Source organism: Mesocricetus auratus, unplaced genomic scaffold (assembly GCF_017639785.1).
Source record: "Mesocricetus auratus isolate SY011 unplaced genomic scaffold, BCM_Maur_2.0 Super-Scaffold_100009, whole genome shotgun sequence".
Classification (NCBI taxonomy): Eukaryota; Metazoa; Chordata; class Mammalia; order Rodentia; family Cricetidae; genus Mesocricetus; species Mesocricetus auratus.
Genome location: NW_024429193.1, coordinates 26986175 through 27109582, shown reverse-complemented (window position 1 = coordinate 27109582; position 123408 = coordinate 26986175). Strand labels below are relative to the sequence as shown.

Below are 123408 nucleotides of genomic sequence, written 5' to 3'. Positions count from 1 at the left end.
CTATAGAAACCCTAAGACAGAAGTACAGGTATTGGGGTATTGCTGTGATAGACTTGACTATGTGTGTATTGGGAGGAATTTGAACTTTGGGTTAGGAAAGCAGTGGAACTTTTTAAGTGCTGCTTAATGGACTTTAGGTAGAACAAGGAAGACAGCGATGCTGAAGGTGATTTGAACTGTGGGGGCCTGGCTCAAGAGGCTTCTGAAGAGGAGAATGCCAGTGTGTGGCCTAGAAACTGGTCTTGTGATATTCTAGAGAAGAATGTGGCTGCCTTTTGACATTGTAAGGTCTGCCTAAGGCTAAAGGGAAGAGTTTTGAATTAATTCCACTGGCAGAGGAGATCTCCAAACAGCCTAGTTTTGACTCTGTTGTGTGGTTGTTAGTGGTCACTCTGATACAGATTTATAACGAAAAGGAGCAAGCTAAGCAAGGAAAAATACAAATGTACAGATTGTGGACTAAAGGGCACCAAGAAGTGAGATGGAGCTAAGTCCTGTGTTCAAGGACATAAACTGATTAAGAAATGGAATAAAGGCCGGGCGTTGGTGGCACACGCCTTTAGTCCTAGCACTTGGGAGGCAGAGGTGGATCTCTGTGAGTTCGAGACCAGCCTTGTCTACAAGAGCTAGTTCCAGAGCAGCCTCCAAAGCCACAGAGAAACCCTGCCTCAAAAAACCAAAAAAAAAAACCAAAAAAAAAAAAAAAAAGAAAAGAAAAGAAAAAAGAAAAAGAAAGAAAGAAATGGAATAAAGGGAGTGATGACCTCAGGGCAAGAGCCCTCCCAGCTAAGCTTCCAACATATGAAAAGAAATTAAAGAAAAGACCAGAGCCAGATGTGGCAATGCACACACACACACACACACACACACACACACACACACACACACACACATGCACGCACACACAGACATACACCTCTAATTCAGATGCACTATTATTTAGTATTCACTGTCACACACACGCACACACACACACACACACACGCATACACGCACGCACGTGCACACACACACAGACATACACCTCTAATTCAGACACACTATTATTTAGCATTCATTGTCACGCACACACAGACATACACCTCTAATTCAGACGCACTATTATTTAGCATTTACTGTGTTGTTTTGTTTTGAGTCAGGGTCTCACTGTGGATCAGGTCAGTCTGGAAGTTGGAATCCTCCTGCCTCAGCCTCCCAAGCGCTGGGATCACAGCTATGCGTCACCGTGATCAGGTAGCTGCCATCTTTCTTCTGTTTTCTGAACTATTGGAGGGTGAGGAACACACGTGATGATGCTTTACTTATAACAGCAGCATAATATTCTTACAGATAAGGTGACTTGGTTATGTTGTTAACTTCCACAAATCTAAACTTGAGCCTTTTCTTTCTAACCTATCATGTGCTCTCCAGTTTACTTAATTAAACAATAATGTCCTTTATACATCCTCTTTTGTGTTTAGTGAATTTGGGGTTGCTTTTCGTTTTTCTCTCACAGCTAGCTCACCTTGTTGGAAGAGGTTTCAGAGAACAGCAGAAGTCTCGGTGTTTTTGTGACCTAGCTTCAGAAGTTTCACATTAGCGTTTCCATGGCGGCCCAGTACTTACACTGGTTCATACTGACCAGCCTGGGAGGGAACTGCTCCAAGGATCATCAGAGCCATCCATCCTTGGCTCTGCCTACCGCACTATTCCAAGGTCATGGAGACCTCTTTACAGGGCTTACTGCCATCTTTGCTACATTACCGTGTCCCTTTGTCGCACACCAAGAGACCTTAGGTGCTGGGTCTACAAATTAGTTTTTTTTCCCCCTCTGAGCTGTTTACACACTGTCCTGCTCACACAGCTGTATCTCGAGTTTGGTTACCTAATATGACTTTGTGTGTGTGTGGATATTTTGATTTTTGACTGTACTGTCACTAAGCACACAGATCGCCACTCAGACCTGATCCCAGTGAAATTCAGGTTTCATCGGTCTTAGTGGACCATCAGCATCTATAGCTGTATCAAATGCCCGACGTGGCTTTATAATCATTTTAGGGTTGAGGATTTGATCTAGTCTGTGGTATGTAGGGGATCAAGTCCCAGAGAAAGGGCATGCATGCTGAAGTTACACAGGAAAACAGCTGCAGGTAGGGGTAGTGCAGCACCACAAACACCGTCTTCACCAGATTACCCCCTCCCTCCCCCTGCGTCCCGGAATGTGCCAGTGCAGTACCGTCTCAACTCCCTAGGGGGAGACAGAGTCTCAGGGTACCCAGACGTTCCGCGGCAATCTGAGAGATGGAGCACCAAAGGTGTCTTTCCTAGTCTGCTACAGACAGGAGAGAGACTCAAGGCCTAAGGAGAGCAGGACTCGGGTCTCAAGGCCTAAGGAGAGCAGGACTCGGGTCTGAAGCAGCTCTCTCTCCTCCAGCTTCCCCGTCCTACTCCGCGCATTCCCACCGGGCTTTACCTGCCTGGGGCTGCAAGTCACCGCGGGCCTGCGAGGTGTTCGTTCCCGCTTGTCTGTCTGGGTTCGCCTTTGCGTACCGTGCTGCTGGTTATCTTGCTACTCCACCTCTCGTCAACAAGGCAGAGAGAACGCACCGTGAAGGCAGCGTAGTTAGCTCTGAACTAATCCCAGAAATTCTTTCATTTCCAATGTAGTTTTTGCCTTTAGATTTTTTAATGGGAGAATTTTTGGTCACAAGAGGGCAGCCAAGGGCTTCTTCAACACACTTCTCTCAAGGGAGGGAAACAACTTTCCTTAGACTTCCTTGGGGGGGGGGGGCTGTTTATTTAACCGTAGTAGGAGAGTCGTGTTCACATGCTTTATGTGGGTATGGATACAGCACATGTGTGTCACTGTGGTCAGTGGGCATGCGGGAGTTACTCCTCTCCTTCCACGATGTTCAGTCCCAGGGATCAAATTCAGGTGGTCTCGCTTGACAGAATTTTCTTTGACAGCCATGTATACTGCTTACTCCCTCCCCCCCCACCACCCCCCCACCTTACAAATCTTTCTCCCCTTCCTATTTGTTTTGTCTCACAGAGCACCGAGTTTCCTGAGGATCGTCTGTGTGACCAGGAGTTTTGAGCTAGCCTATTGGAGCCTGTTGAGATCAGCAGTGGGCACACTTCTGAAAACAAAGGCTCCCTCTCCCAGAATCTACCAGTGGCCGACAGTTCAGCAGTAAGGATGCTGGGCCAATGAGCCCTTTCCCTACCCATGCCTGCTTGCTGACGGCAGTAGTCGAGTAGCCTCGTTTGCTGAAGATTGCATTGGCTGTGCCCGTTCACAGCCCTTCTTTCTGCCTTCAGGCACTCGCATCCACGCCACGCTCCCTTCTGCAGTATCCCTGAGCCGTGTTTCCTTTTCTTTTGGTTTTGCTTATTCTGTGTGTATGAGTGATCATCTGTTTGTATGCACATGCATGTGTGCCAGGTGGCCTCAGAGATCAGACGAGGGCAGTGCATTCCCTGGAAATAGAGTCATGGGTGGTCGTGCCATCGAGTGGGTGCTGGGAACTGAGCCCTCGTCCTCTGAAAAAGTGTCAAACCATCGAGGCACCTTTCCAGCTCTGCACCTCCTTTCTTACTCAAAAATAATCTTTTGAATAGATGAGTAGATTGAAGTCAATGGATACTTAAAGACTCACAAGGAGTAAGAAGCATGCTTTTGTTGCTTCTGCCAAGGTCGCTGGCTTCGGAGGCTTGATGATTTGGTGCAACTAGAGCAAGGGTCAGGGTCAGAGGTGCAGGCTTCCATTCTGGATCCCAGGGCCTTTGGGCTGCTCGCTTCACTCGTGATTTCTCCACTTCTTAAAGAACCAGGAAACAAAAATAGGACGGCTTTAAGTGTCCTTTGGTTCTAAAACTCTGAAATTAAAGAATCCTAGCCTATTATCTCAGACCTTGTAGCCCAGGCTGGTATTGAACTCTGTCTATAGGCAAGAAAGCTCTTGAGTTCCTAATCCTATCACCAACTGTGATTACAGGGGTGCACACCATACTCAGCTGATCTGTGTGCTAGGCATTGAGCCCAGCCAGGACTTGGTGCACGCCAGGCAAGCAGTCTGCCCACTGAGCTTCATTCATTTTGTGAAAATGTTCAGTATGATCCCTTAAGAACAATTAAGGCTTTGACTTTATAGATGGTTATTAAAGTATTGGGAACCAAACAGGTTCTTGGTTATCAGAAATCAGTCACATGAACTGGAAGTTGGCCCAGGTCCCTTTTCTGCTTAACACTGCCATGGCTGCATTTCCCTAGGGTAAGGGCCAGCTGACTTTGGCTCTGTCTCCATCACTGCCCTCAGGCTGCTATGGTTCCTTCTGGGTGCTCCACTGTGAATCTATTCCCAGCTGCTCTTCCTTGGCTCGCCTCAGTGGTCCCCAGTGGTGAAGGCCAATGGGCTTCTCTGGCCTTGTTGTTCTTACAGGGAAACATGCTGAGAGTGTCCCACTGGGTACTGGAATGGGAAAGCCATTGTTCCAACAGATTGTTGCCACCTAGTAACTAGAGCCTGATATTGTCATCAGTGAAGAGCCCTGGCATCATTGTTGCCTCTTAGTAACTAGAGCCTGATATTGTCATCAGTGAAGAGCCCTGGCATCATTGTTTGTGGATCTTGCAGTTATTACTCCTGAGTCCATTACCTATTCATGCTTTGAAAGGTACTTCCCTGTTCTCTTACCACGTGCTACACACACACACACACACACACACACACACACACACACACACACACACGCTCTCGGGCGCACACTTTTTACTTTATAGACATGTTGAAATTGATTTTGGTATGAAGAAAAGTGGGAAAAGTTATTTTAATTTCTAAAACAACCAGTTGTTCCAGCACACTTAAAACTCCTGTTCTATCAAGACTGATGCCACTCCTGTGAGAATGTTTGCTGAGCAGGCAAGACCACCTCAGCTGGAATGCCCAGCATCACATGAAAGCTGAGCACCACAAATGACTCCAGCACTGGGGGGCTGGGGGAAGGAGAGGATCTCAAGAGCTTGCTGACCCAAAAGCATAGCAGACTTCCTAATGCTGCAGCCCTTTAATACAGTTCCCTGTGCTGTGGTGACCCCAACCTTAAAATATTTTTATTGCTACTTCATAACTAATTTTGCTACGGTTATGTATTGTGATGTAAATAACTGTTTTTCAATGGCCTTAGGTGACCCCTGAGAAAGGTTCATTTGAGCCTGAAGGGTGTTGAGACCCACATGTTGAGAACCACTGGGATAGGGTTTCATGAAGGAGGAACCTGACATCCTGTACACACACACACACACACACACACACACACACACACACACACACACGACACCATTCTTAAAAGGCCATATGTTGTTTTGTCTCATTATCTGATGTAAATGCTTTCGAGCTATGTTATTTAGTGGCTTATCATTTTCATTGCTATTTCTGCAGGGATTGGTTAGCGAATAATGCTACACCTCATAAGAAGCTTTAAAGGGCTCAAACTAAGAAGAGCTTTGATGACTATTGCTGAAGAAATCATCTGCAGTGATTTACTGATGCTGGGAACCTTGGGAAAAGGAGATAGATTTAAGCTGTGTGAATTTGAACTCACCCTCAGACAGGAACTCTCTCTGTGTTCTGTGCTCCTTTTAGCAGACAGGTTTCTACCCAAGATCTGGCCACTAGCAAGCCAGAGAGATGGCTCAGCCGGTAAAGGGGCTTGCTGCTAAGTCGGAAATCTGCTCAGTTGAGCCTGGGAAGAGGTGCTGGTTTGGAAGGTCATGGCAGCAGGGTGGCTTCTGGGGCTCTGATTATGATAATTTTCATTTGATAATTGGCAACGTGAGTTTGGCTCGCTTTGTGGCATTTTACTCAGGTATAAGTGCAAATGTTTCCTTAGAGGAGAGACTACCTCTTGCAACATAAGCCTCTGTCTTACGCGTGTTCTGGGGCTGAGTGGACTGTGTCAGGACACTAGTCTCAGTGCTCTGAGAGTCATGCCCGGCTCCTTGAGCACCAGGTTGTAGCTCTTAGCTACTTTTCCAATGCCACTTGTGCCACCATGGTGAAAACAGACTAACCCTCGGAAACTGTAAACAAGCCCCCCTTTTTTGTTTTTGTTTTTTTAAGTAAGTGTTGACTTGTTCATGGTCTCTCTTCAGAGCAATAGAACAGTGCCCCACCTACTTCACAACAAGGCCACCCCTCCCAATAGTGCCACCACTTTGGGGGCCATTTTCATGCAAACCACCAGAGGGCCCTACACAGTGTTCACCTTCCTTAGTTCCTGGCATCTCAGCAAGAAGAAAGAAGGCAAATGTCCTCCATTTTTCCGGCTCTAGTCTTCAGATAAATAGGGATATGTCAGAGAATGCACCAGGCAGCATTCATCTCAATCAACAGACGATGGATCATCTTGGTGATATCCCTGGCTAACCTCTAGAGATAGGCACTCGGTAATTTGCCACTCGGCAGTTGAAAGTACTTGTTGCTCTTACAAGGGATGCAGGTTCAGTCCCCCCAAACCCACATGGCAGCTCACAAACATCTGTAACTCCACTCCCAGGGGATGACATCCTCTGGCCCCGGTGGACACTAAGCATGTGTGTAGTGCGCAGCTATACATCAGGCAAAACATTTACACACATCAAACACATTATAGAAAGCCTGGCTTGTCTGGACATCTCTCTGCACCAGGTCCCCTGAGGGGATATTTTAAAAAGAGTTACCCTCCTGTCTGGCGGTCAGGCCTGTACTACACTGTGGGTCCTGATGGGGGAAGTCCTATGTATATGTCAATAAAACACTGTTGGGCCAATAGGGAACCAAGACAGGTGGGACTAGGAATCCAGGAGAACTCTGGGAAGGAGAAACACAGAGAGTCAAGATGTAACGCCATGGGGTAGGAAGCCCGGAACTATTCTCCGATAAGAGAAATACTTAGATTAACAATTAGTAATTACTTAAGTCAGAGCTAGCCAGTAAGAAACAAACAAGGCCAACAGCTTCATAATTAATATAGTCTCCTGTGTGTTTATTTGGGACTGATGCGGCTCTAGAACCAGGCTGGCGGGAAGGCTTCTCTCAAGGAAAAGGCTTCCTTTTACAGGGTCCCTCTTTCTGAAGGTCTGTTTCCTCTTCCTTTTTGACTAAAAATTGATAGAAACAACAAAAATTGGCAAGCAACTAAAAACAAACACAAACCAGACAGGACTCCTCCATTAAAATTAAAAGTTTAATAAGAATGCCAAGAATATCAGTAAAGATAAGGTTTAGACTTAGTTAGACTCGGAAAAAAAATAAAGTCATCTTCACATTTCAGATGAAGCAAGAAGTGCACAATCGTAAAATATCAGTAGGTTTGGGAAAAGCACAGTCCATCTGTGGCAAGATGTGTAAAAGGGTTTTCAGAGTGCTACATCTTGAGGCACAGTATTAAACTGCTGGACAAACTCAGGATTCTGATGTTGGCTCATAGAAGACGGAGTCTTTTTCAAGCACGGTGTGAAGTCTTTGGTTGAGAGGTCCAGAAATCCACGTGTGAGTCAAGCAGTAAGATTTAAAATCACATGACTCTCTGATCAGGACAAACTACCCTGCTCACGGAGCAGCACACCCATCCCCACGCCGTTTTATCCATAGCATATTCAGCCTCACTCAGTCTCTCTACAGTCAGTCTGCTGGTCTAAAACCATCTCCAGGATACCTAAAGATTAGCCTGTATGTCCGGCATCTCTTCCTGAAAGTGCTTATAATTTAAGAAAAGGAAAACAGTATGGTGGGTAATATAAAGAACATAGCATCAAAAATTAATCAATATGCAATTATAAAATAGTTCACATTTCCTTTTTACTCATGTTAGATCTTTATTCAGTAGCTGTTATTTCTAGCTTGGTAAGCTTTTGAGAGTCTGCCTGGGCACCTGGGAAAGAAGTCTGTAGGAAGATGCTGGAAGCTTTCATCCTGTATTATGTATTAGCAGTTAAGGCATCATTCTAAATTTGCTTAAAGTGGTTACTTTAAATGATTAAAAAGTCTAGTACATTTTTAAACACTGTCTTAAACAGGTCTGGCAAATTATTCTGTTTTAGAACTACCCTAAAGTGACAGCAATAAACACATAGATGGACTCTCCCCTGAAGAGCCTTCCCTAGCTTACTCCCGAGTGGCCTGGGCATCTACCAAGAATAAGGCGTGGTGAGGAGGAGGCAGCAGTGTGGAGCCTGGCCCCAAGGGACACAGGTAACTGAGGACACAGGTACGGGACCCTGTGGGGTCAATACTGAGAAGGCTCAGAAAGTGCTTTCCGGTCACAAGACCAAGTGTCTCGCAGACCTAGTGATGGCATTTTGTAATTGTGGGCCTTAGCATCGCAAAGCTCAGCCCCCTTAGTGTGAGGATTACATACACACATAAAGAAAACGTCCATAGAGGGCCGCTCTCTCAGTATCACCACGGTTCCTTCCACAGGACTGTGGAGACCGAGGGAAGGGCCAGCCTCGGGCACACGGAGCTCCCACTGCTGACTGCATCCTCAGCCCTAGGAGCACAAGCCCCACAGTTTTCCTCCATTACGGTCAAACCTTCCCACGTTTCCGTGTGGTCCCTGGAAGGGCCACTAGAGGCCCTCTTATTAACAAATGGCTTCTTGTCTTGGAGAATACTCAAGTCAGTCACACTGCAGCTGGTGACACAGCAGGAAGAGAGAGGTCGGAACCCTCTGAATGAGAAATCCCTTTTTGACCAATTCCATTATTAGGTTTCTCGGGACAGCATCCAGGGCCCAAGTCAAGGCACCTGCACACAGCTAGGTGGAGCGGACCTGGGCTTGCACCAGGCTCGATGACCATGTGGTTACAGAAAGCAGACAAACAGGTAGATAATGACCTAAGGAGAAGGCTTCTTTTTCCTCAACATACAGGAAAAGGGGACATGTCATCCTAGCTCTATAGAAAGTAAAGAACCTAGACCTAAATACAAAAGATATTCATAAGATAAGCCCAAAGAAACTGATATAGAACCTATGCTAAAAAAAAAATAAAGAAAAAGAAAAAAAATTCTACTCCAATATAAACTAAGTCTGCAACCCTTTCTGACCAAGTGTCTATGTTGAACACTGAAATGTCTGAGGACAGGTCTGCTCCTGAATTGCCCAGCATTTGCTAATAGCAGAGAGGCCATGAGAAATCTCATTACCCCCATTTACCATGGAACAATGGAGGATGAGAGACAAGGTCTGTTCCGGATGAATCTACACGGCTAAATCCAGCATCCATGCTTCCCGGTGGGCAGGAGGCATCCATGGTGTGGCACCCTTTTTCCCCAGGTCTCTTGTCTGGAACCTCTCTTGGCTGTGCTGAGTTGCTGGGCCCATGCTCATCAGCATGGAAGACTGCCTAGGCTACATTTGGCTGTTGTCCCCTTCTGTCTTCTCAGTGGCATCTTCATCTCTTTGAGACAGTTACATGAAACGGGTGCGGGGCTAGCGTGAGGCCGAATCTTCCAGTCATGATGGGCTTCTCGGAGCCCTCCGGTAAAGCGAAGGTGAAACTCTGCATCAGGCTCACAAACATGAGGAATAACTCCATCTTTGCCAGCTGCTCTCCCATACACACCCGCTTCCCTAAGGGAGGTCAGAGAAGAAGGGACGGTTATGATACAACCCCGTTCTTTTGTAGCAAGCGCCCAGCTTTAGTCTGTGGAGAGTTTTAAAGCAAAATCACCACACAAGGCACAGTCTCCCTCAGGTTATCTGTCCACACAGTCAGTTCACCACTGTGCTCCTAGTCACGGATCCCCAGCAACAGTCACTCTGCTGCCTTCCTATTTATCTCATCTTCCCAGTGACCTGGAGGACTCAGAGAAAGAGTCAGATCAAAGTTTCTGGAACCTTCTGTTTCCACAGAAAGGACTTTGTGTGCCTTAATCCAGGAACGCAAAGAAAGACCTGAGGGTAGAGAATCCCTCACATACCAGCCTCGTAGACAAGGATCTGTTCTCAGGCCTATGACTTGGTAGAGGCACTTGCTGATACTGGTACCCTGACACCCACGACCTAACAACCCGAACTGAATCCCTGGGACCCACATGGTGCAAGAGAGCCAATCGCTTCCAGTTTGTCCTCTGGTGTGTCCTGGGGCATCTGGCTCCCTCCCTACCACAAACACATACACACAAAGTAAATAAAATGCAATTTTTAAAAGCTTGTGCTTAACTCCAGTAGTTCATTAACCTCCCCTGTTTCTCAGGCCCCAAAGAGCCTAAGCAACCAGGAAAGGAAGATTTCTAGTCATAAAGATTATGTTCAACTCCCTCCTCCTTTCTTCTGTCTCTCCTGTCGATGGAACCGAGGGGCTCAAACATGCAAGGCAAACGGAACACACCGCTAATAACTCACTGCTGTCCACAGTTCTACTTTTTTTTTGGTTCTACGAGACAGGGTTTCTCTGTATTGTTTTGGAGGCTGTCGGTTCAGCCCTGTCTCAAACTCACAGAGATCCGCCTGCCTCTGCCTCCTGAGTGTTGGGATTAAAGGCATGCGCCACCACCTCCCGGCCTACTTTTATTTTTCTTCTGAAGAAGAAAAAAATGTTGAGTCAGCAAGGCAACTCAGTAGGCGAGAACCCTGCTAATCGCTACACCTACAATTACATATACACACCGCAAACATACGCCTGTATACACACATGCTCACCTGAGCACGTACACACAATAATGATGAAGTCAAAAACAAATTTAAAACCAAGGTTTAACTGACCTATCCCAAAAGGAATAAAAGTTTCTCTCTTCAAAAGCTGTCCCTGGTCATCCAGAAACCGATCAGGACAGAAGTCATCTGGCTTCTCCCAAATGGCTGGGTCTCTGTGTACTGACCACAAGTTGGGAATGACCACTGTCCCTTTAGGAATAGTGTATCCTTGGAGGACTGTAGACAACAAAGAGAAGTCAGTGACACACTTTCACTGTTAGTTTCTTCAGACATCACTGTTTCAAGAGTGAAATTATTTACCCACTTAACATTGTAATTGGTGGAGACCAAATTCTGAGGTTCTTGAGGGGAGGGGTAAGATCTTATCAACCAGCACTTTCTCTCTGCTTTACCCCAGACCCAGCCTGAGATGGGAGTGGTCGGGTTAGGTGTTGGATCAAGTCAGGCCACAAAACTTAAAATCAAGGAAACACTAAAACAGAAATAGGACATTCTAGGTAAACTTTCCCCAAGGTTTATACTCTTAAAAATTACACAGCAACGTGTCTTAGTTAGGGTTACTATTACTGTAATGAAATAGCACGACCAAAGCAACTTAGGGAGGGAAGAGTTTATCTGTCTTACACTTTCATTTCTTTTTTGGTTTTGTTTTTGAGACACGGTTTCTCCATAGCTTTGGAGCCTGTCCTTGAACTGGCTTTATAGACCAGGATGGCCTCAAACACACAGAAAACTGCCTGACTCTGAGTACTGGGATTAAAGGCAGGCCCACCACCACCCAGCTACACTACCATTTCAGTGCCCATCACCGAAGGGAGTCAGGACAGGAACTCACACAGGGCAGGGTCCTGGAGGCAGGAGCTGATGCAGAGGCCATGGAGGGTGCTGCTTGCTAACTTGCTCCTCATGGCTTGTTCAGCCTGCTTTCTTATAGAACCCATGGCCACCAGCCCAGGGCTGGAGCCACTCACAACAGGCTGGGCCTTCCCCCATCAATCACTAATTAAGAAAATGACCTATAACAGCAGTTTTCAACCTGTGGGTCCAGACCCCTTTGGAGGTTGGACAATCCTTTAACAGAGGTTGCCTCAGACCATCAGAAATATCACATATTTACATTACAATTTATAACAGCAGCAAAATTATAGTCATGACATAGCAATGAAAATGATTTTATGGCTGAGGTCACAGCATGAGGAACTGTAATAAAGGGTCACAACATTAGGAAGGTTGAGAACCACTGCCCTAGAGGCTTGCCTGCAGCCCAATATTAACTGGGGTCGCCTCCTCTCAGATGACATTATTATATGGAGGGCACACTAAGAAAAGAGACCTGCAGGGAACTCAGCTCACACTAGTACTGACTGCAGCCTGGCCAATACCCCACAGGTGCTGGACACTACAATGGGTCTAATTTGCATTCTGGGCTGTCTCAAGAAGCTTTAAATTTTGCCCTTCCCATCAACCTCTCTCTGACTCTCCGAAACAAAGTTACCCAAGGTCACAATTCTCCTGGTTCAGCCTCCCTGGGGTTACAGGTGTGTGGCACCGTTGGTTATAAAGAGGAGGGTTAAAGGCATGCTGGACTCCACCAGGTGATAAGTTAAAGTTTGTGACCCTAGAGTCAGGCTGGAGCATTCCAATTTTTAAATAAGTTCACTTTGGTTGCAGAATTTTAAAAACCAAAGTGGGCTAATTTGAGGGAGACTGAAGGGGCCACTGTCAACTCCAGAATTTCTTCTGCCCACATAGCTGACTTGGAGGATGACATCATATTTTGCTAGTGTGTGTGTGTGTGTGTGTGTGTGTGTGTGTGTGTGCACCGGAGGCCAGAGGGCTCCTGGTAATGACTACAGTGCCTGTGATGACAGTTAAGGGTCAAACAATCCCTGGACTTTCAGCCTGGGACACAGAGCTATTTCTGCTGTGACCACACCCTCCCCACACTGCACGCCCTCAGGAGCATGCAGAGAAGAGAAGGCAGGCTCCCGACTTGCCTGTTTTCTCCGAGGTCATATGAGGAATGGCAAGGGGCACCACCATGGACAACCGCTGCACCTCCATGATGGTGGCTTCTGTGTATGGCATCTGGGCCTTGTCCGTGAGGGAAGGAACCCGGTCACAACCAATGACCCTTTCGATTTCCTCATGAACCTTTTCTATGCAAAAAGGAAAGAAGGCACAGATAAGCCCAGGAGAGCTCAGTCAGCACTCTTACGCAAACTTTACCCAGTGAGGCATCAGTGGCCAACTGTGGCCTCATTCAAGATTGGTAGAGACATAAGCCATTGGGCTGGAGCTCTGCAGAACAGACTCTGTGAAAGAAACAGCATGCTGGACTCAGGGGCACCCAACATTCAAAAGCCTGTGGTTGCACACCTGTTCTCCACAGTGGTGACATTACCAGGGAGAACCTCGTGGGAGGATTTAGGTTCAAGGGGTATGCCTTGAGGACTGTGCAACCCTGGGACTTCCTTGTTTTCTGCATTTGCCCAGAGGAAACGCCCCTCCACGATGCAATATCTTAGCCACAGAGCCATGGCAACAGAGCCAACTGGTCATAGACTGAATCCCAGAAACCCCGAGTCAAAATACTTCTCTCATGTCAGCTGATTATCAATCCACTTCGTTGCAGCATTGAAAAGCTAGCTAACATAGGTTCATGTGTATGTGTACTCCTCACCCACCTGGATTCTCAAGACTCAAAACCTTTATATAATAATGAAGTTACTGTTTAGGCAACTAGGTTTGGGGATAATCTGTTGCTTAGTAATAGTTGAAATAGGTAGCCACAATGACGACTACGGTAAGAAAGAAAATGGACCCTTGAAGAAGTTCACAGTTCCATCAGCTGCTGCCTGGTTTAATTACCTGCCTTTAGCCCGAGGAAAGAACAAATCTAGCAATTACTTTGCACGTCAGGGTTCAGTGACATGTACAGCAGGCACCAAAGCAAAGAGTTGGTTGTGGTGTCGGTGCCAGCAATGAAGAGGTCCCCAATGATGTAGAACAGGTAGTCCTCACTGAAGCTGGTGCCACTGCTGGTCGCCCTCTCCTCCTCCACGTGCAGAAGGTACATGTCTATGAAGTCCTGAGGGTTGCTGGCGTCCAGAGACTCCCGGTGCTCTTTGATGATGTTTTTAAGGAAGCGGGTTATGTCCCGTTCGATCTGCCTTAGTTCCTTGCACGGCCCGAAGGGGAGGTAGTAAAGCCAGGAGCATATGTTAATGAGAAAGAGCTGGCTGTGCAAGCAGATCTCCAGCCCCCGAGACATGAAGCCCAGCACCTTCTTAAACTCCCCGTTGGTGTAATCGAAGCGCTGGCCGAAGCACAGGGAGCAGATGATGTTGGAGATGGCGTTGCTGATGATGGGGGAGGGGCTGAAGGGGGCGTCCCCGTGTTTCTGCATTTCCTCTTTTACATACTTGAACTCCTCGATAATCTTGGGTTCCAGGCTAAGCTTTCCCAAACCAAAATGACGAAGTGTGGAATGGGAGAACTTCCTCTGCTGCTTCCAGATTGCACCATAGTGTGCAAACACAATTCCTGTGAAGGGCAGAGGGGAAGGTGAGAACAAGGCCTGGGGACAGCAAACGGGACATGCCATGAGGTATATTCTGTACTCCAGTCTCCCATCCAAGTACTAACCAGGCCCGACCCTGCTTAGCTTCCGAGATCAGACGAGATCGGGCGCGTTCAGGGTGGTATGGCCGTAGACCTGTACTCCAGTCTCTTGGCCAAGGTTCATACACAGATAAAGACAACCAGTCAGGTTCATGTTTCAGTGTAAAGACATCTGTTCCCAATAAACGCTAAATTAGGATCACTTGCTATAAAGTTATTATTTATTGTAACTTCCGGAAAAATGGAAAACAATGAGTTGCTTTGAACATCTTTCAAACAAAAAGCACCCGTACTTGTAGCAGGCTTTCTTACCACCAAACAGCTCCCAAATCATGGCATGGAGACTTATTGCTAATTAAACGCTCAGCCGTATCTTACGCTTGTGCCACTAGCTCTTTTTTTTTTTTTTTTTTTTTTTGGTTTTTCCAGACAGGGTTTCTCTGTATTGTTTTGGAGGCTGTCCTGGAACACATTCTGTAGACCAGGCTGGCCTCAAACTTACAGAGATCCGCCTGCCTCTGCTCGCTAAAGCACTGGCTGAATAAATGAACACTCCATCTGGGAGAGAACCACTAGGGGTCAGTAAATGTTAAAGAATCAAAATGTAGGCTGATGGCAAAAATCTGAAGCACCTGAACTCACCAAGAGCGGCATCCTACTTGGTCCTAATGTGTACATCTCCTACCATCGAGCCCAACAGAACTGCTCCTCAATGGACCAGCTATTATCAAATGGACCAGCTATTATCAAATGGACCAGCTATTATCAAATTACTTCCTGTTACCCACTTTATCCTTTTAATGCCCCTCTCATCTCGGCCAGTTTTCCTCCAGTGGGGAGCAGATGAAGTCCTGGACAAATGTGTGTTGCTGAGCTGACCATGTTAAGGACCCCAATGTCTCAGACTAAGGAACAGCAAAGACCCCCAAACAGTATCACAAGTTAGGACCAAGTGTTGAAACACACGAGCCTGTGGAGGAGTCCACATTCAAACCACCACCACCATGTTCTGAGTCCTTAGCATGTGATGTGCAGTATATTGCCCATGGAATGCTGACCTAGTTCTCCTGTTGAGTTCTTTTATACTATAAGTACCCCTGTAAAGTGTCCTTCAAGAGTGGGGGTTCGGCTCAGTCATACAGTACATAACTACCATGCACAAAGCCCTGGGTTCAATCCCCAGCAATGGGAAAAGAGAAGCATTTCAGTATAAACATCTATGTAGACAAATGCTGGGTTGGACATGGACTTCCTCCAAAATTTAAAGACATCACTATGAGCCATAAAATGTGGAAATCTTCACATGATTGCACATTGTCAAATTACTGTTCTAACTAGATTAAGCACAGAGCAGAAGTACAACTTAAGCAGCAGCCGTCACTTGATAGGAAGATAGGAGAGAGTAGGAGACAAGGAGAATTCTGGGAAAGGTAGCCAGAGAGAGACCTTGAGATACTCCACTCTCTGCCTTAGTCTATTGACTATCTCCTACTGCATCTGTAGCTCACCACTAGGCTGGTAGCCTGTTGCGGGGCATTTGATTGCATTATGTGAACTGCACCTTCTGACTAGTTTAATAAAGAGCTGGAGGGCCAATAGCTAGACAGGAGAGAATGGGCGGGACTTGTGGAGAGAAAGGGGATGCAAGGGATTCACCAGAGGGCAGCAGAGGGAGTTGGGTGTATAGGATGGAGAGGTAATGAGCCTCGAGGTTGATTAATATAAAAGGGTTCATTTAAGTTATAAGAGCTAGTTGGGAACAAGACTAAGCTAAGGCTGAGCTTTCATAGTTAAAAGTCTCCATGTCATTTGAGAACTGGCAGTCCAAAGAAAGTCCAACTACAGTATTCCAAACACTGGTTCATGTTGCTGTGACTACAGCTATAATTGGGTGGGGGGTTTATAGAGAACACTGGAGGTCCAAGCCAATATACACTTCCTTGTCTTCTTCCACGAGTGGCCAGATTAGCCGGATGTTCTTGGCCTAAATTTCATCCAGAGTAAACTTCCAGACTCCTGTCTTAATCTAGAAGCATCTTGCACAGGGGCTGTCATGTGTCCTCCATCCTGAATGTCTTACACAGGGAATGTCATATCTGCTCTGTCTTGAACCCATCTCTAACTAAGAGGCCAATAAGGTGCAGTGTAACCCAGAGCATTCATCTCCTATCTCCTGCAGAGGTTGGAGTGGTCTTAGGAACAAGAGCTAACCACACTTTATATGGCATTCAAATTCCATCTGTCTTAGCCCAATGCTCTTTCTGCTGCCTCAGATCACAGGTGCCTCCAATTCCAGAGCTTCTCTGAGGCCCTGAAAGAGGTGTTTACACAGGAAAGTCAGGAATCAGGGTGAGGGAGGGGATGTCAAAGTGTGAAGTCAGGGGCCACCCTCCTGAACGGAAGCATATATGTCACCCACCATGAAGCAAAGTGACAGATTCAGTCTTGTACTTCAGTGTCTAAAGATAGGATACGGGGTTGGGAGACTGCTGAAGAGTCAAGATCAATACGGCAGTTTCTGCAGAGGGAGATACTCATGGAGTATGGGAACAGAGTAGAAACCATTGGGCATAGTCTTGAAGTATCCTCTGCCCCTCCCCTAATATTCTTTTAAACTTAATTTTGGGCAACTTCTTGGACATGGATAGACGGCAGCCATGTTTTTTGTGAAAATATTAGAGAGGCTATGAACAAAAAACGTTCAGTTCAACAAGCCTAGCTTCTGGATTTATTTTATTTTTTATTTTTTGGTTTTTCGAGACAAGGTTTTTCTGTGTAACAGTGTTGGCTGTCCTGAAACTTGCTTTGTAAACCAGGCTGGCCTTGAACTCACTGAGATCCGCCTGCCTCTGCCTCCTGAGTGCTGGGATTAAAGATGTGTGCCACCACTGCCCGGCTGTCTTCTAGACTTTCTTATACTTTTGCAATTGAAAGTCACCGGGTAGAAGGGTCTCGAAGCCTGTTCAAGACACCCCAAGGCCAAGTCCACAAAGATTTATTTGCCCTACAGGGACACAGGGCAGGGAATAAGAGACAAAGATGGGAGGCGGAGTAAAAGGAGAAGGGGAAGGGAACAGGGGAGAGAGAAAAGGGGCAGGAGAGGGGGAAGGGATATTTGTGGGGAGTGAGGAAAAGGAGTGTCTCCGGATAGAGAGGGACAGATGTGGCCCATCAGCAAATGACAGTTTATAAAGTTGAAATGATAGGATAGGATGAGTTGGTTAGTGTTGACTGTGCATGTTAATCAAGGTGGCCAAAGGGGACTTTTGATTGTTGGACTTCAATACTCTTATAGTTGGACCTTGGTAGTCAGACGTGGCAAACAGGGGAATGGACCTTTAGGGATGAAATCTATCGGATCTTAGGGAGGCAGAGGGAATGAGGAAGGACAAGGCTTGCCTGAGCCATGTTTGCCATGCTCGGGCTGGCTAGAGTTCCTGCTCTGGATGAAAACAATTTTCTCTTCCCTTTTCTAACACGACCAGAGTTAGAAATGCTGGGGTCACAGACCTATGAGTGAGGAGGCCTCGTGTGGGACACAGGGTGGCCCCTGATTTCACACTTTGGTATGCCTCCCCACCCCTAGCTTTCCCGTGGGTCTCCCACTTTGATCTCACACTAGATACTACGCCTACTCACACGCGCACATGCACGCACACGCACACACACGGCGCAGGTCCGGCGCCCGCGGCGTGCTCACCCTTCTCCTTGGTCATGATGGAGATGAGCGGCATCCGCGGACGGTCACTGAACACTTCAGCCTGCTGCACCAGCGCCTCGCGCACGCTGCGGAAGTCGCTGAGGACCACCACCAGACGGTGGCCGATGAATAAGCTGAAGACGTTGCCGTAGACGCCGGCCAGCTTGGCCAGGCGCACGTGCGTGGCCACGGCGTCGGTGTCCTTCTGGCCGCCCGCGCCCAGCCAGAACTGCCGCCGCAGGAAGCGCGGCACCAGCAAGTGCCCGATGTTACCCACGAGTGGCCGGGGTGCGGGCCCGGGAGGAATGCCGCATGCGCGCTGCCGCCGCAGCCAGACCCAGCCCAGCAGCACCGCCAGCCCGCAAAGCAGCAGCGCCCCTCCCGCGGCCCGCAAGTGCAGCCCAGCTCCCGGCTGCTCCCCAGCCGCGGGATGCGGATCCTCGGGCGACGACATGCTCTAGCTCAGCGGCAGACGCGCCGATGCCTGTCGCAGGCAGCATGGCCCGAAGGTCAGGGGAGGGGCAGGGCAGGGTGCGCTCTCCGGATTGGCTGCACTGCGTGCTCTTCTCCGCGTCCTCCAATCAGCTGCTCCTACGTAGGGAAAGGGGTGGAGCCGTCCTTCCTGAGGCAACAGAGCAGAGCGGAGCTGTTTTGAACCATTCGTGTTGTTTGCTTGTTTGTTGTTGCTTTGTTTGTTTGTCTAGTGTGTGCATTGCATTAGCAGCGGCAGGCTCCTCCGGAAAGTGGGAGCTTTCTGTGGGTTTTTGCGTGGGTCTTGATTATATCGAAACACTCATAGATTGGAAAGGCTGATGGCTTTATCATTGGCATTAGGCCAGACCTGAGACACGGAGCTTATAATAAAAAATGTGATTTGCGGAATTCCACCAACACGGTCCTTGAGTCTGCTCTGGTGATGGCCTGTGAGTATTTTACCTGCCTGTTATTTACAGGCCTGCTGCTGTGATTCCTCTTGGTTAGGTTGGTCCTAGAATTGTTAAGGTTGGACCGATTTTTATTTCTATTTTGATAGCCTAGGACTCACTATGTACATCAGGTTGACCTCGAATCCAGAGATTTACCTGCCTCTGCCTCCAACACTTGGGTATTAAAAGCACAGGCTACCATGCTTGGCCAAGATTGAACCAATTTTCAAGCTCTTTATTTTGTGGTGTTGGGGATCAAATCCTAGGCTTTGCTTTTTCTAGGGAGGTGCTCCGTCTTTTAGCCACATCTCAGGTTCCTGTGTTAGACCAATTCAATTTGGACCTTTTCCCTCTTCTAGACACACACTGATTCTATCTTTCTTTATAGAAAAGTTCAATTCACAAAAAAAAAAAACTTAAACTGTTTAGTCCTTTTTATGGCAGAGGATCTATTGGACATATTTGTTTGCCTTATCTTCTGCCATTTCCCTGTTACCAAACACCTGGACTGCTTAGATTTTGGGATTAAGATACTTGTTCCAATCCTTTCACAACTTTATACAAATAAAACTGGACTCTGTTACCTTTGAAATTCTGCCTTCCCCTAGGACCATCACAGGGAAAACATGCAACTAATTCTGGAGGGCAGTTGAAGACAGACCTAATTGCCTCCCTCTTGTGTAAGATATAACAGCACTGGTGACATTTCCTAAATATTCTCTTATTTTCATTAATAGCTGTGTACAGTAGGTAAAGAGTGTTTGTGCCGAGTTATAACTATGCCCCAATTCATATATTCAAGAACCTGTCCCCAATTCTTCAGACTATGACCCTCGCGTCTAGGAGGGGTTGCATCAGATGCAATTAAGTTAAAATGAGGTTATCGGTGTGAACCTAGGGTCAGGTGGGTAGCCCCTAATCCAGTATTACTGGAGACTGTGAAGGGACCCCTGAAGAAAGGCATGGGAGAACCTAGCAAGAAGGCAGCATCAGCCTCAGAAGCTGGCCCTGGAAATAACTTTGATCTTGACTTCTGGCCTCTAGAACCATGGGAAGTAAATTCTGCTATGGAGCTACCTTCTCTATAGCCTTTGGCAGCAATCTTAAAAACTCATATAAAAAGTCATATTGTTCTTCCTGCGTACCATTTAAAACCTCCAGTACAACTCATCCAGCTTCATAGGGATGCATGTCTTTCCCAATTAAATGCAGGGCATTATTGCCAGGTAAAGGGACACATTGTGTGACAAAACTTCCCCTGGGGAGATGAAACATATTTTCTCACTCCAGATGGGGGACCCCATGACAGACCAAAGTACAGATACCACCAGTATAAGTTGTTTTGGGGTTATTCAGCAATATGGGTGAGGGGTCACTTACAGGAGCAGAAGTGGCTAAAAGATCACCAAGCCACCCCAGCATGGGTGAAAGCTCACAAAAGCTGGGAACCTGGAGCACACACAGCTTGGAGGCAACTCAGAAGACTGGAATGTTCTTCCCAGGGTCTCAGTTGGTCTAAACCACTTCCAGGAAGCTCGTATGTTTTCTATTTCTTCTAGGTACCTGGCCAGGTATAGGAGTCTTCTTTGCAGCTTGATTCTGCTGGGTCTTAAGGGGACTTTGAGCTTTTATTGCACTCTCTGTGGCAGGGAGGGGCCTAGTGAATCTGGTCAGTTTCAGGGACTTCCTGAAGTTATTTTGCCTTGTTTACCTTCCTGCTTAAGGATCTTCCTGCGGGACAAGATGTTTTAATCTCAGAGGAAACTGTTGCGCAACACTGGGGCATCTTCCCCATCTAAACAATGAAGTTACAACCAGGGGCAGTACCGGAAGAGAACACAGAAGGGTCTCTTGGGTAGGAAAGCAAGAAAAGATGATGACACCATTCAGGAAAACGATTACTTTTACTCGCGCTCCAAATATAATTTTAAATCGATCACTTGCCTCCTGAAACCCTTTCTGGTTTTACACGGGTTTGGGCTGAAGCTGGTGGTAACTGTATACGCAAATTATCTAAGTAACCTTGTTATTAGTGTTAAGTTGCCCAACTCGTAAAACCACAATTGTGCAACTGGTTTGTAAGGCCTCAGAGAAGCATTCGCTACACATCACACTCTTTTGGGTCAGTAAGCAGGGACAGAGAGGATTCGGGGATTAAGAAAGTTTTGTAAAGTTCCAATGGAAAGAGAAATAGGAACACTAGTAACGCTGTTTAGTTGTACGGTGCCACCCGACTTTGACTCAACACCTGTTCTGTTCACATTCTTTTTGTTTTGCTTACACTTCTGAGTATACTAGCTATATATGGATTACATGCCCTTTTTTCTTTTTTCTTTTTGAGTCAGGGTGTGTAGCCCTGGCTGGCCTGAAATTAGGTGTGTAGATAAGGCTGACCTTGAACTCACAGAGATCCACCGCCCTGTTTCCCAAGAGTTGGGACTAAAGGTGTGTGCTACCATGATCAGCTATATACTTCTTTATGTGCGTGACATCCCGTGCCTCCATAGGCTGCACTCTGAAGTTGAGATTATAATGTACCTACATCAAATATAAGGATTAAATAAAACAATCAGCAAAATGTCCACTGCTTTGCTGCTGCTCATTAAGTTGTTGTTGCTCTTATAATACCTTGAGCTCACTGTGCTGCCTGTTATTGACCGTTGGCAACACTGCCAACATTTCCCAAGGCTGGATGCTAAGCCTGGCCAAGGTAAGGTTTCCTGCATGCAGCCTTTATTGTTTTGTATGATGGTTAAATGGACGTGCCCATCTTATATTGGGTACCACTTTTATCTATCCCACAGCCCTTGGTTGCACATATGTACTGTGATGGATCTTAAGGTGATGGAAGCATCCCCTTGAAAGACCTAAATCTCAGTATAAATGTAAAATTTCAAAGCTAACAGAGTCCAGTTATATTTGGACAGAGTTGTGCCAGGATTGGGGCAAATATCTTGTTTGAGTTCGAACCATTCTAGCCAATGGTTAGCAAAATTTATCTGACTGTTTGCTTGCTGACAGTATTTTCTGCTGATACCATGATATATGCATACTTACTAGGTCGCTGCTCTAGTACTGATCTAGCTATACCCTGTCTTCACTGTGTCTTTAATTTGCATTTTTCTGATGGTTGTTGATGTTGAATATCTTTTCATGTACTTTCTGGCCAACATTATTCTGTAGATAGCTATTTAAGTTCTTTCCCCAGCTTTGAATTGGGTTATTTTTATTGGTGTTGATTTGGGGCACTTGCAATATTCTGAGTATTAGTTCTTTTGTTTGTTTGTTTGTTTTTCAAGATGGGGTTTTTCTGTGTAACAGCCCTCTTATCCTGAAACTCACAGATATCTGCCTGCCTCTAGCTCCTGAGTGTTGGAATTAAAGACAAGCACCATCACTGTCAGCCCTGAGTATTAATTCTTTATCAGATGTCACACACACACTTTCTCCCATTCTGTATAGGACGTTTGCTATCCTTTGTTTGTTTGTTTGTTTTTGGTTTTTCGAGACAGGGTTTCTCTGTGGCTTTGGAGGCTGTCCTGGAACTAGCTCTTATAGACCAGGCTCCAGGCTGGCCTCAAACTCACAGAGATCCACCTGCCTCTGCCTCCCAAGTGCTGGGATTAAAGGTATGCACCACCAACGCCAGCATTTATTATCCTTTGGATATACAAAAAATTAACTTCAATGAAGTTCAACCTTTTGTTTTATTGATGCTTTTTGTTAACATACTTGAGAAGTCCTATGCTTCTTCTAAGAGTCTTATGATTTGAGCTCTTAAAGTCTTTGATACATTTTTTTATAGTTGGACTTTCTCATCAGACTTTCTCTTGGGGACTGCCAGCTCCTAAATGATGACACAGAGACTTATTATTAATTGTGAAAGTTTGACCTTCAGCTTAGGGTTATAGCCCTTATACTGTAATAAACCTGTTTCTATTAATCTACATTTTTGTCATGTGGTTTTATCTGTATGTCAGACGCCCTCTGAGTTCCTCTCTCTGCCCAGAAGTCCTGCCTATCCTCTCCTACCTAACTGTTGGCTATTCGGCTCTTTATTAAACCAATTGAGGGCCTTAGGCAGGTGAGGCAAAGCATACACACATCTTCATGCAGTGTAAACAAATATCCCGCAACGATTTTTAGTTAATTTTTGTATTTGGCAGAAGAGTCTAACGTCATTAATTTGCATGTGGACATTCAGCCAGTTTTGTGTCTTTCAAGTTGATTGTCAGAGGACTGACTTGGTTGAAGTGTGTGTGTGTGTGTGTGTGTGTGTGTGTGTGTGTGTGTGCTTGTTCTTGCTGTGGTACATTTGGAGGTCAGAGGATAGCAGCTGGGAGTCAGTTCTCTCTTTATGTCACACGGGTCCTAGGACTCCAGCTCAGATCATCAGGCTTGGTAGTAATCCCCTTTACCCACTGAGCCATCTTTCTGGCCCCCAAAGTAAATCTCACTTGTTTTTATTGCTTCTTATAGGCTTTCATTAGCATCTGTTTAAAGATATTTACAGTTTCCCCCTGTGACTTCATCTTTCTCCACTGGTTAAGTGTGTGCCTACATTTATCTTTTTCAGTTTAGGCAGTCTGGGGGTGAAACTCAGGGGATGGAACCAAGGGCCTTGTGCATATTGGCAAGCACGTCCCTGAACAAGGCCCCCAGCCAGGGCAGTTGTGTATTAAGTAAGTTCCACAGCAGGTTCCTCACTACCTCTGTTAGGAAAGTTGTGGTGCAGTATGACCTTTAACACCTAATTCTACCTTTGGGCTTACTGTCTTATCTTTGATATAATTTACTCAAGATAAGTGGAGAATGGTCAAAGTCTCTAGAGTTAGTCTCCAAATACATAAGCAGGTCTTTCGGGTCAGCTCACCGCTTAGCAGTGAGATACAGTAACTCAGCTTCTAGTGTGACACCGGACACTAGAGAGCAGTATAAAATGGCCACTCTTCCGTCACCAGAAGCAACAGGGCTAGGGTGAGGCACAGATTACTTTACTGAGTGAACAGATCTCATCTTATCAGGAAAAAAGAATTCCACTCTAGGAATTTCTCACTTCTTTTCTAGAAGTTTCTGGAAAGATAGAGTGGAAACAATCCATGCATCCGATTGGCTTCCAAACATGTGGAAACAGCAGGCAGAGGGGTCTTTGCAGTTTGAATCTATGACACTGAGATTGACAACTGCTTTATTCTTAACAGCCTGTGTGTGAGCTCAAACATGTGTGGGTTCTCTGGAGTTTAAGGTCATTTTGCACGAGGAGCCAAGTTTCTCCCTTTGAAAGGTAGCCAGATGTGACTTTAGTAAACAAGTGATTATGGTCTTGGAATTGTGACAGGGAGGTGGCAAAGTTCAGTCAGTGGAAACACTTATGAACCTTCTCAGGCCCCACCCCTGTAGCTTTGGAGTCTGTCCTGTAACTCGCTCTGTAGACCAGGCTGGGCTTGAACTCACAGAGATCCAACTACTTCTGCCTCCCGAGTGCTGGGATTAAAGGCATGCGCCACCGTCACCCAGTGAACCTTCTCATCTTATGAAACTTGGTTACCCCCTCTTTCTTGACTGGTTTACATCACTGTTTCGGGTAATCTAAAGAATATCAAAGACTGTATATAAAATGCTATGCATTACCACATGCCACATTGGAATTAAAAGTTCATTCTTGATTATATAGAAAGAATATATATATACTACATAACATACTGGAATTAAATGTCCTTTCTATAGGTATACAGAGTTGTGTGTGATCCATTATTCACCCCAGTCAGTAAGGCAAATGTTATGCTTCTTATATTTTTGTATGTTTTATTAGAAGAAAATGAAATGCTAGCTGTCGTGCTGGTGAGGCACCTGAGACTGCGTAAGAAGCCAACAAGTCAGTGTGGACTCCTGGGTCAGAGACAAGTGTCAGCCTGGTCGCTTTGAACTCCCTGGTGGCCCCCACTTCCATGGTGAAGGACGCCGAGGAAGTCAAGATGGATGCCACACGGGAATTGTTGGCAGTTCCACTGAGACTCTGAACTTTGCTTTGCCTGACATGCCCAGCAAACACAAGTTAAGAGGGATACTGAGGGCCCATGGTAGGATTCAGCTGGATGAAACAAAATCTAGGTCTAACTGTAGCTCTACTAAAACGCTAATAAGAAAGCGATAGTAAAGTCAAGTGACAGTCTACCCAAGGAAGAAGTAATTACCTCCCTGTTTCCTGGACTGGTTAGGGATCTGAACTTTTCAATACATGGCTTAGTAGCTGTATCAGTTCCTCTGCTGTCACTGTGAGAAAATACCATGACCAAGGCAACTTAGAGAAGAAAGGGTTTGTTTGCGTTTCCAGTTCTGGAGAGGTCAGAGTCTGTCATCAGAGGAAGACACGGCAGCCGGTGGCAGGCTTGGCAGCAGGAGCAGGAAGCTGTCGGCTCATCCTGAACCTCAAGTATGAGGTAGAGAGAGTAAACTAGAAATGATGCACATCTTCCTAGCTCTCAAAGCCCACCTCCAGTGCCATGCTTCCTCTGATAAGGCCACGCCTCTTAATCCTCAGCACCACCAACTGGGGGACATGTATTCAAATGCCCAAGAATATGAGGGACATCTTATCCCTCATACAGCAGTTATGGGTGAGTTTGGCCAGAGCACCTTGGTGGCATGGCTTTATCTATCAGCAGCTCTGCTGTACAGCACACACTGGCATGCAGGCACCTCGTGAACAAAGCTCACTTCACTGTTTGCCCATCTCTCCAGAGATAAAAATGTCACCTCTAAACAGAATGGCCTTATCATCTGGAGCAAATGAAGGCAGTGATCTCTGAAGAGCTGAGCCCATTGTTAAAATAAGTATAGAGAAAGCCAGGCAGTGGTGGGGTACACCCTTAACCCCAACACTCGAGAGGCAGAGGCAGATACACAGAGAAACCCTGCCTCAAAAAAAATCAAAAAAATAAACTAGGCATAGAGATGATACTGTCCTGTTTCCCAGTATGATGGTGCTGGGTTGTACGAACCCACCAGTGACAGTAGCTGAGCCTTTGACTCATGGTTGCTGTCTAACCCTGGTGCCTGGACTACTAGGCACAATACAACATCCTGACTCTAAAAGCAGTAGCTGAAATACAAGCCACAAAGTGATTATTCTCATTTTCATTTTTTAAAATTTAGAAACAATCTTGCTTTACATATCAATCCCCCCATTCCCTCATCCTCCCATCCTCCCATCCTCCCATCCACCCCAAATGAGCCCACCCCAACCCACTCACCAAGGATAGTGAAGCCTTCCATGGGGGATAATCACAGTCTGTCACATAATTTTGGAGAGGGTCTCGACCTTCCTCTGTGTATCAGGGCTGAAACAGTATCCCTTCATAGAGAATTGGCTCCCAAAGTCCATTTGTGCACTAGGGATAAACACTGGTTCCACTGTTAGAGGTTCCATAGACTGCCCAGGCCTCCTAACTGGCACCAACATTCAGAGGACTTGTTTTAGTTCAATGCTGGTTCCCCAGCTTTACAACTGGGGTCCGTGTGCTCTCACTAGCTCAGGACAGGTGTTTCTGTAGGTTTCTCCAGCAGGGTCTTGACTCCTTTGCTCATTACTCACGCCTCTCTACAGCTGGATTCCAGGAGCATGGCTCAGTGCTTAGCTGTGGGTGTCTGCTTCTGCTTCCATCAGCTACTGGATGAAGGCTCAAGGATGGCAATTAAGGTAGTCATCAATCTCATTATAGGGGAAGGGCATCAAAGACAGCCTCTCCACTAGTGCCTAGATTCTTAGTTGAGGTCATATTTATGGATCTCTGGACGTTTCCCTAGTGCCAGATTTCTCTTTAAACCTATACTGGCTTCCTCTATTAAGGTATCTCTTTTCTTGCTCTCCTCTGTTCCTTTCCTATCTCAGTCTTCCTGATCCTTCTTGTTCTCCCACTCCTCTTCTCTTTTTCCTACCTCCCTCCTGTCTCCCCCCATGTCTTAATTTACCTTTTAAAATCAAGCCAGAAATCTTTTCTATATGTTTTTCGTTTTTTATTCTGTTTATGTGGTAGAAAAATCCATTCTAATAAGATATCCTCCCTCTGCAACAAAATCCCTGGTACTCTCTAGATGGTAATATAACCAGAACACAGTCTAGTTTTGAATCTACATGGTCCACATGTGCTTCTAGCATTTTCTTTTATACCCATTCTAATTCCTTTTCGGCTTCAGATGATACTATTCATGGAGTATTTAAGCCCTTGTCCCCCTTTAGGGCCATTTTCAAGTTTTTCAAATAATGCCTTTTTACTCCAATAATGGTCTGTAGTTGAGAGCTATCTCCTAATAATTTTTGGAGATCATTGAGATTTGTATCCCTTTCATCTCCTTTTGTTGCCTTATTGCTCTAGCAAGAACCTCAAGTACAATATTGAAGAGATATGGAGAGAGTGGACAGCCTTGTCTTGTTCCTTTCCTGATTTTAGAGTAATCACGTCGAGTTTTCTCCATTTAGTTTGATGCTGGCTGTTGGTTTACTGTATATTGCTTTTATTATATTCAGGTATGTTCCTGTTATCCCTTATGTCTCTAAGACCTTTATCATTAAGGAGTGCTGGATTTTGTCAAAGGCTTTTTCAGCATCTAGTGAGATGATAATGTGGTTTTTCTTTTCCAGTTTGTTTATATGGTGAATTACATTGATGGATTTTCATATATTAAACCATCCCTGCATCCCTGGTGTGAAGCCTACTCAGTCATGGTAGATGATTTTTCTGATGTGTTCTTGGATTCGATTTGCAAGTATTTTATTGAGCATTTTTGCATCAATGTTCATGAGAGATATTGGTCTGTAGTTCTCTTTCTTAATTGTGTCTTTGTGTGACTTGGGTACCAAGTAATTGTAGCCTCGTAAAAAGAGTTTGGCAATGACCCTTCTGCTTCTTTTCTGTGGAATCTTTGAGGAGTATTGGTATTAGCTCTTCTTTGACTTTCTGGTATAATTCTCCATTGAAACCATCTGGCCCTGGGCTTTTTTTGGTCGGGAGACTTTTGATGACTGCTTCTATTTCATTAGGGGTCATAGGTCTGTTTAAATTGTTTATCTGTTCTTGATTTAATTTTGGTAAGTGATATCTATCCAGAAAGTTGACCATTTCCTTTAAATTTTTTAATTTTGTGGAGTACAGGTTTTCAAAGTATGACCTGATGATTTCTGATTTTGTTAATCTGCATGCTCTCTCTCTGTCTTTTGGTTAGTTTGGATAAAGGTTTGTCTATCTTGTTGATTTTCTAGGAGAGCCGCCTCTTTGTTTCACTGGTTCTTTGCACTGTTTTGTTTCTACTTTATTGATTTTAGCCCTCAATTTGATTATTTCCTGGCATCCACTCCTTTGGAGTGAGTTTACTTCTTCTTGTTCTAGAGCTTTCAATTGTGCTGTTAATTCTCTAGTGTAACTATTCTCCAGTTTCTTCATGTGGGCACTTAGTGCTATGAACTTTCCTCTTAGTACTGCTTTCAAAGTGTCCTATAAGTTTTGGTATGTTGTGTCATTATCATTGAATTCTAGGAAGTCTTTAATTTCTTTTTTATTTCTTCCTTGACCCTGGAATGGTGCAATTGCACGTTGTTCAATTTTTTGAGTTTGCAGGGTTTCTGCAATTTGTGTTGTTGTTGAATGCTAACTTTAAAGCATGGTGGTCTGATAAGATACAGGGGGTTATTCCGATTTTTTTGTATCAGTTGAGGTTTGCTATATTGCTGAGTATGTGGTCGATTTTAGAGAAGGTTCCATGTGGCGCTGAGAAGAAGGTATATTATTTTGTGTTTGGATGGAATGTAGTATAGATGTCTGTTAAACCCAATTGGGTCATAACTTCTATTAGCTCCTTTGTTTCTTTGTTAAGTTTCTGCCTGGTAGTCCTGTCTAGTAGTGAGAATGGAGTGTTGAAATCTCCGACTACTAGTGTGTGAGATTTTATGTGTGATTTGAGCTTTAGTAATGTTTCTTTTATGAATGTGGGTGCCTTTGTATTTGGGGCATAGATGTTCAGGATTGAGATTTCATCTTTCCTGTGATGAATATAAAATGTCCTTCTTCATCTCTTTTGATTGATTTTAGTTTGAAGTTTAATTTGTTAGATATTAGAATTGCTACACCAGCTTGTTTCTTGGGTTCATTTCATTGGAAAATCTTTTCCCAACCCTTAACTCTGAGGTACTGTCTGTCTTTGAAGTCGAGGTATGTTTCTTGTATGCAGCAGAAGGGTGGATTCTGTCTTCATATCTATTCTCTTAGCCTGTGTCTTTTTATAGGCAAGTTAAGACCATTGTCATTGAGAGATATTAATGAACATTGATTGTTAATTCTTTGTTGTTGGTGGTGGTGGTATTGTGTGTGAATTCCCACCACCCTTTTGGCTTTTGGTAAAGTGGGATTATCTATTGCCTATGTTTTTGTGAGTGTAGTTAACTTTGTTGGGTTGGAATTTTCCTTCCAGAACTTTCTGCAGGGCTGGATTTGTGGATATGTATTGTTTAAAACTGGGTTTTGTCATGGAATATCTTATTTTCTCCATCTATAGTGATTAAAAGCTTTGTTAGTTATAGTAGTCTGGACTGGCATTCATGGTCTCTTAGCATTTGTAGAACATCTATCCAGGACCTTCTGGTTTTCAGGGTTTCCATTAAGAAGTTGGGTGTAATTCTGATACGTCTGTCTTTATATGTTATTTGGCCTTTTTCCTATGCTGCTCTTAATATTTTTCTTTATTCTGTAAGTTTGTTTTGATTATTATGTGGTGGCAATTATTATTATTTTTGTGTTCCAGTCTATTTGGTGTTCTGTAAGCTTCTGTACTTTCATAGGCATGTCCTTCTTTAGGTTGGTAAAGCTTTCTTCTATGATTTTGTTGAATATGTTTTTTGTACCCTTGAGCTGTATTTCTTCATCTTCTTCTGTACCTATTATTCTTAGGTTTGGCCTTTTCACTGTGTCCCATATTTTGTGTTAGGGATTTTTTGGACTTACGATTTTCTTTGGAGGGTGGCTCCATTTTCTCCAGTGAGTCTTCAGCACCTGAGATTCTCTCTTCCATCTCTTGTATTCTATTGGTTATACTTATGTCTGTAGTCCTTGATCATTACCCAACTTTTCTATTTCCTGCCGTCTTTTCTATTGTTTCCGTTTCAGCTTTCAAGTCTTGAACTGTTTGAATTGTTTCCTTCACTTGTTTGGCTGTTTTTTTTTTCCTTGGCTTTCCTTGCTTTCTTTAAGAGATCTGTTCATTTCTTGAATTTTTGGTTTGTCTTTTCCTCCACTTCCTGTATTTTTGTTTGTTTTTTCTTCCATTTCTTTAAGGGATTTTCTCACTTCCTCTTTGAGGGTTTTTATCATCTTCATAAAGTTGTTCCTTCTCTTCTGCTTCATCTGTGTTGGGATGTTCAGGTCTTGCTGGTGTAGAGTCCCTAGACTCTAGTGGTGTCACATTGGTCTTTCCATTGTTGAATATGTTCTTATACTGTTGTCTTCCCATCCCTTCTTCCGGTGGGTGTAGGTGGGTCAAGACTTCAATGTCAGCAACTCTGGATGGTCTCAGCTCTCTTGGAGTTCTCAAGCAATGGCATAGGTGGGCTAAGAGTGTGATGAGGGCAATCTCTGAATGGTCCAGTGTGCTGGGGCGGGTCCACTAAATGCAGGAAGTTCCAAGGAGCGGATGGGGGAAGTTGGGCCTGAGCAGGCCCCACACGCATCTCAAGCAGAGGACATGGGGTGTGGGGGGGGCAAGACTGTGATGAGGGCAGGCTCCTGATCATCCACCCTGTCGGGGCAGGACCACCACAGATGAACCCACCCAGGAAGTTCTAAGGAGATGATGAGAGGAATTGGGCCTGAGCAAGTCCCACACTCACGGCAAGCAGAGAGAGTGGGAGTATGTATGTGGGTTCAAGATTGCAATGTGGAGATTCTTCAGGTGGTCCCCTCATTTTCATTTTAATTGCTCAAGAACCTTGCACACAGCTCTGACAGTGAACTGCCTTTTGGTGCCTTAGTGGAGGCAGCTTAAGAAGAGAACTGTGGGTCCAGAACAGTGCACTTCCATCAGCACTTCTGAAAGTGCTGGGAGACCATGATGCTCCCACAGAAAGTGCTCCCACAGGAAGCCCACCAGGAGCTTCCTACAAAGAAACTAAAAGAACTAATCAGCCCACGAGTGGAAGCTCCTGCTTCAGCCAGTCCAACAGACAAAAATTCACATCAGCTTCTATCACACATTCTAGATAAGCAGAGACCGAGTCTGGCACAACATTTTGTCAGTGTTCCAAACGGGATGGCCATCACTGGGATGAGCTTTCCAGCCATCCTGGCAGATGTGGCACAACACCTCTATGGACCTTTGCTCTGTCACCACTTCCAGGCAGCCCAGGGATAAAGCCTGCACTACACCCAACAACTCAATCTCTGAGCCTTTCTGTCTTACCTAGCCCCACCTCATCCCAATGGATTGCTTTTACTAACTTTGCTCTCATTTTCATCAGGGAGTCCAAAAATAACCTTCTGAAACCGCCCTGGAAATGACTAGGCAGTCCAGTTGAGGTCATTACCCTGGGGATCCCCGCTGTGACATTTCCTTCAGAACTCCTTGTCTTTGGTGATCAGAGAGTTTGTTTCTGTGAATCTTGGGGTATATGTATAACTATTTTTTAACCTTCTGAAACTCAGTTGTTAAGAGCACTGACTGTTCTTCCAGAGGACCCAGGTCCAATTCCCAGCACCTACATGGCAGCTCACAACTGTCTGTAACTCCAGTTCCAGGAGAGCTGACATCTTCACACATACATGCAGACAAAACATCAGTGCACATTAAATGAAATTAATTTTTAAAAAATCTATGTTAAGGAAAAATAATAAACTTTAGTTTACTTACAGGTCCTTTAAGTAACTCATTTTAAAAATAGCATTTGAAGAAAATAACCCTTTGTGCTTTTAATCCATACTTTAGAAACTGAAGAGCGAGTCTTCTGAATGCATTTTGAGAGACTGTCGATATCACTGTGATTTATTAGGCAAATACAGCTTTAGGCATCTGTAGGTCAGAAATATCCTCTTCCAAGCATAAACAAAAACTAGTTTTCACTGCCAATCAGGTACTTCAAACATAAACATAAACTCGTTATATTCCTACATCCCTCCCAGAATGTTTTCACAAGCATAGAAATCATATTTCCAAACAAAGAAAGAGTTCTCTTAAAATAAACCAACAATGAAAACAGAACTTCAACTTGAATCCCATGTGATATATCAGTGACTAACACACTATGACACCGGTCAGTGGGCAAAGGTGCTTGTTATGCAAGCCTGGTGACGTGGGTTTGGTCCCCAAAATCCAGAGAAGTGGAAGGACAGAACTGACAGAACTGACTCCACAAAGTTGTTCTCTGACCCCCCACACACACACGCTCACACACGCTCATTCAACATGCACTCAAACACACACGCTCACACACACGCACATGCTCACGCACATGCTCAAACACACGCTCGCACAATAGTACTTTTTTTAAATATAAAAGGTAGTAGTAGACAGAAGAGACTGAAATTCATATTTGATTAAAATGTAAGCATTTAATAAACTGATTACAACAGCACACAGTAGATAATCATAATGAAAAATATAGGTCAGGAAAATAATGAATTCTTGACTTAAAATTTTACTTTACAACAAGGCACTTAACACATCGAAACAGTATGTAAATTTCCAAAAGAATGCAACTGGCTGCCTCTCAAACCTTATGAAGACAGTTCTTGTCTGAACATACTGTAGCTTATTAACCATACATTTTGCAGCATTAATCATTGCATAGGAGGTAAATTAAATAATGAATTCCAACTTGGCAACTAGATTAGCTTATAGTTTCTTCTCTTTCTTTTAAAGGATAGCTTAAAATAGATCTATGGTGACACAACTTTGCTGTTCATGATTCATTAAGAACACAGTACAGTAATATTAATGAGTAATAAACCAGCGCTTATGAGGCATCTATCTGTATAAAAACTTATCTTTGGGTACCTCTGACATGAGCTTCAATATATGGATATCGAAGTCAAGAGCACTTCTTCATAAGACGCATTTTGTCAAATGAGTCAAAGGGGCTAAAGTATTGCAACACACTGGCATTAAAAACAATAATATCAGAAATCTTTACACAGAAACACAGAAACGGCTCTAACACAATGCATATAACTTATACTTGATTAAGACATGTAAACTCATTTATTAAAAGATTCCTTCTCACGCTTCCTTTCACTACAGGGGTGAGTGTGTTAAGACCAGCTTAAAATTTTTAATTAGTTTTATAATACAAAACCAAAACAATAACAAAGAGTTTAAAATATTTATGAAGCAAGACATGAACTTTTAATTTAAAATGAAATGATGACTTCTAGCACATAAATAAAAGACAGCTGACTTTGAGTTTTGAAGTAAACAAAGCCTGGTAGCTGTAGACTAGACACTAATGATTGTGATATAAGAGGTAAAAATGACCTGCAATTTTTCTTTGATCAGATTCTGAGCACTTTCCCATTGGGGAGGACCTAGAATGTCTTTAAAACAACTCTTTCCCATGAGAATTTCAGGGGTTTTTTTTTTGGCAAAAAAAAAAAAAAAAAAAAAAGAGCAACAACATCAAACAAACTTTAGAGAAACCTGAAATATCTTTCTAAAAGTAGCATTTGCATTCCAGACATGGCATATCGCCGCAAGGTGGCACCAGTAACACAGCAAAGAATCCAAGGCCACAAACCTGCCCCGAGATTTCAAGAGTTGACTCTCAGCCAGTCTTCTGTCTGCAGTCAACCCTGCTTCCTGAGATGCCAGTAACTCAAAGGACAGTCAAAATTAGCTCAGGAGGCACCAGGGGATGGATGCTTCCTTTTTTGGATCTAGTGGAGGAGCTCGGCAACTCAAGTTTGAGAGAACTCCCATTTCCATTGGGGAGCTGCAGGAAAAACGTGTGGCAGGTTGTGCGCGTGTTACGTATCGCAGGCGTTTCCCAGAAGTTACAGGAAAGTCAAGCACGGGCTCACAAAAACACAGGCTAAGACCTGCATCTGAACTGCAGAGAAAAGGTGCTGCAATAATTCACTGCTTTGCCTGGGGGTGGGGTTGCGGGGAGGGGAGCTCATACTTGCAATCCCAGCACTCTGGAGGCTGAGGCAGGAGGATTGAAAAATGAAAGTCAATCTGTTTATTCAATAAAAATGCTTGAAAAAACCCTTGCATTGCCAGGTCTGCCAAAGATGTGTAGGGTTCCCACTCTGGCAAAGACAGTCAGAGTTGAGAACCTTACTCTCTGGCCTTTGACTCCAAAGCCCTTTCCTTTACCTACCCAGTATCACAGAAAAGGAGACACCGGACACACACAGAATTTTAGCACCAGAGGATGGTGGTGGCCCCTCTGAACTGACCTGTATTGTGCTTTTTCCCCAAGCCATGTAAAGTTTCATTCTGAGACATCAAGGCTGACTGGCTTACACCTGGGGATGATCCCATCCCACCTCATCCCTGCCAATGTGACCGCCTCCTTCCACCCTGTCCGCCTCACCTCCCTCTGCTCCTGCGTTGACTAATGTGTAAAGGGGAACATTTTCTACTGTTAACTAATCTTCCAGTAGTTAAGAAGTCAAGGCAAGGATTGTGCCCTGAGCCACACGTTACATCAGATATTACTTATTTATTTATTTGCTTTATTTTTTATTTTTTCGAGACTGGGTTTCTCTGAATTGTTTTGGAGGCTATCCTGGAACACGCTCTGTAGCCCAAGCTGGTCTCGAACTCACAGAGATCCGCCTGCCTCTGCCTCCCGAGTGCTGGGATTAAAGGTGTGCGCCACCAATGCCCGGCTTACATCAGGTATTCTTAAGCCCACCAGATTTTTAAAATTCGTTCATATCAGACACAGCTGTCCCCTGTTCCTTCTTTTCCCCTCTGTGGTGATGGTGGGGTTTTTTGAGACAGGGGTTCTCTGTGTAACAGCCTTGGCTGTCCTGGAACTCTCTATAGACCAGGCTGGTCTGGAACTCACAGAGATCCACCTGTGCCTCCTGAGTGCTGGGACTAAAGGCGTGCACCCCATGCTTGGCTCCCCCTGTTCCTATGTAGCTGTGGATGCCTACAGCATGTTTAAATGCAGCACCATGTGTTCTGTTCACAGGGTGGAAGTCAAATTGCTCAGGGGTGGTGTATGTCCTTAGGAGCACTTAGGGAGAGAAGTACCTTGCTAAAAAGCAAGGACACAGTAAACCTTTGGGATTCAGTTTGCATTTCCTGCAGCGCACACTATTAACTAAGAAGAAACTGCTTTTAATAGAATGAGACCAGATATTCCTCTAGGCTCCACTCAAACACATCACAGCGGGTCCAAGCTAGAAGGGGAGCACACGCGTGTCCCAGTGAGTGTGATCATTACTTCACATGTGTGTTTTCAACAGTTAGCAGCCCTGAACTCCAGGCAGGCAGCATCTAATGTGCAGAGCAGGAAAAGCCCCACGCCTCCTGAGTTTCTGTCACAGAGACTGGAAAGTGAAAAATCCACACACAGGAAAAACCCATGGGCGTGTGATTCTCATGTTTCCTTGGAACACTCCTTCTTTAAAAATAAAATTATCAGGTAGAGGTTTAAAAAAAAGAGGGCAAGTCATACATAGTGCATTAGGGGGGGGTAGCAGCAAAGCGAATCCCAGACAGCACCCTAACCTTGCCCCAGACAGGGCAAAACAAAGTGCACTGACCTGTGGCTTGCCCTCAGTGAGCTGCTTGGTGGAAACCTGCTCCCACCATCGCTGCCTGTATTCACTCGTGGCTGTATATATCCAGAGATTTTATTCAAAACATTAGCAAACTCTTCTGACCTTAGAGGGGAAAAATCTGGAAAGACTGTGGAAGTGGAGAAGGAATGAGGACAGGCCTGACGTGTTCTTCGCCGTCTCTTTAAAATCCCGGTTTGGGGGCTTTGTCACCCTTGGATGAAGAGCTGCAGGAAAATATATGTTTCTTGGGCTGAATAAGAAAAAAAAAGCCAAAAGGTAATACTTCGTTCGTTGCTCCGATCTTTTGCACAAAATTTGGTCCACTTCATTTACCAGTCATTTCTCTGAGGATAAATAGGAAGCTGCATCTTTGGTTACAGCACGGACTCTTTGGGTGGAAAGGCTGCTGCCAAGTTGGCAGCTCACGTACACTTCTCACTGTCCTCCCCGATCTTCTGGACCCGGGAATACTTCTTGCATGATGACTTGAAGCAGCCAGGGGGCCAGGACAGTGGCCAGGAGAAGCAGCAAGGAATTGAGCCTTGTACGTTTTTCTCAAAAAAGTAGAAGATGGGGAACCACCAAGCCCGAGATAAGAAATTCGTCTGGGAAGAGACCTTCAAGTTCTGTTAAGGGTGGGAAAGAAAAACGTGCGATTGTTTATGACTTGCAGTCTAGACTTCTCAATTAAACGACATTTGTTTATTTATTTGTCTGTCTGTTTTGTGGCTTAGTGGGTGAGCAGATGTGAAATCCCATGGCACTGACTGCTGTCCTGCCTTCTCCCCAGTTCTGCTTTGTCCTTGGTTCCCATGTCCTGCCCTCTGTGGCTCGTGAGACCTCTGCTTGCAGTTCTCTGAGGATGAGGCCCAGGACTAGAAGTGGAGGGTATTCAAGAGAAGCAATTCAGGATGTGTTGTGGTCAGATAAAAGGGCCAAGGGGGAGTGAAAGGAGAACTCGGAAGGCTGAGTGTATTCAAGAAGACAGATGGAGAGTCTGCTCTCTGAAAGCATCTCGATCGTCATGGGAGAAGGCAAATGAAAGCAGAGGACTACAGAGTTGACCACCAAGCAGCAGAACCAAATAAAGGGAGCCATAGGAAGCAATTATTGGTGGACGCAAGGACTCTGAGTAGATCTAAGAGCTCTGAGTAGATCTTTCAGCAATGACTGGTCAATTGGTTGTAGATTTTTATACGCACACAGCACAGCACACCACCACCACCAACAGTGGGTAATCTATTCCAAGATAAATCAGCCATGGTACACAGACCAACTGAATTCCAGCAAGAGCATTACCAAGGCTAGAAAAGCTTGAGCGGGATGGGGGGTGGGGTCGGGGTGGAGGGTGGGGGTGGTGAGGCAACCCTGGGTCCAAATGGAGCCAAAAAGAGAAATGGAAAGCTTCCCAGGATGGAGGTGGGGGGGCAGAATTTGAGCAAGCACTTCAAGAATGACTGGGAGAAGAAGAAAGGGGGTCGTCGTGGAACAGGAATGAGGGGAGACAGACATGCTCATTACCCCGAGTATAATCAACAAGGCAGGAAGCCTCTCTCACCAAGCTGTGTCATAATGCTCTACAGAGAAGGTTCCTAGGTTCTCAGTTAACAAATACAGTCCTTCAGTTCTAACATAAATCAGCTGAATTGACAAAACATGCTGTCAATAATTTTAGTGTTCTTAATTCTCAGGGAGCCTGTATATTTGTGAAGTTCTTTTGCTGTCAGCTTTTTAAACAAGCAGCAGCGACAGTAAGTTTAGCTGAGCTGACCAAACCATATAGCTGGTGGCAACAGCAGTCCTTCCCACGAAGCTACCTAAAACCTCCGTATTTGGAAATGGGTCCCCTGCACATAGCAGACATTCCTCACCCAAGGGTCCTCACTGCTCTCACCTTTTCATTGGCCATGGAATGGTACCACCAAAACAGCCGTGTTGTGATATAGTAAGCAATGATCACATCGACGGTATAGTGTTCATGCGCCACGAGAATGCAGATGATCCCCGCGGCACTCAGCAGCCAGCAGACCAGATGGTACCACCAGAAGTGACGAGGTGAGTCTGGACAGCGGGAAAACAGAGGCAGTAAGATTCCCAGGGATGGACTCATGGCCTGACTGGCTAGCTGGGGCTGAAACCCAGGTCTTATGCATGCCAAGGAAATGTTCTCCCATCGAGCTACATCTTAATTTGTCCCAATAACCACGGGCAGGACAATTAAGACTGCTGTGGCATGAATTGCCTCAGTTTGCCCAGATAGAGTGAAGGCAGAGGGGATCTCATTAGCAGGTATGGCAATCATTTTTAGTAGGTTGATGGGTAACAAGACATATTCTAGGCCTTGCCTGTCTTCAACAATCTATTCAATGAGGAAGAGAATAGAGCTGTTATTTAGGTTGGCTAGAATTGACTCAAACTGGCTCACACACATGGCCCCACTGGAAAGAGAAATAGAAAGGCTCTAAAGAAAAGGTCTCTGAAAATAAGGGGGGGGCAAAATGAGAAAGCAGGGGTATTTGAGGTCTTTAGTTTACTTTTATTTCTTCAGGTGTGTATCTGTGGTGTTAAGAGAAGCTTTCCTTGAGAGGAGCCTTCCCGCCCGCCTGGTTCCAGATCCGCATCAGTCCCAAATAAACACACAGGAGGCTATATTCATCATGAAGCTGTTGGCCTTGCTTGTCTCTTACTGGCTAGCTCTGCTTTAAGTAATTACCCCATAATTGTTAATCTAAGTATGTCTCTTACTGGAGAATAGTTCCGGGGTCCTACCTCATGGCGTTACATCTCGACTCTCGTGTTTCTCCTTCCCAGAATCCTTCTGGACTCCTAGCCCCACCTATCTAGATTCCTATTGGCCAGCAGTAATTTATTGACATATACACAGGACTTCCCCAACAGTGGTGGGCAACGTCATTGCGAGGCGAACACGATTTGATTCTCAGCAGTTTTATACCACCACTGCCAATAGCAATGGTGCAGCTCTCCAGTGGAAAGATCTGGATTCTTGTCCCTCCATGTACCTACATTTAGCCTCCGGCTGAGGATACTGAGGCGTTCGTGCCACTGACCATATGGGGGAGAACGGTGGCGCTCATCGGGTTAACACGGTCACAACCCTAAGTCCTTCTCACATAAGTGTTCGTGAAAGACATGGCTGACACTGTATCCCTACTGTGTGCCATCTGGTCCTCTTCCTTTTCTTTCTAAAGCGTCACTGCCTCACAACAAGAGTTTAATGATCTAACAGACTAAAATCAACTTCCTATTACACTTTGTTTACATGCTCAATTGTAAATGAGTGGTTGAAGAGCAAAACGCTCGACCCCCAGAACTTCAGACAGCGGCCTAAACGGTTACCAGTTATCATTCGAACACAAAATGATTTTTGATCAGTCAGCTATAGCTCTGGGGATCCCAAGTGGACCGCAGCCCTAGTGATTCTCACTTCAGTTTCTTCCTCATCCTGCAGCCATGTTCCCCCAAGACAGCTTGCAGAATCCTAGGATTTCAATGCCAGGAGAGGCCTCGGGGTGCCGAGATCCAGTCCAGTGACTACTGCAATAGAAGCCTGAACACCGAGGCAACCGAGACAATGCCGAAGGTCTCATTAAATGTATTCTCCAGTTCCACACCCCCCAACCTCCTGAAGCTTCATGTCTGACCTACTTTCCTACCCGTAGGTCATCAGAGACTTATAAACAGTTCAAAATGTTTGCAGGCGTTAGAACTGAAATGGGTAAGCAGTAATGATGCGGCTAGAATGACTATTTTACTGCCGGTGGCACTGGAAATAGGGTTTTAAGGAATTCTGGGAAAACTTGAGTGTCCTATGAAAATGCATTTTCTATGATGCTACCACACTGAGATCACAGCCCACTCTCCTCTCTCCCTGCACCAAGAATAAGATTATCTTTTTTTTTTTGCTCCTATTTATTGTTGAGAAAGTATCTCGACATATAACCCAGGCTAGCCTTAAACCAACAATCCTCCCACTTCAGCCTCCTTCGTATTAAGATTACACGTACCCAGCTAGTAGAAGCTATTTTGAAGCCAAAATGGCACATGAAACTCCTTTTGGTTCACTCATTCTAGCCACAGGGATAATATCAAGTGAAAAGGTGACAACAAGTGGACTTCACTGTCTGTGTGGGACTCCCAGCAGAGGTGGCATTAAACAGAGACAAAGAACTTATGACAAGCACTAAGAAAATCCATTGAAGATGAGGCCAGACATTTAGTATTAACAGCCATGCTGTTTTCTGCAGGCACAGTTTTGAAAGACTCCAGGCTCCACAAGCATATTGGCGTAATTAAACCCTTTCATGTTAACTAATGAAATGGTCCTGATCCAGTACATTCTCCCAACTGAATTTTAATCCACTTTCAACAAGAGTGCTAGCAAGGAAAGAACCCAGAATGATCAAAAGGTAGGAGAGTAATCACATCTAAACAACACATCTTCTAGAAGCAGACTTCCCAAAACCATCGGAGACACTGCCTACTTAGGGAAACGAGGCAGGTATGACTCAGCCGGTGCAGACAGAGACTGCCCTGTGTACACAGAGGCCAGTGATGCAGCTAAATTTCTATCAATTTTGCATCAAAAGTTGCTAGAAAAAATATAATTCTTCCCATGACACATGTAAATGTATATAACTTAAAAAAAAAACCATGCCGCCAGGCAGTGGTGGCGCACACCTTTAATCCCAGCACTCGGGAGGCAGAGGCAGGCGGATCTCTGTGAGTTCGAGGCCAGGCTGGACCGACAGCCTCCAAAACAATACAGAGAAACCCTGTCTCATAAAAAAAAAAAGCCATGGGGAACTCTACGTTTCTACATATCATATATAGAAGCAATCATGGCTTGCCTTTCTACTTGCTCTGAAGGGAAAGATGAATGAAAACTATGCCTGGTTTATCATTAAGTAGACTATTCTTAAACAATCCCATAAGATCAGACAACTTGAACTGGCTTCTCTGTTTCTTCCTTCTTTGTGTGTTTGCTGCGTGTGTGTGTGTGTGTGTGTGTGTGTGTGTGTGTGTGTGTGTGTGTGTGTGCATGAGTGCATGTATGCCTGCCTGTCTGTCTGCCTGCCTGTCTGTCTGTGTGTGTGTATAAACTGACTGGAGAGGTCAATGCCAAGGATCTTCCTCAGTTGCTCGTTGCCTTAATTTGAGCTTGAGATAGGGTCTCTCACTGAACCCGAAGTTCACAGATCCAGCAAGGCTAGCTGCCAGCAAGCCCCAGGGACACCCCACCCCCCAATTCCACACTGTCTCCATACTCCCAATGCTGGAATTACAGGCATGTGCTGTTACATCCAGTTTTTAACAGGAACAGCAGAGATTCAACCTCAGGTCCCCTTGTTTTGCAACAGCAAATAATTTGCTGTCTGAGCCATCACCCCAGCTTAAAAATCTCTAAACCGAACCGAGAAATTAAGACCACAATCTCTGGAGTCAGATTGAGTTTCAACCCTTAATCCTAAAATACTGGAGTTGTATATGGTAGCCAGGTCACTTCCTGTATACACAGATAGAGGGAAGTGGAGGGGTGGCAAAGACTACAGAGTTAGAGGCGGGCGTTGGTGGCGCACGCCTTTAACCCAGCACTCATGAGGCAGAAGCAGGCGGATCTCTGTGAGTTCGAGGCCAGCCTGGTCTACAGAGCAAGTTCCAGGACAGCCTCCAAAACAATACAGAGAAACCCTGTCTCAAAAAACAAAACAAAACAAAAGAACATAGATTAGTGCTAGGCGTAGAACTATTACTGTCTGTGGTCATGTCACTTGCTCTTTAGATATTGAATAAACTGACACTAAGTTCCCAGGACATTTTCTTTTCACTACTTTATGTTTTTCAACACAGAGTGCCTTTACTACAATACGCAACACCTACCCACCCATCTTCTGTAAGCATCCCATGATATTGGAGAGTGTACCTCTGGACTAGAAAATGATGGACCCTCCATGGGTGGAACTTCCTTGGGCAACAGTTAGAACTAGAACCATAAATACACACTGCTATAACTAATAATTGTGGATTAGAAACAGGAATTCCATTAAATGAGGATTCCCTGGGACTTGTGGAGGGATGTAGTACACTGTCCCCCAACATGTAGTGTGCGTGGCCATGCGGGATAAGTACAGAACCCATGGGCCATTAATACAAAGGTGTTAAGAAGCCTACATGTAACTCAACCTGTTTGGAGTAATGAGAGGCCAAAGAGGGGAGGAAAGCAATGGTGGTGAACTGAGTCAGAAGGGCCCTCACAGGCTCGTGTGTTTGAATGCTCCATACAAGGCTGATGGAACTGTTTGGGAAGAATTAGGGGGTGTGGCCTTCTCGGAGGAGGTGTGGTGCTGGGGATTGGTTCTTGAGGTTTCAAAAGCCCATTTCATTCCTAGTTAGAGTGCTTTCTCTCTCTCTCTCTCTCTCTCTCTCTCTCTCTCTCTCTCTCTCTCTCATTCTCTCTCTCTGTCTCTCTCCTCTCTCTCTCTCTGTCTGTCTCTGTCTCTCTGTCTGTCTGTCTCTCTCTCTCTGCTTCATGGCTGTTGTTTACAAACGTTAAGTTCTTAGCCACTGGGATGTGAGGGCGATCTGGCTGCGACATCTGTCACCCCACTGATCGCCAGGGTTGATTCGGCTGATCTGGCTGGCTAGGCGGGTGTCCCCTTCCTCCCTCACCGCTCCATGTGCGTCCCTCCCGAAGCTGCACGCTCGGTCGAAGAGGACGACCTTCCCCGAATAGAGGAGGACCGGTCTTCGGTCAAGGGTATACGAGTAGCTGCGCTCCCCTACTAGAACCTCCAAACAAGCTCTCAAGTTCTTAGCCACTGTTCCAGTGCCATGCCTGCCTGCTGCCATGCTCCCAACCATGAGAGTCATGGATTCTACTCACTCCCTGAAACTGTAAGCAAGTCCCAAATTAAACTGTTTCTCTTATAAATTACTTTGGTCACAGTGTCTCTTTACAACAACAGAAAAGTAACTAAGACAATGCCCAAAGCTCTTTTGTCCATGCCAAGCAAAGAGAACTGAGAGAAGCTTCTGGAAACACTGGGCACAGGACATTTTGGAACACTCCACAGTGATGCAAACATGGGAAAGAAGCATTGCCATTCAAAAGAATGGAGGGAATGGTTAGCACTCAGAAAGCAACACCAAGGAGTCTTTCAGGCAGAGAGAACCAGCAACAGCTCTTTAGTGAGCAATGAGAGCCACTGGAAAGCACTTAGGACACAACACAGGAGGGCTGTGCGTCCCAGGCCAGCCTATGCTATATAGTAAGACCTCATTTCAAGCAAGCAAAGCAAGTCAAGTTGAAAAATTAAACAACTAGAAACATTAAAACAACGTGCTACTACAAAATACCAGGGCTTTACATAATGGGAACTCGGTGTATTGCTATGGAAAGAGATTCCAATTCCTTGTCTGTGTGCTTCATAAGGACGAGATGTTCCACAAAATACCCTAGCACTGCAGAGGCAGCAGCTGGGAAATGATGAATGGCCACATTGGAATAAAATAGGACAAGTATGTGAATAAAATTGAGGAAATCCATGTGAATTATTATTGAGGAAATACATGTGAATTATTGGGAATCATAGGACAGACGTGTCTGGCAACTAAGTCAAAGGTCATTTGATTTTGTCTTAAGAGTGTACTGGTCTTTTTCTAAAACATTCATCATTTCATTTGTTTTTCACTCCACCTCCCATTCTGAAAAAAATTTTTGAGACAAGGTCTCACTTTATAGCCCTGGCTAGCCTAGAACTCACTATGTAGACCAAGCTGACCTTGAGCTTATAATATTCACCTGCCTCTGCCTCCCAAGTTCTGGGATTGAAGGTGTTCACCATCATGCTTGCCCTCTCTGGTCTTGGTATTAAGAACTTCCTGCCTTTCGAAGCATTAAGGAAGAAGGGGGTATCTGGAGGCATACTAGATGCTAGAAGAAACCACAGCCAGGGCTTCTCACCCTTGAGGCGTCAGGTCACAAATGACTAGGTGGAATGACAAAGTGTATGTGTGCACAGTGTTTACATCTGTCCCTCTCCCAACTGTCATCCCAGCACAAGGGATCCCATCCTGAGTCAGTCGGGGCCCTGGGACCCCGCCCACCACAGCTGTCAGTTCCGTGAGAGATGAACTATGACTTACATTCTTTGATGAACAAGTAAGTGAGCGTCAGCACAACTGTATGACCGCTGAAGAGGAAGTCTCCACACAGGATGTGCGATCCCGTTATGGACAACCCACCGCCAGAAATCAACCGGAGAATCCGCTGTATCTTTGCCTGAGAGTCTCCGTTGAGCTGAGGGACACAAAACACAGGGGAAAGCTTACAAGATGCTCAGAACCATGCTTCAGTTAGAAAAGACACCAGGTTGGGATCTTTATCTGCTTTTTACATTTTCTCTTTCAACATAAAAAGTCAAAAATATTCCAAGAGGAAACACCTGAAGGTTCTCCTCATTATGCTGGCAGGATTTATTGACATGCTTTAAATTATTCAGTATGTTACTAACAATATGTTTTAGTGGTGTTGTGTCCTTGGGCAAAGCTTTTAAAAATATTAATAACCAATGACCTCACCACTATGTGCTAAAAAGCAGACTGGAGCTACTTTGCTTCCTTTCGGCAGAAGTCAGTGAGGTTGGGGCCATCATCACATCTATTGGTACCTTGTGCTAAGTGGGCGGCATCAAGGGTACAGACAGCCTCATTGGTGTATGCTAGAAACAGGTTACAGCATACTCATCCCATAATTTAAGTAGGTTTGGAAGTGACACATTAGGGACTGAACCAGCAAGCTTTCACAGCTCTGACCAGGAAAGCCTGCCACAAGCAATCTAGGTTCTACACTGGGGTCAAGGACACAAAACAGCCTTTCTAAATCACAATGATGTCATAAGAAATAATAACCACCTAGGGCAGGAATGTCCAGCAGTAGTTTAACACTGTACAGCCTATAAAAATTGAAGCATGTAGGAAAGAGTAAGTCAGAATATGTGGCAGGAACTTAGAAGAGGCATGCTGGGAGGCTGGGGGGTGCAGTTGCAGGGGAACACAATATGGAGGAAATCAGGGTTGGGTCATCTAAGAATGGCACCCGGGAAGCGAGAGAGTGACAGTGGCAGCCTACAAGTAGGAGAAACACAGAAGGGCTGGCACTGACTAGCCATTTGGGATCTTGGGGACAGGTTGGTGGCATGCCTGCTTTCGCTGTTCTCAGATCCCTGCCTCTGAACTCTGGTCCCCGAAACACAGCAGTCCGGCTGTATCAGTGGTTAGACTGGTAGAGCAAACACTGGTGTGTGTGTCTTGCCAGAGTGGACACCTGATTGTGAAGGAGGGTGTGTACAGGTGGATGTGGGGAGCAGGTAGCTCACAGCCCCGCCCAGCACATGAAGGAACCATACCCAGGATCTTTGCCTAAAACATCTCCTTCAGGGGGACGTTACCATGACTACAGGAAGCCACCTGCTACTAAGAAACCTGGGTAAAAAGGCAAACATGCAGCTGCCCAGCTCCTAATAAACTGCTACACCGAAATGACTCAGAGCAGAATTGTGTAGCGAGGGGCTGAGGCTTCTGAGACATTTTGCCTTACGGTTTGCTTCAAGCATGCACAGATGGCAAAAACACGATGAGTTCCCAGCCATGGACAGTCCTCACTAAGATCTGGGTGAGGTCTGTCACATGTAAAGATTAGCTCTACAGTAGCAGCGTGATGCTATTAGGAGGCAGCCATTAATCGCCAGGCATGGTGGTGCATTCCTTTGACTCCAGTGCTCACGCTCCTGGAGGCAGAGGCAGGTGGATCTCTGAGTTTGAAGCCCACCTGGTTGGGGGTGAAAGGACTAAGAGGGAGGAGGGAGCACATGTTAAGCTATGGAACCTTCTGGGAGATCTTTGGCTCTCTGCCGCGAACCTCATAGGGATGTGGGGCCCACCCCTTTCTCCCCCCATCTTCTCTTCTTCCTGGCTCACAAGGCTGGCAGTTGCGTTGTCCCTAGCTCTTACGTTGCCTTCTCAAAGGCCCACAGAAGCCTGCTGGCAGATCACAAGACTGACTTCAGGAACTCCCCAAAAGGGATTCAGATGAAATATATCAGATGAAGCACCAGGGCCTTGATATGAGAAATACAATACAGTCATCGGCACTGTCAGGGGCCATCATCCTTTTCCTGTCATGAGACTGGTATAAAAACTACCCACAACAGAGCAAACAGAAAGGGGCACACATGATGTCCAAAGCTGCATCCCCAGACAAAAGAACTGTACCGCTTATTACAATATATTAGCATTTCCTCCTATTTTATCATTACTTATTTTAAATTCTTTACTGTGCCTACTTTAGAAATTTAATCACACACACACACACACACCGAAAAGTATACACAGTGTGCAGTACTATCTGCAGGTTCAGATACCCACTGGGCATCTTGGGCCACGCCTCCTGTGAAAAAGACTGCAAGGGCATTCCCGGTGGCCTTTGGTTGGATAGTTATTGAACAGAGGAAGAACCTCTCTTGCTTTCCTTGCAAATTTTGTGTGGGGAGGCACACAGAGACCATTGCACCCGCACACGCTACAGCAGGCATGTGGGATTCAGGGGACAACCCATGTGAGTTGGCTCTTTTCTTTCACAATGTGTGTCCCGGGGATCGAACTCAGCTCACGGGCTTGGCAGCAACGCCTTTCTCTACCCACTAAGCTATCTCACTGGTCCACTCCGTTAGCTTAACCCTTACACCCTTTCTATCACTGGTAATGAGATGAACATTGGGATTTAAAAATGCTGAGGAGAACTTCATGAGAAGAAAGGAAGGGAAGCAAGCAGGGCAAGCCTAGGAAAGGGAGGGAGGACAGTGAAGTCAGAGGGCTGGCGGGTGACCTTGGTGATCTTTTCCAGGCCTACCTCAAGTCCCTGAGGCCCCTGTACCACACATCACACAACACTCATGCCTACTCATCCCCTTGTTTTCAGACACCAGTCCAGGCAGCTAGCTACCAGATGGAAAGTTAAGCTGCAGAAACCTAAGAAAGAAGAATAAATCAAAACACCCAAACATATGCGCCCCACCATTCTTAAGGGTTCCTCCAACTGTGACTCCCATAGACTACTTCCCACAAAAGCAAACTATGTTCAGACCAGTCCAAGGGGGCTGCAGACAAACAAGAAAACTTTCACCACTGTCCCTCCCATTAAAAAGAAAAAAAGCCCTTTGACCCACAGCCAGACAGTATGCAGAGGAGAGACCTTAGAACACCCAGCCATAAGTGGATGTCTCCATCAAATCCCTCCCCTCAGGGCTCAAGGAACCATTGGCAAGTGGAGACAGAAAGACTGTGAGAAACAGAGGGGCTGAAAGACACCAAGGAAACAAGACCTTCTAAACACAGCAAGACATACATACCTATGAACTCAGAGACTGAGGAAACTCGCACAGGGTCTGCACCAAATGGGGTCTGGAGCCGAGAGCAGAGTGGACACATGCCCCCATCCCTAACCCAGAAGCTACCTCCAATTGGTAATCACTTGCAGAAGAAAATTTCATTTTCTTCAAGAGAGTTCCACTGGGCAAAAAAACTACTCTTAAAGGTAGGCTGAATGCCCACAGTAGATGCCAACAGAAAATAAACTCAATAGCATCTTTAGATGCTCAATAGCATCTCATAATGTCACGCCAGGGCTTTTTCTTTATTTTATTTCCTTTGGGAGGGGTTGTTGTTTGGTTGATTTTTCAAGACAGGGTTTCACTGTGTAGTCCTGGATGTCCTAGACCTTACTCTGTAGACCAGGCTGGCCTCGAACTCACAGAGATCCACCTGCCTCTGCCTCCTAAGTATTGGAGTTAAGGGTGTGTACCACTCCTGGCTCCTTCTTCTCTCTCCCCTCCCCTCCCTTCTCCACGCTCTCCTCTCTCTCTTCTCTCTTCATGTCTTTTGTGCAGCATATAGTATAGAGCTTCCTGTTTTGTGTTTTTACAGGATTCCTGAGTATACAAGCGAGTGAGTCTCCATGTCTATATGTGTTTCTTATGCCTTTTCTTGGGCTCTTTTACTTCTGTTCTGTTCTATTCTGATGTTTATTTTTGTTTTATCTACCATATCTATCATATTATATTTCCTCAGAAGCCTGTTTGCTTTCTGAGAGAGATGAAAAGGCCATGGATCTGTATGGGGGATGTGGGGCGGAACTAGAAAGGATAGAATGAAGGTTTATATAAAAAAAATCAATTTTCAATTTAAAAACCTCACATAATACACATGTATGATAGTTTTAAATAATAAAAGAGAAAAATTATATTTTTTTAAAAAGGAAAACCCTTTGGACAAGTACAGCCATGGTGAGTGAGGGTAAAGCTCACCCTACAGGGCTTCCATGGGAAAGGAACATGTCTCTATCTCTATAGAGAATGACTTAGAAAAACAAGATCATTTCACAACTGGGCCAACTTTCACTTAGGCACACACTGAAGAAAACAGAGACTACGCTGTAAGCAGAAGCTTGGGTGGGTGTATGAAGTAGACTAAGAGAAGGCTCAAAGGGGAGAGGAGGCCAAACCTGCCGGCCTAGCTGCAAGAGCCAGCGATGAGTGATAAGTTGTGCAAGCCGTCCGTCCGTTTCTAGACAGGGACGCCCTCTCACAGAGAGAGGTTCCGGCATGTGCCGGTCTGTCATTGCTCACTCTGAAGGACATTCACCAGCCGTTCCAACACAGGAAACAGGTAGCTATCGAAGACCCTTGTGGCCCGCCACAAGCGTCGAAGCAGCTTTGGGCCAAATTTAGAATGCAACTTTGGTTCCTGCTCTCTATATACCACATCTCCTTCAGCTGGACAGGGAGAGGCACGTGTCCGCTTACAGATCAGGGTCCCAGGCAACTGCAGCCTCTTCTCGGGAGGGCCTGCCCTCTGAACGTGGCTGGTGATGAGCAGGAACCCCCCTACTGGCGGGTCTGCAGCTTGGTCCTACCACAGCATATTCACTGCTCTGGCTTTGGAAACCTGCAGCTCATCCACGAAGGGCGACCTCCAATCTGCCTTTCTCTCATCAGTGACCCTTCCCTGCTAACCTCATCCAATCCTAGGAAGGGTTTGCCTCCCTCTGCGGTGGCCACCTCCCCACTGACCACACTGTAATACTGTTTGCTCATTATGCTTCTGAGCTCGCATGTCTCAAATTAGTTTCAGTCAAACCCAGTCAGTGTTTAAATTCAATGTGTGCACTGTTTTAATTACAGACACACTCTGCTTTGATGGCTTTAGGAAATTACTGCCTTGCCAAACCACACCTATATTTGGTAAGGGAGATGGCTGGTTTCTCCAGATCAGCTCCGTCCTCCTTCCCTCTTGACATCTGCTTAGTGTTTGGTGAAGTCTAATGTTAGCCCTGGTTCCCCTGTCCAGAAAGCACATGATCGGCAAGTTTCCATTCCATAGAGCAGAGTGCACAGGGGTCTAAGGTGAAGAACGGCCCTCCTGTGCCCGGATGCTGTGTGAAGACACTAACTCCCCTTCTAAGACAGCAAAGCCTACTCATCTTTCCAATGGTTAATCATCTGGAGTGGTCCTTGACTTTTCCTTTTCAAACCTTATCCACACCATTAGTTATGTTCTGTCAATCTGACCTGCAAGATGTGTCCTGGATTAAATGACATCAATTCCACAATCGTGACCACCGAGGCACACAGCAGTGAAAACCTTTGAGGCCTGTGGCGGTGCTGCTGACCCTCCCCCTGCCTGCTGTTCCTTGAACCCAATGCAGGTAAACTGTTTTCCTGGCCTGTGACTCCCACCCCACCCATGTGGCTAGCTCCCTCCCTTTCTTCCTGTCAAGGTTATGTTTTTTAACAGCTTTTCCTGACCTTTCTGTAGAAAAGCTCCTATTGTTTTTCTGTGGCAATCACTCGACTTAACATCATGTGATACACTGTGAATTTATTGATTATTTGCTCCTTGAAAGAATAGAAGCTCTAGGGGAGGGCATGTGCTTTGGTCACTACAGTGCCCAGGACTATAAGTGCCATCCTTAAAGAATGAATGCCTCAGATATATAAATAAGTGAAGACACCAAAGTCAAACGTCAGATTTTTAGATAACAGAAAAACAATTCTTAGCCGGGCGTTGGTGGCGCACGCCTTTAATCCCAGCACTCGGGAGGCAGAGGCAGGCCTGTCTTGAAAAATCAACCAAACAACAACCCACCTGCAGGGGAAATAATAAAGAAAAAAAAAGAAAGAAAAGAAAATCAATCCATTCTTCCATTTTATGTGAAAATGTAAAATCCTTAATGAACACTTTGTTTCCCCCAATCTAAAACAAATTAGACAGTATGCTGGGTTGCAACACAGACCTGTGAAGGTTATAGAGGAATGTGGGAAAGAGTGGGTGCTTTGGGATTGCTCTATTGATTGGTTCCTCTCTGTGAGACCCAGAGGCTTACCTTTGGAGCACACTGGAAGTGCATTCCCGGCACAGGTAACGTAGTGACATACATCGTTATGCAGCGATACAGGTATAGAGTTCCAATGATAAAGAAGAATCTGCGCCCCACTATGGACCTAAAGGCAACACAGGGATAGGGAGAAACAGGTTTACCAGTTGTCTGTCTTATTATTAATTCATTTTACTGGAGGGGGGGAAAGAGAGCAGGGTGTCACTCCAGTCCAAGCTAGTCTGGATCATACTATATACCCAAGTTTTGCCTCAAACTCATGATCCCGCCTCAGCCTCTGAGAGCCAGGATTATGGGTGCAAGCTACCATCCTTGTCTCCCTGTATTTCTAACGCAAAGTAAATCAATGTTTAATTGACTGAAAATAACAGAAACAATGGAATTAAACAAATAAAACCCAATTTTACAGAATTTTTTAAGGCTTGTGAGCTGCCCATCCCATAATTCCATAGTGAGACTGATTCCACCTCCATAAAGATTTAGACACTGAAGTATATTTAAGTCATTTGGGGGCCTGAAGAACTAAGAATGTGGGGACATGGGAAACTTAAGATCGTGAAGAGTCTATACAGTCTCCTTTCCTAAAAACTGTCTTCCTTTGCCAGGGAATTCAATAAACCTCCCTCTGTTTTCAGTCAACTCACCGATTAACAAAACCCTCTAGGGAACACATCAGAGGTGTAAGTGAGCTGTGGCCATAGAGGAATAATCTAATGGATCAGGTGACATCACATAATTGGATACACAGGGAAATGTGACAACTCATTAAACCCTAGTTATGTAAGCAAGATTTTTAATTGGGACCATCCAGAGATACTCTGACAATTTAGCCATGAATTGTTTTCTCTGACTGGATAGGTTTTCAGTGAGTTATATTGTCAACATGTCCAACGTAACTACTGGATTGATTCGCTATTATCTTATTCACTATTGATTTTTAAATGGCAAAAGAAAATAAAAAGGAGCACAAGGGTTAGAATTGTTTGCCTTTTTCTGAACAAGGTTGCACTATCATTTATTGAAGCATTATTAAAACATTATTTATGACAGCCACAAAATGGAAACAGTCTACACGGCCACCAGCCGATGAACAGATAAAGAAGAGACCATGTGTATATACAATATCATACTATTCAGACATGGGAAAAAGAGTTCAATCCTGTCATTTGCGACAACTTGGATGGGACTAGAGGCCATATTAAGTCAGGCATAGAAAGTTAAGCACAGAATAATTTCACCCCTATGCCAAACTGAAAAAAGGTGGTCTCAGAGGGGCTGAGCACAGGGGCTGTGTGGGAAGGTTGATCAATGTGTACTAAGTCACAGTTAGGAATTAGATGTGCTGAAATATTGCATCTAGCAAAATGCTACTGTTAACAATGTACTCTGTATTTCAAAAATAAGTTAGAAGGCATTGAGTAAAGTAGGCTGGAGAAACAGCTCAGTGGCTAAGGGTCTTGGCTGCTCTTACTGAGAACACGGGTTCAATTCCCAGCACCTACATGGCAGTTCACAATTATCTGTAACTCCAGTTCCAGAGGATTCTGTGGTCTTTGTGTGTCCCAGACTTGCACATTATGCTTAGACATACATGCATGTAAAATACCCATATACATAAAATAAAGTAAAATTTAAAAATATTTTAATAAAAGTGTCTAAAGAGAGGCATGCTTGACTTGGAATGTCACATAGTACACACATGAATGTATACTTAATACCTCACTATGGAATCCAGTTTTGTAAGTGTTTATGTACCAGTGAAAAATTAAAAGGACTGGGGATGTGGTTTATATGTTAGAATATTTGCTGTGTACAAAAAGTCCCTGATTCGATTTCTAATACTGCATAAACCAACATCTTGCATCTGGGACATCGCAGCAGGGAGGATCAATAGTTTAAGGTCAACACTCACTACATAGTGAACTTAAGGCCAGTCTTTATCTCAAAAATCAAAATAAAACATAATAAAATTAAATGGAAAAGGAGATGGGTCAAGAAATAAAGACAAAATGTTTTCTTGACTGCGGCTCTAGGCTCTTCTGAGTCTTCAGCCTAAGCCTGTGGTTCTAGAAGCCGACTGAGCTCACAACCTCCAAACCCCAGGGCTGTGCCCACAGCATGACTGCCTTGTGGGCACCGGCATGGGAGGAAAGGGCCTGTGGGCTCTTGCTGGGTTCCAGCACACGGTGACAGCCCCCCTTCTGGTACATCTGTAAGTGCTGGCTTTGAACACGGCAATGAGTGGGAACACACTGCCCACCTCCTTTTAAACTTCTCCAGAACATTCCACCGGGTTTCTCACCCTCACAGCTCTCAAGCTTTCCAAACCATCACTGACCAGAAGACTCTAGAATAACAGGCAGCCTCAGAGATGAGGAATGTTTTAAGTTTTCTCCAAGACACTGTTCTTACAGCGACCAAGGTCAAGTTCCGGTAACTGCTAGGACTTCTAATTTAAAAAAATATACATATAAATATCTATTTTAGTTGTCTGCCACAGATAGCTATTTCAAGAACATTCTAGGGTTTCAGGTGAGGGAAAATGAAAGAAGTAGGCTTACTAAAAACTTGGGAACCTAGCTTTGTTGTCTTAGTACTGAAAAGGAATAGTCAACAGAGCTGGCTGTTTTCCCTTGGTTAAGTGAAAGCAATTCACTCTGTGATTCAGCCCCAAACCCCGTCCCCAGGAGTGCTGCTCTGAATTGTGCTTCATGCTATTAGACAACAAGAAATAAGGAAACATTATTATGAGTCAATTACATTCATTCCAGCGTTCTGTGCCCAGAACAGAGGACTCACTTAGGTGAAACACTCACTCCACAGTCTTACTTAGAAAAAAGAACTCCTCATGGTGTGTTTTCCCTCTGAGTTTTTGAAAGAAAAAGAGACAGGAGAGTTGTCTCCATGGTAGAGGTTTGCCTGGCATGTGTGAGATCCTGGGTATGAGAACCAAGAAGAGAATAAAGAAAGAAATAAAATAAAATAAGGACATATTGAGAGAGGCTGGGATGGGCAGGATTTCTCACTTGGCTAGAGTATTGAAAAAGCTATGAGAATTATTCCACCAGTTACCAAAATCCAAGGCCCAAATCTACTTCAAAAATGAAATGTCAAACAAAATCAGCGCTGTTGGTTACCTTAGCAGTGGGTATAAGGTACATGGCCTATGTAAGCGACCCTGAGTGGTTTTCTTTTAATGGATATTTTCTTTTTAATCAACATGTAGCAAATGAACATGATTCATAGGAGACAGTGAGAAATTTCACTATCAATGTGTAATGATCAGAGCTTTCCTATTGTTCCTTTTTTATATTTTTCTTTGTTGGCTGGGGATTTAACCCAGGGCTTCATGCGTGTGAGTGAAGGGGATGGTGTACTGAACAACATTCCCAGCCCATGCCCATGAGTTTTGACATGGTTATAACAAGATCTCGCATAAACCAAGAAGAAGGCTCAGGTGCAGGACAGAATCCAGTTCCGCACTTGACTAAATAGTTCTTCACACAAATGTGAATATGAACAGCTTTTACATACAGATTGAAGGAGAAAGGGGCCATCCATAATCTATGCAAGCCCTATGATGGTCCGTGTCAATTCCCAGACACTAAAAAGAAAACTAATGGTCAATAACTACAGCCTTGCTTTTAGCATGAAGAATGCCACAATGACACATGCGGCAGCAGTTCATTTCTAAGTAACAGGCAACTGGTAGCTCTGCCTCTTATCTAAAAATATTGAAAAATTTTGAGAGTCACAATAAGGAAAACTGCATCTGGGCAGCTTCAGTTTGCCATGCAAGTTTTGAAAACTACAGGGTTGCTTTTGGCAAGTCTTTGAGAAAAGCAGGTTGAACTCTTCTAATTACAAAGCAACAGTCAACTTGATTCTCTCTTCTAAAAGCGACCTTGTGGCACTAACACGGAACTCTTATTTGACTTTGGATTTTGAAGCTGTATTGAGGGGGTTCCCATGCTTCACATTTTTTCAAACCCTAGATTGCAGGTATTTTGTTCAAACGTATATTTTAGGGACTTAATTCATGGGATCCAGTAGAAGGCAAACACCTAAATGACAAACGAGAGGATGGAGGAATTGTGTGGCCTCCAATTTTGTGTACAGAGAAGCAGAAATAAGCATGTCAGAGCGATGTCCAGTGAGAAATCTTGCTTCCCACTACCCGGTTGGTACAGTTCTGATACGGACTGACGAATGCAGGGCTGGACTACTGAGCCATGTTCTCCTTCGGGGTGCCAAGAGGAAGGCAGGACGGTAAGTTTACTTTAGAAATCTAAAACCCAAACCACCGAAGCCTAGTTCCAAATTCAGCTTCTTAAACAAACACTGGTTACTTTGTGCAGGAAAAGGACAAGAAAGGAAAGAAAGCTTAAGAACGTTTGCCTTTGCCTCCTGAGTGGAATTAAAGGCATTTCCAAGCACCTTGATTTAGGGTAGGAATATGACACCACATCACTGGAAACCGGGCTCTGCACTGTAAATTGAAAAACCAGTCCCCCTCCATAAGACATATGTGGTCACTCAATGAACACTTATGGAATAGTAGCTGAATCGATTCAATTATGTTTATCTACAATTTCGTTCCTCAAATGGCTGGGTAAAACTAAATGCCTTAAAAGAATCTGAGAAAGATAAAGATAATTTTAGTAACGCATCATCTTTTAAAAAAAAACCTAAATCCAAATATGTTATCAGTCAATACTTACTTGTATCTCAGAAAAAGCCACTGGGTGATCCACAGTCCAACTAATACAATCCCATTTATTTCTGATACAGAAAATGCCCATTTGACCCGGTCCACATAATCAAAAAATTTGTCTGGGAGTGGAGGGCTGAGCTCCTTGGGAGGGACCCTCTCATGCACGACTGTGATCATGACAGTTGTCAGGACAAGGTTGAAGAGAGCATATATGAAGGCAATGCCCGTTTTCCACCACTCCAGGGGAAACTTGTTTCTGGAGTCAGTGGGCATGGAAATCTGGATGTAGTCCGGGTACTTTTTGGCACCCTTTCGTAGTCCGTTGGATAAGCTCTTGGGTTTACCATTGCCATTTTTGTTTCCTTCTTCTACAGTGTCAGCAGGGCCTGTGTAAGTGTTGGTAGAATCGTTGGTCTGATTTTCCAAATGACCTTCAAGTTTTGCTGTCTCTATGATATCCATTGTCTGTCAACCTTCAGAACTATAGGAGATGGTAAGGTTCTTGGTCTCCGTGGAAACTTAACTCTCTTAATTCCTTCTGCTTCCAAGATCAACATGGACTCTTAGAATTGATTGTGTGTGCTAATAGGAAATGTAGACGGCCTCTGGGTTCTCAATTCTCCCCTACAACAATCTGCTGTGTACTCACACAAGGAAGGCAATTCTCTTTCCCACAGAAGATGCTATTGTCCCTCCTGAGAACAAAAGAAAATGAGGTGAGAAAGGGCTTGTTTAATTACCAACCATTCAAAATGTAAACATTCTCAAAAGTAAGGAAACTAATTAATACCAAAGTGCTTGCTCTACCAAGACATCATCAGATGCTGAGATTGGATTTATTTATTATACAGTGCTGGATCGTTTAATTTTGGGACTCTTGTCTCTCCTTCAGCTGATGTGAGCATAGATAAGAACATCTTAACAATCAATTCCCTGTTAATTTCTTTCAATAAAGCCAGGACCTAACATTTCGGACACTCACAAATTGCTAACCATGAAATCATAATATGCTAGAACCTGTCCAGAGACACCACTCCTTCCTGATAAGGAAGGACTAGAAATAGAATGGATCTTTTCTAAGAAAAAAGGGGCAAATAGTGGGACTTGGTGGCTCACACTAATGACAGCATTCAAGTGGCTGAGGCAGGAGGAGTACTGTGACTTTGAAGTAAGGGCAACATAGTAAGTAAGGTTCAGGCTAGCTCAAGCTGAAGTGCGAAACCCTGTTTCAAAACAATAAAATAGAAATGTAAAGGATTTGAAAACTCTGGGAAATCACTGAATTCTTATGTCTGCATTTTCCACAACAGATCTGTTTCTGACTTTCCTATTAAAAACCTATGACTCCTTTAGTGACTTCTTTTATGAACAGACTGCAAAGCAACACATTCACATTCAACATTTAAAACGATGGTGCCTCAGTTTATCCTAGATATGACACACACACAAAGCATTCAAAGTCAACAACCTTCAAAGCAACAAGGTCGGGAGATGTACAAAACCTTTTCTCATTTGGGAAAGGGATTGAAGTCGCCATAAGGAGACTTCCTAAAATTGCCACAGGAAACTGATGACATTTTGATATAATCACAATTTCTACCAAGCAACAGAAACTGGCATTCAGTGGTCCCTCTTGGGACACTTACCTACTGTGGCCGAGGAAAGACACCTCTGGCTGAAGTACCACAAGCTCCAAGGAGCAGGGAGTCCTTACCACTCCAAGAGAAGCCGAGACTCTTATACTAGCTTGCACTATAGCCCAGCTGTTCCCAATTTAGGAAAGCAGCATTTCAGTCAGGCCCAACCACCAGCCCAACCACCTGAGGGGTTCCGGAACCCTGTAATTAGTCCCCACCCTGAGTACACTGCCCAACTTTAGCACACTTCTTCCAAATTTAAAGGCCTCCTTTTCAGGGTAAATATGGTTAAATTCAATGTAGTGACAGCTAAGCCTTTAATGGATGTAAAAATAGAAAACTGTAAGTGGTTCAGCTAGTACATCCAGGTATTCCCTTGACACGATGGTGGCAAACTACAAGAATTTACTGTACACTTACTATCTCAGCACTGAGGAATGCAGGAGCAGATGAAAGGGTTTTGTGTTGTTTTAAAAACAACACAATGCATGAACCAGGGAGATGGTTCAGCAGGTAAAAACCCCTGCTGTGCAAGCATAAGGCTCTGAGTTTGGATCCCAAGCACCAACTTAAAAACCAGGAACGGTGGAGCTAGCCACTAACTCCAGTGCACACGTGGGAGTGGGCACAGCAGTTAGAGACCTGTGAATCCTCTGGGCTCGATGGTCAGCCAGTCTAGTTGAATTAGTGAGATGTAGATTGACAGTCTTGTCTCAAAAACTAAGGTGCAGAATGTCTAAGGAAAACATCTGATGTTGACCTTTGGTCTACATGTGTGTGTATGTATGTGTGTGTGTTTGTGCACGCATGCACAAACACAGCCAAAAGCACCTAGCTTAGTTGAAGAGCTAGAGCCACAACAAGGCTTTGGGAGACCAGGAAATAATCAGATTGTGAAAGGAAGGACTGAGATGAGCTGGCCTCGAGATAAAATGGTAGGTTTATTTGTTACACGTCCCTCTCCTCGGGCAAGAGGCATCCATTTTCAGACACAGCCCACCCTTGAGATAGACACACCATGGGGGAAGTTGACATGGTAGGGACAATGAGTAGCCATGAGGGTTCATCCACTTCCAACAGCTCACCTTCCTCTGTCCCTTTGAAAACTCTCCCAGCTACTGAGGCATTGGAGAGGGCAGGGAAGTCAGTGTTCCTCCAGCCTGACCAATGTTCTCTGCAGTGCCTGTGGAAATGTCAGGGGAAGAGTACGTGTCTCAAAGAGAAGCCTCGGCAAGATGACTCCAACAGCAACTCTCTCCACCATGGACACCCTCTTCTGAGGAAGAGATACCCAGGCCTTCAAGCAGCAACGGGTGGTTTCTACCCACTCCATCCTAGTTGGCTAACATATTCAACATTCCACATGTGCTCCTAGCCTGGTGTTCATGCATACGAGAAGCTTCATCAGTGGACATAAAGGTGAGGTGGCCTTTGTAAGGTAGTCATCTAGTTCTAGAACACAGAATGTGGAGAAGAAACTCCAGCCACTCTTTTCCCCCAAGAGGAAGAACTCCGGCACCTACCTCAAGGGACTACTACGAATTTGACTGAAATAATGATGAGGCTGACTGTGAGTCCTTGGGAGGTTCTAGAGAACCACTCGGTGAGTACAGTACCCATTGGTTGTCATTAACAATACGACTGGTGTTTTCCTGGGGATTTCATTATGGTTAAATCCACACACAGCACATTCGTCTGTGCCATCCAACCACCAGACTCAATGTTGTGAAGATGATGACTATGTCATACTCATTTTTATAACTGTCCCTTCTTCTCATTGCCTGAGAAAATGGCAAAAGCCACAGTGGTTCCTCTTTGGGTGGCAATTCCATGAGCTCAATTGGGCTACCACACCAGAGCACAAGCATGTGCCAAGCTCCCCAAGTACCATGAGTTAACCTAGATAACAAGGAGACAGCTTAAGGTCTTTAAAAACCCACCTCCCTTGAGACAGCAAATGCAAAATGCTGAGATTTGTTTTGGGTACATCAGTATGATTCTTTTAATTTTTTAACTACAAAGTGGGATATAATACAGAATTTTAAGTACTGTTTATAATTAGGAAATGATTATAGTAAAATATACCAGAAGCACATTTTAAGAAGCGATAATCAGGCTGGAGAGATGGCTCTGTAGTTAAGAGCATCGGCTGCTCTTGCAGGGAACCTGGGTTTGTTTCCCAGAACGCATAGGTTCATCTATCTCCAGGAGATCCAACACCCTTGTGCGGCCTCCGTGGACACCTGCATACATATGGCACACATACATACACACATTTCCTCCCATGTACACACAAACAAAGATACATCAGTTTTTTAAAAGTAGTTATCTTGAGTGAAGTAGAGGGGCATTTTCTATTTTGCAGACAAGAGTACCCAGAGCTAGTCATAGGAGTAGCAGTGCTCTGTCCGTGTCATGCTTAGCTGTGTATCATGTGAGCTGATGTCTTCTGTGAAACATTCTCCCTGCTGCTTCCTTCTGCACTCTTAAGTTTGCAGTCCTCTGTTGAACTACAGGAGATCATGCATTGTGTTCCTACATTTTATGCCTGTCATCTTCACTGCTGAACAGTGTCTATTCAGAAAATCCAATGTCCTAGTCAGGGGTTCTATTGCTGTGGTGAAACACTGACCAAAAAGCAAGCTGGGGAGGAAAGAGTTTCTCTGGCTCACACTTCCACATCCTGATCATCACGGAAGGAAACCACGGCAGGAACTCAAGCAGGGCAGGAACCTGGAGGCAGGAGCTGATGCAGAGGCCATGGAAGGGTGCTGCTTACTGACTTGCTCAACGTGGCTTGCTCAGGCTGCTTTCTTATAGAACCCAGGACCACTTAGGGATGGCACCACCCACAATGCACTGGTCCCTCCATACCAATCACTAATTTAAAAAAATGTCCAACAGGCTTGTCTACAGCCTGATCTTATGGAGGCATTTTTTCAGCTGAGGCTCCCTCCTCTCAGATGACGCGAGCTTGTGTCAAGTTGACATAAAACTAGCCAGCACACCAAGACAAGTGAACGGTCAAGTAATTAACGAAAAGCATAGAACATGTACACATGAAACCAGCTTTCTCAAGGACATAGCTACTGACAGGTCTACTCACAAATTAAACACACATACATCTGTATGACAGAATGTTTAATATTATCAGCTTTGAAAACCCTAATATAAATACGCTTACTACCTGATCACAAACTACTGGATTGATGCCCCTTCCCATGTCAAAGGACAAAACTGCCCTCAAATACTAGAAAATAATTAAAATATTTAGAATTTGTGTGACGAAAACTATGGAAAAACCCCAACACTGATGGGGAGAAAACACAAGCACACACCATTCTCACAGGAAGGAGGGTGAGCTGACACGGTCATAGTCGTAGATGATTTAGTCATTGAGTTTTAACAATCCCAGTAGGATTTCTCCTGTGATTTGACAGGATCTCTAACACAGGCATTTAAAAATGGAGGTGGCACTATCACACGATGCTGCTGCTGTAATTGCCCTTTCGCCGGATTCCTATTTTGTGGGTTCATCACCCATTGAAATAAGAAGCACACAAAGTATTTAAGCAAGTTTCCAATCGTCAATTATGAAAAAAAATCTGTAAAGTCAATATCCAACACAGGGGACGGATTCACAGAATCATGACTCTCACTGTAAAGAAATACTGTGTGGTGATAAGGATGGGCTACCTGTTCTGAATCAGAAAAACTCTGAAATTCTCAAAAATGCCAATTTCTTGAGCACTCACATGATTCCATAAACCTCATGGCTCAATACACACGACTTTGGTTCATGTATAAAATTATTAAAATACTGCATAAAATTATCCCCATTATATATATTCATATATATATTCATATATATATTCATATATATTATATATAAATGAAGGGTAAATAAAGTTTGAATTAAGCTAGGATTCTCTCTATGAGAAATATCATCATGTATATGCTAATATTCCAAAAAAATCCAAATCCAAAGCATTTTAAGATTTGTTTTGATTAATGTGTATGCCACATGTGTGTAGGTGCTTGTAGCAGCCAGAAGAGGGCATTAGACACCCTGCAGTTGGAGTTAACAAGTAGTTGTCAATGGTTCAATGTCAACTGTTCTGCAGGGCAGCAACCCTTCTTAAGGGTTGAATCACCTACCTCTCCACCCCTCACCCCGCCCCCATTAGAAACCTTTCTGACTCCAGGCACTTAAACGTGTTTAATAACCACAAGGCTGCAAAAGAGACCCATAATTACTAAAACTATAATACAGTATACAGCTAAGGGGAATTCATCCTGGACAGGCAGTAAAGCATCAGCAATGTCTAGCAGAGGTTACAGTAAACAAAATGGAAAAGGGGTCATGGGATCCAGAGTCAAGGATGCAGGCTAAGCAGGCGTTTGAAAGGCCACTCACTCCCAAGCGCCTCCCTCTGCAGGGCTGATGGGAAGCTAAGTAAACACATTTACTGAGGCCATGGGGCAGAAAGTCCAAGGCTCGGAACACTTTGTTTATCAGACCTGCAAGTCTGCCCTGCTATGCATGTGACTCGTTTACTATGATAAGATACAATAAGTTTGTCAATATAGTTTACAAAAAGAAAAGAACTTACCTAAGTTATGTGTGAGTTTTAATGTTTAGAAGAATTTAATCAAGATAGAAGCTAAACCCCAATCAAAGCAAATATTATCCTACTTGTACCAACTGGAATTACAAACGAAGGAGGAGACGTGCACACTGAGCTTATGATGCAGGAAAAGCTACAACTTAACATTGGGTCTGAAGACTGTTATCGAGCCAAAACTAATACCTGATGCCTTTGTTAGCAGACCCCAAAGCTTTGTCAAATCTGAAAACCCATCAGTAACCATACAGCCATTACAAAAGGAAGTAGAATAAAATAGGAACAAAATGCAGCAAATGTTGCTTGCGTGCCAGGTTCTTCATTAGTGCCTGGTTTAATCACTCATAACAACCCCAAGAAATATTGTCACCCCAATTTAAAAAAAAGAAAAAAGCTAGATGTCCAAGGTCAGATAAGAAACACCAAGGCAAAGCAAGTTGCCCAAGGTCAGATAGGAAACAGCAAATCTTACATTTAAATCAGGACGCTGACCTCAAGAGTTTTCTCTTCTTAAATGACACACTACTGACTCCAGGATGTGACATATTAATAGGTGAACAATGCAGTCAGTGCAACGACCAAGAGAAAATTATCAGGCTTTTTTTTAATAGAAAGAGACATAAACACAGAAGAAAGTTCTTTAAATAGCTATTAGCAACAGGCACTTAGAGGGCTGGGCATAGAACTGAGGGGTGGAACTAGAACTCTTGCCCAGAGTGTGGGAGACCCTGGAATCAACTTCAGCATCAGTAAAGCAAAGCAAACACACATGTACTCACAGGGGGTTCACACACACACACACACACACACACACACACACACACACACACACACATACACACACACACAGTATACCTAAGTAGTAAATTTTGATATATAAGTTGTCCCTCATCTTGGCAGAACAAAAGGAGCTTGCTAATAACTTACCTATCATCTGTATTCATCATACTAAAGTTAATGTCACTAATAAAGCATGTAAAATTCATAACAGGGCTCTATTACTCTATGTTAACACGATCCAGCTGGACAGAAGATTGCCCATCTTGAGGCTTTTCGTAAAGACCAGGACATCTTAACCTAGAACTTCATTTCCTTGTGAAACCCCTCCTTCCTCAAACATAAACCTATGTGCTCCCAAGCCGGGCATTGGTGGTGCACGCCTTTAATCCCAGCACTCAGGAGGCAGAGGCAGGTGTATCTCTGTGAGTTCGAGACCAACCTGGTCTACAGAGCAAGTTCCAGGACAAACTCCAAAACAATACAGAGAAACCCTGTCTCGAAAAAAACAAAAACAAAAACAAAAACAAAAAAACTATGTGCTCCCAGATGCAACAGTGCTTTGTGAGGGATGTATCCCACTTCAGAAGCAACCACAAAGTTTTCTGGGTTTAAGGCTGTGTGGTGTGTGTGTGGCTCAGTTACTAGAGTGCTTGCCTTGGTTGCATGATGCCACGGATTGGGTTCCCCAGCACTTGGGAAGTGGAGACAGGAGAATTGGGAGTTCTAGGTCATCCCCAGCTACACGGCAAGTTCAAAGCCAGCCTGGGATGCATGAGACACTATCTCAAAACAGAAGTTTGTTTTGTTATTTTATCAACAAGTTCTTGAAAATTCAAAGGACAACCAACTGATTGCTTATTGAAAACTATCGTGTAGTTTAGAATGCTTTGCCAACAAAAATAAACTGGCTAATATCCCTGCCAGATCTAAGAATGTCCCAGTTTTCGTGTGTGTGTTTTAAAATAGTCTCTCCATATTTCCCACACTAGCCTGGAACTCCATATGTAGTCCAAGCTGACCTTGAATAGTGGTCTTCTTGGCTCAGGCGTCTGAGCGCTGGAATTACAGGCCTGCACCACCCCTTCCAGCCTGGATCATAAATTTTGGACAGTCACAAGGTCCCACATCTTTTCAATAGAACAGAGTTCCAATTAAGGAAGTAGGTTCATAATATCTTGACGACTTGCAAAAGCATTTCATTTTAATATAAAACATAACTAAAATCCAATTTCAATTGATTCTACCTGCCCCATATTAACTTGAAGAAAAATTATTGGCAGAGATTGAATTTTTTTTTTTTACTTTCTGGTAAGGTAGGTATATACATCTTAGGGTGAATGGGTTGTTTCAGTTCTGGATCTAGTTGTAGGAGAGAAAGAGAAAGGCATTCAGTTGGGACAGGAAGTAATCTTTTTATCTGGGACCATAGGCAGGCCTGGAGAAAGGCTACAAATAGGATGGAGTTTCTCTCTGGGCAGTTGACATGTTCCAAAATTAGATATTGATGATGCTTGCACAATTCGTTCATTTGCTAAAAATCTTTTACTTATGCTTAAAACAATGGGTTCTATGGTATTGAGCCACAACAAAATTCACTTGTTAAAACTGATCTAGCCCACAGGACTAACAATTAATTTTCTAATTTGCTAAAAGTCATTTAATTTAAACATAAATGAATTTTATGCTATTGAACTACATTACAGCTCACCTGATAAACTGATCTAGTTCATAGGACTAAAATTTTTCTAAATAACTAGAAAACCAAGGAATATTCCACACTCTCCCTTCTAGGCTGCTGTGTCCCTTCACAGTGCTGGACAGAGCAGCTGGGAATTTTATAAGCAATGATTCAGAGCTGTCACACATTTCTAAGTTTTCCACAGATCAAAGTTAAAAAAAACTAGCCAATGATAAACAAATATTTTAACTAAAAGTATATAGTCTGGACTCCCTCACCCCCACAACATGTAACTAAACAACATGAAGTGATTCGGGAAAGATGAGCTTCCCCTCAGAACCGAACAAAAGTCACTATGTGACTGAGCTTTTCTAAAATTCCTGCAGTAATGGAGACAGACCCTGGGACCTTTCTATACCAGCAAGAGCACTCTACTACTGAGGCACACCCCAAGCACCACAAGTAACACTAGGGAGGTGTAAAGGCTGTTATTGCTGAAAACTGGTCACTTTAGTGGCTGAAGTGAGTACTTACCCAGAGCAAATATTTGCTGTGCAAATTTGAAAACAATAAATCTTAGCATGAGGAGTGTTTCATAGGAAGGGATCATCTACAGTTCAGGGTGCTGTGAAGGAGACAAGGGTACTGCTAGTAGCAACTGTCTCTGTCTAGTAAATGGCACTGTGAAGTCACTTCATTGAGATCTCACTTGCAGAGCATTCCATGGCATATTTTAAAGTTTGACATCTTTTTTGCAGACTACTTTCTGGATGGAGATACTTATTGCTACTAGTGACTGGAGAATTCCGTCTACTGGCTCTGGTTCCAGTGTTGTAAAGAGAACTAGCTGTACTTGGAATTGTGAGGGTGACACTATAGCAGAAGGATGAGGAAGAGAGAGAGAGAGGAGAGAGAGAAAGAGAGAGAGAGAGAGAGAGAGAGAGAGAGAGAGAGAGAGAGAGAGAGAGAGAGAGAGAGAGAGAGAATAGGAATGAGTTATGGGATATTTGGTTGCACTATGAAACCGGAGATTGTGTTGATAAAAATCAACCTTGGATCAGCGGGGTGGAGCCAGAAACCAGTTGACAGGAATTAGTCATAGAGAGTACAGAGGATCCAAGAAGAAGGATAGAGACGAACAGGTGGGGGCGGGGAGGGGGAGGACCTGGAGTTTGACTCTTTTTTGGTTTCGGATGGCTAGAGAGAGACGCTCTCTTGCTGAGTCTCCAGCCAAAAAAGGAGGTCAGCTGGTTGCTTCTTGGCCTCTCTGAGCCTAGTAGGTTTTCACCCCAACATCTGACTCCCAAGGCTTTATTGGTAAATAGAACAATAGAGCCTTAGTTAAGAAATACATTTGGTGGCAATGGCAAAGCTGGTGCCTGCAGGACCTGAAAACCTTCACCTCAGTAGTGTATGACTGTTCAACTCCTTTCTGTAGATTCCTGCTTAAAGGTAATCTTTGCCTCCATTGTAAAAGAGATAAAGTAGTAAATACAAGGCAGGACTTCAAGAGGTTGTTTTAGTACTCATTTCAATTGCATTCTTACACTATCCTATGCAGTCAGTAGTTTGACAAATCTACACTATTTGGTCACCATATGGTGGAGAGAGAAATCAGTAATAGGCTTCTAAGTGTTCTGAAGGGCACAAAAATAAGGGAGTTATATTAGAGAATGATAAAGTTATTTGAAAGGAACTGATCCTTTTTTCTCTCTTTTTTCTGCTGATTTTCTTGCAATACAATTCTATTTCCAATTCTAATAATTTTTGTTGTTGACCAATCTTTGATTGGTTGTAATCCTAACCCACCTGGAATGAGACCCCTACTGTCATTTAGAAAAGCAGTTTGCATCGTATGTTTATAAGCTTCTCCTTCACTTTCTTTCTTGGACCAGCCATTTTCTCAGGAAAAAATGTTAGCCCTAATATTTGACTTAAATAAGATACTTAAAAAACATACTTTGCATATAACTGCCACTTTAATAGGTAAATTTTTATAGCCTTAAAACCTAAAGGAATCAGCTTCTAGATATATAAATTCTGGTGTATAAGAAAACTGGGATTGTATTTCTAACTAAACAAGCGCTGAATACTATGGTTTGACCACTGATTGTGAAGCAAGAAATGCCAGTTAAATGGGATGAATCGTTGCACCATACAGTATATTATGCGACAACAGTCATGCACAACTATAATGTCCTCTATAATGGAAGGTCCTAGAATCTGCTCTCATCTTCAGATTACTCCTATCATTTCGTGAGCTACTTATGATGTTTTCTGGGCCTTTTTAGGGGAGGATATAGGCCATGTCCAGTAAGAAATACATAGGCTCAAAAGCTCTGCACATGGTGACATCTATGCTTCTGCCTACACGGGCTGCTTGAAGCAAGTGGCTTGTTGCTATTTCCTATAAAATGAGACATTCCCTCCTAGTGAGAAAAAGGAAACTCAGACTTTGGAAGCTAATATAAATTGTTAGGTTTGGTTACCTCATAAAAAGATTCACGAGGCCTTTCTCAAGGTTACACAAACAGTAGCTGAAGCTTGGGAGGAGAGATGGTGTAGCTGCCTGCAAATTGGACAGGGAGCCTAGAGATGCAGCTTTCTTGACTGGTCACCTGCTTGGGTGGGCTTGCTGGTGACATGGCTGCCTTTGAGTCAGCCATGATGCCATAGGAACCTCAACAAACTAACTGGCTCCCTAAGACTTGGAGGGAAAGGTTTCTTCAGGATGTCATTGATGCCCATTTAGGGTAAATGGATGTCTGCTTATGTTTCCCCAGGAAAGGTCACATAACAGCAAGGCATGGTTTTCATGATAAGGGAAACAAGAATTCAGAAACAAAAGAGACCATGGGAGACTCAGGGAGGTAGGGATATCTTCATTTCTCATTTGATTATGTCAACTAAAAAAACATCTTCCACAAATGAAGTAGTAACAAGTGCACACCACTCACACAGTCTATGCTAGCTTCATTGTCCTCTGGAAGATGCAGGCCTGTGGAATACCTAAATACACATTTGCATGGAGGACCAGGCCTGCTTTGGCTTTACAGTGGTCTAGGTTCTAAAAAGTACCAGCTTCTCTAACCCCTAGTTTTCCCTAGAATTTCAACCATCCCATTGCAATGAATAGTTACCTCTCAGAAACACAAACTTGACCAATGTTTCCAATCTAGATTTTAGACATTAGTTTCTTTGAGTGACTTAATAATGATTATCTGTGTTCCCCAAACTCGGGTCCCAGGTTTCCCAACCTAATTCAACACTCCACCAAAGGAATGGCACAGAAAATAACGTTAGAGATTAATTTTAATTAAGGGATTAAATCTCTAACGGAATGCTATTTAAACAATTTTAATGAGTACAAGTAACAGTTACGTTGGTTTTTGGAATGTTCCCATAAAAATAATCTTCTGCTGAGTTTTCTTTACTTTATTTAGTAAAGAAAACTCAGAATTTATATGTTATTTTAGGAGACTTCAATGGTTAAGTACAGAATATTTTCTGAATCACTGCCAATAGACATATGTTCTTTAAGAGAAGATGAAGTTCACTGAAACTGAGACTTTAGGGGCTGGAGAGATGGCTCAGTGGTTAAGAGCACTTCCCGAGGACTGGGCTTTCAGTTCTCAGCACCCACTGGGCAACTCACAACCATTCTGTAGCTCTAGTTCCCAAAAATCCAATGCCTCTTCTGAATTCCAAAGGCTCATGCACACATGTGATACACATACGCACACTCAGGCACACACATGTAAAAGAAAATAATGAGCTAAATCTGCTTCTACAGCAAGAGAGCCAGAAGCCTTCAAAGAATGACCCCTCTCTCTCAGAGCAGGGACAGCGTTCACTCAAGAAGCCACTTCCATCTGTGAACAACTGTGTGGCTCCCAGGTTTCCACTACTAAATGTCCCTGTGCAGAGCTTGCACGCCCCATCACAGTGTTAGTGTGATGTAGGAACTATCCTAGAGGGTAAATTTGCACACTTGACACCAAAGTAATTCAAGGCCAAGTAGTGTTTCCCTTTGTAAAAATCTAGAACAGAAAACATGACTCTTATTTTGTATTTCTTTTAGAAATATAACACCATGAAACTTTCAGTTCTAATGTACTGAAGAGGTCCCTTCATGGGATAATTAGTCAAAAAGAAAAAGAAATGTATTTGTCAAGGAAATGGGAGAACAGAATGAGAATAGATTATTCTGCAATGGATGCTTTGGAGTTTGCTAAGTATGGACAAGCATTGGAGCTGTGATTAAACAGCTCTAAGGATCCCAAAGCCAGGCAGGGATACTGCATATGGCTTACAGCTTAGGCTGCTAAGGAAAGTGAATGGGAAATCAAGTCATACTTGAGATTGTGGGGAGATGATGTCACGTGAAGCAGAAAGTTTAGAGACTATCATAGCAACAGATAGTCTAGAGACTATCTAAACTCGGGTCTTCCTGCTGTAGCAAAAGGAAATAGAACCTCAGATGTACATGAGAAATGATATGTGCTTTAATGAGCAGGCATGGTATTATTTGTAAAAAACATAACATCTTTAGACATAAACTCAGATGTACTCTAAAAATAGCAGATGGAATACAACTGTGAACATTTACTTGACGGAGGTTTTTACGTGTGGGCTTTTCCCCCCATTTATCTTTGCCTATTATGGTGGCTTTTTGTTGTCTTCTGGGAGTTCTAACCTTAGAAGTCTACCCCAAACTGCCATTGAGAAAAAGTGAAAGAAGATAGGCTAAAGTGACAGCCATACTCAGGGTATTGAAGCTGTAACTCAAAAGGATCATAAAAACCACCTTGAACCAGGCATGCTGGTTTGTGCCTTTATTCTTGGGAGTCTGGATACAGAGGGAAGAATATAGAGAATCCCAGGCCAGCTACACAATCAATCCTAGCCAGCTAACCAGCAACCAACTAACCAACCAACCAGCCAGCTAACCAGTAACCAACTAATCAGACAGCTAACTAGGCAACCAACTAACCAACCAACCAGCCAGCTAACCAACCAACCAACCAGACAGATAGCTAACCAACCAACCAACTAACCAGACAGCTAACCAGCCAACCGACTAACAAGACAGGCAGCTAACCAGCTACTAATTAGCCAACCAGCAAGTCAGCTAGCCAGCAACCAATTAACCAACCAACCAGCCAGTCAACCAACCAACCAACCAGACAGATAGCTAACCAGCTACCAATTAGCCAACCAGCAAGTCAGCTAGCCAGCAACCAATTAACCAACCAACCAGCTAGTTAACCAGTCAACCAGTCAACCAACTAACCAGACAGCTAACCAGTCAACCAACCAGACAGCTAACCAGCAACCAACCAGCTAGCCAACTCAACTGCAGCAAAAACCTCAACTAAACCAAACAACTCCTTATAAAGCATCTCTTAGCAAGCTGAGAATGCTTGCATCTCTTGAAATAGCAACTCCCCCACTGAGAATTTTTCTCAGAGCAAATTACAGAAAAAAGAATCACTAGAGAAATTCAGTGAAACAGGCAAAGGAACTCATGTTTACGGCTCAGAGGGAAGCATCCATGAGATGCCTTTTGCTTTCAACAGAACTGTATTCTCGATTTTTAAAAAGGACATATAAACACAAAAGTCCTTCCTGTAAATTCATAAGAATTTGTCTAAGATGCCAATGATGAGGAAATTTCAATAAAGAATTTATATTGCACATATACAGAAAAAGTCAAGAAATATAAAAATCAACACTACTCACTCACCTACCCTTTATAAATTTATGAGTAGTATTTTATTTATTTATTTATTTATTTTTTGGTTTTTACGAGACAGGGTTTCTCTGTATTGTTTCGGAGGCTGTTGGTCCAGCCCAGCCTCGAACTCACAGAGATCCGCCTGCCTCTGCCTCCCAAGTGCTGGGATTAAAGGCGTGCGCCACCACCGCCCGGCTTTTTTATGAGTAGTATTTTATTGCTAGATTATATTTTCTAATTTGCTACATAAGTTATTCCTACATTCAAAATTTTCTGCTGTCTATGTCAATGGCAGAATTACTATGGAAAGCACATGTCTGCTTTTAAAAGATACTCTTTTGTCCATTTTAAATATGCAACAAAGTACAAAAAGATAAAATTTCTAAAAGTTTTAGAATAGTTGTTCAAGTGATAGGAGTCTGGGATGTTTTGTTCCAAGTTTTGTATAGTCTATCTTTAACAGTTATTTTCATTGGCACCCCTTGCTCCCAAGGCTCGGGGGTCTTTGTGAAAGGGAGACATAAAGAGTGTATAAGAGCGGGGGGGCGGACGGGGACAACAAGGAAAGTGTGCCTCTGGGCACAGCAGGGCAGCTGCACACAGGCCCTCACAGCAATTGTGACAGCACACACACACACACACACATACACGACCAGTGCAAGCTGGAGCCAGACCAAATCCCAGGTCTACTCCTAGCCTATTAGTTCCTGGCAAATCTTTTCTCCTAGGAGAGGTAAGGTCAGTTTTCCCTATGAGTGTCAGGGAAGCTGAGCACATTCTAATATAAGGCCACATATCCAAGGGCAGCATCAAGTGGTCTTGACACGGGGGGGTAGGAATGGAAGGGAGGGTGGATCTGGGAAGAGTTGGGGAAGGGGACATGAATATTATCAAAATACATATGAAAGTCAAATATACACATATTACATATCATATAATTTTTTCATTTATGAGCCTCTTACATTGTAATGTATTCTGAGTTATGTACAGCTGTGTTTGCTTGCATGGAATTATCTGACTGAATCTTCATTTATTTACCTTACGTCTTCTCAGAGTTTCAATGGGAAGGAACCAAAAGCACATTCAGAATGCAAAGTTAGAGAAAAGTGTGCAATCCCATTGCTACTTGAGAAAGTCCAGAAAAAGTGCTGTGTTGATGTCAGGATACACCAGCCAGACAGCAGAGGAATGGGCAGAACCCAATGGGAGGGAGCAGACACTCACACCAAAACCGGAACTGCCCAGCCCTCCTTTGTGTTTGTGTTGAGGAACAGCATGTGCGTTCTCCATCAATTATAAAGAAGCATTTTGCAAGTATTTACTATGTCGTGGGTGTAGGTATGCCCATGTTGTGCTTGTGGAGGTCAAAGGGCAACTTTCAGGAATGGCTTCTCCCCTTCGTACCATGGAGGCTTCTGGGATGGAACTCACTCAGGTTCCCTCAGGTGGTCATCTCCGCAGCAAGTGCCCTTACCCGTGGAGCTGTCTTGAAGGCCCAATATTGTGAATTTGTTTGCTTTTAAGACAGGGTCTCGCTATGCAGACCTATCTGGCTTAGAACTTGCTATATAGTAGACCTGGCTGGCTTCAAACTCACTGGGATTATTAAGAGCATGCCCATTATTAAACCAATATTAAGCATTTTTTACAAAAGCCTTTTTCCCTCTATTTGGTGAATTTTGCTTTAGTGTGTGTGTGTGTGTGTGTGTGTGTGTGTGTGTGTGTGTGTTTACTTTTTTTGTTTGTTTTGTTTTTCAAGACAGGGTTTCTCTGTGTAGCTTTGTAGACCAGGCAGGTCTCAAACTCACAGAGATCCGCCTGCCTCTGCCTCCTGAGTGCTGGGATTAAAGGCAGCTTTTTGTATATATTATTGTACTGGTTAGTTTTATGTCAACTTGACACAAGCCAAAGCCATCTGAGAGAAGGGAACCTCAATTAAGAAAATGCCTCCAGCTGGGTGTTGGTGGTGCATTGAAAGGGTTAGTAAGCAGTGTATTTTAATTTCACTCCCCAGGTAGACAAGAATGATTGTTACTATTTAGTAGACACCAAGTACTCAGCACAGTTGTGGGCACACAGCCAAGTTTGGGAATGCATAGGATGGCTAAAAACAGTGTCTCTCACCTGCACAACATGTTTAGAGGACGCCAAGAGACAATATAAAGCCAGGGTTCAATTAACATCAGGAAGCTAAAAGATGTAATTTCATATTTCCATGAAATCTAATTTTCATCGATGATGCTACATAAATAAAAGTACTTGACTATAAATAACCACTTGAAGATGTTTCTATGAAACTCTGCCTCATTCCTCCCTGTAGAACCAAGAGTCCAGAAAAAATCAGCTCTTGGTTTTCGTGCATTTGTTCTGAAAACACATGAAATGTTTAACATTTCTAACAAGATATTGGAAGCCCACTGACCAAGCTTATGGCCCAGACATAGGGAAGACATTAGACTGAGAAGATGTATATTATAGGGTATCTTGGCCATGGCAAAAGACATTGTGGTGATACAATATGGAACATCTACTTTTGAATCGTTTTGCACTGAAAAAAACATTTTTTTTGGTTTTACGAGACAAGGTTTCTCTGTATTGTTTTGGAGGCTACTTAAACTGACAAAAAAAGGCAGCTTAATTTTGTATTTAGTGAGCACTGACGAAGCACCAGGCAGGGCTGGAGTTGTGCACCAGGTTTGGGGATGCATAGAGGGCCTAAGGGGCATTCTCTTTAACCTTGGATATCACGCTTAGAGGGCCGAGAAATGTGAAGTTCATCCAAGCTCTCAGAGCGCTGAGAATGGAAAAGGCAAATGCTTGCCACTTCTGCCCCAAACCACACTGCCATTTCCTCCCCCCAAAGTGTATCTTCCTCCTTACCTGATTTCTCAGTAAACATCACCACCATCTACCTAGATACTCGGATAAATAGAAATCATGGCTACTGCCTCAGCGCCACACTCCTGCCTTGCTCACCAACCCTCCCTCTGAATTTTGGCAATTTCCATCTCCCCACTATTCAGGTAGTTAGTGTTTCTCTCTCAAGCTGAGTTCAGATCAGAAACAGTTCCAGAGGGCTGGAGTAAGTGCAAACATGGCAGCTACTAAAAAGACCTGGGGAAACGCTTGGGCACCAGGCGCCATTGGTTCTTTGTACAGCGAAAGTATTGATAGCAGCACAGACATCAGAGAACAGTTCACGGAGACAGAAAGCACGGATGTCCTTGGACAAGGGGAAGTTCAAAGCCCCGCCATCAAGATGTCTCAGGCAGCTGGCTCTGGAACTCCCAGCCCATCTCCTGGTCTCCTGCCCTCTCTAAACCCCTCTAACAGCTTCCTATGGCCCAAAAGCTCATTGCTTCTTTCGACTACAGGAAAAATAAGAAAATGTAGACATACAGAAAACGGAGTATAATATAGCGAACTCTATTGACTATAAAAATTACGGGAAACCTTCACTTAGTCTCTCCCCTAGTTTCTTTTAAAGCAATCTCTTAAAGAGTTGGAAACTTTTGTCTCTGTTAATCTCACCAGAGCGGACATCATGTTCTAAAAGGCAAGCCCCAGCCAGGCCATCGTTTTCCTCAAACCTGCTTCTTGGGAGGATGATGTTTTCTCTGACTCCCATCATTTCCTAGAATTGTGCACCAGGCTCTTCGTGATCTGACCTCCACCTTCCTTTCTAGTCTTTGACTTTAAAATTTAATTTTTCCTTTTCCCTACATTCTATTCTCCCTGCCATATTTCCTTCAAGTGCATTATTGGTTTGACCTCCACCATAAACATGAAATAAATATCGTCTTCTAATTTTTTAAATTTCATTTTACATTCCAACCAAAGTTCTCCCTTCCACCTCCCAATTTTTTTAAATTGTTAAACTACATTTATTTCTGTGCATCTGTGTGCATGTCTGTTTGGGTGTGCCTGCACTACAGTGCACGTGTGTGGCGGGGGTCAGAGAACAACTTGTAGGAGTCAGTCTCTCCTTCCAGGTGGCTTCACAGATCCACCTCGGCTAGTCAGGCTTGGTGACCCTCACCTTTGCATACTGAGCCAGCTTCCTGGCCTGCTAAGTACTGCTTTCCTAGCTGAGTTTTGCACAGAGCTCCTATTGCTACAATTCTGACCAAAGCGCCTGCAAAACAGTACACAGAAATCACCGTGAGTTCTACAATAAAGAAAAAGAGGCCGAGTAGGTTCCTATGGCCACTTGTCCCCCAATGAGGAATGGGTTTGTGGCATTCCGCTGGTGACAGGGGTCCCCAGGCTGGGGCAACTCACCTCCGCAAACATTTCTACTTTTGTTTTCCAATGGCAAAGCAGACATGTTCTATCCACAGAAGCAGAACCAGTGTTGAGTTTGTCCTGCTAGGGAGGGACAGACCACCCAGGGATCTTGTGCAGGGTGTTAAGAAATTAATGTGACAAAACTGTCTCAGCAAGACCACACTGGTATGACTTTAGCTCCCATCCTGCAACACCGTGTAGGGAATTCTGTCATTTCTGTTTCAGAAGAGGTATCCAAAATCTCATCAGACATATGCCTTTTGTGGCTAAAGATACTTAATAACTAACAGTGTCACTGAAGGGTTCTGGGTCAGAGGTTACACACCAGCATCCTGATCTCAAACCATAATCAAGCCAGGCTAGGTCATTTAGCAGCTTTGGGTTTGTTTTTCTCATTTAGTACAGTCTCATTACTTGACAGTTTTCCTGGACTGCAAGCCATGCTTATAGATTAGTAAATATATAAAATTCCACTTTAAAAGGAAAGGTATGGTAACGGTCAGACCTTTGATAGCCCCCAAGAATTTTTTAATGTTGGAATTATTTAGCTTGCTGTCAGGATATTTGGACCACAGTTTCAAATGGGTTTATTAAGATAAGGAGTAGCCAAAGTTCACCCAGTACTATGTATGGCCTTGCTACACTCAGAAGTAAAGAAAACAGGCCTATTTGCATGGAAGCACATTAGAATCCCACACCTGGTTTCCAGACAGACTTTGCCCTAAACTTTGAACTAAACAATCTCCCCAATCTTGAATTTCTTCTCCCTACCACAAGAAGGGATGACGTTAATTGATGGATCCGTGTCAATTTAAAACACCATTTGTCTTCTGTCTGTATTCTTCGGGTAATCACACAGAAGAAGCCACGGAAATAGGGAACTAAGTCATGAATAAAAATCACCCACTGAGTTCCACTTATTACTACTTAGGAATCTGAATAGAGCAAGGGGTGGGAAACTTTGTGGGACATCTGATGCTAAATATCCTGTCACACTGGGAACGAATCTGATTAAATGAGATGTCATTATTTAGTGGTGTTGCTTCCTGAAACAGGTCTTGCCCAGGCTGGCCTCAAACATTCCTTCTCCTTCTAGAGCATGATTTCTCCCACATATGCCTCTAATTAAGATTTTAATAAAGACTTCTTGATTCAGGCTCATTGGAGAAAAAAAGTTAATCACTAATACTAAAGAAAATTATTTTAAGTGGAAGCTAAAAGCTGAAGTTTTTTCCAAAACAAGACATGGCTAATAAGTAAGTTTGACAGCGCAGAGGTAATGGGTGAGCTCAGAGGCCAGCCCCAAAGAGCAAGACACAAGTACTGTGCTGCTAAGTCCTAGCAAACTGTTAATTAGCATGCACAAGTTCAACACAGTTGATGTTTAAGAAACCTTTCCTGGGGCTGGAGAGATGGCTCAGAGGTTGAGAGCACTGACTGCTCTTCCAGAGGTGCTAAGTTCAATTTCCAGCAACCACATGGTGGCTCACAACCATCTGTTATGAGATCCTGGTGCCGTCTTCTGATGTGCAGACAAAAATGGGAGGCAGAATGTTATATTCACAAGAAATAAATATTTTAGAAAAAGAAACCTTCCCTAAAATACTTAAAATTGAGGTTGGAGAAAGAGCTCAGTGGTTAGAGCATAGGACCCATGTTCTGTTCCCAGCACCTCCACATCAGCTTACTGCTGTCATTAACATGAGCTCCAGAGGAGGTGCCACCCTCTTGTGCAGGCACCGGAACACGCTGACCACACACACATACACACGGACACCTGCTGAGCCACCTCTCTTGCCTTCATTTTCAAGTACTTTAAAATCTTATCTCCCTTTGATGTACATGGGTATCTTGTCTGTTGGTAGGGGTGTGTGTGTGCTCACTTCCTTAAGAAATTTTTACCTGCTCATCGACTCCACCCAGGCCTGACGGAAACAGGCTGCAAGCTCGGTGGGAAGAGAGCTGCACCTGTCTTCCTCATTCTGCTTTTAAGTGTCCCAGCCCCCACACAGGTCTGTAGACACAGAACACCGTCCGGTCCAGCTCAACTCCTGGCCCAGGGTGACTCACTGTCCTCACAGGATTCCCTGTCATCTCACCTCCCTCCAAAAGCAAAATTCAGGAAGTCAGGCCGACACCCAAAGAGGACAGGTGGGGCTGTACTGCCCCTGGCTTCCTAGCCTTCTCCGTGGTCCTCCAGGCCTGTCTGTATTCCACAAAATGTTCCCGGTCAAATACCTCCACCCCATTCTGGACCTACAATGGCTATGACATTTTACCAAAACCCTCAAGTACCCTGAGTCAGTCACATGTGTGCCTATTTGCATCTCAATCAGATAGAAGCTCCTAGAATCTCATGTGACTTACTGTGGCTACTTTGTGTTGTTACATTTTTTTCGTCATAAATTTTACCAAAAGAAGTGTGATGCAGCACAAGGCATAAAACCAGAAAGAAAAAAAAAAAAAAACAAATGTCAGCTTCTTCCTTTGGCATATTAAGACAGTCTGAGGAGTCACCAAACAAATTCTCGTGGTGCAATGATAATGTAGCTTTTCAACACCCGAATTCCAAAGTATGGAATTCTGGAGCGCCTTGGAAAGTTTTCTTGATGTGATTTACTTACAATTTCTGTAATCAGAGTTCTCAAAACCTCAACGTATCTTTATGTGTTGAAAACAGTCCCATCCACCGGCGCCTTCTTTCCCTGCCTTTCTTCCTAATCCAGTTGGGCCTGAGGGTGGGGGGAGGCTGCCCCTTCTCCAGAGCACACAGGGTAACAGCTGCTTGATTGCCCCAGCACTTCTAACCAGTGACATCAACTCGCACAGCCACTTCATGTGGGAGGAACCATCACTGTCCACATCTGAGGAACGACAAGCTAAACTCAGAAACCTAGCAGACTGATGGGGAATCTGGATCCAGCACTTCTCCAGGCCTCCTAGTAATTAGGAACTCGCTATTTTCCCTCCCTAAAGGCAATAGATTTCATTCCCCATGAGTCATTCTGTGGGAATGGAAAGACTGGTTCACTGAGCACCCTTCCCTACTTCAACTCTTCCTTCTCACCGCTCCATCTGTGCTTGTCCCTCCTAAGGTCTGAAACAAGTCATGGGTCACCTGATCCCGAGTGCAGGGTGAGTGTTCACCCTGGTCCTCGGTGACTTAGAAGAAGGGCATTTCCTGGAAATGTGGGGGTTGGACATGTCACTGTAGTGAAGTGATCAGAGCGTGCGAATCATTGTTGCCTAGTTACTGGCTTGTGTTTGGCGGCCGCAGAAGCAGTTCAGCCCAGGTACAGTTGAATGTGGGCTGATTATTTACTCAGTGTGACCTTCTCCCTGCCCCACGCTTGCTGTTGGCTTAATGCTTAACCCTGACACTGTTTCCCCTTTACTGGGCGGTGGAGGTTCCTTCAATCATTGCTTTTAAGTCCAGAGAGTTCAAAATGTATTTATATGCCACACAGACAACACACCCATTCCTTCATAGCTGAAGGCAAGGCGAGATTGGAGGGTCGTTACAGGACTCTTGCTCATCCAAGGACAGTGTAATTGTAAAGTCAGGAAGTTATTTGTCATCCCTTTACCAGTGAGTTTCACTCTCATGAACTCAGTTAATGTAACACACTCCCAAGCAGCACTGAGTCATCGGTACTGACCTCGTAATCAAAAGAGGTTTTTTGTTTGTAAGATCGACTCATTTGGTGGAGTATACTCCAGACCCGTAAAATTATTTCACTTTTTTTTCTTATATCAAGAATTGTGAGCTACAATCTAAGCAGCTTCAAAATTAGGAGAATTCGCCCTCAAATCCCATTTAGATGGTACACCTGGCTAAAGTCATTTTACTATTTTTTTTCAAATTCAGAATAGTATATGTACTTAAGTTCCCATAGAAGCTAAAACTCAAAACTGACATGGTGTTAAGTGAGGACACAGTACAGTGCTTGCCTAGCACACAAAACCCTGGATGAATCTTCAGCTTCCCCAACCCTCAAACACTCTGAGCTGGAATCCCATATAAGGCACCAACAATATTAGCCTTTTTTTGAATTTCATTTTTTATTCTTTGAGAATTTCACACATAAATATCATGAAATATGATCATATCTATTCTGCCTCTTTTTTATTCTCATTTTCCTAGTTATTTCTACACATTAAATATTCAAACGAGTTGTTAAATTTTTTGAGTTGAAAACACATATATGTATTAGATACATGGATTTTTTTCCTTCTATTTTTAACTTTCTGTTTTGAGTATTCTGTGGTGTTTCATTACAGTGAATACATCTACTATAAATACAACAAGGTAAGCTATAAGCTTCACATTGTGGGAAAGCTCTATATCCTAAATTTATTAACATTTTTAGATTGAAGGATGAAAAGATAATCTTAGAAATTTTTCTTCTTACTTCTTGCCACATAATATTCAATCTAATATTGTGAATATGTCAGTAGGGCTTTTATCCACAGGTGCTAATAAACACTGCAAGGATGATATGCATCTTAATTTATTTTTGACATCTATGCAAGTATAGACTTACTTTGAAAGTTTCCTTAACTTTATTTACTTTTGGTTTTTGAGGCAGTGTTTCACTGTGTAACACCCCTGGCTATCCTGGAACTAGCTCTGTAAACCAGGCTGGCCTCGAACTCAGAGATCTTCCTTTCTCTGCCTCCTGAGTGCTAGGATTAAAGGTGTGTGCCACCACCACCAACACTTCCCATGCCTCCACCCTCTCAAATTCATGACCTCTTTTTGTTATTGTTACACATATACCTACATATGAAAACACATATAAATAGACTGCTAAATTTGTTTATCATTGCTAGTCTGCATATGTTTTAGGTCTGACCACCTTAAGCATCACCCCCAAAACAGTATTCTTTCAAGACATATTTAAAAGAAAAATTCAACAAAAATTCATAGAATATTTAAGAAAAAAGGTACTTCCATGATTCAAAACTGGCTGTGTTTATAATCACTGGTAAGATATAAAGAATGTAAATTACTTTCCAAATATTTTAAAATCCTTAACCATGTATAAAGCAAGTTTTCTTTAAATAGAGTTCATGGTTGATAGGTAGATTCCTTGCCACCCTAAAAATAATGTTTAGGTTCATGCATTATTGAAAACTCAGGTCTTCAGACTGTCTGAGTTTGGACCTTGAGAAATGAGTCTGCTGCAGACACCTAAGAATTTAAAGCCATGGATGTGTTGGTATCTGTTCATAAAAACTCTAAAAGAATTCCATTCCTCTGACTAAGGATCCAAGATGATCACTTTCACAGGGTGCCCTGTTTAAGGACAGTAAGCAGTGTGCTGTGTATACTCTGAGAACTAAATGACCACTGACTATCTCATATTTTGAAAAGGTATTTAACTTTCATTTAGGCATCTGCCCACTATGGCCAGGTGAACAAGACAACCTTTGCCCCATTTCAGGGAGCCTGCAGAATAGCTGAGAAATTAAACAATTTGCTATCACACAGGGAGATAACTTTTGGGTAAAAAGTTCAGGGCTATAGCAACACAAAACCAAGGACACAACCTTGTCTGGAAAGTTCAGGGAAGGCTTTTGGGAAGAAAGACTTACTCAGCTCAGATCTGAAGGATGGACAGAAGTCATATCTGCTAGAGTGGGGCCGTCTGATATAGAAGGGTGTGTGCAAAGGAGGGGCTATTTTGTCTATCAGCAGTAGGCAAGTGAACTTGGCTGCAATGAGTAAGTCTGGATCTTATGTAATCCAGGTAGGCCACGCTAACACACTTGGATTTTGCTCAAAGAATAATGGGATCTGCGGGTGGTATGCTCCATTTTGTATTTTTCAAAAAAAAATCCCTAATATGATTCTGGACACTAAGCGGCAAGTAATTAGACCACTGCCACCTAAAGAATGAACATAAATCAGGTGTAGATATATGTCACCAAGCTAAAACCATCCAACCCCTGAGGTGACACTTCCCTCTCCATTTCTCAGGTGTAAATACTAAATCACTATTCGGGAATCTGCAAGGTGACATCTTCTAAAGTAAGAGCTTACAGAGTTCAGGTACCTGTATATTTATACCAGGCAGAGCTACGCCAGGACATCACCATGGTTACGCCAGGCCATCACCACAGTTATGCCAGGCCCTCGGCAGACTACACCAGGACATCACCACAGTTAGCCCAAGACATCGTCACAGTTACACTGGGACTTCCTGACTCCCAAGTCCACACTGATCTTTCTAAAATTTCCAGCTTTCCCTTTCACCGCTTTAAAGGTTTCTCACACTTCAGAGACTGCTAGGGCACGGACAGGGTACACTGCACATTTTATTTCTTAGACAGCAAAGGTAAGTCAAACAAAAGCAAATGATTGCTCCTGTGCTATGGGCAAATAAGTCAGTCCATAATTAAAAGTGTATAATACAGTTTGCTATTAGTAATATTATGAGCTTGTTAAACAGACTATTATTATTTTTCAACAACACAGCTAGCTAAACATGATGCTTTCTGTCCAGTCAAATTGGGTGTGTGTATCCGAACCAGAATTAGGTACCCATCCAATGTACACTGTACAATGTACACCGTCACACTGAGAATACAGCGTCACAGAATCTGGAGACATCTTCTTTCGGAGATGGCGTGCGGTGGACAACTTCACATCGGAGTAAGGTAAGTTCTAGAACTCAAATCAGTGAAGAACTGTTACCAAGTAGGGAATGCAGAAACTGAGCTGGTCAAACACAGAACAAGTGTTCTTGATCACAAAGGCAGGAAAGGGAGAACTGGGTATGAGGAATAAAAAGCTAATGCCACGGGCCTCCGTGTGCGGTCATGTCCTCCTCCATAAACTCAGGCAGTAAAAGCATACAAACTTGACAAGATCCTTAAAAGATTTCTTTCCTAATTGGAGGAATTCATATTAAGGGACCAGCATTGAGCATGGGGTAAAGATCATATGTACCCGGTAAATGAATCGAATCAATATAAAGAGCCCCAAGACAGTTTACTCCTAAGATCTTACAAGACGACGAAATGTTGGGCTCTCAGCTCTTCTGTTTCTATAGGAGGGGAAAGTTTTTCAAACTCAGAGGAAGAGAGACAGTTTGAGATGTGTAACTATCTTTACACATTGGTTTAACACGTTCCCGCAGCTCTCAACACACGAGTTATGAGCAGCAGTGAAGGCCACCGTCGAGACACCTTCACAGTTCTCATTTTGATGAGTGAGAAGCCAAGGGCACATCATACTCAGCACTACACAGAGAAACTTGCCCATCTTCACCTCCGTTCTCACAGCCGGAGCAGGAGGAGATGGCGCTAGATTCGAGGGACAAATCCTCTAAGACGGGGAGATGACTGAAACACAGCCAGGGGAAAACACTCCGAGGCTGAACACAGTGGGGTGCGCTGTACCCGGATCCAAGGGATCTGAAAGTCGCCCGTCGGAAGGGAAGCATCTCAGGGTTAAACAACTCAGAAGTCCATTCCTACTTGTCCTAAGCTCTTGTGGTTAAACATACTGTAAACTAGGGGACAAGTGATCTTTCTGTAATCATTAGAGAGAAAAAAATCTCAGCTTTTAAAAAGGGGTCAGTGCTGGCTAGTTTTTATGTCAAGTTGACACAAGCTAGAGTCATTTTGGTGTGACTGGACTGTGGGCAAGCCTGTGATGACTGATGTGGCCAGTGTCACCCTGGGATGGTGGTGGTCCTGGGTTCTATAACAAAACAGGCTGATAAAGCCATGGGGAGCAAACAGGTACACAGCACTCCTCCATGACCGGCCTCTGCATCAGCTCCTTCCTCTAGGTTCCCGAAGTCTGAGTACCTACCTGCCCTGACTTCCTTCAGCAATGGAGGGTGACCTGAAGAGTTTTAAATTGAAATACATCCAGCTAAGACAGGGAGTGTCTTCCCTCAGATACCCCCAAACTGTATATGGACACCATGATGTGTTGAAACCCCATGACTACTTCATAGAGTCGGAGGTAAGCCTTTCCCATTTTACCTAGCTAGAGGCTATCTCAGGGGTTTTTTTCTTAAGGTAAAATGCTATTAATCTACTTAACTACAACATAATGACTGAACACATTATGTTTTTACATTCAATACATGTGGACTGTGCATTGATCAAATGAGGCTAGCCTAATCCCTGCCACCTTCTCTCAGTCTGTGTGTGTGTGTGTGTGTGTGTGTGTGTGTGTGTGTGTGTGTGTTCACAAACATCCCAACCCTCTCCTAGTTATTTGGAAATAGTGTTGATGGTAAGCATTGCTGGAGATATCAATATGTAAATGACTACCACAGCTCATTTTCATTTTAGTCCATGCGGCACATTGCTATAGAAAGCAGGCATACAGTGTTCTACTTGGAGTTCACGATACAATGGGCAGTGTTCCGCAGTGGGATTGGCATCCAAAATTAACCCTGCCTGTCCCTTAAGGAGGCTGGAAACCCTTTGCACTTGCTCTACCCTACTCTGAATTTTCTTCTCCATCAGTGTAGTTCCCTAAGAGCAACTGTTCAGTCAATTGGTAGACAGGATTATTTATCTCCTTTCTGTGAGGCTGTAGGCAGCTCGAGGGAGGAGCCACTGTTAGGCTTTTAACTGCCTTTTAGATACAAGGCCTGGCAGAACTGACAGTTCTATGTAAATATTTGTTCACTAACTCATGCCAAGAGTCACATGTTAAAAAATGGGCTTGGTGGCAGATGCTTGAAGCACCAGCACCTGAGAGACACTAGGGCAAGGCATCACCAGCTGGACTTGGCCTCGTAGGGAGACCCTGTCTCAATAAAACAAAGACAGAGTCAGTCCCTTGCAAAAAGCATCGGAAGTCACTGAGGTAAGAGTAGAAAGGGAGAGATGACCTTTTACTGTTTAGAAGAGTGGACCCTGCAAGTGACACACTGGAAACCCTCAGAGGCAGGGTGTAGGGATGTGCCTATTACTACAGTGGATGTGCATCAAAGGGGGGCAGAGCTCGGCATGGTGGTGCACACCTTTAACCAGCGCTCAGGTCTGAGTTCAAGGCCAGCCTGGTCTACACAGTGAATTGCAGGGAGGGCTCCACAGTAAGACCTTGATTTTCTTCTGTTTTTTTTTTTGTTTGTTTGTTTGCTTGTTTTGTTTTTTAAAGGAAATATAAGAAAAAAGGAAAAGGAGAAAAAAAGAGGAGAAAGAACGAGTCACTAAACCAGATGGGTGCGATCAGGGTAAAAGTGTATAAAGAACTCACAGTGTTTTCTAATTATAGACTCTGAAATATAAAATACCTTGAAAGGCCACCCTGTACTTCCCTCTGCCCAATACAGGGTGTGTCTCAATCATCCCAGGGACAGGACGCTACTCATGTCTTCATTTTTAAAGCCAGGGAGGTTTCACGAGAGATTGCCAGCCAGAGCCTTACAACCCCTGCATTCCCTGGCTCAACCTGGCTTTCCCCTCCATGGCACAAAGTCATCTCATCACTGCTACATTCAAACTTCTAAAATAGAAGGGGGAAAAATAGAAGCCATACAAACGCCCCATAGAATAACAGTGAAAATTAAACCATTAATTTTGACAAATAACTGTAACTCTTCATAAAGGAAAAAAACTCCATATTTCAACAGTAGGACTGAAAAAATATTTAACCTGACTAGGGAGCAAAGAAATTCAAATTTTAAAAATTATAATTGCTCCACTTATTAATTAGCCTTAAACAAAAACAGGCAATTATCAAACTTTTATTCAGCTATGAAATAAGTCTTAGATTTTACAAATATGAACAAAATTTACCTGAACATATTAACTAGGACATTGCTAATGACAATGAAAATCTAAAAGCTTCAGTGTGTAATAGCTAGGAAACTGCTTAAGTAGGGCACGTTCAATGGCATAGTTAAAACCTCCTTTTCCATGCATCACTGCAAGCAGGTAGGAAGCATACTCACGGTACATTCACTGCTACACAACAGTGGCAGGCGTTTCCCTTGCCCTGCTTTTTCCCTGTTTTAGGGTTAGTTGTTTCACGCGTGTGAGTGTTTTGCCTGCGTGTGTGTATGGGTACCACATGCGTGCCTGGCGCCCGTGATGACTGGAAGAGGACATTGGATTCCCTGGAACGGGGATTTTAATGAACTGGACGGTTATGAGCCATGATGCGGAGGCTGGAAACTGAGCCTGGGTCCTCTGTAAGAGCAACAAGTGCTCTTTAACCCCTGAGCCCTCTCTCCAGACCTCTATCCTGTTTCTTTAGAGTTTCCTATGTAAATATAAAGATGACTACCAAGAAAGCAGATTTACAGACTATCTAAACTTTCCTCTTATTCAGGAATCAGATTTTGTTAAGCAAAGGCTGCCAGTATAGTTAAAAAGGAAAAGGCTCAACACGTGACTACCATAACAAGTCTCTATAAAAAGAAGTTTACTATAATAGACGTATCTAATTATCATCCCAAACTGAGGACAGAAACAGTACGCCTCCTTTTTCCCTGTGTTCATTACATATTAGGGGATGGGTGTTGGTGAAGAAACAAAATTACTCAGTCGTAGTTTATTAAAAGTTTCTTGTAAGCAAGATGCCACTTGTGGTCATACCACCAAGTAGCACGGTAGCCCACATCTCTGATTAAATATAGCTTAATTATGTAGTTGATACATTTGAAGTACAATTCACATATTTACTGTGATTGCTACTCTTACATAAAAATAAACCCCATCTTTGAAAACAGAAGTGAAACCGGGCACAGTAGCACATGCCTGTCATCCTAGCACTTGGAAGAAAGAGGCAAAAGGACCAGGAGTTCAAGGTTAAAGGTCAACCTCTGCTACATACTAAACGCAAGGCCAGCCTGGGCTACGTACTCCTGCCTTTTAAAATCAAAACAGAAAAGAGAAATGAAGCTCAAAAAAAATAATAAATCAAGAATTTCTAAATATGAAGAGAGAAACAAATTTAGTCCGTGGGTGGAGCTTATTTAGCCTGTGGGTGGAGCTATGTGAAGGTCCCCTCTGCTCAGGTAGAGAGACAGGGGGCAGAGTGAGGCCAGTGAGTGTGGAATCTGGGATCACAGGATCCTGTAGAACATGTACCTTAGTAGGTTAATGAGTGTGACAAACAGCTGCTAAGTCTCTCAGCAGGGCTAACACTGCTCCCCAGGTTCCCAGCCGTTACTGAGGTCCTTCTTGCTGGTAATTAAATTACAGTTAAAACAGGGAGGATGGGAGCACCGAGCAGGGTAACTAAAGGGCTAGCAGCTGGGTATGAGACAGTTGAGGCAGCCAGACAATAGGAAAGACTAAATGTGTGGCTATGATTCAAGTTGCCTTGATCCCTGACAGCAGAGCTTGCAGGACTTCCCATTATCTTGTGTGCTTAGGGGTTAAAGGGCCTGGATGCTCTAACCCTCACCTCATAAATATTCAGGTATGCTCACACATATTCGTGGATACTGCCCATCTTGGGTAGTCCTTGGCAATCTCTCTTTGGAGTGCTCTGTTTGCACTAACTTAACTGCTCCTTTGCTAAACAAAGGTCTGTTAAACCGGCTCTTAACTGAATTCAGTCCCTCAAGAAGATAAGAGTCCCACTCCCAACCAACGGTATCTGCTACAGCAACTTAGTTAGCAATCTATTTCCTGGAGTTAGTTACCCACGCCCTGTCACAGTCCCAGCCCTGTTCGGTTGCTTAGCCTTGCGAGGCTTCTGAGATGTTTCTTGCTCTGGCCTTCTCAGTACTTACAGAAGTTTGCTTCTTCTAGAGAAACTGTTTTGGTTTGGCTTTTGTTCTTACGGCCTGCCTTGTACATGACAGCGTTAACATGGCTTTAGTAACATCCATCTTGGATACCTATGCCCTGCAAGGCTCCAACATTCCTTCGAAGGCATCCCAGAACAAACTCGATCACGGCAGATTTACAGGAATTTATTTCACACCGAAAACTCTTGCACACCCTAAGTTCTGGGGGAAGGCTGTGTGTGAGCACACAAAGTGCAAGGAGAGATATTAAGCCCTTGGGACCTCAGGGTTATTTTCTGTCTGCATGGAACTAAGAATTCAAATACCAGGAATAACTGGGGAAAGAAAAGGGAAACAGAAAAACAGAAGTGAGTTAAGGGTAGCTGAAGTTTTTGCAACGGAATCTTGAGTAAGATAAAAAGGAAGACTTCATGACACACTCCAAGAGAAGCTAGGTGCTGGGAACACTGCAGGTAGGCAGGCTCATCAATGAAGGGGGAGCTGCTGGTGGAGCTGAGGAACCCACTCACAAAAATGTCACAAATCAAATACGAGCCCCTGCCTTGAGTTCCCAGGTCATTCCTACACAGTCGGGTCCTACCCCTTAGATCTGAGAAGGGCCAGTGAAAGGAGGAAGGTTGAGACTGTTATTTAACTGGGGGTTACAACTTGTAAATCTCTCCTCAGTAAGCCAATTGAAAGAGTTAAATCAAAATTGGAAAGCAGAGAGGAGCTGTTTTCCCTAGGATTCTGCCTGACCCCATAAGAGAGGCTCACCAAGGATGTGCCGGAGGAGACGGGTGAGCAGAGTGGGCCAGGAGCTTTACTAACCTGTCCTAACTTTCTACTGCTGTGCTGTTTAATGCGACATCCATAAGCTACACCAGACTGCTTCAGTTTAAATTAACTGGAACTTAATTCGTGTCTCTAGTCCTACTGGACATAAATGCCCAATGGTCACTATGGCGACAGTAATGGATGGCACAGAACTATGGAACCCTCATCACTGCAAAGGTCTGGGCAGACCTGCCCTTGGGCACATCGGAGAGTGACGGGAACACATTGTGCCCATGAAAACACAGCCTTGTAGTCCAGAAACAGACATCTGTCGAGGGAACTCAAAGACATCTGCAGAAATGAATCATTCCCCATGAGATTTAGTCTGTCTTGAAAGTCCTGTTTCTCATACTGCAGAACCTCCAGCAAGCTGCCTTCACAACTGGATATCACATTGCAAAAGCATACAGGTGCTGACATAGAAGATAACATGAGACTATCTACTATATGAACATGTATTTGGCAATGGGACACATTTTAGATTTTAGACCCAACATCAAAAGCTTAAACAATTAAAGAAAATAATGGGGAGGCTGGATTTAATTAACTTCTGCCTGCAAAAACAGCTAAGAGAATTAGGACAATTCACAGTCTAGAGGAACTCTTTTTTTCTTTCAACTAGCAGAGGACTAAAATCCCCCAACACCGAAGCTGGAAGATCGCTCAATAGTTAAGGACACTTGTTGCTATTGCAGAGAATCCAGATTCAATTCTCAGCACCCACATGGCAGCTTATAACCATGAGCGACTCAAGTTTTGGGGGATCCAATGCCCTTTCTAACCTCCACTGGCACCAAGCATACACATGGTACATACACATGGTACATACGCATGTACACTGACAAAACACTGACATATAAAATAAATAATCTAATTTAAAAAGATAACAGTACTCACACAGTTCTTACAACTTTAGAAAACAAAGAGCCTGGTTAAAAAAGTAAAGCGTATCTGGGTGTGGTGATGCAAACCGGTTATCTCAACATGCAGCAGGCCGAAACACAAGGATGCGTGTGCAGCTGAGCTCAGCCTGGCCTATGCAGCAAGGCTGTGTCTAAAGAACCCAAACCAACCAAACAACATCGAGACAGATATTTCATCAAAGAACACACACAGCACACAACCGGCAGCATACAGCTCAATACTCTATGCTATTGGGGATGCCATTTAAAACGACAAAACACTGTTCTAGTCACCAGGTAAAGTCTAAACCCAACATCACCAAACTCTGGGAAGGATGAGAAGCTGCTGGCTCTCTCATGCATTGATGCTGAGAATGCAAAGCCATATGTCTTCATTAAGTGACATTTTGGGCACATTCTTACAAAGCTAAATGTACTTGTTGTGTCGGACAAACCAACAGAACTCCTCGGCATTAGAGTTCAGTTGTACATAACTCCTGACTACAGCCACAATGTGACCCGCCACCACTAAAACCATGAGCCTAAGTAAAAGCAATCTTCTTTCCTTCCTTCCTCTCGTTCTCCTTCCTTCCTCCTCCTTTCCCTCCTTCCTCTCTTCCTTCATTTCTCCCTCCATTCTTCCTCCTCCTTAAGTTGGTAGTTTGTCACAGCAACTAGAGAAGAAACCATACTGCTCCTAGAATTAAAGTCTATAAAAGTATTTAACATATTCAAGATTAACCATAAACCCAGCAATACTTACAATTATATTTCTTTACAAAACCAAAACATAAACACTAAATTAAGCTGAAAAGCAATACTCTCATATTAAGGAAAACAGCCCCCAGTTACACCCTTGAAGAACAATGGTGCCAGGCATTGGTGGCACACGCCTTTAAACCCAACACTTGGGAGGAAGAGACAGTAGGATCTCTGTGAGTTCGAGGCCAGCCTGGTCTTCAAAGTGAGTTCCAGGTCAGCCAGGGCTGTTACACAGCAAAACCCTGTCTCAGGAAAAAAAAAAGAAAAAAGGGCAATTTACTCAAACACTATCAGATGCAAATTTCCTTTACAATCTGAAGCACTCATGACTTCTAAACACACATTCTAAATATAGTCCAATGTTAATAAAATCACAAAGATTCATCTTGTGACTTGATAACTTTAGATCTTTATCATCAACGATGCCCTCTATAGGTTTTCATATTCAACATTCACCTCCCACAGGGGATGCTTGGGTCCCAGTGGCAGGGCCTGTCTGTCATAGTCCTGCTGAAGTGAGCAGCTTCAATCAGCAAACAGTGTAAGGGGTGTGGGGGCGGGAGAGGGAGGAGAGGGGAGTAGCAGTGAACAGGTAAGCGCCCCCCAAAACATTTAACTTGATGAAAACAACCCTCAGAAGAATCCCTTTGCTTCCAAAACAGCACGTAAGGCTATCTGGAAAGAACATTGTTTCTGTTTATTTTAGTGTTTTGTCTGGCTGCTTGGGTGTGTGTAGGTATGTGTTTACGTGTGGGATACCGGGTATTGAACCCAGGGCCTTGGGCACATGAGGCAAGCGCTCTGTTGCTGGGCTATATTCCCCAGCCTCTAGTAAACACATCCTTGCAAGGCTGGAGATATGGCCCGGTGGGTAAAGGTGTTGCCCCCAAGCCTGATAACCTGACACCTGCCTCAGTCAGAAATCAGGCTGAAAAGATCCTGGCAGGGGTAAAGATGTTCAAAGAGACACTGTGCCCCTCCCATTGGCTGTCAGACCGTTGAAACAATGGTTTCTGAGAAGCTGGAATTTCCTCGGGAATCTCATGCTGAGAGAAAGAAAAGGCTGAAGGCTGGTGGCAGCCAGAGCAGGAACCTGTCTCCAGGAAGGAGACTGTCCAGTTCTGACCACTCTGCTGAGGACGCTGGGACACGGGTAACAGGAGTGGGACCGCAGCCGAACGCTCCCTGTATCCCACTTCAACTAAACCTCACGTCAAGACACAGAGCACAGAGTCTGCGGGAGGTGGGGTATCCACTGGACCTCTTCACTTCTCCCCGTCCCCATGGCAACACGGTCCTCTGCTCTTCACCGTTACTTCAGTCTAATTGGCACACTGAGGGGGGAAAAGGGTGGCAGAGCCCAGTAAGCCAGGGTACAAGGCGAGCTGACCCTAACAACTCAGGTAACAGACCAATGCTACACAAATTAGCAGCCAAGTAAGTATGAGTGCTTCATCTGCATCTGTGACAGCTAGATGCCCTTTAAACATGCGCTATTTCAAATGCCAAACTGCATCTTTTTTTTTTTTTTTTGTGGCTCATATCGGTATTGAACCAATTGGGTCTTCCTAAGAGTAGGCACCCACATTTTAAAGCACCTCTTTATTCATAACCACTTTGATTACACGTTCCCATGTCCCCATCCCTACAATGGTACAAACTCTTTAAGTATTTTAATCATGTCTTCAAAATTGACAATCTATATTCTCTCTAAACAGATAGCTCACGTGCATTGCTGTCGACCAGACAGAAATGTATCCACGGAAATAACAGCCACGTACCCAAAGCTATTTCTCAGCAGTTTTCAGAATTCCATGCACACCCTACACTATAATTTCAAATACAAACAATTCATCTTTAAAGACCTTTCTTGTGGCTTCTAAGAACCACATTCACAGCAACAAACTACACACAGAACGTGGTTGGCTACCCTGAACGCCCTTTATAAAGCAGTAGCATTCACAGCACAGTGAATTTACTCTTCAATCCTAGCCCACAGGACGGGAGACCATGGAGCCTCTCAGGGGCAAGTCAATCCCGCCAAGGCTGACCTGAGGACGGGCCTCAGGGTTCCACCTCCAATCTCAGGTTGCCATGGCATCCTGGGCTAACAGCTCCTGTTGACAAGTGTGTCTATGGCAACTCGCAGCTGGCACTACACTCTTTCCACTTCTGCTTCCAAAGCCAGTGTTGAGAAACTATGGGCAACACTGAAGAGCTTGGTGAATGGTGGTGGCATACCCCACAGCTCTATGAGTTACATCCCGTATGCATTAAAAGGGCGGGGCTGGAATCGCTTTACGGATACTCTCTCTTAAAATATTCTGGAGGACAAATGAGTTTTTGTTGTTGTTATTGTTTCCAGACAGGGTTTCTCTGTGTAGCTCTGGAACCTGTCCTGCAACTCACTCAGGAGACGGGGCTCACCTCGAACTCACACAGATCTACCTCCCGGGTGCTGGGATTAAGGCAGACACCAGCACCACCTTGCTGACAAACGATTTGTTTTTGTTTCTGTTTTTTGACAGATGATTTTTAAAGGGCATTTCTTTCTTTAGACTGATGAAAATACCAAATACATAGAAGAACTGTGTTGAATAACTTAAGTGATAACCTCACTCACAGGACACGGAGGAAAGGGGAATGGGGTTTTTTAAGTGGACAAATGGTTTCCATAAGGTTTCAGTTGAAGTGCCCACATGAGCCCAGGATCAAAGGAAACACTGGAAAGAGATGAAGACAGAGATGCAATCCCAGACAAAAGGCAGCCTCAGTCCAGGCTATGCAGACGCACCTGGGGGCAGGTGGCCAGGAGGAGAGCATCAGAGTGATGGGAAAAGGTACAGTCTGGTCCTGCATTGTCATATGGAGTAGAGTGACAGAAAGGTTCAGGAGCTTTGGGACAAGAGCATCCACAGCCCAGGCAGTAAAGAGAAAAAAAAGATTTCCCACTGCACATACTGGAAGCGAATGCATTTGTGTTCTAAGTCCCTCCTCTGAAAATGCTGTACAATTACCACTAGCCACCACGTACATTGCTAAACCCAATGGTGACCGTGTTCTCATCTTACCCAACTCACAACTTACAACACAGCTCATTACCCCACGCTCTCTTCAACAGTCAGCTGCATCTGCAATGTGTCGCCCCCAATCTGTCCCTTGCCTTGCTGGTAACTCTATGTCCACGTTGACCTACTCACTCGGCTATGCCTCAGGAAGTCCCCGTTTACAAAATCTCCCCGTGTGATTCTTACAGCCTTCATGCCACTTCTGTGTTGACAACTCTGACCCTAATCTGGGCCCTAAAAGTAGGTCTCAATTCACAACTGACATCAATCTCCACTAATGGTCAACTAAAACTAGCTAATTACCAAAGAGTAATGCCCATTACACCACTCCCATCCACACACCCCCAAGTCCCAAACTCGCCTGACATCTCCAATGCCATCCCCTACTCTAACCCACATCACTTTCCCACAAAGTGCTCCTATTTCTTCATAATGGAGTTCTTGTCACTCTCTGCCAGCAGCTAGAGGGCTATGCCACAAATACGTCAATCATTCCCTTCTCCTCATGTACTTTATGTTGCTTTCTTGTGGCATTTGGAATAATAATAAGCAGCTTACTTCTTAGGGAAAATGCAAGGTCTATCCACCAGAAGGCCCTGCTGGCCAGCCAGCCATGTATCTCCCTCTGTGTCTGTCTGTCTGTCTCTGTCTCTCTCTCTGCCTCTATCTTTCTCTCCCTGTCTATCTCTCTCGCTCTTACTCCCTCTCCCCATCCCTACTACTCACATGCTACAGCTGGTGTCCTATCCATTGCACCTCCCTTCCTGTTCTGTTCCACAGGCTGGCGTGCATGGTGCCCTCTGCTGAGTCTTGAGATCCTGACCTCTTCTGACAGGCTCAGAGTACTGTTGCAGAAGTAGGGCCCTACTTCTCTCCTCCTCTCTACTTCCTTCACAGAACCAGTCCAGACCTAAGTGGATTTTCTTATCAGCTTCCCTTGCTTATCACCCTGTCAACCCCTCTGAGAACCTGGCTTTTCAACACACACACACGCAAACACACACATACACACACACACACACACACACACACACACACACACACAGTCTCTGCATCCAAGGAGAAAAATCTTGACTCGCGGTCCCTGCTGCATCCCCGAATGAAGAAAAATGCCTAAAGCTGGGCGTGATGGGCATACCTGCAATCCCAGCATCTGGACATGAATGACAATCTTGATTTTGACACCAGCGTGGGCCACTAATTGAGAGCCTAAAGAATTAAAAAGGCTGGGGATATAGCTCAGTGGTAGAGTACTGCCTAGCACAGGGAAAGTCACACCATAGTGTGTGTGCGCGTGTGTGTGCGCACGTGTGTATGTGCATGAGTGCGTGCGCGTGTGTGTGTGCACGTGCGTGTATGTGCATGTGTGTGTGTGTGTGCATGAGTGAGTGTGTGCGTGCTGGGGGGGAGGGACGGGAGGAAGGAGGGAGGGAGACCTAGCACATAGCAAGTGCTCAGGAGGGTACATAAGGCATCAACTTTAGGAGGAACTGAAAAAGCCTGTATTAGTCACCACACTCCAAGCGCTTATGAAACCCAAGGCAATTTCTCCTGAGAACCAAGTGGAGCAGAGGCTGAACCCTTAGTGTCCCCACTTCCGCCCTCTCTCTTAAGCTCTGCTGTACCATGTCTTACATCCCAACCACTTCCAGGCAGACTAATAATTGACATTAAGCAATGATTTCTCTGGCTCCTATCTTAATGCAGCTAGGCTTCCCAAGCTGTCACAAGAGGCAACTAGACATGATTACAATATAAACAGGGAAAGAGTAGAGTGGAGGTCAGCAGCCAGGAGAGCTGAGAACTTTTATATGGTTACGTCCTGTGGTGTCACTTCAGTGCCCACTTGGCTAATCGGTCACATTAACAAGAGACCAGAACCGGTTTTCTGTGATACTCACTGAGTAGCTGATGTAATTCAATAAAAGTGCAATATTCCATCAGATGTGGTGGCAAATATCTGAAAACCCTAGTACTTAGGAGACCAAGACAAAATCATGTTCAAGGCCAGCCTGGGCCACGTAGTGAGATCCCGACTCAAAGGGAAAAGAGGGAGAGGGACAGAAACATTCCTATCCTCAAGTCAGGCGTTGATGGTGCCATCTTTAATCCCAGCACTCAGGAGGCAGAGGCAGGCAGATCTCTGTGAGTTCAAGGCCAGCCTGGTCTACAGATTAAGTTCCAAGTTCCAAGACTTAAGTTCCAAAGCAATACAGAGAAACCCTGTCTCGAAAAACAAACCAAAAATAAAAAATAAATAAATAAACTCCCTATCCTCTTGGACCTCCACAACCTTGAGCTATTTAAAAAAGACTCTCTTCAAGTGCTCAGGTCTTGGGCATTTCATTGGCCAACATAAATAAAAGAGACAAGACAAAAGTATTGAGATTATTTGCAGATGCAGACAGATTCCCTAAGGTGAGCTGGATTCAGCTGCCTCACACAGTACAGTAGCTGTTAGATCCAAGTTAATATTGAGTACTTGAACTTCAACCAATTTGCTACGAGTGTAGAGTACATACCACACTTCAAAGAGTTAGGAAAAACATAAAATTTGTAAAAATCTTTCAATTGACTATCTATGAAGGTTATGTTTTGACATACTAGGTTATATATAAAATGTTAAAATTCATTTCCCCAGCTTCCTTTTACTTTTCACGTTGTGGCTGGAGGGACAGTTGAGTTGCGTGTGTGGCTACTGTGGCTGGCTCACAGTTTATTTTCATCGGTCAGTTCTGGGTTCCCATGATACAAGCACAGCAGTCACTACCCTGGTCTAGGGTCTGGCTTTTGCAAGCCTGTACACAACCGATTGCTGCAGTTCATCCAGAAGAAATAATAAAATTCAATTTAGTAAGAGATGCCCAGCCAGGCATGGTGATGCATGCCTCTAATTCCAGTACTCAGAAGGCAGGCAAATAACTCTGAGTTTGAGACCAGTCTAGTCTACATAGTGAGTTCCAGGCAAGCCAGAGCTCATAAGTGAGACCTTGTCTCAAATTAAAAAAAAGTGACAGACAGTATCAATCTTTAAATTTAACAATGAGAGTTGGGAGAGAACAGACACCTACCCAATGCCTAGATCAAGTCAAGAAACTATGAAAGTTAGTTTCTTCTACATCTAGAGATAGCCTCATTCTGCTATGGCGAATACTGAATGATTTGCAAAAGTCCTGGGGTTCAGGCTTGGTTCTCACAGAGGTGTTCCGAAGAAGTAGTATAGCATGAATAAAAATCCAGAAACAGATATTGGGGTTAAAGTTGAAGACCAGAGAAGTAAAGCAGTAGCCACTAGAGAGCTCTCACCTCCACCAGTGCTCCAGAATGCACTGCTCCTCAGACTGCCTAAGACGGCAATGAGTTCCTGTCTCCTCCCAGCTTATATTCCTTCCTCTGCCCAGGCATATCACTCCCGTCACCATCTCCCTAGTGCTGGGATTAAAGTTGTGAGCTCTGTTTCTGTTTTACACTGACTCGCTCTCATGTAGCCCAGGGTATCCTTGAACTCACAAAGATCCATCTGCCTGTCTCCCAAGTGCTGGGATTAAAAGTGTGGACACCACTGCCTGCCCTCTATGGCTAACTAGTGGTTTAGGTGTGTGGCTAACCAGTGGCTTAGCTTTGCACTCTGATCTTCAGGCAAGTTTTGTCAGCTCATAAACAAAATGTCACCACAAAGCAGTGAAAGCGCCTTAGGGGAGGGGCCAATGAGGAACCCAGGGGGGCAGTGTTAAAGTCAACAGGATGGGGTTGGGGGGACAGCAGCCCCACCCCCTCCCTGCTTTGATTCCTGGCTGTGAAATGGGCGACTTGTTCTGCATCCTATACCACAAACTACCTCAACACCAGCCCGAAGGGAGATCTCTGAAGTGGGGAGCCAAAGAAAACCTTCGTGCTTGATAAACTGACTGAACCATGCACTTTATTAAAGCAAAGGAACCCTATAGAGCGAGTTCCAGGACAGCCTCCAAAACAATACAGAGAAACCGTGTCTCGAAAAACCAAAAGAATAAAAAGAAGAGTCAACAAAATCTCTGGTACATAAGCTACCATCCTCTGTAAGTTAAAATAGTTAAAAAGTCCTTACCAATTCAGTAGAAAGCCTAAAATCAAAACCAAAAAAAATCAGGGCTGGAGAGAGGGCTCAGTTAAGAGCACTGGTTACTCTTCCAGAGGACCCACGTTCAATTACCAGTACCTACATGGCAGCTCACAACTGTAACTGTAGTCCCAGGAAATCCAACACTCTCTTCTGACCTCAATGCATACACATGGTACACAGACATTCAGGCAGTTAAAACACCCATAGATATGAATAAGAAAAAAAAAATTAAACCAATAAAATCAAATAGAGAGCCACAGACTATTCTTTTTGCTCAGCTTAATGGGCTGATAGGAATGGGTCAATGCATTCCTCCTTCCTGTACTCAAGAAAGCCGACCAAACTCTTGACAACACCCCACAGGAAGCTAAGCATCCAAGTTTTCCAAATGCATGTTCTAGCCCTGACTGTAAGGAGCGGAGACATAGCATGTTTAGACAGGTATGATTTTTCTTTCAATTAACTCCACATCCAGGGGGGGGGGGTCTACATCTAACACCAGTGGTTAGGCTCCATAGTCCAGCTATGCCTTTGAAACCCTATTCTGGAGCTATGGATGCTCCAGAAGAAGGGCTGGATTTGCACTGATGCTCTGAGTTCGCTTCAGCACCACCAAACAAAAAAAAAAGTTCATTCCAAGGCATCTCTCTGTTTAAGGGTCGGGGACTATTTTGATCCCCTATGCACACATGTGCAAAATGAAATGGTGAAAAGATACAATGAAGACAACCATACTGCCTTGTTTTAGGAGTCAATGAATAACAGTTCTAAGGACTGAGAACAAACCCTGGGACCTAGTAAAAAGCTCACATTTTTGTTGAATTGTAAATGTTCCTGATTGTTGCTTATAACTCGCCCATCTCTGCTCTGAGTTCTCAGTCTTAACTAACGCACTTTAGGGGATGTATTTCACATATATGTAAACAGACTTCATGACATTTTCCCAGAGCTGGCTCATACACTAATTTAACCAAAAGAGCACCCTGGGTTGAGATTCAGCTTGCTAGAACAGGGGCAGTCAGTACATCAGGCCCACTAAGGAACCCGCTGAGCAAATGAAACGCACAGAAGACAGCTGTGGCCGTGTTGAACAGCTGTCTCGGGCCTCCTAAAGAATGATGTACAGCATCCGCGAGGACAGTGGGGTTTGTGATTCATAACGGCTTTGCAGTTTCAGGGACAGTGGTGCCCATGGTACAGTATTTCCCAGAAGGCCATGCTCTGCCAGGGGCAGCACCAGCTGTGATAGACTCCACTCCCCACATCTGCATATCTACAGGGAGGGCAAGCATATTGTTTGTGCCTGGGCTTCAAGATCCGGCCACCATCCACAGAAGCACCTCACCACCCCTGTCATTCACTGCCCTGTTAACAGCGAACAGAGTGCGAGAATGGGGAGTTGGAGTCAGACCCCACAACTCTGAAAACTACGTCACAGAGGAAATGAGCTACCATGGTGAGAGATATTCAATTTTTGAGGCAATAGGACTGAAACCTCTGCTTAAATTAGAAATGCAGCTTCTCCGTAAAACGAAACAAACAGCAAGCATTCCTCAAATAGTTTCTACACATTGGGCCACATAATTCACATGATTACCCTCTGACATAAATACTATTTCATTCCCATTTTACAGCCAGGAAGTGGAGGGAGTTCTTTCGTTACCCAGGATTACACAGAAACACACTCATGTTCTCTGGGCAAAGCCCAGCAAGGCTCACTTTGGGCACAGCTTCACGCTCTTAGGCACTGAGAGTGGAGAACAGTTCCAGGAGGTTTTAGGTACAGTCCTATGTCAGAATGTGGCCCCCCTAAACCCGACACATCTCTGAAGCTACAACAGAGCTGGGCGGGGCCCTGGAAACCCATGCTGAGCCCACCTTCAAATCCCTGCTTCTTCCACTCCCCGCTGTCTCCACGGCCTTGGGTTCCTGAGTCTTGCTCAACTGCCCAGTCCCTCCCTCCACTTCCAGAGTGAAGATGGCAATTTCTATTTTGCAGGATTATCTGAAGATGACAACAGCCCTTCAGGGGGTCTGACTAATACTTATATTATCTATCACTATTTAACCCTTCTCTGTCCTGCCACAGCATCTCCATCTTCTGGGTGACAAGGCTTGGAGTCAACACAAATCTTTGGCGTCCCTCCTTTACAAAGATTCCACGCTTAACTAATATGCGTCTTCTTGGAAGGTCCCCACTTCTTTTGGGGGCTGGCCCCTGTGACAGCACAGCTGGTTAATGATCCGTGACTTAAGAGCACTTTTTCTCCCTTCCACTCTCTTCCTTAGCGCTCAGTGAGGCTCACCCTCTCCAATCTTCTGTCAGTGATAGACTAACATCACAGTCCTTTATAGCTACCAAAGTCTTTACAACCGTGAGGGAGGGGACAGGTGGCTTCCCCGCATGATTCTCTATAGTAGGCAGATGCAGCAGAGAACCCTGTGATCCCATCTTCCCTCTGCTAGACCAGGGCCCAGAGGAACACAGAAGAGTACAGGTCCAATAGGAAGAGGTGACTCCAGCAGGCCTGGGGCCAGGCACCACCCTCAGGAGGATGCAAAACCTGCATTTGGCACAATGCCATCCCTCCATTCTGCTTTCCACCTCAAGGCAATTTCTCCCTCCAGTACACGGAAAAGTTTTCCTAAGAATTTTAGAAATTCTACTTATCTTGGCCAGGTGATAGAGGCACATGCCTTTAATCCTAGCACTCAGGAGACAAAAGCAGGAGAGTCTCTGGGTTTGTGGCTAGTCTTGTTTTACAGAGTGAGTTCCAAGACACAGACACACACACACACACACACACACACACACACACACAGGTAAAAATAAGTTTTGCCGGGCAGTGGTGGCTCATGCCTTTAATCCCAGCACTTGAGACGCAGAGGCAGGTGGATCTCTGTGAGTTCGAGACCAGCCTGGTCTACCGAGAGAGTTCCAGGACAGCCTCCAAAGCCAGAGAAACCCTGTCTCAAAAAACCAAAATAAATAAATAAGTTTTGGCTTGAAAAAGTTATGTGATATCAATTTAAATACAACTTATTTAAACAAATTATAAGGCTATATTTCACATTGTTATAAGCAAATGGTATAAAGGCTGGGCAAAGGGAAACCCTCACATTCAGTATCCCAATTACACATTAATTCTGTTTATTGTTCTTTTAAAGTTTCCTTTGACTCACAAGCCATAGTGGAAAGTACGTACTAAACTGAACTAATTGGGTATCTAAAAGAGACTGAATTCCACACTCCTTACATCTTAATATGCTTTGTAAAACCACAGGTAGAAATCAACTAATTAACTACCTTTTGGGGGCAGGGTTTTACTATGTAGCCATAGTTAACCTTGAAATCACTATGAAGACAGTGCTGGCCTTGAACTCATAGATGGGTTTATATTAACTGGAATTAGAAATTAAGATAGAAGCTCAAGGCAACATTGATTACTTGACTCAGTAGCAAATAAAGCTTAACATACTTGGAAAACCTGAGAATCTTTATTGTACTATATTCACAATGAAAACAATGGACATTTCTTGCATTTTTCACTAAATCAACCTGACAATGTCATACAGATGACACACAAATTTTTTGGAAAAGTGCCCTATTTAATCCCAGCACTCAGGAAGCAGACGTAGATGGACCTCTGAGTTCAAGAGCCTCTTGGTATACATAGTTCTAGAACAGCCAGAGCTACATAGCGAGACTCTTCCTCAAAAATACAAATAAATAAATTGTGATATGATCTATCCTAAAGCTGACATACTACATACAATAATATAAACATAATATCCAAAAATATTTAATGTTATCTCACTGGTGCTGATGATGTAACTGTAGAAATAAAATTTCTTTTTCAGAGCTGCCTGGCAAAATTAACTCAGTTCTTCTCTGCTGTATTTCCTTAAAAAATAATGTTAGATGTATGACTAATAATAAAAACACAAACAGCACTTTAGGAAAGCTGGAATGTTCTCTTTTTAGACACCGCCCAGCATAGAGCCAGGACCCTGCTGGGCAGCCCCACCAAGCTGGATCCTCAAGCTGACTGCTTTAAGGAGCAAACAAGTGAGAGGCCAAAGTCAGGAGGACCAGGGATGTGTGCCGGGGATGAAAACACATGCTTGGCACGTTGCAAGTCCCTGGGTTTGATCTTCAGTAAAGATGCAAAAAAATTAAACAAACAACAGAACGGTTTTCTTTTTTTCTAATTCGAGGAAACAGATAAGTTAAATAGATTTCACTTTTTAAAAAGTAAAGCAACTGAAAATTATCACGGTATAGATAGACATTTAATTCAGAGCTGCTAAAAAACACACACACAGTGAAAAGGTGGACGCAGCAGTTAAGAGTGGGCATACAAAGGGCCCCCCTGGAACTCTAGCTCCAGGGGCATTTGCTGCCTTTGGCCTCTGAGGGCACCCCCATACAGACCCACATACACACACACAATGGGAACTAAACAGAAAGGGAATCTTTAGAAACGGTGAAAATTGGAAACAAACTTGGTGTCCCACAATACGGGATGGGTTCAGAACACTAAAAATCATTGTTATATGAGAATCTTTTAGTGACATAAGAGATGCTTATAATTGAGATGGGGGGAAAGTTAGACTGTGTAGAAAAAAATAAGCCCAGGTTTGTAGAGTAGAGCTTTCCAGCTGTGCAACTTTGGGAAAGTTAAATAACTGCTATAAGTATATCTATTTCTCCCCAATAAGACGGTAAAGGATGTCTGTCTACCTTGAGGCTACAGAGGTTAAGAGCACTGGTTACTCTTCCAGAGGATCTGGGTTTGCTTCCCAGCACCCACATGAAGGCTCACAACTGCCTGTAACTCTAAGTTTTAGGGGATCCACCTTCCTCCACTGGCCTCCACGGGCACCGTACGCGTGCAATGCGTAGACATTCACGCAAGCGATGTGCCTGCACACAGAGGAGCATCACCTCCCAAGGCTGTGGTAGGGAGAAGTTACCGGAACTAGCCAGCATCTGTCCACAGTGGTCAATACACATCAGCACCAGCTGCTGCAAGTGCGCATGTGAGAAAACAGGAAGGTACAGTGTTAAGTGGTTTTAGGGTGATAGGTTTACTCTGCCCATTTTTCCAAATATGTATGAACATCACTTCTAACATGAGGGAAACAAGGATGTGGGGATGTTGACACAATGAGAATCCTTTTCAAGCTCTACCTTAGGGCTTTCTTAAACGTAAATGAATCTTGCTTGAGTTAACTTACCCTTCGTATTTCCTTTCAGTGAGTCTGTTTTACACTATTTAAATTAATTTGTCAATACTACTTTATTAGGTAAAGCAAGATGTCCACATTGTGCTCAGCCTCACAAGAGTGGAGGAGTCCAACTCAAGAACATCAACAACCACTAGGAAGGCAGCCCAGCCCAGCAAAGCTCAGCTCAGATCTTTTGCTTCCTCCCAGCTCCCAATGCTCCTGCTTGCTGACCCCGTGGTACTTGGGTTTTAGTCTACTGGACTCTAAGTCGCAAGGGCAGTAACAGAAACCCCATTATCCCAGCACTGTTACATACCAGTGCTGGTATATAATAGGTGCTTAATAAATATTCATCATTTATTCAGCTGAATGACAACAAATATGAGTTGAATGATTATCTGATACTAGTAGTTCAGGATTTGATTCCACCAGAAGACAAAGGAAAGCCATTCTTTTTATAGCCTAGAATTCTCAGGAATTGATCTAATAAAAAAAAATGAAGGAAATAAGGAATGGTATGGTATACTGGAAATCCAAGCACTGGGGAGACTAAGGCAGGAGGATCTCAAGTTCAAAGCTAGGTTGCCCTACAAAGTAAGATTGACTCTTCACACACACTCTCTTTCTCTTTCTCCCTCATCCCCTCCCTCCTTTCCCCTCAAATTATCACTTTTAAAAAGGAAGTCCCAATCTGTATTTCATTGTCTATTTTAACAAATATAAGGCAATTTCTGTATATTTTGTTTAAAGTCCCACAACATCTGAGAGTATAACTCGGAGAAGCATGGCTAATGCATGGCTAATCTGGCAATCACCAGATTCTTCTGCACCCCCATGGCCACCGTCCCCTCCCAGCACCCCAGTGTTACAGAACAAATGCCTGGGATACTTCCAAATTCCTCCGAGGACTTTTACCAAGTTCTGGGAAAAAGAAACTCAAAACACGGTGAAACAGCCTGCTTACATGTGGTCCTGAATTTCTCCGCAGGTTCACAGGTCAACCAGCTTTAAAAATGAAACTAACAACAGCAAATTAAATATTAACTTGATTTAAAAAAACACTAATATGCTGGAGATATGGCTCAGCGGTTAGTAACACTGACTGCTCTTCCAGAGGACCAGAGTTCAATTCCCAGCACCCACATGGCAGTTCACAACCTTCTGTAACTCCAGTTCCAGGGAATCTGGCATCCTCACACATACATGCAGGCAAAACATCCATGGAAATATAAAATAAAAGTTTTAACAAAAATCCCAAAAATTCTTTAGCTGGGAGAGCAGTATGAAGTAAGACCATCAGTGGACCAAGGAAATGGGCTATAAACAAAACAAACAAAAAATGAATTTTGCTTGCTTCTCACTCAGAAAGAAATGCTAGAGTTTTCTGTACAAATACCTTCTTCCTGCAAAGTCCAGGCTTCTCATGCTCTGTCTGCCCGGTGACTTTGATGTCCCTTAACTCTAACAACAGAGGGTGGGGACAAAACCGTCTTAGGTATCCACCCTGAAACAGTTGACTTCCTGAAAACCTCCCTTCCCACCCCAAGGGAGTAGCACAGCGTTTCACATGCTAACCTGGGCCCCACAGGCTCCTCAGAGGGAAACCGGCTTTACCTAAGCCACCTGGACCTCTCTGTTATTATAGGTCAACAGTTACAGTATAGTGGGGTCTGCGTTGGAGAAGACACTCATCATCAGACGTTTGCGCCTCCATCCTCCTTACTAACCTCATTAATCCTTACTTAGCACTCGTTACTGTTTGGAGTAGTCCTAATCTCATTTTACGGGTTCTGGATGGTAAATGTAACCGAGGGTTCAGGGTTAGTCTAGTTAGATGAGTCTAGGAGTGAAACCAAAGAACGGAACAGTTAAAAAGTGAGATTCAAAGTCCACGCGAACCCACGGACAAAAACAGTTGAACCTCTCCAGAATTTCAAACATGTCAAAATTATCTTAAGGTCATCTGAGAATAAGCAGGTGTTGAAATAAAGGAACGGCGGATTAATAAAAGATTACAGGAAATAACATTTTAAGTATTTGGTTTTGAGACGCAACGATCACCGGACCCACAGACTGTGACGGGGTCCTGTCCGCTCCCACCTCTGTGGGCTGACAAACCCAGTCTCCCTTCAGGAAAGGGCGCGGGTCTAAACACCAAAGGCAGAGAGGTCCCCTTGGGTAGCCCGGAGCTGGTCTCGTGCACAGACCTTCAGCAAGTGACAGTCTCTACTTCGCCAGCCTAACTTCAACCCCGACCTCGAGACTGGCACTGCACAATCTACGGTTTAACCTGTGCCATTCGATGCCACCACCAAGTACCCGAAAATGGGTTACAAATGAATGAGCAGCAGGCTGGGAGGAGAGACAGCCACCAACTGACCCCCAGCAGACGAAAACCGAGGAAGGATGCCCGGGGCGGGGCGGCCTGGGGGAGGCGGTGGCGGCCAGAGCCACGTCCCCGCTGGAGCCACGTCCCCCGCGCGGAGGCTCCGCAGGACGCGCAGCCCGCAGCCCATCCTCCTCCCGGCCCGGCGCTCACCGCTCGCACGCAGCCGGTGCTCGCACGCCGGGGGCGCTCGCTGGGCGCCGAGGACCCGGGGGGGCACCGGGCCCGAGAGCTGCAAACTTTGCGCGGGTCGCGCCCGCTGAGGAAGCCGCTCCGCCCCAGGCCGCAGTCCGGGTGCTGCAGCGAACCCGGCTCCGGGCGGCTCCGGCGGCGCCGAGGGCGGGGTCTCCGGGCGGCTGAGCCCCGGGCAGCGCGCTGCTCTGTTTACAGCGGGCCCGCCCGCGCCCTCCTCCCTCCTCCTTCCCTCCCTCCCCAGCCCGCGCCCTGCGCGCTCCTGACATCATTCATTCTCGCACTCTCGCCTGCCCTCTCCTGCTCCCAGCCGTGACTCACCCCAGAGCCCGGGGTTCCTGCGGGCACCCGCGACTCCGGCGATTCCCGCGACCGGGTCTCTTCCCGGCGTCCAACCGAGCTCGAAAAACCGGTGCGACTTCTTCGGGAGGCGATTGCAGCCGACCCTCCCCTCTGCGGCCCTAGAAGATGCAGCGAAGGAGGGGCTTGGCAGGCAGCGCGAGGTGGCTCCCGGCCGCAGGCTGAGCGCAGAGCACGGCAGACCTCCCCGAACGCGGGCGGGGATCAATCTGGGAAAGTTCTCTGGGTGCCGCTCCCAGCAACTTTCAGGGGTGGGGCCCGGGAAGGGATAAGCCACCTCCGCACCTCCTCCGGTTTCGGAAACTGCTTCCCGACTACGTCGTGTGCGGGCCGGGGGGCACCCGCGCTGACTCAAGGGGTGGGGCCCCGCCTAGGTCAAGTGGGTGGGTTTCCTAACATCACAAGACCGCTTGGCGAGGTTAGTCACCATGCCCGGTGGCACCTCTAGGTGAGCTGGAAGGGTGATTGCTCCTAATGAGGCTAACGACGCTAACCACCTTGTCATTGGCCCCGTTAGGTGAATTGCATTTTGGCAAGGATGAGGAACCGGAACCAGGATGACCGCTGAAAGAGTGACTCTCTACTTTATAATGGACTTGTGCGTTTCTGTTGCCTTGGGGGCACAAGTGGCCATATGTGGTTTCTCTGATAACCTCAACAATTAGGTTGTAGGAAGGGTTGTCTCTGTCTAAAAAATGGTCAAAGCTTGGCATTTCCTTGGTGTTGCCCTTTCCACACCTGGTGGCAGCTCCCAAAGTCAACCACGGTCTCGAGAAGAGTGCCTAACTAGGAATCCAGGCAACTGGCTGAACTTTAAGAATTTAACTGGCATAAATACCTTTTTATGATGTTATCTACTTCCCTTCTGGTTTTGGTGCCTATGTGTAGGGTTGCATAGACTGTCCTATGGGGATTAACATAATCGACAAAAATAACTATAAGCAAAAAAAATAACTATAAGCCTTTCTGGTGTTTAGGGTGGATATCATTTGTGTCAATAATCATTTAACCCAATGATAGCAAAATAGAACATGTGAGAGAGGTCCCAAGGTGGCAGGTCTAAGATGATGTCACAATGCAGAAGCCTAAATGAAACAACCCTGCAATTAACCACAGGCTAGACATTGTTGTGGGGAATGCTTTTGTTTTTAAGCTCCAGAAAGGTAGGAATCCAACAAAGAGCATCAGCAATGTAATTTCTTTTCCTTGGGTTTATCTTTCCTTTTCTATAAGGAGTTCCGTTTTACATTTACAAAGCCCAGGCATTTTGCCCAGAAGGCAATAGAAATGGATTGGTTTGCTAGCATGCTGTCCCACTAAATGGAAATTTGAACCAACATTTTTTCCCCAGATAACCACAGAGGTAATGCAGAAGCTTAGTGTCTGAGGCATGGGTGACACAGAGGGTCAAGAATCTGTGTCGGTGAGTGTGGGTGAACATTTCATGCCCATCTACCCCCTACTTGACGACTCAAATATTTGTATATTAAGGAGGTAGGCATAAGTAAAAACTTCTACAGAACTCAGAAAAATGACATTGAAGGGTTTGTGAAATTTTGAAAGCCCCCGAGCCTTCAGTCCTGTGTGCACTGTAGAAGATTATGAATACTACCGATTCCGCATGGACCTCTGTTTAACAGGCAGCTTGGAACATTTTGCCATGTTGTGTTTCAGTTGGCTATCCTATCATGCCACCTACAAAAAAAAAAATAAAGCTCTGTGTAGTGGGATACTCCCTAGTTCTTGGGAGGCAGAGTCAGTACTTCAAGACTGACCTCCTCCTTCTATAGGGAGAGCCTCACTCTAAGAGCTTAAACACAAAGGAGTAAGAGCGTATTTATGACCCGGTCCATGAGCTAGCTTGTTGGAGCCCACTTCCTTTGGTGGGATGCCATGCTCAACCTTAATGCAATGCATGGGAGAGGGGCCTGGCCCTGCCCCAACCTGTTGTAGCAGACTACGTTGACTCCTCATGGGAGCCCTTACCAGTGAGAAGGAGTGGACTAGGGGTGGGCTGGGAGGAGGTGAGGGGGATGGGAGGAGGGGTGGGAGGGAGAACTGTGGTTGGAATGCAAAATGAAATAAAAAGTGTTGTGTAGTTTTTCTGATACTCATTGACTTTTTTTTTTTAAAAAAAAAGCAAATTATGGGGCTGACAAGGTGGCTCAGTGGTTAAGAGTTAACTAAATCTACGGTTTATCATCTTCCAAAAATGTTGCTTGTTTGGGCTGGAGAAGGAACTCAGAGGTTCCATTCCTAGCACCTGTATGATGACTCAACAAGCATCTGGAACTCCAGCTTGAGGGGATGCCCATTCCTGGTTGTCATAAGCACCAGGTAAAACACCCATTCACATAAAGTAAGAATAAATACATCTTGGAAAATAAAGGACATCGATGACCTTTGTAAAGGACAGAAAGGGGCTGGAAATCAAGCTCACTGGTACAGTGCTTAGTAGATTTGTTAGTTGGATACCTACCACAGGGGGGAAAAAACTATCAGTGAGAGAAAGGTGTGGTGGTACAGACCTGTAATCCCAGCCCTGAGTAGGATTACCTAAGAGGATCAAGAGATCAGTCAGTCTGGACTATACTGTGAGACCCTGTTTCAGAGTAAGGTGTAGGGAGAACAGAAGACAGTTTGTAGGTAAAGGGTTCGTGACAGTTGTTTTGTCTAAGCCAAGGCACGCTGTAATCAGCTTTTACAAATATGTCTTTGGTTTGGTAAAACAAACTGATTAAGGCAGGAGAAAAATACATCTCTAGTGCTTATCTCTTTATTTTATCTTCTGCTTTCAGCATAACTAAAGTCAGGTATTTAATCAGTAAATTTGATCGAGTGAGTTTCCACTTGGTTGTTTATCTAAGGTTCAACCTGTGCCCTTTCTAAGCATGTCTAAGCAATAGGAAAGGGGGTTTCTCTTTTTTGACCCCATTTTCTTTCTTTTTTTAGTTTTATGAAGATGTTTATGGAAGTGTCTTTTGTAACTTTGCTCATGCCATGTATTCTGTCTGGGATGTAATGATTAAGAAAATAAAGGAACACATAAACAGGAACAAATGAGAAGAAAATTCTGCGTTGTAGAATATCACACAGACAGTGGGTGAAAATGAATGATATAGTTCTACCCTATACATTGTTCTGAGGAGGGTAAGTAATGAAACCACTTTAGAAAGCAAGCTAGAACTAAAAAGCAAAAAAATAAAACAATACCAAAAAAGCCTTAAAGGCTGAAGAGATAGCTTGGTAAGTAAATGAAGGTCCTTGTTTCCCTGCCTGATAACCTGAGGTCACTCCCTGGGGTGCACATAGTTGAAGGATAGAGTTGATCTCTGACCTACACATGTGCCCTATGGTGCATGTACACGAACACACACACACACACACACACACACACACACACACACACACACAATAAATGTAATTTAAAAAATAAATGGGGTTATTTTAAGCTACTAAAATAGCAGATGGCTCTGAGGCCTGTTTTGACTAAATCATGGGTCGGGGCAAAGGGAGCAGAGGGTGGATGATGAAGGGAGAACTGTTTGTGTATTCTGTGATGGATGCTTCCTGCAACACGTAACCAGCCTGTATCTTGTCAACAGCGTCAGCTGACCGATGAACCAAAAGGAAAAAACCAGAACGCCGTGTGGCAGTGCAACTGAAAATGAGGAAGAGACTTACCCCCCTGTACATCTCACTTTTGGAGTTCGGTCTGAGTAGCAGACGTCCTGTCCTTGGGATCATGTCAGCAGCTCTTTGGTGTGTGAAAATGTGTGTGATTTCACTGCCTGGTGTTGACTCTAAACCTGATAGTTTAGTTCTTAGCTTGAAAACACTTTAGGGCAGTTGTTTTTGCATCCTTCTGTTTATTAAAAAAAAAAAAGCCTTTGGATGATCTTTATAGTCAGGATGGTTGCATATTAAATAAATGTATTTTGGCTATTCAGAGAAGAAACAAAAAGGCTGTGTACCACCTTTTGTTGGCATTGTCACCCATGTCACTTCCTGACTGAAGAGGATGGGGAGGGCAGAGGGAGCATAGCGCAGCTTCCCACGGTCCAGGTACAAGATGGCGGCGTCTGGTTGACAGAGCAATGATTGACAGCAAGGAAGGCAGGTGGGCTTGAAAGGCAATGGATGGAAATTGCCAGTCAGTCAGACGTGGAGACTGAGCCAGCAGGGCTCCTGCTCCTTTCCTCTGAGCACTTACAGGATGCTCAGGATGCTGGTGCAAGGCAGGGTTGTGGGGGAGATGACGCGTTTGATGTGGGTGAATGGAGATGTCATGTGACGATGTTTGTCAGGACTCAGAAGAGAAGCATGGTGTGGAGATACAAACTTAACAATAGTCAGCAAATAATAACGATGAATGTGGGGGAAGAAGGGATGACATAGTGGGAAGGAAAGGGGAGAGGAGGTCCAAAGGAGAACCAAATGTTATTAAGTGAGGTAAGAGGGGCCCACAGCAGATGAGGCTAACATATATAAAAAGAGATGAAACCAGAAGATAATGTCAGGCAACTCAGGAAGCGCCTCCTTCTGAGGAAGATGCTCCTGGGAGGACAAGGAAAATAAAGAGAGACAGACAAAGATGATCCTCGGACTCGGTGGCCCAGGGTCTTGGCTGGGCCGTGACTGGGTGGAATCTGTGGAGACCTGCTGTAGACGGACCAATAAGCAGTGTGAATGCATTACTAAGGTGAACTTATACAGTTGGGGCTGATGGAAAATGAGGAGTGTCTACTAGTGAGCACAGGCTTTTGGAGATGATGCAGATGTTCTGAATTTGATGGAAGGGGGCCTGGGGGTATAGCTGAGTTGGGAAAGTGCTTGCCGGGCAAGCACAAGGCCTTAGGCTAGGTCCCCAGTGCTGTATCACCTAGGTGATCTTGCACACTCCTCTGATCCCAGCCGGTGGAAGCTGGAGGATTAGGGGTTCAAGATCATTTTTGTTTTGTAGCAAATTCAAGGATGGTGTGGGTTCCTTGAGACCCTTTCTCAAAAAAATAGATATTTTTTAAAAAGACCAAAATAAAGGTGGAATGCTGAAGGAAAGGAATGAGAAAAGAAGGTAGGGGAAAATAATGGGGCAAGAGCCAGCAGCTGGGGAGCAATCGTAACACAAGGAGGAGGAGTTGGGAAACATGGGCTTTGGGTTTGCTGGAGTCACTGTTGGGTTGAGTTGTGATCCCCATTCATATACTGAAGCCCTTGCCCCCCACATGCCAGAATGTGTCCATACCGCTCTTCCTTGGCTCATTATGGCCTTATCTGCTAACCCATTACAGTTTGAAAATGTAAGTTGAAAACCCACTTAAAACACCTACAAAAACTGACAGGTTAACGGCATATGCTGGTTGGTGGCCATTACAATCTCACGGCTATCTGGGAGCTGCAATGGGCTGGAGCTGCCTGGTTTCAGAAACAAGGGTCATGTTACACTTTGCTGGTTTGGGAAATGATCCAAATTGAAAACGTCAGTTTTCTAAGTTGTGCAGATTGATTCTGAGCTACTGTAAAGTCAAAATAGTAAGCAGGGCCCTGAAGGTAGGGAACTATGTCTATTTGAAGGCCATGCCTTTTAAGAGGAGATTAAATGACAATGAGGCTGTTAGGTGAGTCTAAACACCTGTCTGGTGGTATTCTTATAGGCAGAGGGAATGGGAACCTACAGAGCTCACAGCATGGGCACACAGTGGGGGAAGGATGGAGGAAAGACCACGGAGGATGAATACTCCTGCAAGGGCAGGAGATAAGCCTCCAGAGAAATCAGAGTGACCCTCACTCTAAAATGTCTAGTGCCCAATGTCTGAAAACAAATTTTGGTTGATTAAGCCCCTCCACCATAGCGCCCCTTATCCAGGTTGCTTTTCCTGTAGTCATGCAAAAATATTCCAACAAAAGCAACTTAAAGGAGAGAGGGCTTAATCTGCAGCACAGATCAAGGGTGTAAGGATATGGGAAAACTTGTGATCACGAGATAGGATCTTGGAGGATACACCAGAAGGGTTAGGGGGCAATGGGTGGGGTGGTAGATGCCCAGCAGAAATCAATTATAACAATGTGGAAATAGTGGGTGAGGGAGAGAATGTAGGAGAAGCTTGTGAGTAGGTGTGCTGGCTAGTTGTATGTCAGCTTGACACAAGCTAGAGTCATCTGAAATGAGGGAGTCTCAATCGAGAAAATGCCTCCATAAGATCTGACTGCAGGACATTTTCTTAGTTAGTACTTGTTGGGGAGGACCCAGTCCATTGTGGGTGGTGCCATCCCTGGGCTGGTGGTCCTGGGTTCTATTAGAAAGCAGGCTGAGCAAGTCAGTAAGAAGCACTCCTCCCTAGCTTCTTTATCAGTTCCTGACTCCAGGTTCCAGCCGGTTTGAGTTCCTGCCCTGACTTCCTTCAGTGATGGACTCTGATGCAGAAGTGTGAGCCAGGTAAACCCTTTTGGTCATGGTGTGTCATCTTAGCAATAGTAACCCTAACTAGGACAGTGGCGTTGGAGAGAGATTTCTAGAAGTTATTTCTAACTTCTCTGGAACCAGCAGCCTGAAACCAGCTCCCACTCCAACAGGTGGGAGTCCTATGGGACTAAAGTGGAGACGGACTTAGTCTGTCATTTCACCAGTGCAAATGGTCTTATTTTATATTGGCTGTTTTATTCAGAGGCCAAACTGCTGTGACTAATCTGCTCTTGTCATTCTTTCTTCCAAGGACCACTAACCTTTTGTACTTTGATATGCTTGGTACTGAAGGCCATGGAAATCATCAGGAGCCACTTTGGGGGGAAGAGAAAGAGTGCAATTGATTCCAATAGGGCAGAAGGTGGAACTCCACTCCCTATCAATCAGAAGAGGAAGCCTGTGGGCTACTCAGATCACACATAGCTCAGGAGAGAGCAGGAGTGGTTAGGGTGGAGGGTGGTACAAACCACCTCACTCAGGAGAGACTGGCTGGCTGAAACCTGGTGACTGAGGAAGAAATGGGGGCTCTGTGATTGGCTAGCAGATTGAGGAGGAAATGGGGGCTCTGTGATTGGCTGGCAGATTGAGGAGGAAATGGGGGCTCTGTGATTGGCTAGCAGATTGAGGAGGAAATGGGGGCTCTGTGATTGGCTAGCAGATTGAGGAGGAAATGGGGGCTCTGTGATTGGCTAGCAGATTGAGGAGGAAATGGGGGCTCTGTGATTGGCTAGCAGATTGAGGAGGAAATGGGGGCTCTGTGATTGGCTAGCAGATTGAGGAGGAAATGGGGGCTCTGTGATTGGCTAGCAGATTGAGGAGGAAATGGGGGCTCTGTGATTGGCTAGCAGATTGAGGAGGAAATGGGGGCTCTGTGATTGGCTAGCAGATTGAGGAGGAAATGGGGGCTCTGTGATTGGTTGGCAGATTGCTTGCTCTTTCTGGGTGGTGTCTTTTCCACTGCAGCGGGGGAGTGTGGGGTCCCAATGGCACATGGCAGATCTTCTTTAGACCCTACTGCAGGATGGTGGGCGAAAACATGTCTCCTTCCATTCAGTGGGAGCAAAGGAGGCCGTATTTTGATGATGATAGAGTTCCCAGGAAGGTTCATCTGAAACAGCATTGTCTGAACTTGCTGGTTTCATCAGACTTATCACACAGTCCATCTGCGACTTAATGAGACTTTAGAGGACAGAGTCTCTTGGACTCTTGGACTCTAGAGAAGTACCCAAGATGAATCTTACACTAAGACGACTCTGGGAAGTTTTAGCCTAACAAGAATCCTCTACATTCTTGACTATGTCAGTGTGGGAAACTATGCCATGCTAAATAAATATTAACCATGATTTCCATCAGGGACCATGCCTTCTTGAAAGGGACTTTCCAAACCTCTCTTAAAGACCGAGGATCACCCCCACCACCCCACTGCTGATGGTTTTCTCTGCTTGACGGTCACTGGTGTAAACTCTAGGCCAGAAGGCGAGAGCCACTAATCACTTAAATAATTTCTGGTTTTTGAGAGATTAATTCTTCAAAGTATTAGCATGCTCGTGTATGGTGCACATTTATAGAGAGGCCAGCAAACAGCTCTGGCTGTCATCCTCAGGAGTGCTGTGCACCCCTTTGGAGGTAGAGCCCCTCCTTGGCCTGGAGTGATGCTGGACTGAGTGACCAGTAAGCCCAGGAGAATCCTCCCGTGTCCTCTTCCCCAGTGCTGAGGTTACAAGTGTCCATCACCATGCCTAGATTTTCAGATGTGGATTCTTGGAATCATGCTCAAGTCTACAGTGCTTGCAAGGCCAGCACTTTACCGACTGGGCCATCCCTGGCAGCTCATGTTTCTAAGTGGATTCTGTTACTAGTTGTACGTCTGTCTGTAGAAGGCCAATGAAGTCTCCAGCTATAAATCTAAAGTCAGCCTTCAGATCTTGGTATGCGTACCAGAAAAGCAAATCCCTGTAGCCTGCCAGGATTCACCTCTTTGCTCCAGAGCTGGTCTCTAGTTTTTTCCCTAGTGCTGTTTCAACTAGAAATTCACACACGCGTACACACACATACACACACAAACACACACACACACACACACACACACACACACACACACACACACTCCTCCGTACGGTTTGTTAGGCCACTATTGATGAGATTTCACCTCCTGTCAGCTCACCTTTCCTAAATGGACTAGAGTTGAAAATTAAAGCAGGCTATTTAAAAAGTGTGTGAAGAAGGATGGCATTCCTGGAAGATACTAACTTACCCAACCCGAGTCTTCAGCTGGTAGCGGAAGTGGAAATAAAAGCCTAAGGAGAAATGCAGCAAATTTACTTGTGCATCCACACTTGTTTTGTAATGAAGGGGGGGGTAATAATTACATATTGCTGTGCTTCCTATAAGAAAGGCAATGGTCTCAAGCATGCAATAAATCCTTCGCCAATTATCTTTACAACCTCCTAGTACTATAGTTAAATAAGGTCATGGATAAAAAGTCAATAAAGGATGAGTAATAACTAATTAAATCTTTGACTTCTCTGCAGCCTCTTCAGCATTCTTAGTCTTCTCTGTGTCTTCAAACAGTGGCCATTACCGTATATATCATAAATATGATCTATAAATCTAACATGAAACAACACCTTGCATTTATGCTAATGGTGTAGCTGAAAAGAATCCAGAGCCTTTCATGGGCCATTAACTCATTTATCATATCTATACATGTCTTCTTGAATGAAATTTCTATGGCTCCCTAGTTTACATTTGGTATTTAGTGTCAAGTGCTTATAGATTTTGCAGAAAGTAATTGTCTATCACTCTTTTTAAAATATTTTCTTTTACACTCTTAAAATTCATCATTTTCAACTTAGTTTTCCAATCCCATGCTCCACCCACTACACAATCCCAGGTGACACTCTAAATTTTCTCCCACCCTCATCCCTTTTCATTGTTTTTTAGAATTGCATGCACATGTGATGGATGCATGTATCTGACATATGTTCGTATAAAGTATATGCGTATGAAGTATGAGTGTATGACATATATTCATGTACAAATTATATGTATATCATGTACATGTGTGTGATATATATTCATGTGTAAAGTATCTGTGCTTATGATACACGTGTGTAAGTGTACATTCATACGTGTGAATACATGTGCATTGCGTTGTGGCATGACTGTAGAGGTCAGAAGACAACATTGGCTATCTGTCTTTACTGTCTCCCTTGTTTGCCACTGTATACAGCACACCAGCATGAATGGAATATAAAGTTCCTACCTCCCATCTCTCTGTAGAAAGACTGGGATTATGGACACACAAGTGTTTACCTTATGCAGACTCTGGAGATTCAAACTCAGGTCCTCATGCCCACATTGCAAATACTTTTTTAAAAATACAAAACATGTTTATTGGGATGGTTCCCACTCATCTTGAATCAGGTGCTTTTCAGTGCTGCTTCTTCCTAGAGGAGCATCCTTCTGTCAGCCTTGCTTTTCTGCCTGTAGGCTGACAGAAGACAGTGGACCACCCTTTGTGTGTGGCTAAAGACCATGGTGATTTTATAGCATCCTGGGCACTTCACATCCATAGAGTAGGAATTCGGGCTCTGTACCAGGTGCCTTCTCTTTTCTTTCTTTCTTTTGTTTTGTTTTGTTTTCGAGACAGGGTTTCTCTATGGTTTTGGAGGCTGTCCTGGAACTAGCTCTTGTAGACCAGGCTGGCCTCGAACTCACAGAGATTCACCAGCCTCTGCCTCCTGAATGCTGGGATTAGATGTGTGCACCACCAACGCCCAGCTCCAGGCGCTTTTTCTTGTGTTTCCTCTTTTCCTCTTCCGGAGAGGGATGAAGGAGATTCTTTGTGAGAGGCATGTTCTCGTAGGGAGGTCATCACTGCCGGAAAGCATTGCAAGTTCTTTAGCCATTTTCCCAGTCTCTTTCCTTGATTCTTTGGGACAATTAGTCTTGTCCTTCTTTTAGTTTTAGCTGTCTTCCTTTGTCTGACTTTATTTGATATATTTAATTCAATTAAATATAATTAAATTCAAACCTCTAAATAAGCTCCAAAGGAAAGAAACTAATTTTATTTTCATACTTTATATTTAAGTGTCTTTGGAAACAGCTTGTAACGAGCATTCTTCCCACCAGCCTGGTCCCAGAACTGCCTCAGTCACAAATGAACACGCAGGACAATATGTTAATTATGAAGCTGTTGGCCGTTTGTTATGGTTTCTTGTTGGCTAGCTCTAATTATTAATCCATAACTGCTAATCTGAGTATTTCCACGTGGTCTTCTCTTACTGGAGAAAGGGTCTGGACCTCTTATTCCTCTTACGTCCTACATGGTGACTGACTGTGCCCTCATTTCCCAGAATTCTCCACCTCTCCTAGTCCCACCTATCTTGATTCCCTATTGGCCAACAGTGCTTTATTTATCAACCAGTAAGACAAACATATAAAAAGATGGACTTCCCCCACCAACAGCTTATTAATATTTACATTTGAATACCTATACTTTTCACCCACTTTTGGATGCATTGGTTCTACAGGCATATAACAAGTAACTACCATATGCTAAGTTTTAAAAGAGAGACAAAATACTAGAACATACTCTTGTATTCAGGGTTTCCAATACAATTGAAAAAGATATAAGTACATAAGGATTACAATTATCAGAATGTGATCATATCTTAATGTGTTTTTTCAAAGTTTTGTCTCCCCTTCCCCCAACACTATGGGTAGTTTCTGGGTTCCCACTGCTTCTCCTACAGTAAGTAATTATGACCATATGAACAGGAGAGGGCAGGGAAATCCTAGGATAACTGTGGTGTTTAGGATTACTGAAATAAGAGTACTCACATAGTCAGGATCATGGCAGGAGAAAGATCTATACTCAAAGAGTTTAACTAAAATGAGTTTAGTGCAGGTACTATTTACATGTCTTCAAAGAGACCAGAATGGGGATACAGTAAGAAATGTTAGAAAAGACATCCCAGCTGGGCGTTGGTGGCACACGCCTTTAATCCCAGCACTCGGGAGGCAGGGGCAGGTGGATCTCTGTATGTTCGAGACCAGCCTGGACTACCAAGGGAGTTCCAGGACAGCCTCCAAAGACACAGAGAAACCCTGTCTCGAAAAAACCAAAAAACCAAAAAACCAAAACAAAAAGAAAGTCATCCCTACTTCTAAACTTGAAAGGGAGTCAGGGAAAATTCTGGAGACAAGGAGGTCGGAACTGTGGGACCAGGAGAACTAGGTTGCCTTAGGTGGAGGAGTGTAGCCACACAAAACTGCAGCTGTCCTCTCCTAGAGGCCTAAAGAAGAGCACATTCAGGGGATGGTGCTGATGAAGGCTGAGTGTCCAGCCTAGGGACCTGGGCTAAGAAAATGAATCTGGAGGAACAGGTGTTAATTAAAAAGCCAGCCATGGCTGGGCAGTCGTGGCACATGCCTTTAATCCCAGCACTCAGGAGACAGAGGCAAGCGGATCTCTGTGAGTTTGAGACCAGCCTGGTCTACAAGAGCTAGTTCCAGGACAGCCTCCAAAGCCACAGAGAAACCCTGTCTTGAAAAAACCAAATAAAATAAAATAAAATGAAAAGCCAGTCAACTTTGGGGTCTGTGGTAGAGCAATGTGTGCTCTGCTAAAGCAGCTAGTTGGCCATCTCCAACACAAAAACAGGGACAAGGGGCAAACAGAGGAGACCATGACCAGTCTGCCACCACACCAACTGCTAGACACTGTAAACATACAGCTGAGGCCACATTGTTAGCATTTGTCCTCTCTTATTTTGGTGAGAAGCCAGCTTTCTGTCCTAATATTTCCTTTTTCTAGGTGCCAATTAGGGAAGAAACAAAAGCCACTGTCAAAGTAAGATGGGCAGCGGCTGTGCAGGCTTTACCAACTCAGTTCCAAGTTTGACTCCCAACATGCATAAGCACACAACAGACAGACAGGCAGACAGACACAGATGTGCACACACATGCACGTGCACACACATATACAAAGCCCAGATCATCAGGAGATTTGCGATACACGAATTCCTCACAAGGCTCCTCTCCAGAAACATCTAGACAACCATCTGTGTCCAGGATCTATCTTACTTAGAATTAGTTTGTGACTTATTCTAGGGGTGTAGTAATTTTTTTAAAAAGTATTTTTTAAAGGCAGGGTCTCACTTACCCTGTTAGCCCTAACTTCACTCTGCAGTTGAGAATGGCCTTACACATTGGTCCTCCTGTGTTAAGAGAAGCTTTCCTTGAGAGGAGCCTTCCCGCCCGCCTGGTTCCAGATCCGCATCAGTCCCAAATAAACACACAGGAGGCTATATTAGTTATGAAGCTGTTGGCCTTGCTTGTCTCTTACTGACTAGCTCTGCTTTAAGTAATTACCCCATAATCGTTAATCTAAGTATGTCTCTTACTGGAGAATAGTTCCGGGCTTCCTACCCCCATGGCATTACATCTTGACTCTCCTGTGTTTCTCCTTCCCAGAATCCTCCTGGACTCCTAGCCCCACCTATCTAGATTCCTATTGGCCAGCAGTAATTTATTGACATATACGCAGGACTTCTCCAACACTCCTGCTTCTGCCTTCTGAATATTATTAGGGGTGCAGGCACATGCTACTGTGCATGGCCTTATGTAAATTATTGTTTAGACATCATCATTCACCAGTTGCTTAGCCAGATAGAGCCCTAGGACCCTTTGCCCACAGTGGTTACCTTTTCTGGTAACATCTGACTATAGACTCCCAGGCATTGCCTTTGATACGAGAGTTCTCCTAAACAGCTAAGGTTTAATTATGAAGCTAGCAAAACACAAAGTAACCTGCTCTTACCTACTTCCTGGCCTCTGATTCCAAATGATCTTTACCAAACTCTGGACATTTTCAACTAAGGATTCTTCATGCGCCATGAGCTCTGTTAAAAAGCAGAAACAGACAGTGAAGAAGGTGTTCCCACTTGTCATGGAGGCCACTGGTTCCCTTTGCCAAAGCGGTTCAGTGCAAGCTTTCCCACCTGGAATGCCAAGGTAAGCTGGTGAGCCACGAAACATCACAGGAGAGGCAGAAGGTGCCAGGGTGACCTTTTGTGTCCTCTCAGGATGCTAAATAAGAACACTCTTCTGTGGGTGCTGTGATGCAGGAAAGTTGGGCAGTATTGCTTTAGGGCGATAGGTGTGGACATCTAATTATAGCTGGAGAGGGCCAAGTGGAGAAACAGGGATGCTGGCTGTAACTGCAGAAAACTCTTTCGGGAGGCATCAATGAAGGATGGAGGATGGGCTTTTGAGAGATGCCTGCAGCAGGCTCCAGAGAGAATGAAATCAGCGGCGGAACCGAGAGACACGGCTATACAGTGGGAAGGAAGAACGCGGAGGGGAGGGGCTCCGTGCTCACGCCTGCTGTGTTCTTTGATAAGTAAGAGGAGGTTGAATTATCAGCTTGGAAAAGTGAGGCAGGATCTGGTTAGGGGTCTGAGAGAAAGATTTGAGTATCTGCTGTCCAAAAGGAGGAAGGACGCTGACAGAAGATAAAACTGCCAACAGCGAAGACCAACCTGAGGGTGGAGCTGCAGTGTGGAGGGCGGGAGGGAGAGACAGAGAGAAAGGAGAGAGCTGGCTGGGGATGGACTTGTTCATGGCCTCAGACGGAACATTCTTCTAGGCTAAGTAGGCTCTGACTCACACCTTTTCCTGATCCGTTTGTGACCCCAGAGCCACGTTACCCAGGAAATGTCTCTCATCTGGGGAGCCGGAGGTTACCTTTGCTTCCCTGGACAGAGAAACATATGTTGCTGGGGGCTGAGGGCCACACCTGTGCTCCCAGCTCCTGGGCAGGATGAGGCAGGAGGATCATGAGTTCAGGGTAGCCAACCTAATGAGACCCTACCTTAAAAAAACAAAAACAAAAACGAAACAACAAAAATTACCGAACACACAACATGTCTTATTGTGAATTAGTTTATTCATGTCCCTGCTTGTTTAAGGAGCGAATGGGATGACAGCCCTGAAGGCTGAGGACGAAGAAGCCACAATCAGTAAAGTGAAAGGCTAAGCTCTCTTGTTTGCGATCAATTTTGCTTGAGACTATTTACCTAGGGCTTCTACTAAGAAAAAAAAAAAAGAACTATAAAACTGCCGCCTCTGCACCTCCTGTAATGTTCCAGGAGGAAAACAGTCAAGGAGAACGGCTGTGCCATTGACTCTTTATATGAATAAAGGCTATATTTATTACTCATTTAACTTATCACATCCTGTAGCCCCCGAAAGAGTTATGCCATGCCCCACTATAAAACTCTGATGGTGAATTAGGTTGAAGGTGTGGGACTCCTTCCTCCTCCAACAGCACAGTCATTTCTGATAGATTATTTTGGTTGCAGGCCTAGCCTTTAAGGGCTGAGCCTTCTCTCTCCAGCCCTCTGATAGATCATGGTAGGATAGCTGAAGGTCACGTGATCCAGCGGTGAGGGAGTTTGTAACTTGTGATTTATGAAGAAGAGCTTGTACTTCCTCCAGCAGGGGAAACATTAACCTTCTAGAAGGAACAAAGCAGTCTCGATAATCTAAGGAGCATTGATTGTCACACGGCGTATCTGGGGGCATCGTGTAAACCCTGGAGCAATACCTAGCTAACAATTGATCTGTTTCTGAGAAATAATCAGTATTCAGACCAGGAGATCTTGATAATTGACCCTGTAGTGTCTGCTGTTGTGGTCCCATGTCAGAGGGAATTACAAGAGGAAAAGCAGAGTCTACATCACAGCAGAGAGAGAAGGAAACCACAGGCATGGACATGCAGTGCTCTACCTGGGAGGTGAACGCAGATGGGCTGGGTATTGTGAGCTGTGCACAGATGAAGACCAGCCTTGAATACATAGGGAGTTCAAGGCCTGGACTAAACCAGACTCGGTCTCAAAGAGCGGGTGGGGGAGAAGCTGACTATTCTGACCAGAGTACCTGTATACGTACACACACGCACACTCACACACACACTACGTGCACTACAGCTTTCCCGAGTCCCTTCTTATTTTCCCACCATGGGTTCCAGGGATAGGACTCAGTCTGTGAGACGTGTTCAGCAAGTCCTTTCACTGACTGAGCCATCTTGCTGGGTCCCTGCTAGTTTCTTTGCAGGGGACAGTAACATAGAGCAGAAAGACAGTTTATCTTGTGTGTAAGCTCAGTAGGGCTTAGCATAACAACACTTTATGCTCTCATAGTTCTAGGGGCCAGATAGAAGCATGAAGGTGAAGCATGCTGCACGGCCATGTTCCTCTGAAACCTCCAAAGAACTGACTGTCCTCGGACTATTCCAGCCTCGCCTCTGGTAGCCCCAGATTGCCTTTGGCTTGGGACAGTCACTCTAATTGCTGCTTCTACCGTGGTACTGTGTTCTCTGCCCCTGCAAATTGCCCGCCCTCCACTCATGTCTGTCTTCGTGTCCCAATATCTTCATTCCGAAAGGGCACCGGTCACACAGCATTTGGAACCATCTAAACCCCTTTAAACTACATCACGCTATTTCCACATGTCATTACATTCTGCAAGCTTGGGCGTTAGGACCTCAACATATCTCTTTTAAGTGAACATGGTTCAACTCATAACATTCTAGAAATGTGCAGACAAGCACTAGTCCCTTTTCCCCTCGCTGCCAGGCAGGGCATCACTTTTACTTTCTTGGGGAAAAGACACAGAAGCCAAGAGTGTCCAGACTATTTCTAGCTCTTCCTTTTCTCCAAGGGTTGGGATTTAGCGATTACCCCACCTCCCTCTTGAAGATGAGTTAGAAATAGGCTGCCCTGTTCCCAAAACATCATCCAGCGGTGGCTGTGGGGCCAATTAGCTCTTTGGAGCTACTAAAGGTCCTGCCTTAAAATGGTCTGCGGGAGTATTCTGTCTCTCCTGGGCCCACATGTGTGCCTGTGGGCGCTGATAAAGCTGGTTACCTAGACACCAGAAACTCCTTGGTGCACATGGGGCCGCCTCCGATTGGCCATGCCCTTGGGAGTTGGTCCTTTCAGGCCTGAACTTTGTTGTTGCCAGTGTTCTCACTAGCTTTAGAATAGCTGTCAGCAACTAAAGTACAACAACATGCACTTAGATTTTCCAAATTAAGATTTGGGAGAGGGGTGAGTATTTAATATTGAAAAAAATGGAGTGGTACATGAAGCAAAGATATTGTTTAAATCGCAGTGGAGGAGGCTGGAGAGACGGCTCAGTTGGTAAGGTGCTAATGAAGCAAAGATATTGCTTAAATAGCAGTGGAGGAGGCTGGAGAGACGGCTCAGTTGGTAAGGTGCTAATCATGCAAGCGTGGGTTGCTGAATTCAGACCCCCAGGACCCCTGGGAAAAATATGGCACAGCTACACATACTTGTATTCCCAGAGCTGGGGAGGCAGAGACAGGCAGATTCTTGGGTCTTGGCTGGTAAGCCAGCCTAGACTACTTGGTGAGCTCTTGGCCAGTAAGAGACCCAGTGTCAAAGAAAGTGAATGACATTCCTGAGGATGATACTTGCTGTTGTCTACTGGTTTCTAGAAGTACAATTACTCACACATATCATGCACACACACACACATACACACATACGCACACACACAATCACACACGCATGCAAGCACACATGCATGATACTGGGAAGATGGCTCAGTGTCTAAGAGCACTATCTGCTTTTGCAAAAGACCCAGGTTCAATTCTTAGCACGCATGTGATAGCTATAACCATCTATAACTCCAGTAAAGGGACCCAATGCCTCCTCTGGCTTCTGTAGACACCAGGGATGATGTATTACACAGACATTCTATTCAGGTAAAAAACCTATACTCATAAAATAAAAATAAATGAATCCACTCATAAAATAAAAATAAATGAATCTTAAAATTAAAAGAGAGAAAGGAGGGAAGAAAGAAGGAAAGAAGAAAGGAAACATTTGACTGAGCAAGCTCAACACCTTCACGTATGGAGCAAAGCTAACTATGGTTGAATATTTATATAACTGTGGGCAGGAGAATTTATCTCTAGAGTATGTATTTCTCAAGTACAAGAACGGAGAAGAATCTCCGATAAAGGAACTTTTATTCAAGAGGGAAATATTGAGAATGCAATGTAGGCCATACATACAGAGGCCTGGGGAACAAAAGTCAAGTTGAGGCTTTCCTAGGACAGAGAAATTTATGCAAGTTGTCTTAGGGATCTGGCAAACGCTGATTAGGGAACACAGCAAGGACTGTAAAGTTTAAGGTCACAGTTGGCAGTTCTCTGACAGTTAAGATAAAGCAGGCTCTAGTAGTTCCTGGAACAATCACCTGTGACCCAGGAACATTTTCCCCTGTGACCTCTTGGCTCTGCTTTTGTTGGACATAACAAGAATTATTTCCTCTGTGCACTCAGTTTCCACAATGGTAAGCACAGAGCTCTATGGTAGGTGATAGGGGAGGAGGCGCTGTCTTTCCCTCTTTGTCCTGAGAGCAGGTTAGCTAAGTTCTCCCCTACCACACATCCGTTATCCTAGATTACAAACTCTTCCAGGACATGAGCTGGTCCACAGGCACCTTTATTGCTTAGTTTTTTTGCCCATGACTTTGCGGGCAAGGTTTTAGTTAAGCAGATGAATGATAGTCTTACCGAAGAGTTGATTCATAACTTTCCTGGTATATTCAAATTCTGTTCTGAAAGTTGTAGATTTTAAGCCAGGCATTGGTGGCCCACGCCTTTAATCCCAGCGCTCAGGAGGCAGAGGCAATCGGATCTCTGTGAGTTTGAGGCCAGCCTGGTCTACAGAGCAAGTTCGAGGACAGCCTCCAAAGCAATACAGAGAAACCCTGTCTCAAAAAAACCGAAAGAAAATTAGAGGGGCCATGGTGGTGGTGGTGGTGGCACGTACCTTTAACCCAAGAATCAGGAGGCATAGGCAGGTAGATCGCTTTGAGTCTGAATATAGCATGGTCTACATAGTGAGTTCTAGACCATCCAGTGAAATCTTAGAGAGAAAGGCATACAGACAGACAGATTGACACATAGTCACACAGACAGATACAGGTATAGACAGAGACAGACACAGAGAGAGACCAAGAGACAATAGACAGACAAAAAGGCAAACAGACTACGGCTTGCTCTCTGGCCCAGTGTTCTTTGACCTGACTGGATCTTTAAGTACTTGTTCAGTAAGCTTCTGTTTCTTAATTCCCCAATTAGTCTGCTTATTGGCTCACTCAGGGAGCTGTCCATGACACCCGTGACTTGCAAGGCACTCTGTGGGACACTGAGACACAGATGAAGGGATTCACTCATGGATGAAGTAGACTGAGAACACCTTAAAGGCAGGGAGAGAGCCATTATTGCACCATCAGTACCCAACATGGTGGCTAGCACATTGAAGAGATTTAATAACTGCTTATTGGAGTTCTTGGCCATGCCTTAATAAAGCAATGATCACCTTATAGCATTAACTTTTCAAGTACATGTAATGTAGTCAAAGATTTCAGTAAGTACCAGATTTTGAGTTGCATGGTAGGGACTTCAGTATGATTTCACTAGCTAGAAAGCATCCTGTGATAACTCTTTAACATCAGAATTGCAACTGCACGACCACACTATTGCATTCCAATGCTGCCTTAAATGGCTCATCCTAACTTACAGTTCCAAAGTAGCATGTTCTCCTGTAATGCTATTGAATATTTCATTCAACCACAACTCAACCTGCATGAAGTAACTGACCTTAAGAGGATGCCATTTGTTCTGGACAGCTCTGGAAAGAGGGTAGCATGGCACAGGATGGCAATTGTTTCGAGGATGTTTATAACAATGGGTGTGTTTGTGTTCTTATTGATTTCTCGTTGCACTTTAAAAATAGAAGCCATAAATTATGCATGGCCAAAGCCACTTAGGAATTGTAAGGGAACTACACTTAAAAGAAATGGCCCAAGAACTGAAGAGTCAGCTGGCTCAGAGGGAGAATTTCGAACAATAATTCTGTGGAATGTTACCAACCATGCTCTTGGCCTTGGAGACCACTAAGAGCTGTCTCTGATGTAGCCACAGCCATCAGAAGTTGTCTGTGGGGAGAACACACAGGACTCAGCGGCCACATCCAAGACTACAGGTGAGACTATCTGAACAGCGATTTGTCCCATAGCTGCAGAAGGAAGCCATGAGGCAAACGCTGCCCTTCCACAAAGCAGTGGCAGGCACTACAGTGCCCTCACAGGTACAATTGGAATGGACTGGAACTTACATGACAGTCTCCACAGAGTCCAGACTTAAGTAACATGTGGCAATTTTATTTGAAGCAGTATACAAGGTGACTCTCTTCAACTCCACCTGACGAAATCTGACAGGAGACAGCTAGCTGGGGTCCCTCAAGGCTGTCTAGGTACTGTGAGGGCGGCATGGAGGAGAGTGAGCCAAATTCCGATTACTATTTAAAGTCTAAATGAGTCCAAGTTTCACATAAATTATTTTTCCCCAGTTGATTCAGTTTCAAGAAACTTAACATTTCACGTAAGCAGCATCTTAATCTCCTAAGGAATGGCCCCAGGAGGGTTGATTCCAGGGTTATTAGTATTTGGGAAGTATGCTATAATGGAGGAAATGATCATCTTTCTTCTAACAAACACAACTTTAATTAAAACTTTGGAGCGATCCTCTCCAATTATCTGATTTGGCAGTTTGTCTGGTGTTACAGCTTAAGTAGATTAGTATACTACTACTAAGAAGGAAAACATGCTTTCATTTTTCTATCTTATTAGCATTATCATATAAACAT

General features: G+C 44.4%; 2 protein-coding genes, 2 long non-coding RNA genes and 1 pseudogene across 8 annotated transcripts; 2 read left to right on the top strand and 3 right to left on the bottom strand.

Moving 5' to 3' along the window:
- The first annotated feature begins 3037 nt into the window (after positions 1-3037).
- On the top strand, positions 3038-6859 carry LOC121142189. The gene is made up of 3 exons (XR_005879170.1): positions 3038-3172; positions 4422-4656; positions 5421-6859. It is a non-coding gene; the product is annotated as an uncharacterized LOC121142189 (long non-coding RNA).
- A 333-nt stretch (positions 6860-7192) lies between these two features.
- Positions 7193-19206, bottom strand: LOC101822692 (cytochrome P450 2U1). Its single transcript, XM_005082800.4, has 5 exons — positions 18005-19206; positions 13591-14226; positions 12678-12839; positions 10729-10896; positions 7193-9594 (listed from the first exon to the last, which is right to left on the bottom strand). Exons 1-5 carry the CDS (start codon positions 18456-18458, stop codon positions 9416-9418), a joined length of 1599 nt encoding a protein of 532 aa, XP_005082857.1. The 5' UTR covers positions 18459-19206; the 3' UTR covers positions 7193-9415.
- A 13293-nt stretch (positions 19207-32499) lies between these two features.
- On the bottom strand, positions 32500-103283 carry Sgms2 (sphingomyelin synthase 2). Of its 5 annotated transcripts, none has more exons than XM_013122612.3 (6): positions 103153-103283; positions 54897-55584; positions 50164-50281; positions 43869-44022; positions 37600-37766; positions 32500-36331 (listed from the first exon to the last, which is right to left on the bottom strand). In XM_013122612.3, exons 2-6 carry the CDS (start codon positions 55349-55351, stop codon positions 36128-36130), a joined length of 1098 nt encoding a protein of 365 aa, XP_012978066.1. In that variant the 5' UTR covers positions 55352-55584; positions 103153-103283; the 3' UTR covers positions 32500-36127. The 5 variants fall into 5 exon arrangements, with proteins under 5 accessions (XP_012978066.1, XP_012978067.1, XP_021090188.1 ...); XM_013122613.3 differs by lacking the exon at positions 103153-103283 and adding an exon at positions 102793-102927; XM_021234529.2 differs by lacking the exon at positions 103153-103283 and adding an exon at positions 101650-102768.
- LOC110343305 lies at positions 103134-107089 on the top strand. Its single transcript, XR_005879314.1, has 3 exons — positions 103134-103243; positions 106144-106341; positions 106797-107089. It is a non-coding gene; the product is annotated as an uncharacterized LOC110343305 (long non-coding RNA).
- Positions 107090-113052: 5963 nt separating this feature from the next.
- LOC106022214 lies at positions 113053-113512 on the bottom strand (annotated as a pseudogene).
- Between the last annotated feature and the right edge of the window lie 9896 nt (positions 113513-123408).

Coding starts and splice junctions, on each gene's coding strand:
- LOC101822692 (XM_005082800.4), bottom strand. CDS start 18,458: ATGTCGTCGCCCGAGGATCCGCATCCCGCGGCTGGGGAGCAGCCGGGA. Junction 12,840..13,590: donor ACTGAACCCTGACGTGCAAA/GTAATTGCTAGA, acceptor CTTTTTGCATAG/AAAAGGTTCATGAGGAAATC. Junction 9,595..10,728: donor TTTTATTCCTTTTGGGATAG/GTCAGTTAAACC, acceptor GACCTCCCTTAG/GGAAGCGGGTGTGTATGGGA.
- Sgms2 (XM_013122612.3), bottom strand. CDS start 55,351: ATGGATATCATAGAGACAGCAAAACTTGAAGGTCATTTGGAAAATCAG. Junction 44,023..50,163: donor ACTTCCAGTGTGCTCCAAAG/GTAAGCCTCTGG, acceptor TGTGTCCCTCAG/CTCAACGGAGACTCTCAGGC. Junction 37,767..43,868: donor TTACTTGTTCATCAAAGAAT/GTAAGTCATAGT, acceptor CCCGCTGTCCAG/ACTCACCTCGTCACTTCTGG.